At 40.8% G+C, this 144,179-nt stretch overlaps 9 protein-coding genes and 1 long non-coding RNA gene across 12 annotated transcripts in view; 7 read left to right on the top strand and 3 right to left on the bottom strand.

Annotated features, from left to right (window-relative positions):
* Nucleotides 1-3,333: 3,333 nt before the first annotated feature.
* Nucleotides 3,334-8,202, bottom strand: LOC310747371 (vomeronasal type-2 receptor 26-like; the record flags this gene model as incomplete). Its single annotated transcript, XM_083581734.1, has 5 exons — nucleotides 8,140-8,202; nucleotides 6,005-6,865; nucleotides 5,435-5,662; nucleotides 5,158-5,284; nucleotides 3,334-4,244 (listed from the first exon to the last, which is right to left on the bottom strand). Exons 2-5 carry the CDS (start codon nucleotides 6,839-6,841, stop codon nucleotides 3,334-3,336), a joined length of 2,103 nt encoding a protein of 700 aa, XP_083437860.1. The 5' UTR covers nucleotides 6,842-6,865; nucleotides 8,140-8,202.
* Nucleotides 8,203-15,275: 7,073 nt separating this feature from the next.
* Nucleotides 15,276-30,744, top strand: LOC310747372 (vomeronasal type-2 receptor 26-like; the record flags this gene model as incomplete). Its single annotated transcript, XM_083581735.1, has 5 exons — nucleotides 15,276-15,314; nucleotides 24,327-25,127; nucleotides 25,579-25,800; nucleotides 27,453-27,579; nucleotides 29,840-30,744. 5 exons carry the CDS (start codon nucleotides 15,276-15,278, stop codon nucleotides 30,742-30,744), a joined length of 2,094 nt encoding a protein of 697 aa, XP_083437861.1.
* On the bottom strand, nucleotides 16,645-19,467 carry LOC310746606. The gene is made up of 2 exons (XR_014540765.1): nucleotides 19,144-19,467; nucleotides 16,645-17,488 (listed from the first exon to the last, which is right to left on the bottom strand). It is a non-coding gene; the product is annotated as an uncharacterized lncRNA (long non-coding RNA).
* Nucleotides 30,745-32,621: 1,877 nt separating the features above from the next.
* LOC310747373 (vomeronasal type-2 receptor 26-like) lies at nucleotides 32,622-62,111 on the top strand (the record flags this gene model as incomplete). The annotated part of the gene is made up of 7 exons (XM_083581736.1): nucleotides 32,622-32,839; nucleotides 34,975-35,266; nucleotides 35,964-36,549; nucleotides 59,462-59,742; nucleotides 59,962-60,189; nucleotides 60,338-60,464; nucleotides 61,201-62,111. The coding sequence occupies 7 exons, from the start codon at nucleotides 32,622-32,624 to the stop codon at nucleotides 62,109-62,111; spliced, it is 2,643 nt and encodes an 880-aa protein (XP_083437862.1).
* On the top strand, nucleotides 49,049-49,948 carry LOC310748564 (vomeronasal type-2 receptor 26-like; the record flags this gene model as incomplete). The annotated part of the gene is made up of 1 exon (XM_083584416.1): nucleotides 49,049-49,948. The coding sequence occupies one exon, from the start codon at nucleotides 49,049-49,051 to the stop codon at nucleotides 49,946-49,948; it is 900 nt and encodes a 299-aa protein (XP_083440542.1).
* Nucleotides 62,112-64,240: 2,129 nt separating the features above from the next.
* LOC310747374 (vomeronasal type-2 receptor 26-like) lies at nucleotides 64,241-71,367 on the top strand (the record flags this gene model as incomplete). Its single annotated transcript, XM_083581737.1, has 6 exons — nucleotides 64,241-64,386; nucleotides 65,439-65,730; nucleotides 66,009-66,866; nucleotides 67,734-67,961; nucleotides 68,595-68,721; nucleotides 70,457-71,367. 6 exons carry the CDS (start codon nucleotides 64,241-64,243, stop codon nucleotides 71,365-71,367), a joined length of 2,562 nt encoding a protein of 853 aa, XP_083437863.1.
* A 2,497-nt stretch (nucleotides 71,368-73,864) lies between these two features.
* LOC310747375 (vomeronasal type-2 receptor 26-like) lies at nucleotides 73,865-81,990 on the top strand (the record flags this gene model as incomplete). The annotated part of the gene is made up of 5 exons (XM_083581738.1): nucleotides 73,865-74,107; nucleotides 78,107-78,955; nucleotides 79,472-79,693; nucleotides 79,982-80,108; nucleotides 81,089-81,990. The coding sequence occupies 5 exons, from the start codon at nucleotides 73,865-73,867 to the stop codon at nucleotides 81,988-81,990; spliced, it is 2,343 nt and encodes a 780-aa protein (XP_083437864.1).
* An 8,924-nt stretch (nucleotides 81,991-90,914) lies between these two features.
* LOC310747376 (vomeronasal type-2 receptor 26-like) lies at nucleotides 90,915-97,583 on the top strand (the record flags this gene model as incomplete). The annotated part of the gene is made up of 4 exons (XM_083581739.1): nucleotides 90,915-91,751; nucleotides 93,863-94,090; nucleotides 96,138-96,264; nucleotides 96,682-97,583. 4 exons carry the CDS (start codon nucleotides 90,915-90,917, stop codon nucleotides 97,581-97,583), a joined length of 2,094 nt encoding a protein of 697 aa, XP_083437865.1.
* A 6,428-nt stretch (nucleotides 97,584-104,011) lies between these two features.
* Nucleotides 104,012-112,286, top strand: LOC310747377 (vomeronasal type-2 receptor 26-like; the record flags this gene model as incomplete). The annotated part of the gene is made up of 5 exons (XM_083581740.1): nucleotides 104,012-104,223; nucleotides 105,599-105,890; nucleotides 107,964-108,662; nucleotides 109,854-110,075; nucleotides 111,438-112,286. The coding sequence occupies 5 exons, from the start codon at nucleotides 104,012-104,014 to the stop codon at nucleotides 112,284-112,286; spliced, it is 2,274 nt and encodes a 757-aa protein (XP_083437866.1).
* A 24,140-nt stretch (nucleotides 112,287-136,426) lies between these two features.
* Nucleotides 136,427-144,179, bottom strand: part of LOC310746579 (vomeronasal type-2 receptor 26-like) — a 239,622-nt gene continuing 231,869 nt past the window's right edge. For all 3 annotated transcript variants that reach the window (XM_083580474.1, XM_083580475.1, XM_083580473.1), the window contains one exon: nucleotides 136,427-137,816. In XM_083580474.1, coding sequence (XP_083436600.1) covers nucleotides 137,725-137,816 — 92 coding nt within the window. In that variant the 3' untranslated portion in view covers nucleotides 136,427-137,724. The remainder of the gene's footprint in view (nucleotides 137,817-144,179) is intronic.

A 144,179-nucleotide genomic window follows, 5' to 3' on the forward strand; every position in this document is an offset into this window, starting at 1 on the left:
AACCCCATCATAACTGACCACAGACCAGGTAGATGGGATTTTTAGTCCAAAAACCTATTGAGTACAAGACATTGTCTATGCCTGTTTCAGGACACAGTCAGTGGTTTGAAGTTGGTGCCCACAGGAACTGGTATGGTAGAGAGGCCAACTGTAGTGATGTTGGGAAATCTTAGCAAGGTAAAACTTTGGCTCATGCTAAAGAAGAGCATTGTGGGAGAGCCAAATGCTGTAGGATCCTGGTAAAGTGTATCTGTTTCTTTAATTGCAGACTTTCTGTCCTTAAGAGTGTGAATAAATTATCTTCTCCATCTGTAGAAAAGGGAATTTCTAGTTGATTTGTGGTTCTTGACACCTGGCTGTCCCGGACGTGGATTCAGTGTGAATTGGTTATCTTGTTTATTTACAACTCAAAGAATCTGGTTGTCTGTGGGAATGCTTTAAGTTTCATGGTCTTGGGATAAACAGCATTCTGCTGCCAATTCTCCTAACAAGTTTGAGTTATTGTTCCCCTATCTAACCATTGATGAATTGCTAATTAATCTAAAGAACCGATTGGCTTTTGAGTTTTGAATCCATGTTGGGTTCAAAGGGGATAAAACCTTAGGGAACCCACTTGCAATTCACAGCCTGCCTCACCTCTTCTATTCTACTATGTCTTTTGTGCCTTCTGCTAGGGAAGGTAAACCAGCACCTGACCACTTAGTCACCTACCACACCGGTTGGATTTCTGTCTGTGTCACGGTAAAGTGTCACAGGGTGGGGCAGACCGGTAATGCTGAAGAGTAATCTCCTTCCTTAGGTTACTTTTCTGGGTTGTTCTAAGATAAGGAAGTGGTGGCAGCAACTACTGTTTTTGTTTATTTCCTGTTCTGAAAAAGAGCTTCTGCGCACCCTCTCTCTCAGCCGGGTCTTGCCGGACTTAGAAAGCAGGTGGGGGAGTGCACACGAATGCTACACCAACCATAGGTGGAAATAGAACTAATGAAAAGCAGAGCCAAAGTTAGTGGCCACCACAGTCAATTCTATTTGAATACAGAATCGGCGGGGGGGGGGGAGCAACAATAAATGCAAGAGCTGAAGCAGTACCCCTGGAGCAGTACTGAGCTTTCTTCACACCCTGGAGTCTAGAATTATTTCTGCTTTGTACTCTTCCTCTCCTTCTATCATGACAGGAAGTGCAGGTGCATGTCTAGGTGCCTGGTAAGGGTGTGTAGGCACGATGGATGATCTGTGGAAGACTGGTTGAATCTTCATAGTTACAGGCAATTGAAGCCTGAAAGTCATGTGGTTGATCATCATTCCAGCTATGTGTCACTCCTTTAAGGCAATTCACTTTCAATTGAACTCTTATATTGGCATTTTAAGTGGTGTGCACATTACCAACTTGATATATATTAGCAACTCATTATAATTATTTATTTATGACAATTGCATTTATTTTTTCTATATAATCTATGTATAAATGAATGGTTTGTTTTTTTTCTATTTCTGTATCCTTATGATGCCTTATGAGAACCTCTGAACTACTAAATTCCTTGCCTGTCTATCTCTGAAGGATTGTTTGAATAGCTTGAGGGCACAACAAAGCAGGATGTTTAGGCTACATGCTCTACCTTCATTGAGATTCCCCAAATCGTAGGAAACGGTAAGAATAGTTAAGGATGTTTTGGAGGACTGATTGTCAATGAAGATGGACGATAGGTGGGTGAAGCATGACTCCAGAGACTCCAGAGTACTGGGTACGCAAGATAATGAAGGAAAGAAGATAAGGCAGTGAAGCAAGACAGTTTGAACCCCTTGACCTGTGACTTCTCTTGATGCATGCATGAATGCTATGACTTAATGATGTATTGTGTCTGCAAAACCCCATAAGAGCTTTGTTTAAATGTGCCTTAGGGCAGTTCTCTTAACTGGCAATTCTCTGAACACCTGGTTTTGGGCGGCTCCCAAATCCAATAGCTGCTTTAATAAACTGGGTTCCAACCAGATACTCAGCTTCTATATCTCTCTTGGTTCTGTTTTTCTTTAAGCTGTTATAGAATCACCTGGGCACAAACCATTAAGAGCTGGTTTAGGAATAAATTCTTATCACAAACTCATCTCATCATAATTCTGACTGACTATTCTTCATGACATGTGATGCATCAGCTTCAATTATAACAGGATCTGTTTGTTTCATTTAATATACCGTATTTTTCGCCCTATAGGACGCACTTTCCCCCCTCCAAAAATGAAGGGGAAATGTGTGTGCGTCCTATGGGGTGAATGCAGGCTTTCGCTGAAGCCTTGAGAGCGAGAGGGGTCCGTGCGCACCGACGCCTCTCACTCTCCAGGCTTCAGGAAGCTCTGCACAACCCTTGGGAGACCAGCGCAACTTTGCGCCAATCTCCCAAGGGTTGCGCAGAGCTGCCTGCATTCTGAAGCCTGGGGCGCGCTGAAGAGCGCACCTGGGCTTCGCGCAGCTCTCCGCAACCCTAGGGAGACTGGCAGGACTTCCTGCCGGGCTCCCTAGGCTTGCGGATAGCAGCCTGTTCTGGGGGCTGGGGTCAGGGCAAGCTCGAGCTTCCCCTGCCCCAGCCCTGTGCTTGGGGGGAAATAAAAAAAAATCTTCATTTCCCCCGCAAAAAAACTAGGTGCGCCCTATGGGCTGGTGCGCCCTATGGGGCAAAAAATACGGTACATTGTGGACACTGTAGACATTGAAACATGTCTTTAGATGAGGTTGCCTCTGTTGGCTCCGTGACCAAGGATTGGCCAACTAGTAAAGGTAAAGGTAAAGGTAAAGGTACCCCTGCCCGTACGGGCCAGTCGTGACCGACTCTACAGTTGTGCGCTCATCTCACTCTAGAGGCCAGGAGCCGGCGCTGTCCGAAAATACTGCCGGGTCACATGGCCAGCGTGACGAAGCTGCTCTGGTGAGCCTGCACCAGCGCAGCACACGGAAACGCCGTTTACCTTCCCGCTATAAAGCGGTACCTATTTATCTACTTGCACTTAAGGGTGCTTTCGAACTGCTAGGTGGGCAGGAGCTGGGGCCGAGCAACGGGAGCTCACCCCACCGCGGGGATTCGAACCGCCAACCATACGATCGGGAAGTCCTAGGCACTGAGGTTTTACCCACAGCGCCACCCACGTCCCACAGCGCCACCCGCGACCAACTGGTAGTTCTATAAATATTCTAATTCTTGAATGGACCACCATAGGACTGAAGAACTCAAACTGAAAAAGTCTCCCTTGTGGAGGTGGTTCATTCAACAATTCCCCAGAGATTTCCCCTTCTATTTCCACTAAAGGTGCCATAATGTATTATTCTACATATTTCAAAATGGACAATTACATTCTTTGAGGTTTTCTCCTGATGAGCTGTTCCTTGTTGTTCAGCTCAGGTCTCAAGATAATTATGTAACATTTTGGGGAAAAGATGCAACCCAGCAGTCCAGCACTGGAAGTTAAAATAGAGAAGATCTCCACTGCCACCATGTATTTTCCCTTTGTGCTCAGGTAGGAAGGAATAAATGATAACCAAACACTGCAAAAGACAAACATGCTGAAAGTGATGAACTTGGCTTCATTGAAACTGCCAGGTAACTTTCTGGCAAGGAAAGCCACAGTGAAACTGACAAATGCCAGGAATCCCAGGTAGCCAAGCACACAGTAGAACATAACCACAGACCCCTCATTGCATTCTAATACAATTTCTGAAGTGAAGGAGTGCATGTCAACATCTTGGAATGGGGAAGAGGTTGCAAGCCAAACAGTACAAAGAAGTGCTTGGAGGAGGGAGCAGGAAAGAACAATGCAGCTGGCCAGACTCTTTCCCACCCACTTCCTCATTTTGGATCCAGGTTTGGTGGCCATGAAAGCCAGAACTACCGTGATGGTTTTTGCCAGCACACAAGCCACAGCCAATGAGAAGATGATGCCAAAGGCACTTTGTCGGAAGAGACACATCACCATATGGGGTTCTCCAATAAACAGAAATGTACAAAGGAAGCAAAGCAGGAGTGAGATGAGGAGAGTATAGGTGAGATCCCGGTTGTTGGCTTTGACAATGGGAGTATTGTGGTGTTTTATAAATGTTGCAAGCACTAGAGTTGTGATCATAGAAGATGAAAGAGCTAAAGAGGCTAAACAGAGGCCCAAAGGTTCTTCATAAGACAAGAAGCTGACGTCCTTCGGAATACATTGGTCTTGTTTTTTGTTTGGATATTTTTCATCTGTGCATTTATGACAGTCACTTGTATCTGAAAAAAGGATGGAATCTTTGTGTAGCTAGAAATTATAGCACCACACAATAAACATATGGCTGTAATCTTTTAATGCCTATGTAAATCATCTGAGTATTGTAATGAGCTTAGCCTTGAATTTTGTTGCAGGTTTGGTTTGGAGGCCCATTAAAGCAAAAGTACTTGTCCCCAGAGTCCTAAGATGGTGAGACTCACAGCACTGACTGCATCAACAGATCTCATTTCTCCATGGTTCACAGCTTTGGATGTAGCACAAATCCAGCATGTCTTTGTCTCTCAGCTTCTCAGCCTTCTGCCTGTTTCCAGCTCAGCTCTCACACACCACAAGGCTATGATTCTCTTTCTACCTGCCAGGTGGGGTGGGGTGGAGGAAGGCCCATCCATTTGCCCAGAAGGAACCATCACTTAGTTGCAGATCTTGTAACCCAGATCATTATTTTAGGATGGGGGTCATAGTGCCCAGCTACAGCCATTACCTAATTAAAGAGATCCTTATGAAGGTGCTTAAGTGACACACTAAGGACATTATCTTACAACTGCCCAGTTAGCAATGGAATCTTTCAATGCACCATCACCTTCAAACCTACAACAATATTCAAGGCTAAGCTCAAGTATATTACAATGCTTAAATGTCCGATTTAAGAAGACATTAAGACATTACAACCATATGTTTTAGAATGTTGCAGTAGAAATTATCCACTGGTGCACAAATGAAAGCCAGGACAATCTATTTAAGGAAATTAAGCTCAACTCTGTTGACAGAGAGAAATGTCTGGTTTTGAAAGGCATGGAAAAGTGTTTCTTCAGCTGCTATTCTGCTGCTCAAAAAGAAACCCAAGTCTTAATATCTAATTATTAAACGGAAGCTGAGCTACATCTATCTGGTAATGCTGTATATAACATTTTTTACCTTTCTGTTCTGAAATCTTTCCTTCTGGGCATGGAATGCAATCGTAGCAGCAAGATGGCTCACCCTCCCTCACTTTCTTGCAAGAACCAGGGTAACAACTCTCACTGCACACAGACAGAGGCTGGGCCTAAAGTGCAAGTGAAAGGGGTTAATGATAATCTTGATAATAAGGAGCTTGGAACCCTTAAAATCTAGAGCAATTCTCGAAAGTTACACAACATTCACAAAATCCAGCATTTAATAGGGGCAGTAGAGTATTATCCAAAACTGTCTCTACCTGGTTAAATTCCCTGTGCCATCTTATAGCATCCTCATTGATTTTGAACGCTTGGTCTGGAGGAGCTTGGGGATCCAGCCTCCCAACTTTCACTCTACGAAAGGATTGGTTTGTGGGGAAAATCCAGTTCATGATATCAAAACCTGCTGCTAACTCCCCATTCTGGTCAAAGGAAACTTTCCCCCCTGCACTGTTGTTGAATGAGACACCTTTCATAAACCGGTGGAGCTGAATTGAAAGGAAAAGAGCAGGAATTAGAAAATTCTGCAACTTGAGCTTGTATGCAAAATGATAAATGTGACATACATTCCATTTTTGCAAGATTTCCCAAATAGAACATATTATGAATGCTATTTTCATTAAAATTCACATTTTGGGGCTCACATTGCCCCCAATATATGTTCCTTTCTTGTTCACATTATTCGATTGCAGAACACCATTGTAAAATTAGAAGAATTTTCGATTTCAGAGGAAAGCTGCATTTAAATTTATGTATTAATTTGGGGAGGGTGTTTGTATACATTAAAATGTGCATAGAATGACTTTTCCTCTATCTTTAATATTCATTACCTGCCAAAGGCTTTGGCCCTGACATTTCTGCACGCCTCTGTTCTTCATTACACTGTGCTTGAGACTAGATGAGGACATAGCATGTAAAGCATGGGCCATAACATAGACAGCATTGTAGATACTGTAGCTGTGGGAGGTCATGCTCATTTCAAAAAAAGATGCAGGGAGACTCTCCAACTTTTCCTCCCCAGTGCAAATGGCCCCAACCACCTTGACTGCATCTGTATTTGGGAATACACAGCCAAAAGCCTGTTGCCAGAAGTCCTTGATAAAACCATCTCCTGTGGCACTGGATGGGTTTCTACTTCTAACAAATTCTTGAAATCCTGGTAGATCATTGGCGTGAATTGTAAATGAGAGAGATCCATGGATTATTTCTGTATCCCAAGTCCTCTGATACACCATTGAAGTGAGGTCCATCTGGGCTGTTATTATCCACACTATACCTTTTGACTTCTTCTTTATATGATCTTGTTCTGACAGGTATGGAAACCATCTCAACAACGCAACCCCATAGGATTCACCATATGCCACCACTACATGGGCTTCACTGTCTATGATTTTGTCATGTATTTTACCCCCTTTGTTAAACATGTCATTAATATCAGTGACAACGGTAAATGTTTGGCTTCTTTCTATGAAGGCAAAGCAGATACCACTCTGAGAAAAAGGTGGAGATACATTTTGCACAAATCTTTCTCCATTGTCATTATCCATAGTTAGGAGTCCAATCCAAGTCCACCTGAAATGCAGAAGCAAAGAAAGAATTCCTTCAAACTGACTGTCTTCTCTGGGCACCATCTGGTAGAAAGGGATGCCTGGCGTTTTGTCATTCATCACTGGAGCAGGGCCATAGATGAGCTAAAGAAAAGAGTGGAGAGGAAAGGATGGTATTGTATTCTTGTGAATTTGGAGGAGGAAGTAGGTTGTATGCCTACATACATAAGACCCTTAGAAGGTTCTTAACAGCTAGAACCAGCAAATGTTTAAATCTAAGGAAGGATTCAAGTCGTTAAATAACCAGACAGGCTTCTTGATAACAGCCCTCTAAGAATGGGTCATTAAAGTAACAAAGAAAGTGTCTCTGTATCTGATATCAAATGAGTGTGTGCCCTTCTCTCAACTCATTGGCAGTTAGTTAGAAAGGACCAGGACAAAGCTGAGTTCTGTTTGTGTGTACGCTAGAAGCTGGAAGTAGCAGGCTAGGAAGCCAGAGAGAGATAGCCATGCTTGATTACTTTTTGAATCAGAGGTTGTGCCTGTAGGAGAAGCAAGACCCCTTTGGGGTGTTAATGAATCCAAGACTGCAGCTATGGGAGAAGCAAGAGCCTTTTGGTGTGTTAATGCTGTGAACCTCTCCATCATAGGCTCAGGTTGTATATATGCATAAGCAAACCATGTATCATAAAGACTATGCAGTGAAACACAAACCCTGGAACCTCAAATTGCTCAGAGATTGGGATGGTAGGCAACAGTATGTTATGAAGTCCTACTCAGAGTAGAAACATTGAAGTGAATGAATCTCAATAATGCATGTTAAACTTCAATGCATGTTAAACTTCAATGGTTTAATATGAGTAGGACCAGTGTTGAATAGACAGAATGTTCAAAGACAAAATACACCCACATTTTGACAGTAATATTTTTAATAAACTTGCAATGTTAGTGGATTTTCCTTTCAGCAGAGGTTCCTGTGGCTGACCCAGTCAACTCCTCAGTAGGATAACTAACAACTATGGATTTTTCTTTTAGTAATTTAAGAACATGCCCAGAGGTTTGTTTCACAGCTGAGATTTGACATTTATAGGATGGAATGGCCATGTGTTGAGTGCCTGGCGTGCTCTGGTCCATGGGGTCACAAAGAGTCGGACACGATGAAACGACTATACAACAACAACATACCCAAAAAAGAGGAAATGTGACAAACTACTAAAACTACATGTTACACATAGAACTAGTGGATTTTCCTGGGGGTACATAGCTGACCCTTTCTCTCTCTAAATGTTAACATTGTGGCATTTTCTGTAACAACCTCATGGTGATTACTAGTACTTTTTTTCTCAAAAAAGAAAAAAAGCACTGCATAGAAACACACACACACAAACACACACACACACACACGAGACCCATCATACCTGTGGAATCTTGTAAATATCCACCAGTGTTGCCACTTGAAGTGAGGTTGGGGGGTCCAGTCCCCCAATGACTCCAATCAGGTTAGTTTCGACATCACAGTTGTAATTTGGAACAAAACCTCCCAGGGTGTATATGAGTAGCATTGTAGCATGGTAGGTCCACTTGTCAGTGAAATAGCTGTCGTAGATGTGGAAGCCCAAGGTGACATTGTGTAAGAGCTGAGGGTTTTCATTGATCTCTTTTACTGCAAATGCCAAGGCCAGGATATGCTGATAATTCTTAGGTACTGCACTAGAAGGTAAGTTGTATTCGGAATCATAAGGAACCATCACATGTTGTAAAAAGTATTGCAAATGTTATAAAAATAATGTTTTCTATATCTCATCTCATTATTCATATTCATCTAACAACTTTCTTGAGGTAACCTTATCTTTAGGTGGCCCATACAATTTTTAAATCAACAACAACCAAATGTTACCATTGTTCATCAAAACATATGCTTTCCTATTCTTTATCAGTAAAGTAGCAATTCAGAGCAGGGTGTTCCAAAATGGTATAATTTAAGATCTTCAGGATATGATATTTGATACAAATGACTGGGCATAGCTTTCCCTCTTTTTTTAAATAACAGTTGTTTCTTTGGATAGATTATTGCCTTTCAAACAAATACTTAATGGAATGAAAATTAAGACTAATAACTAATATTAGTTTACAAAATATTATAGTTAAGCCCTTACGCAAGCTCTTCAGGCAAAGGTGATGGGGGTTTTTCAGTGAAGCTGATTGCATTGGAGATGATGAAAGTGTGGGAAGCGATAGCTCCAATGATTAGGTCTCCTGACTGGTGGTACTCATGAAGCGGAGGGTGTGGATCATCAACCATGCACTTAATGATGTGCGCTTTGCTTACCATGTGAGGAAGCAGTACCAGAAGCAAGAAGAACAATAACAGCATTGTGGGCAGAAATGTTTTCTCTAGATGCAGATTTCTTCTTTTTATCTCAAAAAGCTCAGGACTAAAATATACAGGGTCAGAAATCAGACTGACACATTATTGTCTAATAGTCTTAATTCCTAAACCAGTCCTAGATTTCTGGAGGGTATATTTATACAATTATTCAGAACTGTGCTATTAGTTTTGCTGGAGTCCACAGTAAACTGCACTGTAGTGCTGAAAAGTAGCTTGTTAATTAGAGTACTTTGGATAATTAAAAAGGAAGAAGTCACCAATTCAACAAGGAGCATTCCATGTGGAATTACTGAGGACATGTTTTTCATGTCTGAAATTAACTTTTTACTTTTTACTTTTTCCAATCCATTAAGGATCTCAAGGGGCAACTGAATTGGCTGTGAGAAACAAGAAATTTGTTCAGAGCCCGGGAAAAAGTGGGTGTTTGAGCATGAGATTGTCTTGCTGCAGAACAGGGATACCCAAAGTGAATCCTCCAAAAGTTGTTAGACCCCCCCCCAACCCCATCGTAACTGACGACAGACCAGGCAGATGGGATTTTGAGTCCAAAAACCTACTGAGCACAAGACTTTGTCTATGCCTGTTTTAGGACACAATCAGTGGTTTGAAGTGGTTCGTGCTGCCGAACATCCCCCCAAAAATTTTTTGGTGCTGCTCCATTGGCCTTGCTTTAGATTGGGTCGCCTGCTTTGGAGCAGGGGCTGGGTAGGAATTTTTCCATTTGGCAGCTTAGCTTCGGCCACTTGGTTTTCGCCTACCCCCTTAGCAATCATCACAACTTTGTAAAGTTTGGTGGTTAGGCATTGGTTTATAGAAATGTGTGGGAGGGGAGGTGTGGCCATTACCTGCCCCTCCAGAATTAGGGTATTCCATTAAAGTAATTTGTGGGTCCTGGATCTCGTCTGAAATCTGCTTGAGGGGCTAGGGCCATTCCAAGACCACAGGAACACCGGGGTGAGCTTCAATCAATCTTCACCGATGTTGTTACCCTGATTTGGTGCTTACCCTTTCAGACTGCCAGCCAGAGAGGCAGGAGGCAATTATAGTCCCTGGCCAATGCCTAGGCCAATACTGCTCAATTTGTTTTGTAATCAATAAAGTTGTGGCCTAAATTTTGCCCAAAAACTTAAACTAAAATTATGTGTCTGTTTGAATTTATTTACTGGGAAAGGGCTTGGGGGCCTCGGGGCACAAATCACAGTTACATCAGACAGGAGAGGAAGTGAGAACACAAACAGAATAAACCAGTAAAACAAATACCAATAATTTTTTATTTTTATTATTTTCATGGTGGATGAAGTTACAGTCGTACCTTGGTTTTCGAACAGCTTTGTTCTTGAATGTTTTGGCACCTGAACGCCGCAAACCCGGAAGTGTGTGTTCTGGTTTGCAAACTATTTTTGGAAGCCAAACATCCAATGGGGCTTCCGTGGCTTTCAACTGGTTGCAGGAGCTTCCTGCATCCAATCAGAAGCCGCGGTTTGGTTTCTAAATGTTTTGGAAGTCAAACAGAATTCTGGAACGGATTCCATTTGACTTCCAAGGTACGTCTTTATATGATATGCAATGAAGTTGTACTCACAGGAGGCATGTTGAAATTAATTATCTTAGTGATGTCAGGTCCATTAATTCCAATAGATCTACTTTGAATAAAACTTCATTGAACGCCACTCATTATTTTTAGGACCTAAGCTGATATCCCTCTAAATATCAGTGGCTGGGAAACATGAGCAGGAAACAGTTATTGTGTTCAAATCCTGTTTGTGAGCTTCATATAGGTATCTGATTGGACATCCAAAGAGAATACGGACCTAAATGTATCTTTGTCTGCTCTGTTTGTGTTCTCTTTTCTTTGCTATTTTAAATTTTTTTTGTTAAGTTATTGTTTTGTTTATAAATGCACCAGTAAAGATTATCCAAACTGGAAATAGAATGTGTGTATTCCCAAAGATTTGACATTCTTATTTTATGAACAACCTTTGGGAATCTGCTTAAGCTTCTCTACTCAACCCACCCTCCCCTGCAATTCCAGATGCTGATAGTAAGTCAGTTGTTGAAGAAATTATATTACAATGTAATGAGGGGTGTGTTTTATGGTGTCTTGTGCTACATGGGCTTCTTGGCCATTGCCTGTTTTTCTGTGACTTTCCTTGCCAGGAAATTACCAGTCAGTAAGTTCAAGATAAGTTGATCACTTTCAGCATGTTGGTCTTCTGCAGTGTGTGGTTCGCCTTTGTTCCAACCTATCTGCGCTCCAAGCGAAGATTGATGGTTGCTGTGGATATTTTTTTTATCTTACCTACCAGGGCTGGCTTGCTGTGTTGCATCTTTTCTCCAAAATGTTACCTTTACCTACATTATTGTCTTGCGGCCAGAACTAAGCAATATGTGACAGTTCATAAGAAGAATGAACTGAAAAAACGAGTCTCTGTCCCTTCAGTGGATCTTTTTGAGACACATTAATTGTTTTTAAGTTCTAAAAATCTTATGGTAGTTATCTTAGAAGGAAACTCTCAGAGGCATTCTCATATACGATAGAATTCACTTTTTGAATCAAAGCAGTAACAAGTATTACAGCAATGGGTCCAATGAATCTCTCCTCTGAATGAACCTCAGTGATAGAAATGGATACATTAAATATTTAGTAGAGGTATTTTGCTAGGATTGCCATATAGCTTGAATACAGCATTTGTCAGCAGTGTCCTGGTGGAAATTGCTCCCATCCCCCCAAAAAAGTTCAGGAAAATTCAGCCAGCCCTTACTAAATTTTCAATTTCAACATTCTCTACATAAAGTATTTTCTGTATGTTTGATTCTTCCGTTCTGTGTATTTATTTGGAATAAGCAATGACAATGCTCATGGGCCCTTTTCATTTACCTTAGTTTATTTATTAATTTATGCATGAACTCTTAAAAGCTATTAAATTGGTGGATTGTTTTCAAAAACTGCTTCCATTATTGTGAACAGCATCAGTTGCAATGGTGCTAAGAAACATAGCTGCACCAACCACACTCTAACAGTGAGTGGAGGACTGAAAACCCTCTGGAACAGAGGCTTAGACATTTTCTCTGCTCATTTTCCATGTCTCCCACTCTAAAGAAGATACTTGTAGAACATCTTCTGAGCCCTTTAATTTAGTGCTGCTGCTACAGGATGCCCATAAATCACAATTGTGAGCAATATGTTTGCATTTGTGAATGAGAGTTTGCCATGACTCCCTCTCATTCAAGGAACTGAAACACTCTTATTTTCAATCTTTCCATTTATAAAATCAATCAAAACCTAGTTTAAAAAACATGAATCTTCTATCTAGTCCCACACCTAAGACTCATTCTTTCCTTGCCATAGGCCAGTCCAAGCCCGCCACGATTATTTCTGTTCAAATAAGTTCAAAACGTCTGCTAACACAGAAGAATTATTTTCTTCTTCAAATCCACAATTCCCTGACTTTGGCTTGGCAATTACTTCACCCATTAATTATCATAAAGAGTGTAATCAATTCTGCTGCTTGTAAAAAAAAAAAAAAAAAAAGCTCTAAGGCAAAGTTAAAATTAAAATCAAGAAATCATATTGTATGTGAAGGATGTCATAAATATACCTTCTTGCATTCAGAGAAAGGTTTAGGCACTAGAAACAGGAACATTAGTATGATTACTGATATTTGTGTTCAGGGATCTTGATTTCAGGTTTCTTAGAAAACTGTCTGAACATTCTGGTCAGGCCATTAAAATCATATTCCTTATGCATAGCATCATAGATAAAAAGAGAAGAACCTACAAATATAGTAGAATAACGAGCATTTCTGCTTAGCATAATGGCAGTGGTTTTGCTGCTGGTACTGCTTCCCCATATAACATCTGAAACTCACATTCATATGTGCAGGGTCCAGCACCCACCTCAGCCTGTTCACAGATACTATCAGAATGGAGACCTCATCATTGGTGTCATTGCTTCTCAGAGCTTCATTGTCTCTAGCTCAGTAGACTTCACTGAACAGCCACCTCCAACACTGAATGAAGACTTAATGTGAGGAAGTGCTGCCTTTTTTTATTTAAAAAAAATCTACTTCCTACCTTTCCTTCCCCCCCTTTCTTTTCTGCTCGGAGGTGAGGTATTGCAGTAAGATCAGTTTTTGGAGCATCAGGCTCCCAGTAGTGAATTATGGTGTTAGATTGTAAAAATGCTAATACAATTAAATCAAGGCAAAAAAAAGAGGGGGAGGAGATGCTGATTTCATTTTATATGGCCACAGAAGAAGTGACCTTATGGCTCATAATGATTGGGTCCATGGCACTGACTTTGGCCTTACATTAATGCTCAGTGGGGAGGATCCCATTAATCATTGGAATGGAGTAACTATCCTAGAACTGTTTTAAGCACTATCTTATCCTACTTTATCAATTCCTGCATGTTACCAAGTTCCTCCAATTCACTTACACATCATCCCATCTTACAACTTCCTCTCTCAATTTATGCATTCATCCTCTGTGAAAATTCCTTTCTATGCTGTAGAAGATAAAAGAGATTGCGTCAAAATTTGTTTCTTTAGTTTGATCGAAATAATAGGAATCTATCAGCCAATGAAAGTGTAATATTCTTTAATTGAATTATATTAGTTCCTCCATCCTCTGTTTTATTTCATCTTCTTGTACAATTCTGTTTCATTAAACTTTTCATTTTGTTATAAATATGTATAAATACCTATCTATGAAAGGTTAAATAAAAAGGGCAAAAATAAGACATTGGGTGATGAATGCTGATAGCGCAGAAAAAGGATGTTATCAGTAGAAAGTGTATTGTATTAGAACACAATTGCAAAGAGTGGATAGGTTTGAGACTGCCTTAAATCACATTTTCAAATTAATTTAAATCACATGGATCATTTTAGTGCATTCTACTGTAAATAGTACTTTACCAGAGATGTATCAGTGTTGCATTTTTAATGATAAACAGTGATATTGGCAGCTGTTTAATATTTTTGTAATTTGTATTTGAATAAGCCTCTATACTGAAACAATCCTGATGATGAATAGGCAGATCAGAGTGGCATGTTCTTGTTCTTGTTATATCCTTCTGATACACAATGGAACTATCATTCTAGTATAGTACCTAATAATTACCAACACATCCTGGCCTTGGCCTTCTCAGTAAAGGAGATCAATGAAAACCCTCAGATCTTACCCAATATCACCCTGGGCTTCCACATTTATGACAGCTATTTCAATGCCAAGGCGACCTATCATGCCACTATACTACTTACATCAACTCTGGAGAGATTTGTCCCCAATTACATATGCAATATCCAGAATAATCTAATAGCAGTCATTGGGGGACTGGACTCCGAAATCTCCCTTCATGTGGCAAATGCCTTGGATATTTACAAGATTCCACAGGTAGGATGTACACGTGTGTTGATATTATTGCCAGTGCTTTTTTTCTGGGGGGACGCAGGGGGACGCATACCCCTAAACATTTTTTGAATCCAAGTTTGGCCTCATTGAAGGGCAGTTTTTCAATATGAATAGGAAAATGAAAGTACCCCTAAACTTTTTTTTTTAAAAAAAGCACTGGTTATTGTTATTTTTATTAAGCTCCATTCATGTGCATGACACCTTAGTAAGAACAGATATGGAAGGTTCCCATCCCAAGGCACTTAACATATAACAAAATAGAGCAGGGAAGCAACAGAGCAAGTAGTGAAATGGTAGCATAGATAATAGGTAGAGGATTATTATGTCAGTATTAGAGTACCACATACTTTGGTTTAGTTGCAGTAAGTAAATGGATTGGGGCAGTGGTTCCAAGTCACTGACAATTGCTATGGATCTTGGGAGACCACTTAATAGTTTGTCTTGTGCCAATTGTAATACGCTGTGTTGTATTATATTTAATTGTATTTTACAGACGCACCACCAAACCCCTGAATGCAGCTTATGGCCACTTGGACTAAGGGATAGGTAGTTGAAAGGTTTATAACCAGACATGTCCAAATCAAGAGATTCAGGTTCAGGCAAAACATCTGAGAACGTCTTGTTGGGTAGCTACCCAACCCCTTCAAAAATGTACACCTAACTTACAGTTATGTTACTGCAGAAATATAAGCATCTTATTTTCCATTTCCACTTTCCATTTATCTTTAGCTAACATACAGCCCTGCTCCAGTGATGAATGATAAAACTCCAGGTCTTCCCTTCTACCAGATGGTCCCTAATGAAGCCATTCAGTATACAGGAATTCTTTCTTTACTTCTGCATTTTGGGTGGACATGGATTGGGCTTGTTGTTATGGATACCTCAGATGGAGAAAGATTTGTGCAAACTGTAGTTCCACTGTTTTCCCAGAATGGGGTCTGTTTTGCTTTCATAAAAAGAATTCCAATATTGACTTTTATTGCTGACGTTAAGAATGTGATAGAAGAGGGTGCAAAAATACATGATGAAGTAATGGGCAGCAAAGCCAATGTATTGGTTGCCTATGGAGAATCGTATTCCTTGGCATTTTTTAGATTTCTTCCATATATATCACAACAAGAACACAAGTCAGGTGAATCAAAAGGTAAAGTCTGGATAGGAACAGCGCAGGTGGAACATACTTCATTTGTTTTTCAAAAGTCATGGGATGATGAACTATTCTACGGTGCTCTCGCCTTCAGAATTCACTCCAATGATGTCCCACAGTTTCATGAGTTTGTTGAGAGCATAAATCCATTCAACAGGACAGGAGATGGTTTTATCAGGGACTTCTGGCAAAATGCCTTTGGCTGTGGATTTCCAATTCATGCTCTGGATGAGGAGAAGGGGGACCTTTGCACTGGGAAGGAGAAACTGAAAAGCCTCCCTCATTCTTTTTTTGAAATGAGCATGACTGGCCATAGCTACAGCATCTACAATGCTGTCTATGTTGTTGCCAATGCTTTCCATAAAATGTCCTTCACTAGACTCAAAAGAAGTGCAGTGGTGGAGGAAGAAGGACTGAAACATCAAAAACAACTTTCACTGCAGGCAAGGAAGTTAAAGTTCTCTTGTAGATGAGCAGAATATTTTGAGTGAAATAATAGGTCATAATGTGGAAACAAAATGTTTGCTAAATTCTTTATGATCTCACATTTTCATCTTAATTCTAGTTACCACAATCCAGAATGAAGGGAAAAAAGTTCAACTTTCATACAGCAATCTTGTTTCTTCTTCTTGGGGCCAATGAGGTTAACATTAGCCCAGATCATACTGCTGCACTTTTGGCTCAAATTGAATCACCTCCTGTGTTGTTTAGTATAGTGATGGATAGGCTCCATCTTCCCACATCTTCACAAAAATGAACTAGTGTTATCTCAATAGCTTAAATTGGTGAATGGGTTGGTGAAATATTTTCATGTGCACAGCTACTCAAACCAGCCGAAACAGTGCTTGTCTTCTGTTCATTCTGCACACACCATTACTATTTTATCTGAAAGATTCCACTCCATCACTTTTGATCAGGAAAAAATGTTCAAGCATTAATGGGTTTAAACAACAACAAAGACTTTTGATTGTGACCTGCATTGTGAGGTTGCTTTATTTTGACAACTGCCACAAATTTTCTTTGTATCCCTTTCAATGTAGCTCCATCATTCCCTGAGAAGTATCTCATTTAACAACAGCGTGGGGGAAATGGTTTCCTTTGATAATAACAGACAGTTTGTAGCTGGATTTGATGTTACCAACTGGGTTAATTCTGGAGAAGAACCTGTAGTGAAAGTTGGGAAGATGGATCCCAAGGCTCACCCAGGCGAAGCATTCACCATCAATGAAGATGCCATAACATGGCACATTTGGTTTAACCAGGTAAGATTCACCAGCCAGCAATCTGGTAGCTATTCTTTAATACTTGTATGAGAAGAAAGTCACTGTCTTTGTGTGTGTGCATGTGTCTCTGTGTACTTTTAAAAATTTGCTAAATAAGGGCAAACTCCAAAAAAGGTAATTAATGTGAATAGAAACACAATAAATGTATGGAAACATATATCAACTGACCATTTGAAAACTATTATTAGTTTTGAATATATGATGGGCCTCAGCTGTTTTATCCCACGAGTAGCACAGTATTATAGGATGAAACCATGGAATAGTGAATCCCATGGATGTCTGCACCCCCCGTAAAAGTCTTCTTTCTTTTTCATGACTAGACACAACCTCTTTCTGTGTGTACAGAGAGTTGCCATCCTGGTTCCAGCAAGAAAGTGAAGGAGGGGGAGCCATTTTGCTGCTATGATTGCATCCCATGTCCAGAAGGGAAGATTTCAGACCAGGAAGGTAAATAATAGACTGTACAAAGATTAGGTCCAACCCGACATAGCATACAAAATTGTTTTTGTTTTCTTCTACTGCCACTGGATGTGAACCTGAAGAAGAATAAAAAATAATTTGTACTGTTTCTGTCTGGAGAATCATGTGCCCCTCCTTATACTACTCATATTCAAACAGTCATCATTCAGTGTTCAGCTGGGATACATGAATGCAAACACGTATATGGAGATAGGCATGTGCAATATCCCCGCCCCCAAATATCACTAGCCACACCTCTTCCACTTCTGCCTTCTGTGTGATCAAAAGAAAAGTCTGAAGGAGCCTTGTCAGTGCATTTGCCTGAACATGTTTATAAGTCGCCTTGTGAAGATAAGGCCACATTCCTGATCAGGCCACATTCCTGATCATGAGGATACTTGTAAGCATACCAGCAAATGCATGTACACATCACTAGAAAGGGATGAATTGAGTTCTCCCCATCTCATGTTGCTTTCTCAGATATGCAGTAATAGGTCTGTTACTACAACTGTGCAAGTGATTCAGCTGAATCAAAGTTTTTATCCACATTTGGCAGATTTGGGCTGTTCGAGGTGACACTCAACTTGGCTTGAGACAGCTTTGGATTGTTGAAGGTTGGTGACCCAGAATAATCTAGGGCTGCCCAAGGGAAAGGCATAAGGCCTTTTAAGAAAGGAAAGGCAGGAGTTAGGTGGGAAGAAGGAGATACTGCATAAATAACGTAGGCCGAAGCTACTTGGCCATTCATGTATTTCCCAGTGAAGGTAGGGATGGGGTGGGGTGGGGTGGGGAAGCTGTTGGAATTTGGGATGCAGGCTTTCTCATTTAGCTTCTCTTTCCTGGCTATTATCTCCCTCTTCATGGTCACCGCACCACCCCTTAATGCAATACCATGCAGGATGAAATCCTTCACTTAGCAGCTGGTAAGCAAGTGATTCCACCCTACAGGATTCAGGTTGCTCCTCCTTCCTACGAGTCATCGCTTCTGGGGAGGTACTTGTGCAAGAGGAATAATATGCTCCATGCAAATCAGATCCTTTACTAAGTATAAGATTCAATCCTACCTGCTGCTCCTTCACTAGGGGCTTCTCTGTAAGCTACCTCAATTCTTTTAAATATAAGTGTTAGGTATAAATAATAAACTCATTATGAACTTGTATCTTGAAAAAGCTACACTTAGAAAACTGGGCCTCTATCATCTATCTTGTATCTACCGATCTATCTAACGATGATCTATCGATCTATCTATCATCTATCTATCTATATCTATCTATCTAATCTATCATCTATCTATATCTATCATCTATCTATCTATCTAATCTATCTATCTATCTATCATCTATCTATCTATCATCTATCTATCTATATCAATCATCTCATCTATCATCTATCATCTATCAATCTATCATTTATCTATCATCTATTTATCATCTATCTATCAATCTTTGATGAGATGTGTACAACTTATCACTAAGGTAGTGATAGGTAAATCACTATTTTATTCTTTTCCAGATCTGAGTGATTGTTATGAATGCACAGATGAAAATTATCCAAACAAAAACAGAGATTTGTGTATTCCCAAGAATGTAAGCTACCTGACATTTGAAGAGCCTTTGGGGCTCGCTTTAGCCTATTTGTCTCTTTCATTTTGTTTGATCACAGCTCTTGTCCTAGTGACCTTTATGAAGCACCATGACACCCCTATTGTCAAAGCCAACAACCGGGACCTCACCTACATTCTCCTCATCGCCCTCCTATTCTGCTTCATTTGTGCATTGCTATTCATTGGCAAACCTTGGAAGGTGACATGTCTCCTCCGGCAAACTGCTTTTGGCATCATCTTCTCTGTGGCTGTTTCTTGTGTGCTGGCAAAAACCATCACAGTTGTCCTGGCTTTCATGGCCACTAAGCCAGGATCTAGGGTGAAGAAATGGATTGGGAGAAGCCTTGCCTACTCCATTGTCATCTCCTGTTCTGTCATTCAAGCAGGCACCTGCCTTGTGTGGCTGGCAACTAATCCTCCATTCCCAGATGTTGACACACACTCTGTGTCTGATGAAATTATACTAGAATGTAATGAGAGCTCTGTAACTATGTTTTACTGTGTTCTTGGCTACATGGGCTTCCTGGCTATTGTTAGTTTTACTGTAGCTTTCTTTGCCAGGAAGTTACCTGACAGTTTCAATGAAGCCAAGTTTATCACTTTCAGTATGCTGGTCTTCTGCAGTGTTTGGTTATCTTTTGTTCCAACTTACTTGAGCACTAAAGGGAAATACACGGTAGCAGTGGAGATCTTTTCTATCTTAACCTCTAGTGCTGGGCTGCTGGGCTGTATTTTTTCTCCAAAATGTTACATTATTTTGTTGAGGCCTGAGCTGAATGACAGGGGCCTGCTAATAAGAAGAAAGTCTTAAAGAAAGTCCTTGTCTGTGTCTTGGTTATTGCCTATGATACAGTGGTGTTTGTTGCATTTATGTAATATATTTTCATGTGTCGCTGTAAGAAACAGCATTATGAATATATACCAACTCACTTTCCTCAAGACTCTTTTTCAAATTCTTCATGCATTCCATAAATTCCATAGATTTCAGACATGTTTAGAAGTTTGGATTCACAGAAGTTTGGATTCAATGGACTGTCATAAAAGTCAGACATATGATAGCATAATGCCCTAATCTAATATATGCATTTATTTATTTCTATACTGTTTGGTCATAAAAACCTCAAAGCTAGGGTTCTCACTCATCTGCCTGCTATGGCAACAGTAGTGCCTCCCAGCGTCTCCTGAACAAAACTGGGAGTAGTGGTTACCTCTGCCAGTGGAAGTTATACCAACCTAATTTATACCAGCTTCATATATATGCCAGCTCTCTTACAGAACTATCATAACTTTAGGAAGCCAGCATGAATTACCTCTAATCCAAGCTGTTTTTGACAGTGTGCCTGAGCCAGCCTAAGCTGGCATAGGGCACAAGAAAGAAAAGTGGGAGGCATCTGAAGAAACTAGTGTGGCTGCATAAGGCTGAGGTTTAAGAAGGGCATGCATAAGAAATGGAAGAAAGGGGAAATCATGAAGGAAGAATATATATGTCTAGCCAACAGTTGAAGAGAGAAGGTCAACCAGGCCAAAACTCAGAATCAGCTCATGCTTGCAAGAGTGGTTAAAAATAATACTAAAAATTCTTCAGCTATATTTGAAGCAAGAGGAAGAACTAGCATGTCATTCAAGATGACCTTAACAGACTGGAGACGTGGACCCAAGCTAACACCAAGAATTTCAATAGGGACAAATGTAAAGTTCTACACGCAGGAAGGACCAGATGCACAAATATAAGATGGGGACATCCTATTGCAGATATTGTGCAGCATGAGGCAACTAGATGCAAAAAAACTGACTCCTTTTGGAATGAAACAATGTCCAGACCCATTAGATTGCTCTAAACTTCACTTGCAGAACTTTCTTCAAAACAAAACAAAAACATCGAAGGTACATCCAAATAATTCCACACAAGAATTGTGTTGTCTAGCACAGGCTCAGCATCTTAGAAATAAAAGAACTTATAATCAGAGTTGCCAAAAATAGCTCTGTCTCACACAAGCTCCATTAGCCTGCATTCCAGCCCTTAAGGCTGTTGAGCTCCTAGAGAGGCTTCTTATTCCCACAAAGGTTGAGAACAAAGACTCAGCCACCAGCATGATGGTGAATTTGCAGTTCAATGTGATCTAAGGTTAATCTCTCATGAATTATCTACTAGAGAACAACAGCATTTAATTATCAACCCATCAAGGAATTCAGAGACCACTTTGTATACTTCAATGGAATTTCTCCACATTAAAGCCATCAGTAATACACATTTAGGCATTCCCCTTTCAATGTCAATTAAGCAATTATCCTTAACACATCTGGCTTGCCAGTAGTGCATGTGAAAAGGATCTAGGGGTCTTAGTAGACCACAAATTTCATATGACTCAACAATGTGTCCAGATCAATGGTAGTAACAGTCCTGTTCTATTCTGCCATAGTCAGTGCTATCAATGAATACATTAATTTCTTTTGTAGCTGTAGACTGAGGGCTTGTATGCCTAGTATTCATTCTTTGTTGTAGGTAATGCCAAGGCCAGAAATCATTTCCTATTAAAATACATGCAAAAGAAAAAATCCTGTTCAGATGTAGCAAACATGTATCCTTTAGGAATCCCATAGGGAATTTACAACTTTGAATTTCTGATTACTATCCTTTTATTATTATTGTTGTTCAGACTATAATTAACCACTGCTTGTGAACAACCCCTTTGTAATTTTAGTTCCATTATTAAAATTAATAACACTATGTGGCAATTGTCATATAAACCACCATATAACACTTAGAGGGATTATTAGGGATTAGAAAGATGCATTTATTCACCAGCCTGCTTATGGGGGTCTTGCATTTGACATCGTTGGCCTGAGAACACTCTAAACATCCAATGCGCACCACTGTAATCAAGCAGACTGCTGTGGCAATGTTATAAACTTAAACAGGGAAATATTTATGTAGAAGGAATATTTGCATCCTTGTGCAGGATGGTTCTAGTGCTACTGCTGATACTGCTTCCTCACATGCCATACAAGGCTCACACTGTGAAATGCAGGATCCAGTATCCACACTATCCTCTTCACAAGTATCATCAGTTAGGAGACCTCATCATTGGAGGGATTGCTTCTTATGGCGGCTTTATTGCCTATTCGATTGAATTCACTGAAGAACCTCCATCACCACCTTTGGAGGATCTTATGTAAGGATTTAACTCTTGCTTGTTCTTAGTTCCATTTGTTTTGACAATAGATTGGTCCGTGCTAGAGTCACAGCCTCTGAACTGTGACATATTAGCTGAGGCTGTTAAAATAAATTAAAGGATACCTGATATTTTGGGTACAAAAGGCTGCTTAATTCTATATTCTCAAACCAGATTTGCATGTAGTTCTGGTATGGATTGGGATCATCAAGATTGGGAAAGTGGTTTAACTTCTTTCAAAACTTCTTTTTTGCATTATGAATAGTCTCCCAGATTTATTTACTGATAAGGGAAAGTATTCACTTATCAACTCTACCATTCCTACACTGTAGCTGCTTTTCAAAAACTTCTTGTATTATATCTCTTTAGTGTTCATGTAACGCTTTAAGAAACTTGGTTTCACCAGAAGCGTGTGACATAATCAGCCCTTGATTAGATTTATGATACTGTGAGATTTCTCCCTCACCCTTAGAGCTCTACTGCCAGTTTCCATTCCTTCTGGTATTTCTGAGACTTACTGTAGTTTCATCTGTCAACAGTCCTGTTGACAGTCCTATTGACAATATATCCATAAGCAACTTGGTAAATAGTTAGAATTGTGTCCAGCTAAGTCCTTTTCAGAAGAGACTCATTGGAATTAACGAGCCTGAGTCCTGTCCATTGGGTTCAATGGGTCTTCTCTGAGTAGCTAACTTAGGATAAAATTCATAAAATGTGGAATACCAATATTATTATTGCTATTGAAGAAATTACTGTATAGGATTTATAAGAAGAGATTATCAGATTTTGAATATGAATTCAAATATATGTAAGGCCTGCACATCTTGAATGAGAGTGAAGCATTGCAACCTGGAAGCATCCATTCTTTGTTGTGGGTCATCTCAAGCCCAGGAGTCATGGTCATTGTTATTGATTTAGCATTTATATATACACTAAAGCTAATTATTTCCTTCATAGCAATTATGCTTGTGGAATATGCTTCTGATATAGAATCTGACTCTCATTGTAGAGTATTGCCTAAGAATTATCAGAACATCCTGGCCTTGGCCTTTGCAGTAATGGAGATTAATGAAAACCCTCATATCTTACCCAACATTACCTTGGGTTTCTGCATTTATGACAACTATTACTATGCTAAGTGGACCTACATTTCCACAATGTTGCTTACTTACACATTGGAAAGATTTTTTCCAAACTACAACTGTGATATACAGAATAAGCTAACTGCAGTAATTGGTGGACTGGACTCCCAAACATCTCTCGATATGGCAACTATTCTGGATGTCTACAAGGTTCCACAGGTATGATATGTGAGTGGTGTATGACAGATTAATTATTCATACATTTCCTTTGTCAGATAGCTCACTCTGTGAATTGATTAATAAGTTAACAGAACATTTTTGGAAGCTTCTTCTGTGGGCCTACATTTTATTCCTAGAAGTGTCTAGGAAGATTTTGTGCCATAAATAATTTGAGGAGTTTAAAAACTGGTTGTTTATTGACCATTCATGATTATACAGTTGCACAAAACTTGTGTGGAGGTTACATTACATTGGCTGTGCAATGAGCATTCATCCCAAAATATTTGCATGCATTTATTTATTTATTTGTAAAAATCAGTGAGGTATACAATTAAAAATTAATTAAAACCCCTATAAATAATAATTAAAGTGACTAGCTGAACAGCGGCAAAGGCCTGTTGACATAAAAACGTTTTTGATGGGCACCTGAATGTCAAAAGTGCGGGTGTCTGCCAAATCTTTGCTGAAAACGTGCTCCACAGCATGGGACTTGTGATACTAACTGTCTGACTCAAGCTGAAGTCAAACCTAACAAAGTTTATTGATTGCAAGTCCATCAAGACATTCTCATACACAAACAATTAAAACAATAATATGCATACATGCAAATACATTTTGCTGTACTAGAATATGATTAAAATTATAGCATATCTGAAACTCATTGACAATGGCAGCTATGAGCTAAATAAACATATCTCAAATGCTTTGATCAACTGGAAGTGATAATTAAATGCTATTTTTATTTTCTAATCCATTTCACCTTCACATGTATCTTCAGCTAACATATAGCCCTGCTCCAGTGATACGTGATAAACACCCAGGCCTTTCCTTCTACCAGATGGTTCCCAAGGAAGAGCTTCAGTATGAGGGGATCCTCTCTTTGCTTCTGCGCTTCCGATGGTTTTGGATTGGGGTTGTTGTTATGGACACTGATGATGGAGAAAGATTTGTGCAAACCGTGCTTCCAATGTTTCCCCAAAAAGGTGTCTGTTTTGCCTTCATAGAAAGAGTTCCCACAACTGCTTTTATCTCTGACATTGCAAGTATGGTGAATCGGGGGAAAGAAATAAATTTTAAAGTGATGAACAGCAAAGCCAATGTAATTCTGGCTTATGGAGAATCCTTTTCTTTGTCCTATTTCAGGTGGTTGCCATATCTGTCAGATATAGAACACCTGACAAAGAAACCAAAAGGCAAAATTTGGATAACTACAGCTCAGATGGAGCTCACATCTTTTTCCTATCAAAGGAATTGGGATACAGACAAATTCCATGACGTTATAGCCTTCTCATATCAGTTCAAAGATCTGACAGGATTTCACCAGTTTGCAGAAGGTAGAAACCCTTACAGCATTTCTGGAGATGGTTTCATCAAGGACTTCTGGAAAAATGCCTTTGATTGTGTATTTCCAAATACAAATCAGGGTGATATGGAGGGGAATATTTGCACAGGGAAAGAGAAGCTAAAGGACCTTCCTTTTTTCTATTTTGAAATGAGAATGACTGGCCATAGCTATAGTGTCTACAATGCTGTCTACGCTGTGGCTCATGCTTTACAGGCCATGTCCTCAACTAGGCTAAAACACCGACCAATGTTGGATGGAGTGGGTCTGAAGCTTCAGAATCAACAGTTTTGGAAGGTATCATATTTTGAATTTAACAGGGGCAATATTGTAAGTTCTGGATCTAACAGCAGTAATCTGAACAGAAAGCTTTCTGCACAGACACTTCCTATCCTTAAAGTTATGTCTTCCTTCTTCTTTCCACCAGTTAGAATTGTAAATCGTTTATTGATCCCTGGCTACTTTCTTTTTTTGTTGTTGTGGTTAACACTAAAGGGCTAACAGCCAGTACAGAAGTAAACATTGTATTCCAACGTCCTTGACATCCCTAGAGAATAAAATAATAGCTGACACAAAGTTCTGAAGTTGCCTCTGCAAACAGATAGACAAACAAATGATGACATACATAACAAATATGAATGCACTTTTAGAAACAAATAAATGCATGGATTGTGAAACAAATGAAGTTTCTTGCTCTGTTCTCACATCTGTAGCATTTTCTAAACCTTTTATTATTATTTCAATATAGCTCCATCACATTTTGAGATGCATCTCATTTAACAACAGTGCTGGAGACAAGATATCCTTGGATGAGAATGGGAAATTAGCAGCTGGATTTGATATTATCAACTACATTCTTTTACCAAATCAATCAAAAGTGAAGATTGGGAAGGTAGATCCACAAGCTCCTTTCGACAAAATGTTAACCATCAATGAGGATGCCATCACTTGGCACTACTGGTTTAACCAGGTAGGCTACAATACATACATAGTTTGGGTCATCTTTGACTCTTGCTTGTATGCTGAATCTCAGTGTTTATAGTGATACTCAAGCAATTCAGTCTTGCTTCATTGTCACATCTTTTTGCTGACTATAGCATTAACTGGGAAGAGCATCAGAATTAGACAAATCCTGAAATCAAAGGCAAAGCAGGGTGCCTCATAGGAATACTGTGCTGGTCAGATGTGAAGCAGATCCTGTATAAGGAGGCACAAATGGTAAGAGGAACTTGTGGAGTGCTCTGTGGTGTTTTGGCAATTCTAAAATTAAAACAGTGCTATACAAGAATGCCATCATGCTAGGATGGAATGAAGGGAGAAAGGAAAGCAAACACCAGAGTGGAAAGGCGGCATACAGAAATTTCTGTGGTTATTGACATGTCAACCTTGTAATCACAAAAAATCATTTTACTCAGAAAGCAAATCCCGTTGAGTTCTCTCACTCAAAATCAATGTTAATGTTTATTAGTACAAAAACCCCTCAACCTCTTTTTCTATGATTTTGCAGTTTTCTTGCCAGGGAATCCTTCTCATGACCGATTTTCAGACAATTGCTCACAAATCATTAATGGAGTTTAAGTTATAGCTTTTTTTATTCATACCAAAATGCTAACAGCTGGCCTTGTGGAAAAATTGTCTTTCTGAAAACTATAGTTCTGAAATTCTGGAGTACTGATGCTGTCAGATCTTGCTGGAAATTCCACCCAATTCCATAAAAAAAGGAAAGTAAAAGAAAGGGGGGAGAAACAGTTTATATAAAAGCCTCTTAAACCATTTACCTATATTTTATCATGATTCATTCCCTCTAGGGGCACTAGTGTGCTTGCAAATTCCATTGTCTTTCTTTTTAAAAAAAATCCCAATATTGAATGGGTGTGAGGAATTGAAGAAGACTTGGATGGGCTTGGGTCAAGCATTATAGTTCCTCAGACAATGATTGTGTAGAATGAGTCTGAACCTAATGCTGTTATTGGTGCACTCACCTATTGTGTATCTGCTTTAAATTTAGAAATATTACTTTTTTTTCTCCTGAGTTTCTCAAAATAATAAACTGCCTGAAGAACAGTTTATTATCTACAAATCAGCATTTTTTAAACAGTGGGTTTCTACAAAGAAGACACTTATCTTTAGGTTACATTTGAGCTTCCTACACAAAACACACAATAGAATTGCTATGAAGGTCCATGATACTTTCAGTACATGTTCACCCTACCATGTTAGAAATCAGGATTAACTATATTAAACACTTTCCTAATAAACCCCTTTGAACACTTGATTTTCTGCTCTGGAAACAGGAAAATAACAAATGAAATGTAGAACTAGTATATTTTAAGCACTTCAGTTAAGAAACGTAAGATATGAGTTCAGAAGTAACGTTAGTTTCTGGATGAGCCAAAGAGAGTGAATAAACATACTAGAATTAAAATTATTGGCAAAATTGCAAAAAATGAAGTTTTTGAGCTATTTTTGAGGAAAATCGGCAAAAATGACACTGCCAACACGGGTTGCCATACGTCTGGATTTTCCCAGACTTTTTTTTGCTGATCTCCGACTACAGTATTCCAGGTATGTCTGGGTGATCATCCTCAAGATTTGCTTTCTCCTCTTTCCTCTATGCATTAGACACGACCTCTTTCGTTATGTAGTGAGACTTGCCATCCAGGTTCTAGGAAGAAAGTGAAAGAGGGGAAACCATTTTGCTGCTATGACTGCTTCCCATGTCCAGAAGGGAAGATCTCAAATGAGAAGGGTAAGAACTATATTGTAGAACAAAACAAAAAATTTTTTTTCTTCCAGTAGCACCTTAAAGACTTAGTTGGTCTTTAAGGTGCTACTGGAAGAAAAAAAAATTTTTGTTTTGACTATGGCAGACCAACACGGCTACCTATCTGTATATTGTAGAAGTTAGTATTAAGATTGGCTATAATCCAGAGGAACTGATATGTAAATATCATTTTATTTACTTGTTTATTAAGGATTTTTCTTTACCATATTGTCACAGGGCCATGTACAATAAATGTTAATGCAGAATAAACTCACCATAAACTAAAGTAACAGCAGATAACATAAAATCATAGAATGGTAGAGTTGGAGGGAACTCCAAGGGTCATCTAGTCCAACCTCAGCAATGCAGGAACCTCAAGTAAAGCTTCCATGACACATGGCCACGCAACCTCTGCATAAAAACCTCCAGTGAAGGAGAGTCTGAGGGAGTTCGTTCCACTATTCAACACTCTTATTGTTGGAAAGTTCTTCCTGATGTTGGGAGGTTCAATTCTGAATGGGATGTATGGCTTTTCCTATAGAGTCAGTAGAGAGAGGGAGGGCAGGTTAAAGAATCTGACAATCACACCCTAATGAGCCAGGGGCAAGCTGTGTTTTCTTCTAAATCTTTTCACTGCACTTATCCATTATTTTTCTGGTCATGAACTGTTGAAACGCTGCATGAGCTAAGTAGAATGCATCCTCCTAGCTCAAATTTCATATAATAAATGCTTAAGTTCAGTTGCTGAAATTAACAGAAGAACCCAGTGTTATCAAATATCATAGCATCAACCAAAGCAGTGATATGAACAAACAATGGGGTGAAATGAAAGGCCGGGTAACAAAGAAAAAATTTACATTTTACATTTTATTCCAACTTAAGATCTGCGGTGTGTGTGGGGGGTGTATGGAAAGCAATATCTTTGGTGGGAGACATGCTGTGCTCCTTCTGGGTAGTTTGTCCATCACTGGTCCCCCCTGCTGTACTTGGCTCTCATTTGTGACTTCTAGAAGCTGTCAGCATCCAACAGTGGCCACACCCCGGGAACAGCTTCAATGGCCAGCTAACCAGGTGAAGGTAGCCAATGGCTACTTCTGTGAGTTAGGGACTTGCCCTTCATGAGAAGACAGGCTTCAGCAGACTGAATGGACAAGACCAATAGTGGGTCCAATGATCAAGAAGGTGGTTTCTGCACATGCTGTGGAGAGAAGTGGGGGGCAGATGGGACCATCAACCTGTGAAGGCTTCCTAATTTCATCTAGGAAAAGGAAAACTCAGATCCTAAACTTCCACTGCTTTGTGGCTGTATTCATTTATGAGGAAATATTCAGGAGTAAACCCCAAGAACAATCGATACCCCCTGCCTTGAAAGGACATCTCTTGGAAAAGAATAAGCTAAGAAGTAATTCAGGCATAGGCAAACTTGGCCCTCCAGATGTTTTGGGACTACAACTCCCATCATCCCTAGCTAACAGGACCAGTGGTCAGGAATGATGGGAGTTGTAGTCCCAAAACATCTGGAGGGCCAAGTTTGCCTATGCCTGAAGTAAATCATACTCAAATCTAGAGCTGAGGCCCTAATGCACTTGAATGGTGTCTTCTTTGCCTCCTACCGGCAATTCCCACAGCCAAGCTGGTGCCAAATGTATTGCTTTCCTTTCTTATTGATCACATCAGTGAGGCCAAAAGAGGGTATTGTCATCTGGGCAGCCCAGGACCTCCATATACATGAACCAGGATTGCACCACAAAGTTAGGGAGATCCTTGGGAGTGCCAGGTCAGGTTGATAAGCTATGAAATGTGGACCAAATTTATCCTCCATTACTGCCCTTGAGTCTAGAAATATCACAGGTTCTTTTGCTCTTTTCATTGAACAGCATGTTGTTCTCTCAGTCTTATAGGAATAATTGGACAAATGATAACAGTGCGCCTTAGAAATCTTAGAACAGCTTTTACTCTTACTTCAAGATTTATAAATAGCTGCCTACTCAAAGGAAAATCAGGATTTTATAATCACTGTGATTTTAATGTATTTGTCCTGTTGCATCACTGTCCTTAATCATGGGATATAACTGTTGTTTAGATGTACATATGGTGACTGTCACAAAACTGCCACGGACAAATCACTACTTCCAGTGTGTTAGGGTGGTAGGGCTACATATGCTTTAACTGTGCATGAGGAACATTTACATCTAGTTAGTAAGATTTGTGGAGTGAAGATTAACATCAGACTTTTCATTTTCAGATATGAATGACTGTTTTAAATGTCCAGATGAACACTATGCAACCCCCCCAAAAGATGCATGTGTTCCCAAGAAAGTAAGTTTCCTGTCTTATGAAGAACCTTTGGGGATCAGTTTAGCCTGTTTTTCTCTTTCTTCTTCTATGATGACAGCTCTGGTGCTAGGGACGTTTATAAAGCACCACAACACTCCCATTGTCAAAGCCAACAACCGGGACCTCACCTACACACTCCTCATCTCCCTTCTACTCTGCTTCCTGTGTGCTTTTTTATTCATTGGCAAACCTTGGAAGGTGACATGTCTCCTCCGACAAACTGCTTTTGGCATCATCTTCTCAGTGGCTGTTTCTTGTGTGCTGGCAAAAACTATCACAGTGGTTCTGGCTTTCATGGCTACCAAACCAGGATCAAGGGGGAGGAAATGGTTGGGGAAAAGACTGGCCAATTTTATTGTTCTTTCCTGTTCTCTTATTCAAGCAGGCATCTGTACTCTATGGCTTGCAACCTCCTCCCCATTCCCAGATGTTGATATGCATTCTTTGACTTCAGAAATTGTATTAGAATGTAATGAGGGGTCTGTAACAATGTTCTACTCTGTTCTTGGCTACATGGGATTCCTAGCAATTGTTAGTTTCACTGTGGCTTTCCTTGCCAGAAAGTTACCTGACAGTTTCAATGAAGCCAAGTTTATCACTTTCAGTATGTTGGTCTTCTGCAGTGTTTGGATATCCTTTGTTCCTTCCTACCTGAGCACCAAAGGAAAATATATGGTTTCAGTGGAGATCTTCTGCATCTTATCCTCCAGTGCTGGGCTGCTGGGTTGCATCTTCCTTCCCAAATGTTATCTGATTGTGCTGAGGCCTGAGCTGAATAATAGGGAACATCTAATAAAGAGGAAGGCCGAATGACTGTTTGGTACATTTTGCTATAAATTGCACACCTGAGGGGTTTTTGTCTGCACTCAGTATAAGCCTGAATGTTCCTCTTGCAGCACCTATCATGTTTACACTGCTACCTTTGTAATTTTCTGAATGGTTCCCTTATTGTGGTTAGATTTTCCTTAAAGCTCTCCAAACACGCACTCTCAATCTATTACGAGATCGGCTCATGTTTATGCATCTGCATGTACAAAAGAAGCCATATCACTTGCCATTCAGGCAAAAGCTATTTTATTTTACTTATAATTATAAAAATATTCTGCTGCATAATAAAATATATCAAAGCAAAAAGAAATTAAAAACATTGCTTAGTGACCCCTATCTATCTATCTATCTATCTATCTATCTATCATCTATCTATCATCTATCTATCCTCACTTGCAGAATGTTGCTATGGCGTATTGACATTTATTTATTTATTTATTTATTTATTTATTTATTTATTTATTCATTCACTTGCGGAATGTTGCTATGGCGTATTGACATTTATTTATTTATTTATTTATTTATTTATTTATTTATTTATTTATTTCCTCCCTCACTTGCGGAAGGTTACTATGGTGTATGTAAAGTGAGTGCAAATTGTGGGCCCATTGAATTGCACTTACTACAGAGATTAAGTGCATGTAGGATGTTTATGCCTGCTTTTGCAACATTCTGTTTTGCCTGCTCTTTTTTCTGCCTCTTATTACCAGCTTCACTAGGTCCTAGATAGCTTACAATACAGCTGGAACCTGTGTACCTTTAACTGTTCACAGTGTCATAGAATGCATTGTATCTTTCTCCCCAGAGCTTTGAGTGGTTCAGTTGTCTAGTGATACTGAGTTTAAAATACTTTGTCTCAGTGTTTACATATCATCAAGCCTCTATGCACTCTGGGAGCAGTGTATGGACCTTGTTAGTTGCTCATTTAAGGAAAATTACAGAAGAATATCCAACTAGAATCAAAGCCAGAGAGGTGTTTGGGTCTTGCAACATTGAGGTGAACATTGGCCAATGGGCCATGGTGCACATGTGGTGTGTGTACACACACGCATATAGAGCACATGGCAAGGTGAAAGGAGTTTCCTTGGACCTTGCTGTGAAAACACAGCATGTGACAGGCAACTGACTCGGGAGCTAGGAAAGTTGAAATCCTCCCATTAATCCACCTCACTGCCCGGACCTCATTAGTTTTAATAAATATATCCTGTTACCCATCTTTCTTGGGTGTATTGGCAAAGGCTCCCCGCCTCCTTTTAAGTACAGAAGAAGTGTGTGAGCAAAATCAATTGACCAGTTCACAAAGTTAACAAAAGTAATGCCTAACTTTCACCCAACTAAGTGAAAATTAAAACTTCTGTTAAGATAGACAAATAAATTCAGTTTCACAATTCCTCAGAGAATTGATAGATTTCAGTTGGTGAACGTGTTTCCTTTAATTATCATAAGTATAGTAATTCTCCAATTTCTCTATCCCCCCATGAACGTGGACACCATCAAAGCTAATGAGACAGTCTGTAAAAGATAATACACACAAATCTTCCCCCAAATGATGTCCTCCAACTGTTTTGGACTACAACTTCAATAGAACCAGCCAGTGGTGGATGCTGGAAATTGAAATTCAAAACATATGGAAGGTGATCAAGAAGACTGGCAATCTTTAGCGATCACAGCTAGAATTAGGGAATGTGAATAGACAAGGATCTTTCAGCATGATCAGGATTTTTTTAAAAAAAGACAAAACGTTATCTTGCATTCTGTATTTTATACATATAAGGAGACTAAATTGCCAATGTTTTTTCTCAATGATACTGTCATAGTAAGAAATATGTTTTTCCAGTTTTAAGGCAATGTTTATAGCAAGGATGGTGGCATTGTTGGTCTTGATATTGATGCTACTTCCTCATGTAATAGCCAAGACTCGCATTGTTAAATGCAATGTCCCTGTTCCACAGCCTCCACTCCATCAGTATCATCAGAATGGAGACTTCATCGTTGGTGGAATCGCCTCTCACAGCATCATCATCTCCAACTCAATAGCCTTCAACCAAGAACCCCCACCAGCATTACCTGAAGAGCTTAAGTAAGGAATTAATAATTTCAGGTTTCCTGTAATGTGGTGTGATATGTATTGTTTCTTGATGTAAAATTAATAAAAAATATTTTTTTAAAAAAAAATTAGATACCTACGAGATCAAAGGTTCATCGAGGACTGGGGAAAGTTAGTTGAGTACTGGGAATGTATAAGTGACAAAGAAATAATGTTAGTGGCATTTAAAGAAGCTCTGTAAAAACTTAAGAAATATTGTAAAAAAGAAAAACAGATGTGGAAGGGTATGCCAAAAGCTAATAGCAAATTTAGGAAATGTGTAATTAAAAAAGCTTAATTCGGATGATTGTCAGAGAGGCTGAAGGAAGTCCAAAAAATGAGAAAATCTGTGGAAGTTGTAATGTGGTGTGATATGTATTGTTTATTGATGGAAAATTAATAAAAAATATTTTAAAAAATAATAATTTCAGGTTTCCACTTTGATTCATGCTTTAATCCCTTATATACCATGGCAGGCAACTGGGTTCATTACACGTGGCAACATTTGCATGGGAGTTCAATCCCTGGCAAAGTATTAATGCATATCATTTTCTAGACCCCTCAAATTAGAATGGAAAAAGAACAGTTGTCTCCTTGGGTTTTTTTTAAGTGGAGTGGAGGGGGACTCTGGTTATTTTTTAACCAAGGCAAGGGAATCTTTGATGGGCTGGTCCATCTCAAAAAACCTTAATGAATACCAAGGTGGATTAAAGCTTTTAATTCCTCTGTCAAGTTATCTGCCAAAAATGTTTCTGCATGGTTACTCTGTCCCATTGTGTGCCTTGTACTCCATCTCTCCTCCTGCGCCTCATGTTATATATACCCTGTGTGTGTGTGTGTGTGTGTGTGTGTGTATCTCACAATCATTTTTCATAATATATGTTGTCGTAAAATAACACATGTATATTTGCCCACATATTTAGAAATAGTTAAATCCTCTTTTTGCCTTCTGCAAACATGATATTTAGTATTCTAGAAAATGATATATAAAACAGACCCTCTTCTGAAAAAACAAAACAGATTTCCACACTTATCCCCTTTTATTCTCACAACCATTTCAAAGTTCTTTGAATTTTATTCAGACATCTACTTTTCTACTGATGTGGATGATCTTACAGTTCAATGAAAATGTGTTAAAGTTGTGTTATAATGTGATTGGTCCAATTAGCTGAATTTGAACTCTTACTGGCAGCAGTTTCCCAAGGTCTGCGACAGAAACCTTTCTCAACCCCATCTTCACATCCTGTATCTAAGATAAGTTGTTGGAGATTTAAGCTGCGTACAGGTTACTGTTTTAAAACACATCGAGATTATGCATTTTCTTGATTTGGATTAAAGCTGGTTTGGGGGGAAATGCATCAAAACACTGGATTTTATAAGAGGACATGAAGGAGCACATACAGGATAGATATGGATTGCTGCTCATGTCATGTGTACACCATGTCCCAAAACAACAGTAGCGGGCGGGGAGTACTGGTTGTAGAGTAATTGGGAGTGTGGATACAGCCTTAATCTATATCTATATGTATATAAAATGTTGGCCACTTTCCAAGCTTTGGCATTGTGTCATACTTATCTCCTTTGGTCAAGGCTTCATGGCAATTTGGGGGCTGTAGTTTGCCCACCCCCCACATTTAAATATGTGTTTTTTTTAAAAAAAGCACAGGCTACTTTGGTTGAAGCCATAAAAATTTATTATTTGCAATGTAATTCTGAACGGATGCTCTGTTACCTCTGAGATTTCTCAGACACGAAGTAGAGTTCATTCATTTCATTTAGTAAACATTGCAGGCATTGCTATTTTTCTAGGAAAAGAGGTGCCAGAACTCAGCATGAATGCCACCAGTGTTCTCTTATAATGGCAATGGCACCCACCTAAGTGGTGCTAGCACTGAGTTCCGGCAAACTTTAGCTGAAAAAAGCCCTGGTTGCAGGAAATCTATCACTTGGTTTCTAAATGGGCAGTATTCCTCTCATGTGAAGACAGAATCACTCCTTTGAGGTCTGCCCCATGGGCAGCTGCCTAGTTGACCTAATGACAAGCACTGGAACTCAATGTAGAACATAGCTGTGAAGCATTTACAAAGTGTGGCATACTTTTCTGATAAGGAATGCAACTCTCTTTCTAGTGTGGTGCCTAAGCATTACCAGAACATCCTGGCCTTGCAATTTGCAGTGAAGGAGATCAATGAAAATCCTCAGATTCTACCCAATGTCACTCTAGGCTTCCACATCTATGACAGCTATTTCAATGCCAAATGGACCTATCATGCCACAATGTTACTCACATCCACACTGGAAACATTTGTCCCCAACTACATCTGTGACATCAAGCAAAACCTTTTAGCCATTATTGGGGGACTGGACTCCCAGACTTCCCTTCAAGTGGCAACAATATTGGATATCTATAAGGTTCCACAGGTGGGATATTTCTCTCTTGGTGTCCAGAATAGGGATTTACTCCATCTATGTTGTATGATGTAGTTTGGAAAAACAAATCTGTGCATTCCAAATAACCAGAGGGACATATTTTTTGCGTGAATGTTGGATGGGAGATTTTTTAAAACTGCAGCCTAATCCTGAGGCAGAAGTTTTTATTTTTCATTTCAACCACTGCAATGACAATTTGGGGAGCATTCAGGGAACTTCTTATCTCTTGAAAACTTTTGGCTCTGCTTCAGGATATATATACGTCATCTTTTTTACAATTATGTCTCTAAAGAGTGAGACTTTTGAGCCAAGAAGTCCTCAGTATTGTTGCAATTATCTCTTACACCTTGAATCTATTGGAAATCCTTACACATGACACTGTTCTCTCTGCTTCCGCCAGCGACACATATATGGGTGGGTGTGAGCGGTTTCCTCACACCAAGCTGAGGAAACAACAATAAATAATTAAGGAATTATTGTGAAAATAAGAAATATGTAGGGGGACAACAAATTTTGTCCTTGCTAAGGGCACCATATTACAAAAGTCTGCCCCTGCTTCCACTCTCTATACATACCAGTTTCGTAGCACCGTTGGAAGAATTGTTGATATATTTGATATAACAACATGTTTCAGGTTAAAGTGGTTATCACTTCTGTCACTTTCTTCCTTCCCCACATTTCTCTTTAGCTCATATATGGATCTGCACCATTGATGAATGATAAAACCCCAGGACTTTATTTCTACCAGATGAGCCCCAAGGAAGACCTCCAGTATCAGGGGATTCTCTATTTCCTTCTGCATTTCAGGTGGACATGGATTGGGATCCTTACCAGCAATGATGAATATGGAGATAGATTTGTACAAACTGTAGTTCCACTTTTCTCCCAGAGTGGTATTTGTTTTGCCTTCACTGAAAGAACTCAGAAATTCACTTTTATCACAGAAGTTAATGCTTTGTTTAACAAGGGGGCAAAAATCCATGATAATATAATTAACAACAAAGCCAATGCAGTTGTGGTCTATGGGGAATCGTATGCTGTGCCTTTTTTCAGATGGTTCCCGTATCTGTCAGAACAAGAACAAATGCCAAGTAAGCCAAAAGGTAAAGTGTGGATTATGACAGGCCAGATGGAGCTTACATCATTTGTTTATCAAAGGACTTGGGATACAGAAATACTGCACGGGGCCCTCTCCTTCACAGCTCATTCTGGTGATGTACCAGGATTTCACAAATTTGTTGAGAACAAAAACCCTTCTAGCTCAAAAGGGGATGGTTTTATCATGGACTTCTGGCAACAGGCATTTGGTTGTGTATTCACAAATCAAGTTACTGGCAATGTGAAGGGAGATATCTGCACCGGGGAAGAGAGATTGGAGAATCTTCCTGGTCCTTTTTTTGAAATGAGCATGACCAGCCACAGCTACAACATCTACAATGCTGTTTATGTTGTGGCCCAAGCTTTGCATGCCATGTCTATATCTCAAGTCAAACACAGATCAATGGCAGGCCGTGGAGAACTGAAGCTTCAGAATCAACAGCTGTGGCAGGTAAGGGGCTGAGCATCCTCATCTGCATTATATGCCCTGCCTCTTCACTGTGTACCACCGAAGAGGGAATGTTTGAAAATTGAAGTAGAAATCTACAGCAAAAATGAAAATATGAGTTTTATTCCAGCTGAGTTCTAGTCTGTGTTTTTCATTCCACCTTCATCAAGATGTTTTTTTACAGTTTTTAAAATAAATTTTCTTCTCCATATTCCTCAGATAATGTGGCTATATTTGTGAAATCCTTATGTTTGGTTTTTTTGCAAATAGGTTTGACTAGTATATACATTTTCCCAAGCAATTTCATCTAAATATAATATATATTCTTTTCACAAATGAACTGCACCACAAAATTCAGAGAAGTGTGAATTGGGCAGGAAATTGGTGTTTCAGTTCACATTTGTTCACAGTTCACAAATTGGTTATCAAGATGCAGACAAAATTGTATTTCTCCTCCACGCTTTCTTGTTGGAATTGTAAAAAGAATTTGAAATGTGTAATTCCTTACAGATACTGGACACTATTGTCCTATTTGTGTATGCAAGTTCTATGTACTCAAACCCTTTCTTGTACATTCTGTTTTATTTTTGAAGTAAATTCAAGTATTTCTATATAGAATGTTCCATGAACTTGAGTTATATTCAATTTACTACCTGAAAGGACCCACACAAAAAAATGGTCTACATTCTTTATGGGTAATGGTGTGTTCAAGGACCTCAGGATTTGCTTAGATACTGGGGTGTGTGAACATATGAATTATATTTATTTGCGTATTTATTTTTTATTATTAAATACCATGGCATTTCCATTTTCCTACCTAGTTTTTCAATTTTCCTCCCTTACAAACAGTAAGCATTCTTTGGCTGCTAAATGTTCTCAGTCCTCATTGGGATGTTTGGGGGGTTGTACCCTCCTCAGGGTTTCCTTCCCTAAAGTCTTCTTTTGTACCTCTGCAAATCTTCCTGTTGTTGTTTAGTCGTTTAGTCATGTCTGCCTCTTCGTGACCCCATGGACCACAGCACACCATGCACTCTTGTCTTCCACTGCCTCCCGCAGTTTGGTCAAACTCATGTTGGTAACTTCGAAAACACTGTCCAACCATCTCGTCCTCGGCCCTCCCCTTCTCCTTTTGCCCTCAATCTTTCCCAACATCAGGGTCTTTCCCAGGGAGTCTTCTCTTCTCCTGAGGTGGCCAAAGTATTGGAACCTCAGCTTCAGAATCTGTCCTTCCAGTGAGCACTAAGGGCTGATTTCCTTCAGAATAGATAGGTTTGATCTTCTTGCAGTCTATGGGACTCTTGAGGCTCCCCCAAACCTGCTCATACCATCCTTTTGCATGTGGATGATGGATAAGGATCCATATTTACCTCCGAACCTGCAGTATAGAAAGAATGATATGTAAACCCACAGTGTATATACCATGAAACCCATGGAGCCATCACTTTCAATAACCTATCAGTGCTTTTATGGTTGTTTGTGCATTTTCGAAACAGGATGCCATAATTATTGACCATCTGTATTTGAAAATGAACTTCAAAAAGTGATACATTTGTGGCTTCAAACTTATATTTAAAGCCTGTTATTTTCTAGGGGGGAAAGAAAAGAAAAAAGATGGCTTCTATCCAGAATGGATATTTAGAATCTCCAGCCTTAAATATGCAATGCAACATTATTCCTTCCTGAACTGCCATTTCCTTTTCAATCTAGCTCCACCATTTTCTGAGGCATATCTCATTTAACAACAGTGCTGGGGATAAGATTTCCTTTGACCAGAATGGGGCGATAGTAGCTGGATTTGATGTCACCAACTGGATTGTTTTCTCAAATCAATCCTTTCAAAGAGTGAAAGTTGGGAAGATTGATCCCCAGGTTCCTCCAGACCAAGCACTTGCTATCAGTGAGGATATCATAACATGGCATAACTGGTTTAACCAGGTAGGAGGTAATCGTCAGCCATTTGGGAAGATTCCGATTTTGAATGAACACTCCTGAATAATATACAAATGTTATTTTGCTTAGCATTTTTCAGCCCTTATTAAAACTGTTAGCTGTTGTTGGGATTGAAAATAGCACAACTGTCAGAAGCAGTTGTCAAGGGCAGGGCAGCAATAACTCACACGGTGCCCATGAAGTTAATTCTTTATTCAAAGAAACAAGATAGCTCAAGAGACAAGGCCTAGTGTGCACAGCAAATAGTCCTGTCTGATCTAGCCCCTATGAGGAAGTTGCAGGGACTGAAGATCCCTATCTTCCCACAGTTCCTCCCCCCCCCCCCCCGGTCTTTCCAAGCAATCTGATACTTCATCACCTTGTCTGTCTCTGCTCTGCTCTCTTCATCCCTCTTTTGTTCCGAGACCAGGGAGGAGGGGAGATGGTTGCAGCAGGACAGGAAGACCCCGGATTCTTCAACAGCCTGCCTCGTCTCTCCCTTACTACTGACTTAATAACAACAACAACAACAACAACAACAACAACTGCTGAATGAAGCAAGCTGCCACAATAAATGATCTTTCAAACAACCATGTTAAAAGAAGAGGCTACCTTCTTTTAAATGCTTTTCAGCAATTCCATCTATTTTACACGGCTACAGGCATCTTCACTTAGTTAACAAGTCAGGTTGATCAATAAACATAGCAAAACAAATAATTTATTCAACAAGAACATTTTCCAGAATGTGCAATGCAATTATAATGGCAATGTTGATACCCTTGTGGCATTTCAAGCGCACTTAAGAAGTTCCAGAGAAATTGTGATGATATAAGACAGGGGTCATGATAGCACAGTTGGTTGAAGTATAGTGCTGAAAATGCCAAGGTTGCAGGTTCAATCCTTGTATGGGACAGCTGCATATTCCTGCATTGCAGGGGGTTGCACTAGATCAGGCATGTCCAAAGTCCATTTTGGGGGCCTAATCTGGCTCGCCAGTCAGTTTAATCTGGCCCCGTTGGTAGTTTATTTCCTTGGGTAAATTCCTAAAAAGAAGCTGAACTTCAATCTTTGAAAAAGGTCAACAACTTTGGTTGGCCCTTTGGTCGGCCCCCATGGCACTTCACTTCATCAAATCTGGCCCTCTTTGAAAAAAGTTTGGACACCACTGCACTAGATGATCCCCTGGGTCCCTTCCAACTATCCATTTCTATGATATGCTAATTCGTTCATCAGCTAATGAGCAGGATCTTCTCCTGTAACAATGCGGATTTCTTTCTCCCCCACTGTCTTCTTAAAAAGAAATGTGGAGATCCTGAACTACTAAGAAAGAAGTATGTCTATTATCTTAAAGTGCTTGGCAAAAGCTCTCTTTGGAGAACCGTCTCCCGCTCCCACAACAAATATCACTCAAGATGGGAGGCTCAATCAGGAGTGCAGGGACTGTCCTTTGCTACTTCAAAAATGTCTCAGAAACTTGAGGATTATGGCTATATTATTCTGAGAATTGAATTTTCTCTCTCTTTCATTTCTGAATTTAGACACTGCCTAAATCTGTATGCTCTGACAGTTGTCATCCTGGTTCTAGCAAGAAAGTGAAAGAGGGGGAGCCATTTTGCTGCTATGACTGCACCCCATGTCCAGAAGGGAAGATTACAACCCAGGAGGGTAAGAAATATATGCACAAATTTATATACGGTTCCCTAAAACAAAGAAAAATATCCACAGGAAACAATATATTCACCAAGGTTCTTGTTTCCAGTTTTTGAAACTTGGTAGAAAGATTTGGGTGGCAATGTACCTAATCGTTTAGTAAACATATTTTTACACACAGCTTCATTAATTTGATTATTATTTTTTTAAAAAAATCCTCTTAAAAATGTATGTAAATCTGCATTTTCTCTCAATATGTGTTTAGCAGTATCCATCCAAGTTCTTTTCCATTGTGCATTTACATTCATAAAACTTATTTAGATGTATATTTTAAAACTTTATGCTTCAGGTAATCAAGTCATAATATTTTGAGAAATCCAGCAAAGAGCTAACTTCCAATCTGCACATACAGAGGTTTGCTAAGATTGAATTCTTTTTAATTTACTGATTAAGCATACACATAAGTATGCAGTGACACATTCCCTCTATTATGCTTTAGAGAGGGGCTACAGAATATTGACTGGAAACCCTTGGTTAGTTCTTGACAAAGCCATTTCCGACCTGGGAGGAGAGGGGGTTGCGGGCAGAATTCCCTCCCACATCTCGCGCGGGGGCTGGCCCTTGCCCCCGCGTGGTTAGGGAATCCCCGGGCGTGTCAGCCACCCGGCCCGCCAATCGGCGGGCTGGGGAGGCGTGGCCTAGCCTATTTATGGCTGGGCACGACCGGGGACCGCCCTCTTTGCCCCTTCGTTTCCAGCTGAGCGGTTTTTGTTGAGCTTCTGACATCCCGGAGCCAATTCCTTCACATTGAAGCCGGCAAAAGCTACATCCTGCAAAATCGGTTGCGCTGCCCCCCGCATTACCCTGGTTCGGGCTGCGGGCTTTTGATCAGCTGACTGGCGGCAGCCCCCTGGGATCCGGCGGCTGCGAACGAAACCAGCCGTTCGCTCAGCTGACTGGCGGCAACGCAGTTCAAGCGGGGATTTCTTCGGCGCATTTACGGCGGTACTGGAAGATCAGGTTGTTCGGTTCTTTCCTTTATTATTGGCCAGGGATTGTTTTATTTACATTCTAATTGGGCGTGGACGGAATTGTGCAGGTCGGCTGAGGCTTGCCGACATTCTCAAGATCGGAGCGTTTTTTGTCTTTTGATTGTCACAGCACGGCTTTGCCATTTTAGTGCGGGGTTCAGGCCGTCTACACGTGCGGGAGGGGAGACGTGTCGGCCCCCTTAGTTGTGCGATCCGATCGGCCCCCCCCCTGCGCTGAGGGGATTAGCGTTATTTACTTGCCGCTGTTACAATAGCTTCCTTCTGGTTATACCACGTGCTCTCCTTAGCGGCCGCCATCTTACTAGAGGCAAAGAACGTGGGAATTTCCATACCGCTGCAGCCTGGGAGCCTACCTTTTGTTGCAGCGTTCACACCGACTGAGAGGCTACCCTTCTGTGCTCGATCCCACCACCGCCTAGGGGGATTTCGGGCCCCTAAAGGCATTCGTGCCGGCGGAGTGCAGCAAGCTGGGGGCAGCATCCCGTTGAAGGAGGTGGTTCCGTTGCTAGGCGACCGCCTTCCCCGGCGCCATTTTGGTTACCACGTGGATTGCATAGCGGCCGCCATTTTACCTGGGGATAGCACTGTGGGAATTTTCCTTTCATTGCCGACCGTGTTCCTGCTTTTGGCCGGCGCATTACGCAGGCAGGGGTCATCAGGCAGGAATAAACCTTCACTTTATTTTAACAGCTGCTTTCAGGACAATTATCGTGTTTCCTTTATTTCATTGCGTTAAGCAGGTTTTTTTTTTTTTTAATTTTCTGGATTTGCTCAGCGGATTGAATTAGTGCTTGCTTTGTTAACAAGGTGGTTTGGGGTCTCTTATTGTCTGGGAAGTTAGTGGATCTGCAGATTCAGCTACAGGAATTTATTATCGGATAAGGAACAGTTTGAAGTAAGCTGCTTCATTTAGCAGCTATTTGAAAAGTCATCTTTCTACACTATTCCTTAAGTAGTAATTTAGTTTAGTAGGATCTTAAGTTTCCGCGTAGTTAATTTAGGCTTTCGAAGGTGATCTAAATTTTAGGAGTTTAAGCTCTTGTTCGATTTAATTGGTAGGAGGCACAGCACAGGGCATCCCAAAAGCAGTATATATTTACAATAAAATAACAACAATAATAAATATAGGTAGATAAAATAATAATACATAAATAAAATACAAAAAAAAAAAAAAAAAAAAATTTTACATAAAATAAAATAAAATAAAATAAAATAAAATAAAACAAAATAAAACAAAACAAATAGCCCTTCTCCTGCTGCCGCTGCCAACCCTGTATCCACACTGCATTTAGCTTGGGCAAGTAGCATATAAGCAGGGGTCAGTAACTTTGAAGGAAAGCAGCGGGCCGTAACCAGTGTTTGACAATACTGAGCTAGGCAGACCCCGGTTTCAGTGCTTCAAGTTGAGTAGGCGCGTTCAGGTAGTGTAGACAACACTGAACTAGCTGAAGCAGCGTATCAAGTTGGTGTAAGCGCATTACTGTGGTGTGGTAATTTGTGTTTAGTTGGCTTTGATTTAGCTGGCAATGGCTTCTGGCGGGGACCAGCAGCCATCCACTTCTGGCAACCAGCGGGCACCATCCGCAGGTGGCGATAGTCCCCAAGTTATGGCCATGCCCTGCGATCCCCAAGCTTTTGCGCAATTTTTTAGGGCGTTTGAAACCTTTTACAGGCAATGCAGGCCCGGGGCTCCTGCTCAGCCTGCTCCTGAACCATCTCAGGACGTAATACCTGATACCCCCCCCAATAATCAGGGCCAGTCGGGCACCATGGTGCCGGTGGTTGGTGGCGCACAATTGGAAAACGCAAACACATGTCGACCCAATACCCGTGCACAGGCTGCACTGAATAAGAAAGCCAGCCAGAGCGCCGGAAAGGGCAAGGCACCAGTAAAAGGTCACACCAGGGGGAGGGCTATAGCTAAAGGGACCAGTAGCAATACGGTTTCTCAGGTTGTAGACATTCCTAGTGTTTTCCAGGAGCAGCAGCATCAGCAGAGCTCTACCGATGACAGCGCGGGCTCCGCCTGGGAGGAGGAGCGAGAGCAACCTCAAAGGGCTCAGGCAGCCATCAGTGGGAACTCAGCCAACGTCGAGGCTCAAGGAGGGAAGAGAAAGGCCAAGAAGAAGCACACCTCTTCTAGGAAGAAAAGAAGTAGGCGATCTGAGACGGAGGACGATTCAGGTACGTCATCCTCGGATTCTGATAGCGAGGGCCCCATGGATAACTACTGGGGCCTGGGTGAATCTAATCACGGGATCCCTCTTTGGGCGCATGAAAGGAGGGCAAATTCCCATCGTAAAACCTTTAACGGTGTGCTGGACTGGAAGGATGGGGCCTTAGTGGAGGATGTAAAAGTCGCCACCAATCAGTCCACCGACTTTATACTGGGGAACCATTTGTCCCAGAAAAAGAGGAATAAAATCCTCAATGGAGACTACGTGGACATATTCACCCTACTTCCACCGACTAAGCTGACAGGAAAAGGTGAGAAGAGGCGGACTTTCGGTAAGCGAAGGTATAGGACTCCTAGGGCGGAGAGAACCTTCGAGAATTGGCTAGATGGGTTTCAGGTTTTCATGGGAGTCGTTTGCGCGGCTTATCCGCGGCGCTCCATGGATTTGGTTGCTTACCTGGCTCATGTGAGGAGGGCGCATGCGTTAGCCGGGGAAAGCGCTGCTTTAACGTATGACGAGAATTTCCGTAGAAATGCATCTCTCCTGCCTTCTACCCGATGGGATCTAACGGATCCTAATTACTGGGGCGAAGACGTCAATCCGTACATCGAAAAGAAAACCCAGGATTCGGCCAAGCCAGGTAAGACGGAGGCGAGACGGCGCCGCCACTGCTGGGAGTACAACAGGGGTGTTTGCTCACGTCCCTCCTGTAAGTATCTGCACGAATGTGAGCGATGCTGGGGCAACCACCCCGCCTCCGCTTGCTTTAAGAACAAGCAGCAGCCCTTTCGTGGGGGCCGGGGGTTCTTCCACAACAACAACAGGGGTGCCCCCGGATCCTCCCATCAAGGGACCAGTGGCCGCCAGTAATTTGCATCTTGGCCTGGCATTCTCCCCTATCCATCTTCAGCCCCTCAAAACCCTGCTGGATCAATACCCCGATCGGAAATCTGCTCATTACTTGTGGGAGGGCTTCTCAACGGGTTTCAGAATCCCTGTGTCCTTCCCCCCTAACACCGGGGACCCTCAAAATCAAAAATCAGTTAGAGAGAGGCCAGAGATAGTAAGAAAAAAGATAGAGAAGGAAATCAGAGCAGGGAGGGTAGCAGGTCCCTTTGCCGAGCCGCCAGTAGAAGGACTTCACCTATCCCCATTGGGCATTGTTCCTAAAAAGACCCCAGGGGAATTCCGCATGATCCACAACCTCTCTTATCCAAGGGGTGGCTCGGTCAATGACGCGATTCCCCAGGAGTTGTGTACAGTGAAATATGCCTCTTTCGATCAAGCAGTAAAGATGATCCGAAAATTTGGGCGTGGGGCACTCCTTGCCAAGTGCGACATTGAGTCAGCGTTTCGCCTTCTTCCCGTCCATCCAGCGGATTTCCGTTGGCTGGGCTTTAGATTCGAGGGGGCATATTTCATTGACAAAGCAATGCCTATGGGCTGCTCCGTGGCTTGCTCTGCTTTTGAGTCCTTCAGTACTTTTCTGGATTGGGCCCTACGTTTTAGGACAGGATCTTTGGGCGTGTCTCATTACCTCGATGATTTTATTTTGGTGGCAGATAACAGACAACGTTGCTCCTCCCTTCTGGAGGCTTTCATGGCCTTGGCAGGTGAGCTAGGGGTTCCTCTGGCCGCCGAAAAAACGGAGGGGCCAGCTACATCCTTGGTCTACCTAGGGATTGAGTTAGATACTGTAGCTCAAACATCCAGATTGCCTCAGGAAAAACTTGCAGCCCTTAGGGAATTGATACATCAGCTGCTGCCCTTAAAGAAGGTGACTCTGAGGCAAATTCAATCCCTGCTGGGCCACTTAAATTTCGCCTGCAGGGTGGTGGCACCGGGCCGACCTTTCTGTGGCCGCTTGGCCAGGCTGTCGGCCGGTCTCCGAGCCCCACAGCATAGGGTCCGCCTTTCTAAGGAGGTCAAGGCAGATTTGGACGTCTGGCTTCAATTCCTGGATAAATACAATGGCGTATCCTTGTGGCAGGACTCCTTGTCACTCAACGCTGACTTCCAAGTCCAGTCAGACGCAGCAGGATCCCTAGGCTTTGGCGTGTATTTCAGGGGGCAATGGTGTGCAAAAAAGTGGCCGAAGGAGTGGCAGGGTCAGCCCATCTCTCGGGATCTTACATTCCTGGAATTTTTCCCTATCTTAGTGGCAGTGCATCTCTGGGTGGAGAAGTTTCGCAATCATAGGGTTTGTTTCAACACAGATAATCAGGCCGTGGTAGCGGTTCTTTCTAGGCAGTCCGCGCGCACTCCTAGGGTGGGAAACTTGCTGCGGTCCTTCGTCCTCCACTGTCTGGAGAACAATATATATTTCTCAGCCAAATTTGTACCTGGTATCAATAACGACATTGCGGATGCTCTGTCTCGCTTTCAGATGGAGCGCTTCCGCTCATTAGCGCCGGACGCGGAACAATCATCGATGCCTTTCCCGGAGCATCTTTGGAGTCTTGGGAGGAAGAAGTGATGAAGGGAGTATTCGGTGCAGTCGCCCCTTCCACAATGAGATCGTACAAAAAAGCATGGGCGGATTTCCTTAAATTCCGCAATAGATTTCCTAGCGCAAAACAGATATCTGTTCCCTCAACGAGGGAGGTCCTCCACTATTTAGCTCACCTCAAAGAGTTGGGCAGGGCACCTAAGACTCTCAATATTCACTCCGCAGGGATTTCATACTTCTGTAAAACCTTTTTCGCCACGGACCCGTGTGCAAAATTTATAGTGCGTAAGACCTTGGAAGGGTGGCGCCGTCTTCAGCCCCCCACCCCGGACAGGAGGAGGCCCATAACTTTCGATATTCTGACACAGATACACAAAAAATTACGTGAAATATGCTGGTCAAAATACGAAGCCCGCCTATTCTCGGCAGCTTATTCCATAGCCTTCTTTGGGGCCCTGCGCATAGGGGAAATGGTTTGTGAAGGAGGGGCTTCCCACGCCCGGAGGGGTATTCTCCTAAGCGATTTGACCCTTTCTGATAATGAGCTAATAGTCCAAGTGCGGAGCTCTAAGACCGACCAACAGGGCAGGGGGGCCCTCTTACGCTTACCAGCTGCGCAAGGTATTGGTCCCTGCCCAGTTAGGGATACAAGGCGTTTCCTCTACCTAAGACCCAGTAGCCCAGGCCCCCTATTGATTCATGCTGACGGAGCGCTTTTGGCCAGGCACCAGTTTACACGGGTGATGCGTAGGGCCCTGGCGGCGTGTGGGCTGCCTGCAGCCGAATTTGCGGCTCACTCCTTCCGGATCGGTGCAGCAACCACGGCCGTGCACCTCGGGCTCTCCACGGAAAGGGTGAAGGAGCTGGGGCGATGGAAATCTAATGCTTACAGGGCTTACGTAAGGAAGAATGTATGACTACTGTGCGCGTCACTGACCTCGGTTTCCTTGTCTATTTGTTTTTCAGAAATCAGAAAGCTGCGCATTTGGTTGTTGGGCCACAGCATTGTGCACTGGGCCAGGAAGCGTGCCATTAGTAACGGGCTGGGGCAAAATTTGAACTTACCTGCTGATGTTGAGCTTACGTGGATAGCGCGAAGAGGAATGCGCTGGAGCGAGTTTATGCCAACCGTGATGGCGAGAGCCGCCACTGAGGGCCCTCCTGATGCCTTGATCATCCAGTTGGGGGAAAATGACTTAGCATACCGCAAAGCTATTGATTTGAGATGGAATATCTTTGACGATTTTGATGGCCTGATGGCGGTTTACCCAAACATAACGATCCTGTGGTCCTCGTTGCTTGAGAGGAGGACATGGAGGGATTGTGTGAGCCCGGTTGGAATTAATAAAGCAAGAAAGGTCTTGCAGCGTGCTGTGGAGCGTAGAGTGGCAGCTCTGGGCGGGGGCGTCATCCGCCACCCGAGCATCCAGTACAGCAACGAGGCCCTCTACAGATGGGATGGCGTGCATTTGTCTGACGATGGAAATGATATTTGGTTGGGGGATATCATCGCAGGGATTAGGAATTGGTTACAGGTTTGAAGGTATTGGCGGCGAGCTTTGCTCGAGTGGCGGTTAGGCATTGGCAGGGGTCTATTGTTATGCAAATGAACGGGGGAAGGAAGCGCCATCACCTTCCCCAAAGTATGGGTAGTCCGGTAGAGGACTCCGAGGGGCGTGGCCTTGTCCGAAACCTAGGGAGGTAAGGGCCTCCGGCACGCCCCAGAGCGGTGACACCCGTGGGATCCTAGTTGGCGTACTTCAACAGGACTCCCACGGTTTGTGGACAACCCACCCCGGTCACCATACCGGGTAGTCAGTAGGAGCCAATGCCTAAGGCCAATACCTTCCAAATTCTGTAATCAATAAAGTTGTGGCCTTTTTTATGCCCATTTAACCTAAAATTCTGTGTCTGGCGTCTTCATTTCACATGGGGGAGGGGTCTTGCCACGCAAAGCCATTTCCGACCTGGGAGGAGAGGGGGTTGCGGGCAGAATTCCCTCCCACATCTCGCGCGGGGGCTGGCCCTTGCCCCCGCGTGGTTAGGGAATCCCCGGGCGTGTCAGCCACCCGGCCCGCCAATCGGCGGGCTGGGGAGGCGTGGCCTAGCCTATTTATGGCTGGGCACGACCGGGGACCGCCCTCTTTGCCCCTTCGTTTCCAGCTGAGCGGTTTTCCCATCCCACCCTCCCTTTAGGTTTAGCGTGTCTTGACCTTGCTATGGACTTCGGTTGGTCGCCGCATGGGGCCTGGTAGGAATTTTTCCAAGTTGGCGCATTTCTAGCCTTTTGGTTTTTTCGCCTACCTCGTAGCAAACGTCACAACTTATTTTGGTATTGGCGGTTAGGCATTGGCAGGGGTCTATTGTTATGCAAATGAACGGGGGAAGGAAGCGCCATCACCTTCCCCAAAGTATGGGTAGTCCGGTAGAGGACTCCGAGGGGCGTGGCCTTGTCCGAAACCTAGGGAGGTAAGGGCCTCCGGCACGCCCCAGAGCGGTGACACCCGTGGGATCCTAGTTGGCGTACTTCAACAGGACTCCCACGGTTTGTGGACAACCCACCCCGGTCACCATACCGGGTAGTCAGTAGGAGCCAATGCCTAAGGCCAATACCTTCCAAATTCTGTAATCAATAAAGTTGTGGCCTTTTTTATGCCCATTTAACCTAAAATTCTGTGTCTGGCGTCTTCATTTCACATGGGGGAGGGGTCTTGCCACGCAATGTGAAGTCAATCAGGAAGCATTTCCAACCCTTCTGCATTTTCACTCAGTTAACTATGTACTTCTGATTGGCTGCCTAAGCAGATGGACTCCATCATTCACAATTGTAAATTTTAATTGTATATTCATGAAACCATTTTTGTTTTTGTTTTTTAAATGGAATAAAAAAAAGAAAAGAAGGAAAAGTCACAGTATGTTGAGGAAACGTCGTATTTTTGAGATTAATACAAAATATTTTCTTTTTCAGATATGACTGACTGTTATAAGTGTGAAGACAAAAAATATCCAAACAGAAATAGGAATTTATGTATTCCCAAGAGTACAAGTTTTTTGTCCTATGAAGACCCTTTGGGTATCAGTTTAACCTCTTTTGCTCTTTCCTTTGCTTTCATTACAGCATTTGTGCTGGGGACATTTATGAAGCACCATCACACTCCCATTGTCAAAGCCAGCAACTGGATCCTGACCTACACTCTCCTCATTTCCCTCCTTCTCTGTTTCATTTGTGCATTGCTATTTATTGGCCAGCCTCAGGTGGTGACATGTCTGCTTCGACAGACTGTTTTTGGCACCATCTTCTCAGTGGCTGTTTCCTGTGTGTTAGCAAAAACCATCACAGTGGTTCTGGCTTTCATGGCTACCAAGCCTGGATCCAGGATGAGGAAGTGGGTGGGGAAAGGAATGGCAAACTCTGTTGTTCTTTCCTGCTCCATTATTCAAGCAGCCATCTGCACTATGTGGCTGGTGATCTCTCCTCCTTTCCCTGATGTTGACTTCAACTCAGTGGCTGGAGAAATTGTATTAGAGTGTAATGAGGGGTCTGTGGCTATGTTCTACTGTGTTTTGGGCTACATGGGCTTTCTGGCTCTTGTGAGCTTCACTGTGGCTTTCTTTGCCAGAAAATTGCCTGATAGTTTCAACGAGGCCAAGTTTATCACTTTCAGCATGTTGCTATTTTGCAGTGTTTGGCTTTCTTTTGTCCCAACCTACTTGAGCATGAAGGGAAAATATGTGGTGGCTGTGGAGATCTTCTCTATCTTGGCCTCCAGTGCTGGATTGCTGAGTTGCATCTTTGCCCCAAAATATTACATTATTGTGTTGAGGCCTGAGCTGAACAGCAGGGATCTGCTAATAAGAAGGAAAACATGAAAATTGAACAGATCTCTGTCATTTTTTAATGATCTGCTGTATAAAGGTTTGTCTGCATCGGCCCTCCATCTTTGGAAGCCCCAGGCTAAAATGGGTTGCAGTATCTTCAGAGGTGTCCAAATTTTCAATGTTTCTGTCTACTGTCTTCATTAATGCACATTTCACTTTAGGAAAAAAATGTTTTAATGCAGTTTTCATTTTGGTGCTATATACAGCATTCAGGTGTGGGTATCACTGTTCTGATGGTTTAAAACATAGAGTAAAACCTCCATTTTGGTAACCGCTATACTAAGTTTGGCAACAATATTTTCAAATTTTCAAATCCATGCACTTTTGAAAAATCTGGTCCATCATCTTTATTCAAAATGGCTTCCAAAAGTATCCAAACATAGAATCAACCCAACCCCTAAATTTCAATACCCATCATGTCAAATTGGACAATGATAACTCCAGAAGTATCCCAAACAGTACAGTTTGGAATGGTTTGGTCTAACACCTTTATTCAAAATGGCATATGATGCTTTCCAATGATTCATGAAAACTAGCTCAATGTGGGGCTCAAACCCATGACCCTGAGATTAATAGTCTCATGCTCTACCGACTGAGATATCTCCACACTGTCCCTTGTTGTCTAATTAAATGAATGAGAAATGCTATTTTAATATAACAAGTATGTTTTCTTAGCAATTCCACAGGGAAAGCCCAACTTTTAATTGGTAACTCTCTTCCCAAAAGGAGTTTGCTGCTATCCAGCACATACCCTTATATTTGCAGTGACCACTAGAAAAACCAATAGGATGCTATAGATATAAACCATGCAGCATTCAAAGTTTGGTACTCAGAATGATATCATCGCTGGCTATACTTCTTATACTACTTCCACCCATGGTGTGCAAGTCTCACATCATTAAATGCATGGTTGATGATCTACACTATCCACTTCATGAGTATCATCAGAAGGGAGACCTAATCATTGAAGCCATTGCTTCTCAGACCTTCATCATCTCTGAATCAATAACATTCAATGAAGAACCCCCACCAACATTGTTTGAAGAGCTTGCGTGAGGAGCTATCTTTTTAAAAACAAACGCAAATTGATGTATAATTTAATTCCTATTGTAGTTGTTCTTAGCGGTGTAGGGTGCTAGGAGAACTGTGATTTTTGGCTGGCGTTGTATGTATACAAAATGTAAAGACAAATTACATAGCACTTGTGTATCCCTAAGAGTACATGTTTCTTGTCTTATGAAGAATCTTTGGGTCTTAGTTTAGCCTCTTTAGTTCTTTCTTTTCTGTGATCACAGCTCTAGTGCTAGGAATATTCATGAATCACCACAACACCCCCATTGTCAAAGCCAACAACCGGGATCTTACCTACATTCTCTCCTGCTCTGCTTCCTTTGTGCATTTCTGTTTATTGGACAACCCCATAAGGTGACATGTCTCCTCCGACAAACTGCTTTTGGCATCACCTTCTCAGTTGCTGTTTCTTCTGTGCTGGCAAAAACCATCACGGTGGTTCTGGCTTTCATGGCCACCAAACCAGGATCCAAAATGAAGAAGTGGGTTGGGAAGAGTCTGGCCAACTCCATTGTTCTTTCCTGCTCCCTCCTCCAAGCAATTATTTGCACTGTATGGCTTGCAACCTCTCCTCCATTCCCAGAGGCTGATATACACACAATGTCTGAAGAAATTATACTAGAGTGTAACGAGGGTTCTGTGATTCTGTTTTATTGTGTCTTGGGCTACCTAGGCTACCTGTCCTTAGTCAGCTTCACTGTAGCTTTCCTTGCCCGGAAGTTACCAGACAGTTTCAATGAAGTCAGGTTTATCACTTTCAGCACGGTGGTCTTTTGCAGTGTTTGGCCGTCCTTTATTCCATCCTACCTGAGTTCCAAGGGAAAGTACATGGTTGCAGTGGAGATCTTCTCTATCCTGGCTTCTAGTGCTGGCTTGCTGGGTTGCATCTTTGCACCCAAATGTTACACTATTATGCTAAGGCCTGAATTGAACAGCAAGGAACAGCTAGTAAGAAGAAAGGGTTGAAAAATATGTCCAGATCATTTATTGCAATGTGTAATCTAGCAAAGTATGTGTAGTGTGGATGCACCAGAATGTTTGCTTTCCTTTAGCTGTTCTAGAAGAAAACTACATTTGAAAAAAAATATGAACAATTTCCTATGCCCCACAAATAACCCAGAGATGCATTTTAAATAAAAGGACAAATTCTACCCATGTAAAAACACACTGATTCCGGGCTGTCCACGGGCCAGATTTAGAAGGCGATTGGGCTGGATCCGGCCCCTGGGCCTTAGTTTGCCTACCCATGGTATATTCCTTGCATTGATTATAAAGGTTACCAGATTAATATCAATGAATCCTTAGGATGAATTTTTGCAATCCCTGCTCACCTAGAGCTCTGGGGGAGCAGCGTTTGCTGTGTAGAAAGGCCACAGCCCTGTCTGCACTGCCATAGGGGGGCACATTTAATTCTTCCCCTTCCAACTGTGCAGTGTGAAGGCTTGTCAGAAGGGCCAATCCAGTTGCAGAGGAAAGGGTAGATCAGGCCCACCACTTGACAGTACTTAAGAGGGCAACCTCAAGGAGTTTAGCATAAAATTATCAAATGAGTTTCTGTTCAGACTGGATGGGGTGCACCTATCAGCTGCAGGGAATGAGTTCTGGTAACAGAGTCTGGATAGGGGACTCAGGTTGCAGCCCGGCAATGTGGGGGTCCAGCTCAGATGGCAGATAAGGCATTGGGTTAGATATTTAGCTAATTGGTACCCTGTTAAAGGGGTCAGGGAAGGAGTCTCTGTCCAGGAGCCTACATGGGGGCTAATGGACCATAGAACCATTCTCAATGGTGACCCAAGCAGGGTTGATGCACCTGGTCCATGTCAGGGGTGACTCCCCAGTTATGGTTTATGGATTGTGGGGGGAGGGGGAGGAAAAAATGGGGAGGGAATAAGGATATGTTTTTGGAAAATATGTTTTGTTATAACTTTGAATAAAAAAACCTAAAAAAAACCCCACTGTATTTATCAACTAGCAGGTGGGATGCTTGATACTGAATTCATACCCAATGCCTTGGCCTAAAACTACCTGCATTTGTAGTCAATAAAAGTTGTAGTTCATAGAATCATAGAGTTGGAATAGACCACAAGGGCCATCGAGTCCAACCCCCTGCCAAGCAGGAAACACCATCACAGCACTACTGACATATGGTTGTCAAGCCTCTGCTTAAAGACCTCCAAAGAAGGAGACTCCACCACACTCCTTGGCAGCAAATTCCACTGTCGAACCGCACTTACTGTCAGGAAGATCTTCCTAATGTTTAGGTGGAATCCTCTTTCTTGTAGTTTGGATCCATTGCTCCGTGTCCGCTTCTCTGGAGCAGCAGAAAACAACCTTTCTCCCTCCTCTATGTGACATCCTTTTATATATTTGAACATGGCTATCATATCACCCCTTAACCTCCTCTTCTCCAGGCTAAACATGCCCAGCTCCCTTAGCCGTTCCTCATAAGGCATCGTTTCCAGGCCTTTTACCATTTTGGTTGCCCTCCTCTGGACACGTTCCAGTTTGTCAGTGTCCTTCTTGAACTGTGGTGCCCAGAACTGGACACAGTACTCCAGGTGAGGTCTGACCAGAGCAGAATACAGTGGCACTATTACTTCCCTTGATCTAGATGCTATACTCCTATTGATGCAGCCCAGAATTGCATTGGCTTTTTTAGCTGCCGCGTCACACTGTTGGCTCATGTCAAGTTTGTGGTCAACCAAGACTCCTAGATCCTTTTCACATGTACTGCTCTCAAGCCAGGTGTCACCCATCTTGTATTTGTGCCTCTCATTTTTTTTGCCCAAGTGCAATACTTTACATTTCTCCCTGTTAAAGTTCATCTTGTTTGTTTTGGCCCAGTTCTCTAATCTGTCAAGGTCGTTTTGAAGTGTGATCCTGTCCTCTGGGGTGTTAGCCACCCCTCCCAGTTTAGTGTCATCTGCAAATTTGATCAGGATGCCCTTGAGTCCATCATCCAAGTCGTTGATAAAGATGTTGAATAAGTTGTGGCCCGTTTGAACCCAATGCCAATCTCCTATGTTTATTCCTATGTTTTCTGGTCCCTACCAAGCTTCAGGCAGCCTGTGATTATAACAAAAGGGAAAGGACTCAAGATCTTACCAAATGGATAAGAAAATATCTGGCAATGCCAAAACCATACTTTGCCTTGCAAAACCAAAGCCATAACTTACATTGACCCCCGCCCCCCGCCCCGTTGCCTCTGAGTGAATATCCTGGCAGTCTCCACTAAAACAGCTCTGTAATCCTCTATATTGTATTACCATCCCAGCCAACTCAATGTATTGGGTAGTGTATAAAAGGAATTCAGCAAGGGAAGGGAGAATCAAGGCATCAGACTATGTTTAAATTAAAGACTTTCCATTTTAATATTTTTTTTTTGAAATTCAGAAATGTATTTATGGTATCTGTTCAAAAGGCATTCTTACTGACACTTCAGCTAAAAAAAGAATTGGAATGGATTACAGATTAATACAGAAGCAATACCATAAAATGAAACAAAACAAAATAATGATTGCTAGTATAGTACACTGGAATAGCCCAGTTGGCAGCGCATGAGACTCTTAATAGATGTCTGTGTCCTGATATTGTCATGTTAGTGTTAGCTAGCATGATGATACTGTTAGTGGATCTTTCTGTACATATGTATCTTTACTTCAAATACTCTAATGCCTTCATATAGTAGATAACAATATTTAGCTTTGTCTTGTATCTGGAGACAATAAATACTTTATTACTCTGAACTGTTTGGGAGAAGAGTTTTCCCCTTATCGTGGGACTCTGGAAGAAGCTGTCTGCTAGGAGCTGCAAATCTCTGAAGACTCGGCTGGTGCTCTGCATACACTGCTTAACCTTGGTTAAGGTGTGGTGAACCACCCACTACTTTTCACAAGTCACCAACAGGTGACAGTCAGTACTACCTACTTACAAAGGATGCAAGTAAGAAAGCAGGTAGGCAGGACATAACTGATGGAAGATTGAGGTTGGTGGGGCAATGTTTCATGGACCTGTTAGCTATCCCTGTTCTGAAACAGGGCATGCCTTTGATCAAAACATTTTATTTCCTCTCTGGATTTCTTATTCTTTTGTAATGTCCCCAGTGAGTCACAACCAATTCAGGTACCCCAGGATATCTAACTGAGTGAAAGAAACCAGTTGATATTTGATTTGACACAAATATAATATATATTTCTCAGCAATTCCATAGAGTATGCACAATTTTATACTCACTGCTTTCCTCTTTCAGAATGACTGTGATTAAATATTCCAGTTGCAGTGGCCACAAACAAAGCTAATAACAGCCTTTGAAGGAAATTACATAAAGATTGTGATCAGACAAGGATATATCAGCCTCATCTCTGACACTCTGTATTTTAGTCCTGAGCTTTAAGAGATGAAAATAGTGTCGTTGCCTGGTGTTAACAATGGTGTTATTGCTTGCCTTGATTTTGTTATTGTTTCCTCACATGGTAAGCAAAGCTCACGTCATTAAGTGCATGGTTGATGATCCACATGCTCCACTCCATCAGTATCATCAGCCAGGAGACCTCATCATCGGAGCCATTGCTTCCCAGGCTTTCATAATCTCCAATCGAATCAGCTTCACTGAAGAACCCCCACCACCTTTGTTTGAAGAGCTTGCGTAAGATTTTGACTCATTCCTTTTTTTAAAAAAAGGATCTTACTATGAATTTGCTTTTTCTTCTTCTTTTCTGAAGTGAACGGTACTAAGAGAGCACTGAAGGGGGGAAAGAACATTAAATTATAGAAAATAAAATAATTATTTTCATATGGATTTAACTCCTTCTTTTCTCTGCCAAATTCTTTGATTTGCAAATGTAAAAGTACTGGAAGAAGAATCTTTTGTTGCTGTTTATGCTAACAAGACCCTAATGTCCACCCCACCCCCATTAAAGTAAGTGGTTAAGTTTCATTTGCAATATTTGTTCTTACTGGGAGCTAGAGAACACCTCTGACTTTCTCACTTCCTTCTCTAGCATGTTATAGAAAGTTTATTCATGGTTGCTCCCTTTCATCTTCTGCCTTCCACTTTGTCTTCTCTGCTGTACATCTCTTTCAGTATATATGCAATATGTCACCATTCTCATTCTTAACAATAATTCAGACTATCCTTTTATTTTCTGAGAGAAAATAATGAGCACTCTAAGGCATTATGAATACATATATGCATTCTAACCCCACCCCCTTGCTTGTTAGATGTTTTGAGGCATATCCCAATTCAGTCCTCCTAATCTTATCCTCCTAATCTTATATATATAAAAAATGCTCCTCTTAAATATCCTAGAGGAAAAGTTTATCTAGGCAATTACATGGCATCATCTTTTACTGCATCAGATAGCAGGTCCAATTATGCCAGTTTTTCTACTTTTGGTAGCTGCTCTCCCTGAACTGTGACAGATATCTTTCCTGGTCCTGTTATTCACAAGGGGTCTGCAACTGAAGATGCTGTGAATTGAATCAATGACCATCTGTAGACAGTATATAAACCATGTGTTAAATTATAGTTCTTCTGCAGTCCTTCTCCTGCAATTTTATACCCCAGCTTTGGGACATGACTGGTGGCAGTCTTGGGGATAATGAATAAAACTTCAGTTTCAGCAATTCCTGGAGTTACTGCTGTGTCTTGGAACTTTTTATTAATCTTTCTGAAGAAGATGAAAAACAGTACCCCATATTCTGAAATGGTATTCCAAGTGAAAAAAGGATTTAACATTTTCAAAGTATTAATCGTTTAATAATATTTTTAAACCGATACAATACTTTTCTAACAATTGCAATATCAGTGTGAAGTTTCCTTCTGATTCAGAATACAACTTACCTTCTAGTGCAATACCTAAGAATTATCAGCACATCCTGGCCTTGGCATTTGCAGTAAAAGAGATTAATGAAAACTTTCACCTCTTGCCCAATATCACCTTGGGTTTCCACATCTATGATAACTATTATACTGATAAGTGGACCTACCATGCTACAATACTACTTATATACACCCTGGGAAGATTTGTCCCAAATTACCAATGTGATGTCCAAACAAACCTGATTGGAGTCATTGGGGGACTGGACCCCCCAACCTCACTTCAAGCGGCAAGACTTGTGGATATTTTCAAAATTCCACAGGTATGCCATATGTTTCTGTCAATGTGTGTATGTTTTTGTGTGTTGTTCTATGTATAATTATAGTGCTTTACTACTTTTAAACATTTCCTTTTAGACTCAGGAACATTCTACCATATGTGGTGGATATGTAGGAAAATACAGGTATTCTGGGAGAGTATACATGCAGAACTGCAAAAAATGCTAAAGATCTCTTTCAATAAAAAACCAGAGGCCTACCTCCTGGGAATAACAGATTTGGATATTCCACAAAAGAGGAAGGGTATCTTTTTATATGCGACGGCGGCAGCAAGAGTTTTGATCGCAGCAAAATGGAAGAGTAATGAAATTCCCTCTATTCAAGATTGGATCCAAAAGCTGACAGAATATGCTGAATTAGACGGTTTATTAGAAAATATAAAGAATAAATCAAAACAGGAATTTGTTTCTAAATGGGAGGTTTTTTAAAGAATATCTGAAAAATAAATATAGTAGTTTAAATTCTGTTGCAGCATTCGAGGAACTTCAGTAATAGTTGCAAGGTAGATATAAGAAATTAGATTTAATGGGAATAAGTTTAATTATGAAAAACAACGTGTATTGGCAATAAGTAATATGAATTCGAAGTATGGAATAGACGGGAGGTTGGGTCTTTAGTGTTAAGACCAATAGATGTTTTATTGTTTGCTAAGAATATTATGTGTCTATGGTTATTTTTGTAATTTGTGTGTAATTTGGTATTTGTGTTTTTTGTTTGTTTGTTTTTCTTGTTGTATAAATAAAAAACTTAAAAAATAAACAAATAAACTTTTCCTTTTAAAATGTTATGCTTTTGGCATAGTCAGTGAATAACATACACACATGGCCATCACTTTGTGTAACTGTCAAGCCTTGATTGTTAAATAAAGCCTCTGTGGGTCATTCTTAAATTAGAATCAAGAAGCATAACAACCTAAGCACTTTACCTCTTCCTCCTACTTTGAAATAAGCCAATTCTGTTAAGAAAAAAAAATGTTTTGTGACACTACTTTAGGAATATAAACATTAAGGGTTAGCTAAGCAGAACTCTGCCATATCACATATCAGGTAGTAGCAGCAGCAGCAGCAGCAGCAGCAATAATAATAATAATAATAATAATAATAATAATAATAATAATAATAATAATAATAATTTATTATTTATACTCCGCCCATCTGGCTGGGTTGGGGGGGGGGGCATGAGCTGCATGCAGGACAACTTTGCCTGGTGACACGCAGTCCAGAGAGCAGAGTTGTGTTCCCCATTGTGCTCTAGAGAGATCCCAGGAAATCTCATGAGAAGAGGAAAGGGCCATGGCCTTTAAAGGTTTGGGGCATTTTACCCTGTGAGCTTCCCACTGATCTGTTCCAGTGTCTGAGCCTTGCTGGGCTTTTGCGACCACTCATTGCAACTGGTGGAAAGGGCTTTCCCCCTCACAACCTAACTTAAGGTTGCCATTCATCTGGACACATCTGGGAATTGGATAGCATTTTGGCATCCGGGGGGATTTTCACAAAATTGGCAAAGATGCCCTGGAAAACCCAGATGTATGGCAGGGGGTGGGGTGGTAAAAGCTCTACAACTTTGTCCGGATTTTCAATTTGGGGAATATGGCAATCCCAGGTTGTGGAGGTTCTTTTGCTGTTCTTTCAGTGGAAATGGTGTTAAGGCCTATTTGGGTATAATTATATTCTCCCCTTTCCACACTTTCCTTTAGCTCATCTATGGCCCTGCTCCAGTGATGAATGACAAAACGCCAGGCATCCCATTCTACCAGATGGTGCCCAGAGAAGACAGTCAGTTTGCAGGGATTCTTTCTTTGCTGCTGCATTTCAGGTGGACATGGATTGGGCTCCTAACTATGGATAATGACAATGGAGAAAGATTTGTGCAAAATGTGTTTCCACCTTTTTCTCAGAGTGGTATCTGCTTTGCCTTCATAGAAAGAACCCATACGTTTACTGTTGTCACTGAAATTAATGAGATGTTTAACAAGGGGGGTAAAATACATGACAAAATCATAGACAGTAAAGCCAGTGTAGTGGTGGCATATGGAGAATCTTATGGGATTGTGTTGCTGAGATGGTTTCCATATCTGTCAGAACAAGAACATATAAGGAAGAAGTCGAAAGGTATAGTGTGGATAATAACAGCCCAGGGGGAGTTCAATTCAATGGTCTATCAGAGGACTTGGGATACAGAAATGTTCCATGGATCTCTCTCATTTACAATTCACTCCAATGATCTACCAGGATTTCAAGAATTTGTTAGAAGCAGAAACCCATCCAGCACCACAGGAGATGGTTTTATCAAGGACTTCTGGCAACAGGCTTTTGGTTGTGTATTCCCAAATACAGATGTCAGCAAGATAGATGGAGACATTTGCACTGGGGAGGAAAAGCTGGGGAGTCTTTCTGAGTCTTTTTTTGAAATGAGCATGACCTCTCACAGCTACAGTATCTATAATGCTGTCTATGTTATGGCCCATGCTTTACATGCTATGTCCTCATCTAGACTCAAGCACACTGCCATGCAGGACAGAGGCATGCAGAAATTTCAGGATCACCAGCATTGGAAGGTAATGAATGTGAGAGAAGGGGAGAAGATTCATCCAGTGTGTATTTTAAAGCAAACCAATTCACACCTCCCAAAATGATACTTTCTCTTTCATCTTCCTTCATCCCTTAAAAAGAGATAAAACTGACAGAATATTTTTGCCACTTTACCTCCTTATTTCCTGACCCTAACATATACACTACAGCATTTTCTAACTATTGTTTTTTCCACTTCAATTCAGCTCCACGAGTTTTTGAAAAGGGTGTCATTTAACAATAGTGCTGGGGAGAGAGTCTCCTTTGACCAGAATGGGGAGTTTGCAGCTGGCTTTGATATTGATAACTGGATATTCCTAAAAAATGAATCCTTTCATAGAATAAAAGTTGGGAGGACCAACCCCCTGGCTTCTTCAGACCAAGTGTTCACCATCAATGAGAATGTCATAACATGGCACAAGGGATTTAACCAGGTAGAGATAGTTTAGAAAAATACTCTGCTCCTATAAAATCATGATTTTTTGTGATCATTACATAACATATGCAAAGTCTCCTGGATTTTACTGGTTCCTCAATAATTATCTTCAAGATCATCATTAATCTCTTTCATTTCTGCATTAGGCACAGCCTCTTTCTGTCTGTACTGGGACCTGCCATCCTGGTTTTAGCAAAAAAGTGAAGGAGGGGGAGGCATCTTGCTGCTATGATTGTATCCCATGCCCAGGAGGGAAGATTTCAGATCAAATTGGTAAGGTATATAATGTAATTGGACTTTTTCAACATCAGAACAGTAGCTGAAGAAACACCATTAACAACTTTTAAATAGTTATCTCAATGGGGCTGAGTTTATTTTCCTTAAATGGGTTGTCAGTTTTGGCTCCTTTTTTAAACGTCAGTGGATTAGGAGATTTTTTTTTATATAAAAAAATGGCTGTAATCTCTTAATGCCTTTCTAAATCAAACATTTATTTATAGTAATATACTTCAGATTAGCCTTGAATATTATTCAACCAGTAAACAAACACACACACATACACAAATGCTCAATTATGAAACCATTTTGTGCTTTCAAAATACCTCCCAGCTTAATACCAGAGTTAAGGTTATATTATATTACCTCAAGCTCCACAATGTTGGGAAATTGGAAGCTGTGTCTCGAGCTGTAAATGATGTGCACTACCATGAATTCTGCTTGTTTACTAGTTATCCTCACTGTATGGCATGCTGTTCCTTTGCCTTTCAGGTTCAAGGGAAGGTTGGGAGGTGGGGGGGAGGACTTGTTGGACCAGCAAAGGTGCATAGGACATGGGCATAGGTCAACACACACAAAGATTAACCTAACAAGGCTCAGATGCTTTATTCCTGGACTGTGAGGACAAAGCATCTTTGCTCATACAAATCTAATCACAAGGAGAATAACATTTATTGCATGATGGGGAACTTTCTGGCCATATTTTCTACATAAAAATTGTTGTTTTTTTCAGATATGAATGATTGTCATAAATGCACAGATGAAAAATATGCAAACAAAAAGCAGGATTTTTGTATTCCCAAGAATTTCAGCTTTCTGTCTTATGAAGAACCTTTGAGTCTCTGCTTAACTACTTTAGCTCTTTCATTTTCTATGATGACAGCTTTAGTGCTAGGAATATTTATGAAGCACCACAACACTCCCATTGTCAAAGCTAACAACCGGGACCTCACCTATACTCTGCTCATCTCCCTGTTCCTCTGCTTCCTTTGTGCATTTTTATTTATTGGACAACCCCAGAAGGTAATGTGTTTCCTTCGACAAACTACTTTCAGCATCATTTTCTCAGTCGCTGTTTCTTGTGTGCTGGCAAAAACCACCACAGTGGTTCTGGCTTTCATGGCCACCAAACCTGGATCCAAAATGAGGAAGTGGGTGGGGAAGAGTTTGGCCAACTCTATTGTTCTTTCCTGCTCCCTCATCCAAGCACTTATTTGTACTGTTTGGCTTGCAACCTCTCCCCCATTCCCAGATGTTGACATGCACTCCTTGACTTCAGAAATTGTATTAGAATGCAATGAGGGGTGTGTGACTATGTTCTACTGTGTTCTTGGCTACATGGGCTTCCTGGCAACTGTCAGTTTCACTGTGGCTTTCCTTTCCAGAAAGTTACCCGACAGTTTCAATGAAGCCAAGTTCATCACTTTCAGCATGTTGGTCTTTTGCAGTGTTTGGTTATCATTTATTCCCTCCTATCTGAGCACAAAGGGAAAATACATGGTGGCAGTGGAGATCTTCTCTATTTTAGCCTCCAGTGCTGGACTGCTGGGTTGCATCTTTGCACCCAAATGTTACATTATTATATTAAGGCCTGAACTGAACAGCAAGGAACAGCTAATTAGGAGAAAACCTCAAATAATGTAATTGTCCATTTTGTTTTTCTGTAAATTTCTCTAAATTATTAAGCTGAAAATGGAATCAAATATTCTGTAAGAAATCTACAAAATATATTTAGTTTCATAATAGTACAATATCGGTTTCTTCTGCCGTAGTTGCTACTGAATAGAGGAAACAGTTTTTGTCTTCCTGTAAATGTATCCACATCAGCCTCTGAATCATAAAAAAATGTATTGATTACTCTTCTTGGTTTGAGGAGATTTTTCATTCTTTGGAAAGTCCTTGCTTTGACTGAGACAAATATCCTCTGTCAAATCAAGAACCTTTCTCTGACTAAGGAAATACCCCTGGAGACAACTCATTCTCTTAGATGTTTCATGGCAATGGGGCAATGTGTTCTAATGGTACCTTGCTCATCAAATATAGTGTCAGTTAAATGGTTAGGTATATGGTTCTGTGTTTCTGCTAGCCAATGGTCACATGGTGCTATAATTTGAGGATGACTAATCCCCTCATAACTTTTATTGATGGATAATCTCTTAGGGAAAAAATGAGAGACTCAAGGAAGGCAATACACATTGACTTCTTCCTTTATACTATACTATAAGACACAAAACTGAATGCTATTACATATAAATGAACTGAAAAAAAATATAAACTACTTTCAGCACCATTTTCCCCATCCAGGTCTTTTCTGGGAATCCTTGTATCACCCCTTTCTCAATTCAAGTCAATAGAGGAAAGTAGCTCATTTTTAGAGTCCCCATTTCAGTGAAGGGGTGAGTGGGTAACAAAGCTGCATTTGTAATCATTCTAATTTTGTCCTGAATAATAACTTGAACTGGAAAGGTGCAGATCAGAACCACAGTCTCTGTTAACAAATTACCAAATCTTGGAGATTCAAGATTTGGTAGCATGTGGAAGAGCCTTTTCAGTAGTGACTCCCAAGCTCTGAAACTCCGTCCTTCTGGATGCGCACCTGGCACCTATGTTGTACACATTTTGGAGACATGTAAAGGTGCAACTTTTCATCCGGTGTTTTGGGAATGGCTGAATGTGAGCTTTCCCTTCAGAATCTGATGCTGTATTATTTTACCTTGGCTTGGAGTTTTATATCTGTATTTTTAGATATGACTGTATTTTTATTCTTATTGTACCTGGTTCTGATAGGGAAAGCAGTAAAAATATTTATATCAAATAAAAAAACCAAAATAAACATATGAAAGATATACATTGCCTACTGCTGTTTTGAAGAAAGGCAGCCCTAACATTAAACACTTTTCTTTCCTGAAGCGGAATGCTGGAAAATACAGGGCTCACCCAAAAAAAGCATTCCTTCAGACAGCACGTGTATTATTAAATTAGCTGCAAAAAGAAGTGGCGATGTCATCAACTTGAAAGGCTTTAAAAGAGGATTAGACAAATTTATGGAGGCTAATTCTTTCAATGGCTACTAGCCACAATTGCTATATTATACCACTGTCAGAGGCAGTATACCTCTGATACTAAGGGGAATCACACATGGGGAGAGGACATGTTATCCTCAGGTCCTGCTTACAAACTTCCCATGAGCATCTGGTTGACAAGTGTGAAAACAGGATACTGGACTAATTGGGCCATTGGCCTGATCCAGGACAATATTCTTATGTTTCTCTCTGGCTCAGGAGAAAATTCTAGTTACTCTTGTGTGCTTTCCCTACTATGTGTCACTCCCAACCCAGGTGTCCCTTGGTATCTAAAGCGGCAATTTGAATGGGTCAAATCGGTTTACTTCTGCAACTCCAGAGGGAATGTTCAACTTTAAATTGGTGGTTATTTTTCCTTTGATTGTGAAAAGGATAGTAATTAACTCTGCTGTTTTCCAATACCCCAGGAAAATAGCAGTGGCCTTTAGCAAAGCTGAATAATACAGCCTATGAAGAATGGTATAAAAAACCCCCTCCAGAAATCAGAACTGGGTCTAAGGGGGTAAAATTAGACAAAGCTGTATCAGTCTGATCTCAGATACTTTATATTTTAGTCCTGGGCCTTTAGAGATGGATAAAAGAGGAGTATCTGGTGCTAGAGACAACAGATCTACCAGGATGGTGTTATTAATTGCCTTGCTTTTGTTATTGCTTCCACACATGGTATGTAAGTCTCATATCAATAACTGCATGCTTGCTGATCCACACCCTCCACTTCATGAGTATCATCAGAGAGGAGACTTCATCATTGGAGCCATTGCTTCCCAGGCTTTCATCATCTCTGGTGCAATAACTTTTACCCAAGAACCCCCACCACCTTTGTTTGAAGAGCTTGCGTAAGAATTTTACTTTTTCTTAATAAAACAACTTCCTGTGAACCTGTATTGCTTTTCTTCTTTTTGCTTTGTGTACTGAAGGGTGCTAAGAGAATAGTGAAGTGTAACAAGAAGTTGGGATTTACAAAAGAAATAAAATAATTAAATTCAAAGAAGACAATAGTATGTGTTTTAACCTCTTCCCTGACAGCGTTGTGCTAAAGTGCATGCAGGAGTATTAGGAGAGCCAAGAGTTAACAATAGAAATAGAAATTGAGATTGTACAGGGGAAATGGTAAGAAAAGTTGATGTATCATACCTTTGGATGGTGCAAAATATATTTAAAGATAGTGTTGTCTTCTAAACTAACTCTGAATGGAGAGAGGGTCTCCACCTCTTTGTCGACTGGCACAGAACCTGTGCTGTCTTGATGACTTTCTTAATGGACATCACCTTCTTTTTTTCTTCCTAATCATCCTTCTCCCAGGATATTCTCTTGTCAGGAAACTGACCTGGCTTGTATGTTAAAAATGACTTGATCCAGGAATAAGTGGGGTCCAGGAATTAGAAGGAGGGGTGTTCAGGAATTCAGCCAACCCCCATAGCTCATAACCAGGGTTGTAGCTAGGGGGTGGTGAGGTGGGCCCCCACCTGGGGCGCAGGTGATAGAGGGGTGCAAAATCGGCTAAAATATGTCCATAAATATAAATGTTGAATATTGCCCCATAAAAATGGTTTTAAATAGAGGGTGAATTGAAATTGTGGAGGGGGGGAGTTCGGAGAAGTGGAAAGAAGAGCTAATTTGTACGTGGCTATGGGGCTCAATCTGGATGGTTCTGCCAAGGGCGCAAGATTACCTAGCTACGGTTCTGAAACATTATGTTCTGAAAAACACAGATATCATTTGGGCTTTTCCTTTATTACATATACTACCTTAGGATATGGATTTGCTATAAAGAAGTATTGCATCTAAATACCATAATAAAGAACAATGAAGTAGATGTAGAAGACCACTGCAAGATTTTACAAGGCCTGACATTTCCTTATTATTAAAAATGCATCTTTAATTCTAGTGTCATTCCTAAGAATTATCAACATATCCTGGCATTGGCCTTTGCAGTAAAGGAAATTAATGAAAACCCTCAGATCTTACCCAATTTCACTGTGGGTTTTTATATCTATGATAGCTATTTCACTGCTAAATGGACATATCATGCCACAATTCTCCTAATATACACCCTGAGAAGATTTGTTCCCAGCTACAAGTGTGATGTTCAGAATAACTTGTTTGGAATCATTGGAGGGCTAGACCCCTTAACCTCACTTCATGTTGCAAACATTGTGGACATTTACAAGATTCCACAGGTAGGATGTATTTGTATGTTGTCTGTATGTCATATTTTTCTGATTTGTTGATTTGGGGAGAGAATGATATGGGTGAATTTGGAATATATACATGGGTGTTAATTTATGCGTTTTCGACCATAGCAACCGGTCTATTGCATTGGAAATCTTGCACTTCCACTTATAGGGTTATTGTAAAGATTGTTGACAAAATATGTGTAAATGAACAGTGAAAAGTAATACATGTAAATGGCATTGTTATTGCATCTATCCCCCCATTTGCACCCATTTATCTTTAGCTCATATATGGTTCTGCTCCAGTGATGAATGACAAAACTCCTGGCCTTCCCTTCTATCAGATGGCTCCCAAGGAAATGCTTCAGTATGAGGGAATTCTGTCTATGCTCCTGCAGTTTAGGTGGATGTGGATTGGACTCCTTACTTTCAATGATGAGAATGGAGATAGATTTTTGCAAACTGTATTGCCACTTTTTGCCAAGAGTGGCATCTGTTTTGCCTTCATAGAAAGGAGTCAAACATTTTCTTTTGTCACAAAAATTCATGATATGATGAAAAGGGGGGCAAAAATACATGATGCCATCATTGATAGTAATGCCAACGTAGTAGTGCTTTATGGCGAATCTTACACCATTGCACTTTTGAGGTGGTTTCCATATTTGTCAGAACAAGAAAATATAAGAAATAAACCCAAAGGCATAGTGTGGATTATAACAGCCCAGGCGGACCTCACTTCAATGGTCTATCAGAGAACATGGGATACAGAAATAATCCACGGATCTCTCTCATTTACAATTCACTCCAATGATTTGCCAATATTTCAACAATTTGTTGCCAGCAGAAACCCATCCAGCACAACAGGAGATGGTTTTATCAAGGACTTCTGGCAACAGACTTTTGGGTGTGTTTTCCTAACTGCAGATGCAGGAGAGGTGAATGGAGATATTTGTACAGGGGAGGAGAAGCTGGAGAGTCTTCCTGGGACCTTTTTTGAAACGATTATGACTGGCCACAGCTATAGCATCTACAATGCTGTCTATGCATTGTCTCACGCTTTGCATGCTATGTCCTCATCTAGAGTCAAACATGGTGCAATGGTGGACAAAGGACAGAAACATCAGAATCAACACTTGTGGCAGGTAAAGTGTCATATCTGTGGTTGTAAGAGCAGGATTTAAAATGCCTAGCCATCTTCCCAAATTCAGTATGGGTTCAAACCCCATGTTAGACAAAAAGATCTCTGCATTGAAAGGGATTGGACTACTTGACCGTCATGGTCTCTTTCAGCTCTATGAATCTGTGATTCCTAAAAGCTCCTAATATGGCAAATAGTTCATGGAACCAAAATATACTGGGTGTTGTGTGTGTTTTGTCTATGAAGTTTTAAGACCCCTTGTGTACAATGTTATTTTTTTTATTCATGTGTTATCCCATGTGTGCATAAAACAGTTCCCCCCCATAACAATGAATTTAGTTTTATTTTAATTTATTGTATTTCTATATCAATTCACTTTACGAAGTAAAAATGCAGAAAAATAAATGAAATCATGCAGATCTTACATACTAAAAGTATTCATCTAGAGGACAAGTAATCTAAAACTGTAGAAAATATATAGTAAAAACCATTGCTGGCTCCACCAAATATGAGTTGAATTCTCTCTCTCTCTCTCTCTCTCTCTCTGTGTGTGTGTGTGTGTGTGTGTGTATACTGTAAACACACACACACACACACACACAATCACTCCACACACCCAAAGTCATCCTGTAGTAATTTACAAAAAAAGGGGGGGATGCATTGAAATTCATACAGTACTACAAATATTAATTATTGAAAGTGTTCATTCAAAGCACAAGTCAACTAAAAAAAGAAGCAGCATAAAATACACATGAAAATATATGCAATGCAGGGAAGGGAATGGCAAAAGAAAGGAATTTTCAGTAATCTAAGGCAAATATACCTCATTCTGCACTTATTTTCTAACTTCACCTTTTTCTCTTCACCTCAGCTCCATCATTTTCTGAAAGGTGTATTTTTTAACAACAGTGCTGGGGATAGTGTCTCCTTTGACCAGGATGGGGAATTAGCAGCTGGATTTGATATTATTAATTGGGTTTTTTCCTCCAACCATTCCTTTAGTAAGTTGAAAGTTGGGAGGGTGGATCCGCAGGCTCCTCCAGATCAAGTGTTCACCGTCAACAAGGATATCATAACATGGCACAGGGGCTTTAATCAGGTACGGTTGATTGTCAATGACCTGAGAAGCACACTGCATACTCAGTTTTGAAGGAAGATTTCCCTAACAATAGATGTTCGGAATACCACTGGTTTAAAATAATTGAAATGAGCTTAGATTAGCCCAGCAGCAATATACTAACTCCCGACTACCAAGGATTCTCATTATAGTACTGCAACGTCCCCATCTTTTATCAGCTTCAGTTTCTTCACTGACGTTATTTACAGCCAGTGCATAATTTATCTGGAGACTTGATATCAACAGCATAGTTTGCAGTGTAGCAGGGAACTCTTAGCAACTATACAACCACACTTTTCACACCTTTTGTGATACTGATCCATATTTCTATAACCAAGGGCATTCAGAGCAAATACAGGCCAAAGTGCCTGTTGCACCTCACAGTGGAAAGAGTTGAAAATGAAACTAGTTGGATGTATCTTTTACTCCCATTATCCCACCTGTCGAGATGAGGAGCAATCAGGATTTCAACATTTCACTGCTGGGTGGGTTGAAGCCAGATAATAGCAGCCTTCATGACAGCTATATGACATGTGGCAGGTCCCCCACATCTTGAGAATTCATAGTTCATTTTCCTTCTGATTATTTTATCCCTTTTTATATTTGGAACATTAGGCCCAGCCTCTTTCTCTATGCACTGAGAGCTGCCATCCTGGTACTAGCAAGAAAGTGAAAGAAGGGGAGCCATTTTGCTGCTATGATTGCATCCCATGTCCAGAGGGAAAGATTTCAGACCAACTGGGTAAGAAATAGCATGCAGAACCTTATCACAGAGATGTGCTTGGCTGCCTTCTCGCCAATTAGATTCTTAGAAGCTTGGGTAGTTTCTAGAGCAACAGTGAGCAATAATGGATGAAATATTCATAAATCCTGCAATTTTAATATACAGTTCTCAACCAGGTATATGACCATTGTATTACATTTTATTTGGATTTGCATTTGAAGAACTGTTAAATAGTATGATTCCCTGAGCCTTAAAAAGCTTATGTCTCTACACACATGAATGCACTCCTCTGATGGACAAGGTATGGTGCTTGAGGGTGCTCTTGGACTCATCAATGCCTGGAGAAGTACAGGTAGTGATGGTGGCCAAGAGTGATTTGTTGCAAGCTCTGACTGAAATGCAAGTAGCAGGTCAAATTATTTCCATGCCAATACACTTAACATGGAACTGGAGAGGATGCAAAATGTGACTAGAAAATCAAACACAAATCTAATTCAACACCACTAAGTTTCCAGGTCCACACAATGCAATATTCACATGGCTATTTTGCTTAGCGAATAAACCACTACCGGGTTGCTGCCACCAGAGCTAGACATGGAACCCCATCACATGACTATTTTGAAGACATTTTAGAAAGTTCAAGTAGTTTAGAAGGGTAATTATAGAGAAAGATACATTGGCCACATCTCCCTTTGATTCAACAAGCTGGTTTGGGCCATTAAAAAGCCTACATTGGATTTGGCTAGTGGGTTGGATTGTTTTCTCAGCTACTTATGTGACAACAAGGACATGGGTGGTGCTGTGGTCTAAACCACTTAGTCTCTTGGGCTTGCTGATTGTAATGTCATCAGTATGAATCCACACGACGGGGTGTGCTCCTGTTGCTCTATCCCAGCTCCTGCCAACGTACCAGTTCAAAAGCATACCAGTGTGAGTAGATAAATAGGTACCGCTGTGGTGGGAAGGTAAACAGCATTTCTGTGTGCTCTGGCTTCCATCACAGTGTTCTGTTGCACCAGAAGTGGTTTAGTGATGCTGGCCACATGACCCAGATAGCTGTTGGCAGACAAACGCCGGCTCCCTCGGCCTGAAAGTGGAGATGAGTGGCACACCCCATAGTCAAGTTCAACTGGACTTAAGCGTCCAGTGGTCCTTACCTTTACCCTTTACCTTTTACCTTCCCTTCCCTTATGTGACAAGTTTGACAAGTGGGGGAGGGGGGAATTCATCACTCAGTCAGTGCTATCACAATGTTTTCAGATGACCCAATTTTCCAGGATGGATTATTAGCTAATCCTCATTACAAAGCAGAGCACATGAAAGTCCAAACTATCAGCTCTGCACGGGACTGGTTAGCACTGCTTACAAATTCTCATTGACCCAGCCTCATCTTTACCTGATTTATCTCAGATGTAGGGCAGGTAGATCATAGAATCATGGAGTTGGAAGGGACCATGAGCATCATCTAGTCCAACTTCCTGCAATGCAAGAATCTTTCACACAATGTGGGGCTTGAACCCATGGCCATGAAGTTAACAGTGAAAGTCCTGTGAACTAAACACAGAGGTCTGGTGAGCCAAGATGACCATGGGCCAGAGGTTCCCCACCCATGCTACCGATGAACTTGATCTCAATTCTATCAGAAAGAATTTAGCTCATATACAGTTAAGTACAGTGGGAAGAACATTGTATGTCATTGTGCTTTCTGATATTTTTACTTTTTGAGATGAAGACTATATCTTTTCTTTCTCAGATATGAATGACTGCCATAAATGCACAGAGGGAAATTATCCAAACAGAAACAAGAATTCATGCATTGTCAAGCATATAAGCTTTCTGTCTTACAAGGAACCTTTGGGGCTTACTTTAGCCTCTCTTGCTTTTTGCTTTTCTTTGATTGCAGCTTCAGTGCTTGTAATATTTTTGAAACTCCATAATACTCCAATTGTCAAAGCAAACAACCGGGAGCTCACTTATACTCTCCTCATCTCCCTCCTGCTCTGCTTCCTTTGTGTTTTGTTGTTCATTGGACAACCTAATAAGGTGACCTGTCTCATCCGACAAGCTGCTTTTGGCATCATCTTCTCAGTGGCTGTATCTTGTGTTCTGGCGAAAACCACCACAGTAGTTCTGGCTTTTATGGCCACCAAACCAGGATCCAAAATGAGAAAGTGGGTGGGGAAGAGTTTGGCCAATTCTATTGTTTTCTCCTGCTCCCTTATTCAAGCAAGTATTTGTACTTTATGGCTAGCAACATCTCCACCATTCCCAGATGCTGACAGACATTCAATAATGGATGAAATTGTACTAGAGTGTAATGAAGGATCTGTGATTATGTTCTACTGTGTCTTGAGCTACATGGGCTTCCTGGCAATTGTCAGTTTAATTATAGCATTCTTTGCTAGGAAGCTGCCTGACAGTTTTAACGAGGCCAAGTTTATCACTTTCAGCATGTTGGTCTTTTGCAGTGTTTGGTTGTCCTTTGTTCCAACTTACCTGAGTTCTAATGGAAAATACATGGTAGCCGTGGAGATCTTTTCAATCTTAGCCTCCAGCCTTGGCTTGCTGGTTTGCATCTTTTCCCCCAAATGTTATATAATTGTGCTGAGACCTGAGCTGAACAACAAGGATCAGTTAATCAGAAGAAAATCTGAAGGGGTTTAGTCATGTGTGCATTTTGTTAAATCTGTGTATTATGTGTGCATTTGCAACATTTTGCAAACATTTTGCATCTTTACCTTGAGGCCTAAACTGAATAATAAAAACTTGCATCTAAGAGGAAGGAGGTATTGAAGAATGCAAATGTTTTTTCATTGAGCTTTACTTTGCAATCCAGAGAGGAGAGGCTAAAAGCCCTGAGTTTCCTCTTAACCATTGCTTGATACAACTTTCTCAAAGCTGACCTTTGTTTTAATATTCCATTGGAAAACTGAATCAAAATTAAAGGAAAACTGTGATGTAAAAATATTGGTGCACATGTGTGTGCGTGCACGCCTGGGCATACACGCACGCACATGCGCACACTACAGAAATTACCCTCAGTTGGTTTCTAGTGACCAGATGAGGGAAACATGCATTGCCTACTATTAGGCAAAGCGAGGTGGAAGTTTGCCATGTCTCCCTCTCATGCAAGAAGTAAAACCAGTCTTTCAATCTTTCCAGAAAAATCATTTCCAAATCAGTCAAATCCCATGTTCAAGGATTTAATTTTCCCCTCTGGCTCTATGGCAAGAACATTTAATTCTAATGTATTTTCCTTGCTTTGGGTCAATCCAAGCCTACATCACAATTTCCTATTCCAACTAAGTACAAAGTCAAAAATTCTGTTAACATACAACAAAAAATTATTTTAATAAGAAATGCTACATAGATTCCCTACATTTGACTTGGTGGGTTCCTTAGCCTTTATTATCATAAAGGTTGTAATTAACTTGGATGTTTGTCTCAAAAAGCAGACACAAAAATACCAAATCACTAGGGGCATTCAGTTAACAGTAAAAACAATTGTCAAAAAAACCCTCCCTCATGTGAAGGATAATTCCATAAATATATGCTCTATATTTCAGATATAGGTCTAGGGACTATGGACAGGAGCACATATACCAATAATGTCACTAATATTTGAGTTTAGGGATCTAGATGTCATTCTTGATAGAAGACTATCTGAACATTCAGATCAGAGCATTGCAATCATAGAGATGTTCCTGAAAGTGTTATAGATGGAACTGGGAAATCTGCATATATAAAGGAATGATCAGCATATGTAATCAGTATGGTGGTACTAGTGACTTTGCTTCTGGTAATGCTTCCTCAAATGGCATGCAAGGCTCACATTCTTAAGTGCAGGTTCCAATATCCACACCATCCTTTCCACAAATATAATCAGGATGGAGACCTTATAATTGGCGCTATTGCTTCTCAGAGCTTCATTGTCTCCAGTTCAATAGACTTCACAGAAGAACCCCTCCCAACACTACATGAAGAGTTTGTGTAAGGAATTATAAGTTTATTTTCATTTTCATTTACTTCCTTTTCACCCTTTTTTTCAGGGGGAGTATCAAAGTGAGGTCAGATCCAGGACCTTACCTTAATTGTGTACAGCCCCATAAGATGTGCGAGTATCCCTGTTAAAGAATGGGTCTTTGGCACCAGGGAAAGGGCATTTATCCCTTCCTCACATGCCATTTTCTAAATCTGAGCTAACTACCCTTGTAGCATGTGAAGATGCACTATTTGAAGGGGGGCAGTGTTCTGAATCTGATTTTTCCATTTTAACTCCTATTAACATTTTAAAAATTAAATTACAGTCTGCTCAAGGATTTTGCCCCATACCCTGTAAGAGAAAACCCATAAACAGTTGCATTTGCTGTAAATATCACAACTTTGTCAATGAGTGTAGAAGATCTGGAGAAAGGCAACAAGAGTGGGGAATGAACTCATGTGGGAGACAAAGAGCATACTCATGCCTTTACTCATTACTGTTCAACAGCCCAGCTCACTTTCAGTAGATGAAAGCAGCTGCTACCATCTAATTCTTCATGTCAAAGACCTGCATATTAAAGTGTATTAGTTCCTCCATCCAGTTTTATTACATTTTCTTCAGAGGCATATTTAGGGGAGTACAACTGGACTGTGAATGGGGTGCAGGAGGCAGTGTGCATAGCCCTTCACCAAAACTTATGGGTGTCCGGCCCCTTCATGGGGAATTTTGTGGGTGCTCGGGCACCCAGGGAGTGCAGTCAGGGAGTTGGCACCTGTACCTATCTGTTTTAGGGAAATTCAATAAAAAGGATTAAATAATAATACATTGGGTGATGAATGCTGCTAGTAGAATAGATCACAACTGCAAAGACTAGATATGTGTGAAATAGGTTAATTTCTTGCAGTCTACTCTAAATGGTAATTTGCTAAGTATCTATACCACACCACATCTTTTGATGAAATCATTGATACTATCATCTGCTCAATATTCTGATATATCACTTTAGAATAAGATTAATTCAATAAAGGATGTCTATAAATGCTGTAATTGTAAAGGAAGGCAGATTTTAAAGAGTGGCATTTTGTCATTGTTATATTTTTGTGATACAAAATTCAGCTCTCTTTTCCTAGCGTAGTACCAAAGAATTACCAGCACATCCTGGCCTTGGCCTTCGCAGTAATGGAGATAAATGAAAACATTATGATCTTGCCCAATGTCACCTTGGGCTTCCACATTTATGACAGCTATTTCAGTGCAAAGTCAACCTACCATGCTACAATGCTACTTACATCCACGCTGGAGAGATTTGTCCCTAATTACGTATGTGATGTCAGGAATAATCTAATAGCAGTCATTGGGGGACTGGACTCCCATATCTCCCTTCATGTGGCAAATGTTTTGGATATTTACAAGATTCCACAGGTAAAATGTATGTCTTGTGGTTGTAGTTGTTTTGTTCTAACAGCACAGAGTGCATGACAAAGAACAGATAAGGCAAGTCCACACCCCAAGGAACTTCCTGTGCAAAATGGATACAGAGCAATGGGTTAAATTGTGACATAGTTAGAAAGGGGAATAATATGTGATGAACTCTGTTACTCATGCTTTTTCATAGTTGCAGTAAGGACAAGGGAATGTTCGAAAAGCTTCCTGGAAAAGGTGAAATTTGAGGATGAAATTACAAGAGATAAAGAAGGTTGTTGCATGCAGGAAAGCACGAATGAATCATGGGGGGGGGAGAGAGTTTCAGTAAATAATATTTTTGAATGACTGCAGGTGATGATGCTCGGAAAGTGATGGTCAAAGGAAGAAGCTGCTAAGAGGTCTTTTTTTTGTACTTCAAACAAAACAAAACAAAAATCCCTGCAACTCCAACTACCTCTGTTCGTAGTCTTTTTGTTTGCTTGCTTGTTTCACTTCTTTCTTTCCCCCCCAAGAGAAAATATATTTTTATTTTATTTTTGATTTTGACAAAATAATAATCATAAATAAATAAGAATAAAAGTGTGCACCCCACCACCAAGACCATTCCATTGTAAGTATTCAGCCTCCCCAAATTTCAACACCTCTTGTGATGGTTTGACCCCTTTCCATTTTAACAAATTCTACAAACACCTTCCACAGGTCCTCAAAATAATCTCTCCTGCGTATTTCCCGTTTCACCTTAATGGCACATGTTAACTTATCCTTAATAGCTATATCCCACACCTCTTTATGCCATTCTTCCATTTTATATTCTGCTTGCCCCTTCCACTTCCTAGCCATCATAATTCTTGCAGCTGTCAATAACTTTGTGAGCAAGTCCTTTATAGCCTGCAAACCTTCCACCCCATTGCAAATTGATAATAATGCTACCTCCGAACTTTCACGCAGCTTTAACCCAGTGATTTCTGTTATCTCCTTAAACACACTTTGCCAGAAAAATTGTACATATTTACACCCCCACCATATGTGAAGATAATTTCCAATTTCCTGGCATCCCCTCCAACATAACACCAAATATTCCTTGTTTATTTGATTTAATCTGACTGGTGTTAAATACCATCTCCATACTAATTTATAGTAATTTTCTTTTATTCTTATAGACAACATTTTCAATGCACAATTCTCCCATATTTCCCCCAGCTTTGATAATCTATCTGCCCTGTTGTCTCCTTTCCCCTCACCTCTATTAATTGATCTTCTTGATCCTCCATTTCTACTAATATTTTATAAATTTCACTGGTTTCCCCTTTTATAACTGTATTTTCTTCTTTATCTCTCTCTTTTATAATCCCCCCCCCAAATTTTGTGTATTCTTTGCAGTTCTTGTTTTCCCTTAACCACTTCTTTGACAATTGCTCCAGTTGTACAGTATACAGTTAAACCAAATTATTTTACTTTCTGTTAGAGCTTCTCTTATTTGTTTTCTCCACCCAATACTTTATTTTAAATATTTTCTTCTCTTTCGCTTCTTTTTCAATTTCCTTTTTTAAATTTACTGGGAAGTCTTCTATCATCACCACCAGAGCTGGTGGGGAATTTGCTGATATCAATTTTCCTTTATCTTTTGCCCATATCTCAATGGTATTTTTTAATAAGGGATTTTTAATCTTCTGCCACTATTGCCTATTTGGGTTGATAAAAAAATATATTCACTAACTCCTCCCTCATTTCCTGTGTAAAACTATCTAACCATTCTAACACTCCTTGTTCTGTTATCCCATCTATGATATATCTTAACTGATTTGCTATATAATATAACTTTATGTTGGGGAGACCCAGTTCACCTGTTTTCTTTTTTTTTTTAAATAATTTTTATTAACTGGCCAATCACATCAAATTAAATCACATCACATAAATTCCAAATTACAAAGCCAAATTTTTAAATTTTGTTGGGGGAACCCATACTTCAAGATCCAAAGGGGGATTCAAATCATCTTCTTATTACTGCGTTAGTGTCCAAATCAGTCCCAATCAGTCCAGACAAAGTTCATAATTCTATCCAGTCTTATCTTGGTGTTTCCACATCATATCTTGTTCATTAATTTCTCTTTTTCTTTTACGATCTCTTCTGTTAGTCTCCTTAAGCCGATAAGCAAATATAATAATCCTGTGTGAATTTCCCGTTCTTCCAATCTAAGTCCAGATGGTTTCCATATATCTCCTTCGTAGATAACATCACTCTTTCCATCATAAATCAGGCATTTTTCGCTCTTAAATCCCACGGAGGAGTTTATCCACGATATATAAACAGCACTATTTCTCTCTTTCGCCTCCCAGACCCAAGAGCTCCAACAATGCCTCCCAAGATGGCGACGGCATTTTTAACTGCGTCATTCCAAAACTCTTAACTTTCCAGCTTCGTCTTGAAGCATTGCTTTGGTTCGAAAGTTTATCTCCACACAGCCTTAAATCACAGCTTAAGTCCTTAAAGTTCTGACTTATTAGGGGAGGGAATTCTTGTTAAATCACGTGAAAAGGAATGGAAGGTTTTTCCCCCCTCCCCCCTCAGTCATTTGCAATACCGTATCTTGTCGTATCTTCTCATATTTTATTCTTGCCTTGTTATCAGAGATCTCTTCTGTCAGCAGTCTTTACTCCCCCTTTTTCCTTGAAGTATGTGCAATTTATCTCGTCCAAATTGTTTCTTTTGAAGATTCTTGCAAACTAGAGGCGCGGATCAGAGACGGCATCAAGGAGTGCCGGAATCCCACAGGAGGGCTTTGTGCCTAGTGCCCCCACCCCCACAAATTCGGGGGTGGTATAGGGCACAGCAGGCAAGGGCCGTCCCCCCCATAATCCTGGGGGGGTTAAGGAGGCTAATTACCCCCATCATAGCCTCCAAATTACCTCGTGTGGGTCGGAGAGATGTTATTGTCAGCCATCTTCCGATGCGCCACCTAGTGGCCCCCCCCAGTTCACCTGTTTTCTCGGGTTTATACCATCTTCTTTTATTAATTCTAGGTTTCTTATCCCCAATAAAAAAATATTGATCATACTTTGCCAACCCTTTATTTATGTCTCCAATATCTTAATGGATAACATTCTAAATAATATATATATATATTCTAGACAAAATTTTCATTTTAATTGTCAGTATTCTTCCAAACCATGAAAGCTCAATTTTCTTATATTCCTCCAGCTTTTCCTTAATTTCCCTCTTTAATTTATTAAAATTCTCTTGTTCTAAATTTTCTAAAATCCTTCTTATATTTATTCCCAAGTACTTTATTGCATATCTTGATTTTATATCTATTTTTATTTTCTTCAATAAATTTTGTTTTTCATCTTCATTATAGTTGAATATCATCATCTCTAATTTGGACTAATTAATCTGCAACCCTGTTATTTTTCCAAAAAAAATTCAAGTGTGCCTCTATTACCTGCATATTTTCCAATGGATTTTTGATTGTTTACATGGTGGCATCTGCAAATAAGCTTATTCTCTCTTTTCCTTTATTGCTCATTTCTTTTATATTTCCACCTTCTCTAATTATATTGGCCAGAGTTTCAATGACCAATACAAATAAAATTGGGGAAAGGGGGGCATCCTTGTCTTGTGCCCCAGGCTAGTGTTTTTTGTTCTATTACACCATCATTCACTATGATGTTTGTAGTCTTATTGGGCTCTTCATGCACTGTCTCTGTCTCTCTGATGACTGCATTGATTTAACAATGAATAAATGGGACTAATGGGAGTGGTGAAATGCCCAATCCAAGTCTCCCTTCAATGTGGAACCAATAGATTGCCAAAGGGAAGCCACAGCTCTCTCCATCTCAGTACCAAATATTTAGAAGAAATGTTTAAAGTGTACACCTACTTTGCAGGGTAACTGTAAAGACTATTCATATAAAGCTATGGAATTTCTTTGGATACCTGAGAGTTTTACAGAAATGTTATTATCTTCTTTTCAATCTCTACTCTTCATTTATCTTTAGCTAATATATAGCCCTGCTCCAGTGATGAATGATAAAACTCCAGGCCTTCCATTCTACCAGATGATCCCCAAGGAAGTCATTCAGTATAAGGGGATTCTCTATTTACTTTTGTATTTTGGGTGGAAGTGGATTGGACTCATTGTTATGGATACCTCAGATGGAGAAAGGTTTGTGCAAACTGTGGTTCCAATGTTTTCCCAGAATGAGATCTGTTTTGCTTTTATAGAAAGAATTCCAACATTGACTTTTGTCACAGACATTAAATACGTGATGGAAGATGGTGCAAAAATACACGATAAAGTGATGGGCAGCAAAGCCAATGTCATAGTGGCCTATGGAGAATCTTACTCCATGGCTTTTTTCAGGTATCTTCCATATCTATCACAGCAAGAAAGCATGGCAAATAAACCAAAAGTGTGGATAGCAACAGCCCAGGTGGAACATACTGCATTTGTTATTCAAAGGACTTGGGATGATGAACTATTCTATGGTGCTCTTGCCTTCAAAATTCACTCCAGTGAACTCCCACTGTTTCACCAGTTTGTTCAGAGCACAAACCCATCCAGCACCACAGGAGATGGTTTCATAAGGGACTTTTGGCAAAATGCCTTTGGCTGTGTATTTCCAAATCAAGCTCTGGATGAACAGGAGGAGGATATCTGCACTGGGAAGGAGAAACTGGAAAGTCTTCCTGATTCTTTTTTTGGGATCAGCATGACTGGTCACAGCTACAGCATCTACAATGCTGTCTATGTTGTGGCCCATGCTTTACATAAAATGTCATCATCTGTACACAGATCAGTGATGAAGGAAGGTGGACAGACCCTTCACAGCCAACTGCCATGGCAGGTAATGAACTTAACATTGTCAGATAAAACACAATATTATGGAGATGTAGTAGTTCACGAACTGTGACTAAATGTTTGCTGGTTTCCCCCCGTGGTCTCCATTTCATCTTCATTCCAGAAATGAATTTGTATTATTTTCCTCCCTTGAAATGACAAACAAATTAATTAATTAATTTTTATGGTGGTTGGCTGCTCAAATATGTCTTAGAAAAATTAAACTTCATTGGAAATACTTTTTCCTATGAGGTTTCCCTGCTGAGGTAGAGGTAAAGTAATTGTGCACATTTGTGTGCCTGTGGAGCGGATATCTGTGGTATTTGGCATTAACTTTAAGATTAAGAATTGGCCTTTTCTCCTTCCATTTAACACACTCCCACCCCCCAAAATAGCAACAGACTCATAAACATGCAAGCATCATAAGGCATTTATACAAATCTAGAATGTGGCCAAACTTGGAATACTCTATACTCGAATTTGCTTCCAGAAGAAGTAGTGATTGATGTTCTTCTAACTGTAGGTCCATTATTCCCTGAGAAGTGTCTCATTTAACAACAGTGCTGGGGAAAAGGTTTCCTTTGACCAGAATGGACAGCTAGTAGCTGGATTTGATGTTATCAACTGGGTTAGTTCCTCAAACCAGTCTATAGTGAAAGTTGGGAGGATAGATCCCGAGGCTCCTCCAGACCAAGTGTTTACCATCAACAAAGATGCCATAACATGGCACAGCTGGTTTAACCAGGTAAAAGGCATCCATCAGCAATTTGTTAGCTGTTCTTTGATACCTTTGTAAGTGCTAAGTCACCATCATGTTGTCTAAAATTTATTTTAAACATGAGCAAAAGAAATATATATGTATAGAAACATACAGCAACTGACCATCTGAAATAGAATTTTATTGATTTTGTATATGTAATGAGCCTGTTATAGTGTTCCAGGACTGGTACAATATTGTGGGATGAAGCCATAACATAATCAACCACATGTAGTTTTCATATCAAAAGGCTTTCTCTCTCTTATTTATGATTAGGCCCAGCCTCTTTCTGTCTGTACTGAGAGTTGCCATCCTGGTTCTAGCAAGAAAGTGAAGGAGGGGGAGCCATTTTGCTGCTACGATTGCATCCCATGTCCAGAAGGGAAGATTTCGGACCGTGAGGGTAAGATTGGGTACAAAATTTGAATGCAATCCAGGAAAGCTTAAAGACCTAATTTATTTTCTACTATTTGGAATGGATGTGAACTAGACAAAAAATAAATACGATCTGTACATTTTTGTGGAATCATACATCCCGCCAAATAGTCAAATAGGTGTTCTGCCTGGATACTTGAATGCAAACAAATTTATAAAGGTGGGTGCATGTTTGTTGTCCCCTCGGAAACTTCACCAGTAAACCTCCTCCACTCTTGACCTTTGTGTGATCAACAGTAAGCTCTAAAAGTGGTTTCTGAATACATGCTTCAAAACCATGCTTAAAAACTGGAACCCTCATAAAGTAGCATTCATTTTCATGAGGATACTTGAAACACAGGAGCCAACTCCAGGGCACTCTGGGAGCTTGGGCACCCACAATAATAAAATTGTGGGGGCCAGACATCCACAAAGACAATGAGAAAAGCGGGAAGCAGCAGCAGTGCTTTCTTTGGGAGAGAAGCATTTCAGTTCCACCCTCCACAGGCAGCGTCTTACCCTGCCTCTGAGTCCAAGCTCCTTCCTTTGGAAAAGAGTGCCTCGCTGTCTGCAGAGAGGAGGAGGAAGAAGAGTTGGAGCCCCTGACCACCAAAATGCAGATCCCAGATAGTTATTATGTGGTCATTTTTCTTATCCACACCCTGGGCTCAGAAGCAACAGGCTCCCTGTGCTTGGATACAATAGTGGTTTGAGTGTGGCCTTTTCTTTTGACACATTTGACACATGCTCAGAGGTGCCTGTAACTTATGCTATTGACATTTTGGTGAGATTGATAGTATTAACTGAGAGTGTGGGTATAAATAATAACAACATTATGAACTCCATTATGAACTTTGAAAGAGCTCTGTGTGTGTGTGTGTGTGTGTGTGTGTGTGTGTGTGTCACATATGATAGTTGGGAGATTTGTGACATTTATCCAAGACTGCTAGCAAATATTTTCTTTTTCAGATATGAATTATTGTTACCAATGCACCGATGAAAATTACCCAAATGAAAACAGAGATTTATGCATTCCCAAGGAAGTAAGCTATTTGACTTTTCAGGAACCATTGGGGCTCACTTTAGCCTGTTTGTCTCTTTCATTTTGTTTGATCACAATTCTCATGCTAGGGACCTTTATGAAGCACCATGACACCCCTATTGTCAAAGCTAACAACCGGGACCTCACCTACACCCTCCTTTCCTCCCTGTCGATCTGCTTCCTTTGTGCTTTGCTATTCATTGGCCAACCTCAGAAGGTGACATGTCTCCTCCGGCAAACTGCTTTTGGCATTATCTTCTCAGTGGCTGTTTCTTCTGTACTGGCAAAGACCATCATGGTGTTTCTGGCTTTCATGGCCACAAAACCAGGATCCAGGATGAGGAGATGGGTGGGGAAAAAACAAGCATATTTCATTGTTGTTTCCTGCTCACTTGTTCAAATAGGCATTTGTACTGTGTGGCTGGTGATATCTCCTCCATTCCCAGATGTTGATACGCAGTCAGTGACTAAAGAAATTATACTAGAATGTAATGAGGGTTCTGCTATGATGTTTTATTATGTTCTGAGTTACATGGGCCTGCTAGCTATTGTCAGTTTCACTGTGGCTTTCCTTGCCAGGAAGTTACCTGACAGTTTCAATGAAGCCAAGTTTATCACTTTTAGCATGTTGGTCTTTTGTAGTGTTTGGCTCTCTTTTGTTCCAACCTACTTGAGCACCAAAGGGAAATACATGGTAGCCGTGGAGATCTTTTCTATCCTATCTTCCAGCTTTGGGTTGCTGGGCTGCATCTTTTTTCCAAAATGGTACATTATTTTATTGAGGCCTGAGCTGAATAACAAAGAAATGCTAATTAGAAGAAAGTGTTGAAAAAATTATCAGTCTGTGGGAGTTAAACAGTATAAGTTAAAAGCATTTGCTGATTATTTGGTATTGACTTTACAGGAGCCAGAATCAAGCACTAAAAGAGTATTAGAACTGATCCAAGAATTTGGTCATGTGGCAGGTTTCAAGTTGAACAAAATGAAAACTAAAGTTTTAGAGAAAAACCTAAATGAGGTTGAGAGAGAGAGGTTTCAGAAGGAGACAGGTTTAACATTGGTTAAAAAAGTGAAATATCTGGGGGTTAATATGACAGCTGAGAATGTGAATTTATTTAAAGAGAACTATGAAAAATGTTGGATGGAAGTGAAAAAGGACCTAGAAATATGGTCAAATTTGAAGCTTTCGTTGTTAGGCCGAATTGCTGTTATTAAAATGAATGTATTGCCAAGAATATTATTTTTGTTCCAAACATTGCAAATTTTGGATAAAATGGATTGTTTCAAGAAGTGGCAGAGAGATATCTCTAGATTTGTCTGGCAGGGCAAGAAGCCTCGTATAAAATTTAAAATATTAACAGATGCTAAAGAAAGAGGTAGATTTGCCCTGCCAGACCTTAAACTCTATTATGAATCAGCCGCATTTTGTTGGCTGAGAGAATGGATACTTCTTGAAAATACGGACGTGTTGGATTTGGAAGGTTTTAATAATGTGTTTGGTTGGCATGCATATTTGTGGTACGACAAGGTTAAAGCACACAAAGCGTTCAAAAATCATATTGTTAGGAAAGCACTGTTTAATGTTTGGGTGAGATATAAGGATTTGTTAGAAAGCAAAACCCCAAGATGGCTGTCACCAATGGAAGCAAAGGCACAGAAAAAACTCAATATGGAGGCCAAATGGCCAAAGTATTGTGAAATTTTGGAACAAGAAGGTGACAGATTAAAATTGCAGAGTTTTGAAAAATTAAAGAATAAAGTGCGAGACTGGCTCCACTATTATCAAATAATGGAGGTATATAACGTGGATAAAAAAATAGGCTTCCAAGTGGAAAAATCAAAATTGGAAATAGAACTGTTAGATTCTAAAGCTAAGAATTTGTCAAGAATGTATAACTTGCTGTTGAAATGGAATACTCAGGATGAAACGGTGAAATCAGTTATGATTAAATGGGCATAAGATGTTGGGCATAACATCATGATGGCTGACTGGGAACAGTTATGGACCACAGGTATGAAGTTTACGGCATGTAATGCCTTAAGAGATGATGGGATGCTGGATGCTATGAGATGATGGGATGCTGGGTGCTATGATCCTAATACCTGACTGTGGCCTGATGGGAAGTCTTGCTCTCACGCTTCGCTCCTGCATATAATGCTGCACAAACCATCCCAATACTAAGACATTCACTCACCACCTTAGAATGTCCAGTTCACATTGAGTTCAGGAAAACATTGTACTTTGACCCGTTCTTAATGCATAGTTGATCGCATCTACGGAACGTGATTATTACGCTCTTTTAAGTTTCCTATATCAATCATTAGTAATTGTTTTAAGTCTTATTATATTAATCATTGGTTATAATTTAATTAGGAGGTCTTCATGCCTGTCTAGTCCTGTGCTCCCTTTCCCAGCCTTTAGTCTATTGGTGATTAATGCAACCTTTGCTTTGTACTTGTGTTGACCAATCAGCAATAAGCACATATGTGGCAATGCTGTAATATTCAATAAAAGGGACTCCCCGAGACTTGCTCGAGAGATGCCTCCCAGATGACACTCGCTACCTGTCTGTCGTTATTTCAACCCAACAAAGAGAGAATATTATGAAAATGATATACAGGTGGTACATGACACCAGTCAAGCTTGCAAAAATCTATCATTTGCCCGATAATAAGTGTTGGAAATGTAAAGAAACTGAAGGTACATTCTTTCACCTTTGGTGGACGTGCCCAAGGATCAAGGCTTTCTGGGAGATGATTTATAATGAAATGAAAAAGGTATTTAAATATACCTTTCTGAAGAAACCAGAGGCCTTCCTCCTTGGCATTGTCGGCCAACTGGTGCCAAAGAAGGATAGAACTTTCTTTATGTATGCTACGACAGCAGCAAGAATACTTATTGCAAAGTACTGGAAGACACAAGACCTACCTACTCGGCAAGAATGGCAGTTGAAGCTGATGGACTACATGGAGTTGGCGGAAATGACCGGCAGAATTCGAGACCAGGGAGAAGAGTTGGTGGAAGAAGATTGGAAAAAATTTAAAGCATATTTAGAGAAGCATTGTAAAATTAATGAATGTTAGAAGGTTGTTGGAAAGAAATTAATTGGCTCTAGTAGAAATGTTATTAAGAATTAAGTAAGAATAGATTGACTATGGGTAAAGGTGCAAAATTTAAAGTTAAATTGCGTTAAGATGAATTATGGAACTAAATTAGAGAAAGAGGGAAAGAACTTGCTGACAACTAATTGAACTAGAATACAAAGAGGGAGGTGTGAGGAAGTCAAGGAAATAAGTAAATGAAAGTTTAGAATATGAAAATAGGGGTTTTTTCTTTTTCTTTTTAAATGTTTTTGTCTTTAAAATGTTTTTCTTTTTTATTATTTTTCTTTTTTTCCTTTTTATTGTAATTTTTTATTATTGTTTGTTTTTCTTTTTTCTGTATTTGTTAAACTTGAATAAATATTTTATAAAAAAATAAAAATTTATCAGTCTGTATCTTTGATTCAGTGGTGTTTGTGCATTCATGAAACATTTGCTTTATGAACAAAGAACATGTGCGTGTATCAAACTCTTTAGTTTCAAATTGGTTTAGCATTTTTTCTGGAGTTCCATAAACAACAAGCCCACCTAAAAGCAACATTGTTTAGTCCACATTTTACCAGCTTCCCTGCAAGGATATCACGGGAGACGTTTGTCAAAAGCCTTACTGAAATCAAGATGCTCTACATCCAGATCATTTCCCAGATCAATCAAGATTGTAACTCTTTCACAAAGTCGGAAGGAAGGAAGGAAGGAAGGAAGGAAGGAAGGAAGGAAGGAAGGAGAAAAAGAAAGAATTGCCTGGCCTGACTTGTTCTTGTAAAATCTATGCTGGTTCTTAGTAATTATAGCATCCTTTCCTAATTGCTCAGAGACCAACTGTTTAATTATCTGTCCTAGGACCAGATCTGTTCTAGAATAAATCTGTCAGTGTTGATTTCTCTCAGTTTCTTGGTTCTCCATTCTTAAATTCAGTTTTCTTTCTTCCCTTTTTTTAATAGAGTAGATTTTATATAAAAAGGGGGGCTGGATTTTATATTATCAACTGGATCCCCCTCCCCCCACAAAAACCCCCAATCCTTTCAGAGAGTGGAATTTTGCAGGACTGATCCCAAGGCTTCTCCAGGTCAAGCTTTTATGTTCAATAAGATTGCCATAGCACAGCACAGCTGATTTGGTCAAACTGTCAGCAGTTTGAGTCCTAAGGTCTGATCCTTGAGTTCAGATTGAGTCACTGTCCTGATGTCCAAAATTAAATTCTTTATATTCCTTTAATTTTTTTTTGCTATATATAAAAACCTACAGTAAAATCACACATACATCCTGAAAATTTAAAATCGGTATTGAACCATGTGTAGTCACAATATGTGACATTAAGTATGCTGTCACAATGAACCACATAATTCTGATAATAATGAGCAAGAATTTAAATGAGCTGGTTTTTTCACCAGTAGAAATGGATCTATCAGTTTGTAGAGCTATTTTTTTATTATGGGCTGCTATAAAATTTATTCTCTTCTTCATGGACTATTGACAATTGACTATTTGGAAGAATGTATTTAAATCTGATGATTCAATACTTTGAAACTATTTTGCTGGGCATCAGCTATATCGTCCTACCATTTATAACACTGACTTGCTTGTATATGATGGTATAGAGTGACATCATCAATTAGTGGCTTGCATGTAGCTTCAAAAAAAGTGCAAAGGTCCAAATCTGAAAGAATCCATGTCCATTTCCCCCAAGGTTGCTATTGTTTCATATGTTGCTCAGGCCCAACCATCCTAGTTCTAGCAAGCAAATGAAGGTGGGGGATATAACCATGGCAGCATTTTGCTACTATGATTGTATCCCATGTCCAGAAGGGAAGATTTCAGACCAAAATGATGAGAAATTTAGCATAAAGGGTAATCATGTTTGATCATTGGATGTAATCCAGTGATGGATATTGTGGCGTTTGCCTCCTAGGTGGGTCATAAGGAAAGGGTTAAATGAGTGAGATGTGATTGGTCAGTGGGAATGCAAGGGAGGAGTAAAAGTTAGAGTGGGAGGTTTTGAAAGTCAGTTGAGGTTTGGGAGTTGAAGAAGGAAGAGGGAGGATTAGGTGTGGGTTGGTGGAGTTGTATTGTGAGAGAGTGAGAGGAATTGTCAGGTGGAGTCAGATAGATAGTTGGGAATAATCAGTTTGAAGTTGTTAGGAACTAAGAGTTAAGAAACTGACAAGAAAAATTAACTGAAACCATTAGCTTGTTCCTGCATTTAAAAATAAACTTGAGTATTTCTTAATGTTAACAATTGTCTGGACTCCATGTGTCCCCATGAGAAGCGGGGTGGTGGCAGCGAAGAAAGCAATCACAATGGTGGCACAGGGTCAATAGACCATCAAACGTCCAGGGGCCCTGTGTGATCGCCACAGATATCTATACCATAGTTCCTTTACTTTCTTCTTTCAGATGTGGTGAATGAATGAATGAACTTTATTACGGTCACTGACCAGGATAAAACAACAACATATAAATAAAATAGCAGTTAGGATTTTTTTTTTTAACTGATGAATGTTGGAGCAAATAAGGACAAAGAAACCAGCATAGGATAAAATATCTGAATAAAATACAAGATTAAACGCAGATAATGGATGGATAAAATCTGATAATTAAAACAGATAAGAACTAACAAATGTGGTGGAAAATAAATGACTGGACTGATGTGGGGAGGAAAATCTGCCACATACCCCTTTGGTAAGACATACTGTGAATTGGGCAAATAATTTCAGAGTTGTGGCATCAATTCTCTGGAATGTTATTCTCTTAGAAATGAAGGAACCATGGCAATATGTTTTTGACGTTTGTTTAAAACCTTCATTTTTCTTCTAAGATTTCCCAAATTAGAACATTTCATCCCTGCAGTTTTTAATACTTCTTTGGTTTTATGTTTCAATACTGTTTTAGGATTAACTTTATACTTTAATTTCTGTACACCATTCTGGTATTTATTGAATGCACTGCAGTTTATAAATTTGTTTGCTTATTCCTTCCTTCCTTTATATGATAGATCTGTCCAGACACTGCAACCTAATGGTCAAAGAAAGAGACAGACAGAGAGGCTGGCCTAAACTAGGTCCACTTTATTTCAGAATAAAACTCATTAAAAACTCCTGCAGAGAAAAAAACAGTACTGGGGCAGGAGAGCACCTGAACAGATGGGCGAGGTATAAATAATAAATTATTATTATTATAAATGATTATTGCAGCCTCTAAGGTGGCCCAAACCCCTGCCTGCAGGAATTGTAGGCATTGCTCTCCAGCCTGCCTCCCATTCCCAGGCCACACCATGAAGGTGTGTAGGAAAGCCTATGCTGCTACACTTCCCAAGGCTTCATAACTTCATGTCAATGAAGCAATTTAGCCTCAAGGGCTATCAAGCTGTATCCTACCCCAGAGTCCCAGACTAGGGAGCTATGCCCTAATTCCTTAGGCAAGGTTGGGTCGCCCATTGGCTATAGCTATCCAGTTAAGTTCGTTCCCACCCCAAAGTCATCCCCCTTGGCTGATTTTAATTTAAGGTCTAAATACCAGTGACCCAGTTCAATTCCAGCTCATGTGTCTGCCTATTGGGACACAATGTATGCACACAATTTCCCCTTCAAATTGTGTTTCAGAAACTTTTCTTAAATTGTATGAATGGCATTACAATGGATCTCCATGATAGACTGGGGTGGAGAGAGAAAAAAATCTACCCATTTGAGCAAGTGCCATTTTCCTCCAAGGATCATTGAGGGTGGCACGCTTCTGCTTTCAACTATGCATTTGGGGGGTATTTTTTTTCCTAGGAAAAAGAGATGTCTATGTATACAGGGCAAGTTTTGAGGCAAAAATGTCCATGTTACTGTTTGGATGTGACACCTTTTTTTTTTTTTAAAGCTGTCCAACTATCTTTGTTTAGGAATTCCACATGGAATCTTCAGTTTTACTTGGTTATTACCTTCCCCTTTGATTATGTTGAGGACTGTAATTAATTTTGCTGCTTGTCAAAAAATTCATAGGGATGTAATTGCAGCTTCCACTATTATAATTAATAACACAATACCTGAGAGCTACTATAAATATACCTCTTAGTTTTCAGAGACAGGGCTAGGCGTAGGAGCTGGTGTGTATATGACCACTGATTCTTTGTAATTAGGTTTGTAGATTTCAGACCTGGAACAGGGCTATCATGGAGACATTCACGAAAGACTTGTAAATTTGTACTTGTAGTCAGGATGCTGGCATTATTGGTCTGGCTGCTGGTTCTGCTTCCTCACATGACTTGCAAAGCTCACATGGCTAAATGCAGGCTTCAGCACCCACATCAACCACTTCACAAGTATCATCAGAAAGGAGACCTCATCATTGGTGGCATTGCTTCTCAGAGCTTCATTGTCTCCAATTCAATAGCATTCACTGAAGAGCCCCCTCAAGCACTGCCTGAGGAGTTTGCGTAAGGAGTTCAGTACTTTAATTTTTGTTTGCATGGATGCAGTGGCAGACTTTGGACTGTCAAATTTCAGCGACACCCTGTTCATAAATGAATGAATGAACGAATGAATGAATGAATAAATAAATAAATAAATAAAATCATTAAGTGCTGCCCATCTTTCCAAAGGTGTTACATAGGAATATTTCAAAGTAGCCAAATTTGGACAATTGTTTTAAGTTATGGGTCTCCAGAATCTAGTTTCTAAATCTGAATTGCCTCCCTGAAATGTTATTGTCCTTTCATGTAAACGTACAGACACCACATACACATCAGGGACACAAAATTTCCTGAAGCTGCCTAGCACAGTGTTGTTCTGCAGTGATTTGTAGATTCCATGGTTACTTATCATCTGACCTGAATCTTTAACGGAAGAATCTCTGTTTTATCATGGCCAATGTTGAAATGTCTTATATTTTATTTGTAACACAACTGTATACATGTCTACTCAAAGGTTAGTTTTCTTGAATTGAATAGAGTTATTCCCAGTCAACTGGAGGTAGGATTGTAGCCCTAAGATTTTCCGCTGTCCCCTTTACCAGTGCCCAAATCATGCCAAGTAGTTACACACCCTTCTCGGTTATCTTATAACTTTATTTTCACCTGGCTTTCCTTCTCATACTGTTTGAAGCACAGGAAAATAATTGCTTGCTTATTTTTAATGGCCCTGTATCTGTTTGCTTTCTTTGATGTCATAATTTTGTTGAATACTATCACATTGAAAATGCCTTCTTAAGAAACTGAGGGGTAAGTTATAAGTACAAGTAACATATGATTAGAATGTACTTGGAAATATAGATTAATTGCTGAGGGTGCATAGAACGACATTTTCTAATGACTTTGAAGCACATAGATCAGCTTTGGTAAGTACATTACCAAAGAAGTAGTCACAATTTCATGTTTTCATGATGTACACTAACTTTGTTAGTTGTTGAATCTTTTAGCAGACATTTCTTTTAGAATAAGTTCCCCTAATAAAAAAATATGTATATGGCAATACTTTTATTCAGGATAGAATCACCTTCTGATACTGAGTGTAACTCTAATTTCAGTGTAGTACCAAAAAATTACCAGCAAATCCTGGCTTTGACTTTTGCTGTAAAGGAGATAAATGAAAACTCACATATCCTACCAAATCTCACTTTGGGCTTCCAAATCTATGACAGTTATTTTAATGCAAAGAGGACCTGTCATGCCACAATGCTTCTGATGTCCACCCTGGAAAAATTTGTCCCTAACTACACATATGACACCCAGAAGAATTTAATAGCTGTCATTGGGGGACTGGATTCACAAACCTCCATTCATGTGGCAAATGTTTTGGATATCTACAAGATTCCACAGGTGGGGTATACGTATGTGTGTATTAAGTTCTGTGAATATGTGGTTTAGGAAGGGAACATATCCTTTGTCCTTCTAGATTGGTCCTGGTGTTTTGGGACAATCATCTGGCATGAATTGTATTATTTTTTTCTGCTCATTGTAAGTATAAAGTTTATCCACCCTTAAGAGCCACCATGCATGGTCAGTATGGGGACCATTGTTAGGATTTACACAGTCGGAGCTGTAATTAATATGTTAACAATTGCAAAATGATATTTTAAAAAAACCTCTAATGGCTACCAGTACAAACTGTGCTTCTGTCCTTTTTGTGAACATGTATTTAATCTTAACATAAGATAATGAGAAGTCCATGAGAATCAACACAGTTTCATTTCTCCTTTTTATCTCCTAGTGAAGGGTAACAGTTGGCATGCCAAAATTTGATTTAGTTCTAAAACTGAAATCAAAATGGCATAGATAAGCTGTCACATCCAGGAAGGAATGGAATGCCATGCAACCCTACCTTGCAATTTGTGCCTAAAAGGTGTATGCAAGAAAACTCTATATTGGATTAAAATTAACACTTTATTTTGTGCATACACAGCCATGTATCCTTGTCAAATCTATAGGTCTGACATCTTAAGCAATGTAAGAGTTAATGAATAGGAATTATCAGCCAAACAATCTCAATTTCAGGTATCTCACACAGCAGATGCATGCAGGCAAACCATTATCCAATCAATCAAAGATCTAAGGCTGTAGATTTATTTATTTTTTAAAAATAAATAAAATAAATAAACCTTAAAACTATAGAAATATTAATTCTTGTTTTGTTCCAAATCTCTCTTTAGCTTATTTATAGCCCTGCTCCAGTGATGAATGATAAAACCCCAGGTCTTCCCTTCCACCAGATGGTCCCTAAGGAAAATCTTCAGTATAAGGGAATTCTCTCTTTGCTTCTGCATTTCGGGTGGACATGGATCGGGGTTATTGTAATGGACAATAGCAATGGAGAAAGATTTGTGGAAACCGTTTTTCCAGTGTTTTCCCAGAATGGTGTTTGCTTTGCCTTCATAGAAAGAATTCCCACATTAACCTTTGTCACAGATGTTAAAAATGTGTTGGAAGAGGGGGCAAAAATACATGATAAATTGCTAGGAAGTACAGCCAATGCATTGGTGGTTAATGGGGAATCATATTCCTTCACATTTTTTAGATGGTTGCCATATCTAACGGAACAAGAACTCATAACGACGACACTAAAAGGCAAAGTGTGGATAGCAACAGCCCAGCTGATGGTTACTTCATTTGTTTTTCAAAGGACTTGGGATATGAAAATATTCCAAGGTGCATTAACCATAACAATTCATTCAAATAATCTAGAGAATTTTCACAGATTTCTTGAGAGCAGAAACCCTTCCAGTGCAGCCGGGGATGGTTTTATCACAGAATTTTGGCAGAATGCCTTTGCCTGTGTTTTTCCAATGCAATTTCAGGAACAGGCCCAGGGCAATATTTGTACTGGTGAAGAAAAGCTGGAAAGCCTTCCAGGAACTTTCTTTGAAATGAGTATGACTGGCCACAGCTATAGCATCTACAATGCTGTTTATACCGTGGCCCATGCTTTGTGTAAAATATCTAAATCTAGAATGAGACACAGAGCAATGGTGGAGGGAGGTGGACTGAAGCTTCAGAAAGAACCATCATGGCAGGTAATGGACTTTATTTTGTTCTGTGACGCAGCAGAATATTTTGAGTGAAATAGCACACCATGGAGCCATGGCCTCGATGCTTGACATCCCAATGCAGGGTAGGGTCACAAATCATAGTGCAACCTCACACTACCTGTAAAATCCCTGAATGTAATGTGGATTTTGTTCTGTTATTTAATCATGGAAAGACCATGGGGTGAATATTCATAGGTAAATGTTGAATGCTCTCAACCAATTGGGACAAGTGCTTGAAAACCATCAATATACCCATCCTCCAAATATTTTCTTTCATTGCCCATATTAAGAGGTCCCCCAGGGGCAGAGAAGAATCCCTGGTGGAAGGGGCAATGCCCAGGCTGGTGCTGTCATGTCTACCTGTGGCCTCTGCCAAAGGGTGACCACCACTGATGGCCATGGGAGCTGATTCTTCATGAGCACCAGAAGCCACCCATGCAGTTATATTGTGGAGGAAGAGGAGGGAGCACCTGTGTCATCCTGGCAGTCATACTAGGCACTGGCAGTGCTGTAACAGAAGACAAAGAGGCAGGAGTAACTAGTGACATAGCCAAACTGAAAGCAAGTTAGTTGTGAGTGCAGTAGAACACTCACTTGCAATAGTTACAAGTGAAGTCTCCACTGGACGGGGAAGGGGGTGTATGGACAGCTAAGTTCACTGCAGGCAGGCGCTGGAACTACTGCAAACCCATCTAAGGGTGCTGAACCACTGTGGGGTATTGCAGAAACTGGTGCAGGTGTGGAAAGTAAAGAAACAGTTACTGGTGTCTCCATAGCCATAGCTGAGGGGATGGATACAGATGTCACAGCTAACCCTCAAGAACAGACACCCTAGCAAACAGTTCACAGTATAAATTAGATTTTGATGCTTTACGTGTGGACCTCTGCGCACTGGGTTATCCATTGGGCTTGGCCCCATCATCAGAATGAGTGGAACGGGCTTTTTCCAGAGCCCCTACTTTGGCCAGTAACACAAAGATGGTGGTGGGATCTGGCTGCAACCACTTGGGGGCTTTCTTGACCACAGAAACCCCTTTTTGGCAGCTTATGGGTGATAGCCTGTAAAGAAACATAAATCAAATACAGAAGCCAAAGCGACAGTAAAATTGGCACACAGGACAAAGAACTGTCTAACTGAGTATTGTTCATGCAGCAGGCCCAATTGAGAAGCCAGAGGAGAATACCAAGGAGAATGCATGTGCATATGCAAATGAACTCCTATGAGAGATAATCCTTGCAAAGAAATCAACACAAACAAGGGGAAAGGGGTGAGGTGGGAAGTGAAAACAAGAACTGCAGTGAAAACTAAGGGAGTGTGTTAAAGGTGGAGGTTGGGAAGGCTGACATACTCTCAAAGGAAAGTCTGCAGGAGAACTTGTGGCACCAGAGATCAATAGGTTATGGGGTAGGAAGGCAATTACTACAGGACAGTATTGCAGACAAGTAGGTAAAGAGTGTGGATTGCAGGTGGTGGGTACTCAGGTAGTTATCAACTGAAGCTCCTCCTCTTCTTGGAATCCCCATATGTGACTCACTATGAAAAAGGTGGCCTGAAGGAGGCTGCTGCTGATGGAGATGGACATAAATGCTTTGGCTTTGGCCTTGTTTGGGTCAATATGATACTGCACTCTCCCTATCTGTCACGAAGAAGATGGGGGAGTTGCTTAAGTAGCCTGATCTCCACTTCCCCCACCATAGGGCCAAATCGACACAACCATGTATCACACTCCTCCCTGCTGGGGAAGATATCTCTCCTCTTCTAGAGTGAGCAGCATGGGGCAAATGTGTCCCTCTCCCACACACACACAAGGATGATATAGAATTGCCAGTCCTATGCTCAGTGCTTGGGAAGCAAGATTCAGAAAGTTCCGAAAGAATGCTTACAGAGAACAGAGTTCATGGAGTGCCATAGATTTCAATCAAATTTGTTTCTTAAGATATGTGTGCATAGAGCAACACAGCCTAAGTAAGGAATATGTGTGGGGTTTTAAAATCCTCTTTCCCATTCCATATTAAAATAGCAAAATAATTGTCCTTAGTCTGAAAAACACAACTAGAGCATTTTATAAACTTTTTCCTTTCCCTCCCTAATCTAGCTCCATCATTTTCTCAGAAGTGTCTCATTTAACAACAGTGCTGGAGATGAGGTTTCTTTTGATCAGAAAGGAGAGTTAATAGCTGGATTTGATATTATCAATTGGATTTTTTTCCCAAACCAATCTTTTCAGAGAGTAAAAGTTGGGAGGATTGATCCTCAAGCTTCTCCAGGCCATGCCTTCACAATCAATGAGGATGCCATAACATGGCACAGCTGGTTTAACAAGGTAGAATTGAGCTATCTTTAAGCAATAACAGGCAACACATGGCTAATAATGTTCTAACAATATATATATATATATATATATATATATATATATATATATATCCTGTATTGTTTCACAATTCTTAAACAGAGAATATATGATGGAGATACAAATAATAAAATAAATGAATATTGTATGAACAAAATTAGAGAAAGTAATCAATCAATATAACAGAGGCAAACAAGCCTTTCAATAGCCCCAATCCTGTAATCATGTGATAATAGAAGCTCCAAGCGTAGCAATTCTTAAACAGAGAATACATAATAGAATAACAGAAAATAAAAGTCTATCACTGTAACACGAACAAAATTAGACAATATAGTCCAACAGTATTGAAAGAGGCAAATAAGCCTTTCAACAGTCACAATCCTGTACCTGTGCGATAATGGATGATCCAAAAATGTAGTACAGTTTTTCCAGGCGGCAAACTGTTTTGATAGTAATTCTTCATCAGCTGGTGATGATGTAAAATAAAATCCAGTATATTTGCATACAATATAAATATAAGTATGACAATCCTGTAAACATAACCAATCACGAATAATGAATACATACCATATGAATGGTCCTAACAGGTACCTCAAGTAGCATAAGATCAGCACTCACTAAGAAGTGTAGAAAGCTGATACTGAGGGCCGAGGCATTATATAGGCCATCCTGAGAGTACAATTAAGAAAATTTAAAGATACAGAATCCAACATTTAATGCAGTGAATGATTTGTTGCTTAGTCGTTTAGTCGTGTCCAACTCTTCGTGACCCCATGGACCAGAGCACGCCAGGGTTGATCTTCTTGCAGTCCATGGGACTCTCAAGAGTCTCCTCCAGCACCATAATTCAAAAGCATCAATTCTTCAGCGATCAGCCTTCTTTATGGTCCAGCTCTCACTTCCATATATCACTACTGAGAAAACCATAGCTTTTACTATACGGACCTTTGTTGGCAAGGTGAATGATAGCAGTAGCCATATAATCAGAACAATTAAATAAAACAATTGAAGTGTAATTTCATATTCAAACCCCCAGGATACAGGGATTTGAATAAGAAAAGTAATTTATTTTCTTGTTGATGTAGCAATCTAACGTAATCTCTCCTCATTCCGAGTTGTCTCTGAATTACCCAGAGAACCATGTAAAGAAGGTCTTGTGTCTCTCTGCTGGTGTTTCACAAAAAGCTCTACCTGTGGTGCATCCATAACCTGATTTCTAATGCGGGAATGATGCTCTCCTATTTGAACACTGCTCAGTCATGATTCAATATAGAGTAGGTTGCACAGGCATCTTATTAGATATACAACATCTTTAGTCTGGCAGGTGCTGAAATGACGGGTGGTAAATCTAAAATTAGAATGAGCATCATAAATCTCTTTTGTCTGTAAAACCAAAGGACAGGAGACACATCCACAAGGATTGAGCTATCAGCAGTTTGAGATCCTTGATGTAAAGAGTAATTTGCTTTCTTTTCCTTTTTTAAAAAAGATATTTGCTATATAAAAATAAACTAATTGGTCAATGCACATATAAACATAAAGTATGGATCAGGTGTAAGCATTCTCTTTAAAACACACAAATACAACCCCAGGTATAGGATGAAGTCATGAATTAGTGGGTCTTGTGTAGTCTCATTAACATCTGCTCCACAAAGGTCAGAATCTGAAGGAACCCATGCCCTTTATTTATTTATTTATTTAATTTAATTTCTATACCGCTTTATATTTCTAAGAAAAATCTCAACGCGGTTTACAGCATATTAAATCAATAAAACAAAAATAAAACAATCTGAAGAAAATCAAATATAGAGTATGCAGTCAAAGCAACATTACGGAAAACTAAAATATTATATTAAAGATTTCAAAATAAAACATTACAAAGGCGGTTAACTACAGAATACATAGTAGGGCTGGTGAGTCTGGGCCCTGCCCCCTAGGCCAGGTGGAAAGGCCCTTGCAGGGAGTGGCCTTCACCCCTCACCTTATTCTCAAGGTTGCTATTCCTTCATATGTTGATTAGGTTCAACCCCTATCTTTGTGTACTGAGAGCTGCCATCCTGGTTCTAGCAAGCAAGTGAAGGAAGGGGAGCCATTTTGCTGCTACGATTGCATCCCATGTCCAGAAGGGAAGATTGCAGACCAAAATGGTGAGAAATTTAGCATGCAGTTATCAAACAGTTTGCATGTGGTCCAGTTATGGATATCTACACCACAGTTTCTTATCTTTCATGTTTCAAATATGGTGGAATATTTATAAAAGAATGGGCTAGATGGAAATAATATGACCAATATATGTTTGGGTTACCATTTCTCCCCGGTTTTACACCACATTTCAACCAATACTATCCTTTCCAGTTGTTTATCTCCCCCTTAAATATTTCATCTGCTTCCAGCTTTGAGGTTTTTAAAAATTGTTATTTAAAACACATTTGTTATAAGGTGCCCTGATATTTTGTAAATGTAATGAAAATAATAAACATATAATAAACTTGCAACTGTCCAAGCTGTGGACTTGGGGTAAGACTTATTGCATATATTACAATATCACATCTTCTCTCTTTCAGACATGGGTGACTGCTATGAATGCACAGATGAAAATTATCCAAACAAGAGAAAGAATTTATGTATTCCTAAGGATGTAAGCTTCTTGTCTTTTGAAGAACCTATGGGGATTTTTTCAGCTGGTTTTGCTCTTTCCTTTTCTTCAATTTCAGCTCTGGTGCTTGTATTGTTTGTGAAGTACCACAACACTCCTATCATCAAAGCCAACAACCAGGATCTCAGCTACACTCTCCTCATCTCCCTCCTACTCTGCTTCCTTTGTGCATTGCTATTCATTGGTCATCCACAAAAGGTAACATGTCTCCTCCGACAAAGTGCTTTTGGTATAATCTTCACAGTGGCTGTTTCTTGTGTGCTAGCAAAAACCATCACTGTGGTACTGGCTTTCATTGCTACAAAACCAGGATCCAGAATAAGAAAATGGGTGGGAAGAAGACTAGCCAACTCCATTGTTATTTGCTGCTCCTTTATTCAAGCAACCATTTGTATTATGTGGTTGGCATTTTCTCCCCCATTCCCGGATGTTGATAAACACTCAACTTATGGAGAAATTGTTCTAGAATGCAACGAGGGTTCTGCAACTATGTTTTACTGTGTCTTGGGATACATGGGTTTTCTGGCTATGGCCAGTTTCACTGTGGCTTTCCTTGCCAGGAAGTTGCCTGACAGTTTCAATGAAGCCAAGTTCATCGCTTTCAGCATGATGGTATTCTGCAGTGTTTGGTTCTCCTTTGTTCCAACCTACTTGAGTACAAAGGGAAAATATATGGTAACTGTGGAGATCTTCTGTATCTTAGCTTCCAGTGCCGGCTTGCTTGGATGCATTTTTTCTCCCAAATGTTACATCATTTTGTTGAGACCAGAGTTGAATAACAGAGAGCAGGTAATGCTAAGAAAATGTTGAAGTGTATGTGCACAGTATATCTGTATCCTTGCTATTTTCTGCTATCCAGAGCTGTATGTGTGTTCGCCAGTTTTTATGATTTCCTCTCCCATTAGCTGTCTTATATAAATCTTCACCAACAATGTAGACCATAGATCATAGACAATTAATTTGAAACACTGTTAAATAAAAAACATCATGTTTGCATACTCAAGCTCTTCCCTTCAAATTGTGTTTCAGCAACTCTTCTTAAAATTCCAAAACATTTTAAAAAGAATCAGATGGGTTTATAGTCTTTGCTGATGCTGAGACATATGCAACTAGTAAATTCCTTATAGACCATAGCCATAGAACTTATTATCTTAGGGTACTCTCAGCTATAGAATAGCAAACTCTACCATTAGTGGAATCTATTCTAAGAGAAACAATTATTTTTTGCCTTTTCAACCATTGGTCTTGAATGTTCTGAGCTATACCTTAACTAATGCTGCTTTCACATCCCAGGAGTGAGGCATTTCAGGAGTCTTTATATTAAATAAGAAATCTTGATAGCTTTAGCAATGCCACTCCTGCTCTTTTGAAGAGGGGATTTGCCACCCAAATTCTCTATCTTGGAAGAAGACATTAGTTGGTGTGTCCCATGGGGAGGAGATATTTGTGAGCACATGGGAAGCAGTGCCCAATAGGCGGGGAGAGATCAGACTGCTGTTTAAGCTAGCTTTCCCCCTCCTCCTCCCTCTTTTGCTGCACCCATCCTCACTTGCTCTACAGCAGGGATGTCCAACAGGTCGATCGTGATCTACTGGTAGATCCCCACGAGCTTTTGGTAGATCATGGTCGATCTCTGACTCCCTTTCCTTAGCGCCATCAAAACTGACTCCTGCCCCGCCCTCTTGCCCTGCCCTATATTGTTTGATCTCTGGAAGGGAAGATGGAGGTTTCTTTGTGCTGCTGTTTTGAAATATACTCAGAGTCGCAAAGTGATTTCAGGCTCTTTATTCAGCTCATAGTGGTGAGGAGGAATGAATGAATGTCCCCTCAAAGTATCTGCTTTATATACATTATTTACACAATGGGCTGCACATGATTGGCTAATTCCGGAATTCTACTGTAAGCCAACCAGGTTGTGGATTCACTTCTATCTGGAGCATGATTGGGTGGTTCCTGCCAACCAATCATACTGCTGCATTGTTCTAGGACCAATCAGACTGCTGCATTCTGAATCCTATTGTTCTAGGACCAATCAGACTGCTGCAGTTTGGATCCTATTCAACTCAGTACATAACACCCCTCCCCTCTAAGTTCCAGTCCTGCCCGGGAGGTCGCATTCATAGTCCTCGAGGTACGCCGGCGGCCTACGTGTGCGTTGCGGCCTGGGGTGTTCCCTGGTCCGGGGTTCAGGTTCTGGCTCGTGTAGGGCTGTGAGGACCCTTTTGCGGAGGGGCTGGGGAACAACGACCCTGCTTCCCCATAACAGGCACCCCTTGTGGGCCGACAGTTCATGTCTGCGGGTTGTGTAACCGGCGAATTCTGGCCCGGGGCTGCTGCTGGGCCATCCCCTCCACACCCAGTCCAGGACCCGGGAGATGACCCTATCTTTCTTGGAATGGTGTGCAACTTCTTGTGCCTGAATGGGGCGGTCAGGAAGCAGCTCCAGGCTCATAACCTCTTGTGCAGGTGCTGGGTCAGGGCCTGTTTCCGGTAGTGGTAGCCTGCTGAGGGCATCTGCATGGCCCATCGCCTTCCCAGGGCGGTGAATCAGTGCATACTGGTAGCTGGCAAGGAAAATTGACCACCTGAGGACGCGAGGAGACAGCACTTGGGGGGTCTGCTTTTCGGGGGCAAACAAGCCAAGCAACGGCTTGTGGTCAGTCACCACGGTGAAGGGCCGCCCGTACAAGAAATCATGGAATTTTTTTACTCCCTTCACGACTGCCAGACCCTCCTTGTCGATTTGCGAGTAGTTCCGCTCGGTTGCGTTGAGTGTCTGGGAAAAGTATGCCACCGGTACCTCTCTTCCATCCGGGAGTTGGTGTCCCAGGACAGCGCCAATGCCATAGGGCGAGGCGTCGCATGCTAGCACCACTGGCAGCCTCTCGTCGAAGTGTGCCAAGACCGAGTTTGAGACCAGCAAGTCCTTGACTGCCTGGAATGCGGCCTCCTGGCGCTGGCCCCACACCCAAGGGGCCCGCTTGTCCAGGAGTCTGTGTAGGGGCTCCGCTACCGCCGCCTTGTGGGGAAGGAAGGAATGGTAAAAGTTCAATAGTCCCAAGAAGGCCTGAAGTTCAGTCTTGTTCTTGGGCGCTGGGGCATCACAAATGGCCCGTACCTTGTCCCCAGTCGGGTGAACCCCTTCTGCATCCACCATAAATCCCAGAAAGTCCACCTGAGGCACTCCTAGTAGACATTTTTCACGCTTCACCTTGAGACCCGCCGTCTGGAAACGGTGCAGAACGGTGCGGAGGCGGTCCTCAAACTCCTCTGGTGTGGGCCCGGCAATCAACACATCATCGAAGAAGGGGGTGACACCAGGAATCCCTTTAAGGAGAGAGTCCATTAGATTCTGGAATATGCCTGGTGCCACGCTGACACCGAATTGCAGCCGCTTTACCCTGAACGCTCCTCTGTGCGTCACAATCGTCTGTGCCTCTGCTGTGGCCTCATCTACTGGCAGCTGTTGATATGCTTGGGCCAAGTCCAGCTTGCCAAAAATTTTCGACCCAGCCAGGGTGGCAAGGACATGGCTGACCACTGGCACTGGGTATGCATGGGCCGTGAGGGCCTTGTTTATGGTACATTTGTAGTCTGCGCAGATGCGGACCGAACCATTAGGCTTGACGGGTGTGACGATTGGGGTTTCCCAGGGGGCATTAGGCACCGGCTCCAGCACTCCTTGCTCCACGAGTCGGTCCAATTCCTCGTCTATACGGGGTTTCAGAGCGAATGGGACCCGGCGGGCCTTGAGCCTGACTGGTCGTACTGTGGGGTCAAGCTGTAGAGCAATGGGGGGGCCCGTATACTGTCCCAATTTCCCATTGAAAACCCCTGGAAATTCCTTGCATATGGCGTCCACGTCCACTTGTAAGCTTGTGTGGTTCACCCCGGTGACGGCTAGCCCCAGTGGTCCAAACCATGCCAATCCCAGTAAGCTAATGTAGGGGCCCTTGACCACAAGCAAGTCCAGTTGCCGCGTCCGCCCTCGGTATTGCACCCTGAAGGTCCCCACCCCCATTGTGGGGACCTTACGTTTCTGGAAGTCCCGGAGGGTGAATGGGGCCGGCCTGAGTTTGGGACCCCCAGTAGGACACAGTTTCCTTAAGGTCCTTGCCGAGATTATGGATAGAGTTGAACCCGTGTCAAGCTCCATGCGGCATGGGGCCCCCTCTATCTGTACCTCTACATAAATTTTCTCTACGTTGGGGTGGGGCAACTGGTATACCTGGAAGTCCGTGAGCTCCGTCGAGTTGCCTTGGTGTGTTGGGCCCCGGGACCTGGGGCTCTTGGATTGGTCACCTGATGCCTGGCGTCGGGTGGGCCGAGCTCGACACACCCGGGCGATGTGTCCCAATTTTCTGCACTGTCTGCACTCTGCGTTGCGGAAACGGCAGGTCCTCCTCTCGTGACTTTCCCCGCAGCTTGCGCAGTTCCCTCCTTCTCGTCGAGGCAGCTGTGGTATGTGGGCTGCTTGAGTGCGCTGCTGTACTCGGTGCACCTCCTCCTTGTCAGATCCTGAGTCGTCGGTGAGGTCTTTGTGGTGGACCCTCGGTTGGGACGGCTGGCTCGGCCGTGCCTCTTGCGTCGACCTCTCGGCAGCTTCCATTGCCAGGGCCTCCTCCAGAGCGACCTGGAACGTTAGGTCCTTCTTAGTGTAGAGGCGTCGTTGCAGCTTCTCATCCTTCAGGCCACCGACGAGGCGGTCACGAAGCATGTTCTCCAGCTCTGAGAAGTTGCAGAACCGGGCAGCTTGGCGGAGAGAGGTCACAAACCCAGTTATGGTTTCCCCAGGGGCTTGCCGCTTTGCGTAGAAGGCATTTCGACAAGCCACCACTGAGGGCTGTGGCGAAAAGTGCCCCTTCAGCTGTTCCATTATTGTTTTGTATGGAATAGTAGCGACGTCTTCAGGCGCAAGGAGAGCCCGGGCGATTTCAAACGTCTCCTCTCCGCAGACGCTGAAGAATATTGCCCTCTTCTTGGCATCTTCTTCATCGGTGACCCCTTTGGCTTCTAGGAGGAAGGTGAAACGGGAGGCGTATGCTTCCCAGTCTCCAGATGCTGGGTTGAATGGCGAGAAGCTGCTGTCGGTTGCCATTCTGAGTTCCTTGTGTCCCGGAGCTGAAGCCTGGATACACGGTGCGAGGCAGCGGTGCGGCAGGTGGCGGTGCTGCGGTGCTGTGTGTGGCAGTCAGCTCAGCGGGATCCCACCCTCGTCGCCAGTGAAATATACTCAGAGTCGCAAAGTGATTTCAGGCTCTTTATTCAGCTCATAGTGGTGAGGAGGAATGAATGAATGTCCCCTCAAAGTATCTGCTTTATATACATTATTTACACAATGGGCTGCACATGATTGGCTAATTCCGGAATTCTACTGTAAGCCAACCAGGTTGTGGATTCACTTCTATCTGGAGCATGATTGGGTGGTTCCTGCCAACCAATCATACTGCTGCATTGTTCTAGGACCAATCAGACTGCTGCATTCTGAATCCTATTGTTCTAGGACCAATCAGACTGCTGCAGTTTGGATCCTATTCAACTCAGTACATAACATGTTTTCATCCATAGTGATTTTTGTGAGTAACTTTATCCCCCCCCCAAAAAAAAGCTGAACCTGAGAAAGGATTCCCCCCCTTCCCTAAAAAAAGCTCAACAACAACTTTGAGCTGCCCCCCCAAAAAACAGGGGTAGATCACTGACAGCTTTTGATTCTGAAAGTAGATTGCAGTCTCTTGAGAGTTGGCCACCCCTGCTCTACAGTATGGAATTATTTTTCTTTCTTTTCTTTTTTTTGCATGGCAGAGTTTGATGACAGGTGAGGAATTCTGAGCAGGGGCTTAGTAGGAACATTTGGTGAGCTCCTGATTGGTCATTGAGACTCCTCATTTTTGGCTACTCCACATCATATGGTGCTTTGATTTTCTGATCATATGTATACTTATTTGATCTTGTCATTCAGTGTGGGTAGGTAAGGGAATTTAATAATTGGCAGAAACCCTAAAGCATGATTGGGTTAAGAGCACTCTTGAGTTATCTTCCACAGCCTGTAGTATCCTTGGGCTGCTCTTTGGTGAACACTGGGCAATAGGACGTGAGAGCACATGTTGTGTTCACAAGCCCAAGGCTCGCTTAGCTTTGAGGGAGATTTTTCTCTCAATCCCTCTATAATGTGGCTGTTCACATGCCCAGTGAAGTAGAAGGATGCTTTGAGAGTACACACTTAACACTGTAGATTATTGTTGCTTTGTACAGCCAGTGTGGTGCAGTGGTTAAGAGCGGTAGTCTCGTAATCTGGGGAACCGGGTTCGCGTCTCCGCTCCTCCACATGCAGCTGCTGGGTGACCTTGGGCCAGTCACACTTCTCTGAAGTCTCTCAGCCCCACTCACCTCACAGAGTGTTTGTTGTGGGGGAGGAAGGGAAAGGAGAATGTTAGCCGCTTTGAGACTCCTTAAAGGGAGTGAAAGGCGGGATATCAAATCCAAACCCCCTACATGAATATACAATGCATCCAGTTCATGCACATACAGAGCAACTAGATTTGGACATCTGCTTTACTGATCAATAAGACAGCATGCTCACCATCTCATGCTAACACTCTGAGCATGAGGGCCATCATTATTAAATGATGGATAAATTTGTGTATTGAACCAAATTGGGGAGGATGTCAGTGATATTACTATTTACTACTGAGGAGGGGGGTGTTGCAATGCTTAACTGTCAAGCAAGGGTTCAAAGCATTCATATAGTCAGACTCAAATTCAAAAGCAGGCCTATCTTATTATCAGATGTTAATTCAAGTAATTTTGGTATCCTTTACTCTTGAGCGGGTCATTCAAACCCCAAGCGTCTTTCAACACCCTGTCAAGTATAAAAATGAAAGCTTTTGTTCTGATGTCGGAAACATCCCCCCTCCTCCCTGAAAATCACCAGAATGGCTCTAACTTTAATTTGATGATTATCATACCCTGCAGTTAATGACCTATAATTATTTTTGTTGTCTTTCAAAAACCCTTGGGGAGCTGTAGTTTCCACTAGTAACACAGCCTAATAAATGTAAAATAAAATTACCTAGCATTCAGAGACAGGTCTAGTGATTAAGAATGGATGTACATTGTACTCTGAGATTTAGATTTCTGGGGTTTATCAGGCCATTGTAATAATGGTAACATGTGGCATTGCTGTAGATGGAAACAAGACAATGCATATAGAATGAGTATTTGCACATGTGCTGAGAATGATGGTCCTTGTGGTGTTGCTGCTCATTTGGCTTCCTCATATGGCATGCAAGGCTCCCGTTAAATGCAGGGTCCAGTATCCACACAGTCCACTGCACAAATACCATCAGAAAGGAGACCTCATCATTGGTGTCATTGCCTCTCAAAGTTTCATCATGTCCAGCTCCATATCATTCACTGAAATACCACCTCCAGTATCAGCTGAAGAGTTGATGTAAGATTTTTTATTTTTATTTTTTCTTCATTTGTGCAGAATAAGAAGTGTCATGGTATGATGAGATCAGTCCTATGAACGTTACTTACTTACTTACTTCTCCAAGGAGCTCAATGTGATTCTTTACCTCCCCCTTTTATTATCACAGCAACCCTGTGTGTTTGGCTGAGAGATTGTGAGTGGCCCAAAATCACCCAGAGAGTTTCATGTCTGAGTGCATATTGAAAACCTTGGATCATAACACAGTGCAGACCTTCAGTGATCTGAATCTGTCCTTTTCACTTTGTCTCCTATTAACTACTTAAATACCAAAGGAAATCCTGACCATGAATGTCTTCTCTCTCAATTGACCTTAACATTTATGCTTGAAGAAAATATCTGCTTCTTATCATGGATGGGGGAGGCAGTACTAGAATCAATTTAAGCTCCCACCCGACCAAAAACTATGATCAGTTACTACTTCACAGCAAACGTCTCTAAAATTACTGTATTCAAGCTCACATTTTTCTCTCTCAGCTTCATTCTAAGTCCACATCCCTTCTGATATTGCTTCACACACAAGTAGTTTGTTTCTTTAGTCTGATTTATATCATAAGAATCTTTAAGCATCTGTAATTGACCATTGCCACACATAGAAATGGATGGTAATTGTTAATAGTATATAATAAGAAGGTTATTCATATGAATGTACATACTGTAGGATTAGAACATAATTAGAAATATAGTTAGAAACATTGTTTATGTGTGAGGGAATCCAAGCTATTTTGAATCATATACCGGTAGATTACAGTAAAGCGTTCTCTACATTGGTAAATTATCAAGACATTATCCAGAATTCCAAATTTCCATCACTGATGATATTAAGCAACTGATACTATCAGTGTTCATCAAAATGTGAAATTCTACATACTGTCATGGTATTGTATCTATTATCTTCAAGTATTATTTTTTGTACATCACATTATAATAAATTAGGCCCACAACAGTTGTCTTCATGTCAGGGACTGGGCAGAGGAGGAATGGTGGAGAAATAATTTGTTTTGCCATGTTTATAGAGCAACCTGACTTGTTAACTAAGTGAAGATGCCTATAGATGTGTAATTGCTGGAATAGATGTGGAATTGCTGAAAAGCATATAAAAGGAAGGCAACCTCCTCTTTAACAGAGTTGTTCAATAAATCATTTATTGTAGCAGCTTGCTTCATTCAGCATGTGTTGTTATTTTTATTCTTAAGTCAGTAGTAAGGGAATGTAATCAGGTAGAACTGTATATGCATAGCACACACTACCAAATTAAAGGGCACTGATACACTGATATAGAATAAGTGATGAATGTGAGATATCCTTCTTATACAGAATATAACTCTTGTTCTAGAGTAGTACCTAAAAATTACCAGCATATCTTGGCCTTGGAATTTGCAATAAAGGAGATCAATGAAAACCTTCAGCTCTTACCCAATGTCACTTTGGGATTCGACATCTATGACAGTCATTTTACTGCAATGAGGACCTATCATGCCACAATGTTACTCATGTCCACATTGGAGAGATTTTTCCCTAACTATGTATGTGACACCCAGAATAACCTAATAGCTGTCATTGGGGGATTGGACTCTGAAAACTCCCTTCATGTGGCAAATATCTTGGATATCTACAAGATGCCCCAGGTAAGATGTTTATGGGTATATTTTTGTGTACATGTCAATATATGTAAAAGGCTATCATAGAACTGTAACACTTCTGCACACATGCACAATCCTTGCAGATTACACGTCATGTTTGACAATAGAAATAGGTGCATTTTATGTACTCAATATATATTTGAATGCCATATGTTAAGTCAATGACACTTGTACTTTCACAATGGAGAGGAAGAAAAATTGTTGTGAATTTAGACTATGATTATGTTGGTGACTTTTTTGAAAAAATGATCAGAATACTTACCACCTCACCTTGTTCACATTGTAAAATGATAGATTAGAGCTGACCTTTCCCTTATATGTTTAAGTAGCTAATGCGTCAGAACAAAAGATCCAGCCAGAATCTATCTCTGATTCTTAAGAGTAATGTAGCTGTTAATGAATGAACATGATCCTCAGCAACTAGTATCCAGAGGCATACTGCTTCCAGTGCTGGAGGCAATATATACACATAATGATGGAAGAAATAAATGTTTAATGTATTGGCATTATGAGCTGGGTAATCCCCATTCCAATACTTCCCTTAGAGATAAATATATGGAGCAGAGGTATTTTGTTATACTTCTAGGCTAGGAAGGACAGCATTAGACAGTGGTCTGATGTTGAATGGTTCTCACCAAAGGCTGCCTGGGCTTCAGATAGTATATTATGTTCATTTAGAAAAGTTGTCAGTTTGCTACTGAGGAATCGGGCATACAGCTTCCCAATTATTGAGAGCAGGCTAATTGGCCTATAATTGAAGGGGGTATTTCAAAGGTTTGCTGGCAATATGGCGGTTGTCTTGCAAAATTGGACCTAGTGGTCTTCACTCTCTTATGTGTTCCCCACCTGATAGAAGTGTGGAGCCCTATGAGAATGTGATTTTTCAGTGGTGAAATCATATGTAGGGAATACTGTCTTTAGTGTGACCTGCCTAGCACCATGCCTTCAGTCTTCAAGACCACTTTCCTTACCTTGGGATTTGGTTAATTAATGTTGCCTCCAATGGTAGTAGTGGTTACCTTTTATTTTTTTTCGTAATTCTTTTTATATTATTTTTTCCCATTTTAACAATATAGGATATTTATATACTCCCAATCTGAAAAAGACAAGAACAAATACATACAGTGGTACCTCTGGTTGCGAAAGGGATCTGTTCTGGAGGCCCGTTCGCAACTTGAGCAGAATGTGTGGGTCGCAATTCACCGCTTCTGCACATGCATGTGACGTCATTTTGTGCGTCTGCACATGCACGAGCGGTGAAACCCGGAAGTAACCCTTTCTGGTACTTCCGGATCGCCGCGGGACGCAACCTGAAAATGCTCAACCTGAAGCAAACGTGAGGTATGACTGTATACAAATACTTTATTCTTGGTTTTGTTCAAGTGCTTACATTTAAGTAGGGTGGGTAGGACTTGTACTTGTTAATATGTTACTAGATGAACATTTTAAGCATTGTATTGTATTGTTTATTAACTTAAATTGTTATGTATTAAATTTCTTTTATGTGACATATTTTTTCTGTGCAAATCACTTTGAGATTTATTATTGTATAACGTGACTGATAAATGCAAACAACAACAATTATAATGATTGCTGTTATAAAGAAAGCAAATGCCTCAGAATACTGGAAAGGCCCATGGAAATTGTATAGTAGGGTGGTTCACAGAGGGATGCGTGTGGCGCTGTGGTCTAAACCACTGACCCTAGGGCTTGCTGATTGGAAGGTCGGCGGTTCGAATCCCCACGACGGGGTGAGCTCCTGTTGCTCGGTCCCAGGTCCTGCTAACCTAGCAGTTCGAAAGCACGCCCCAAAGTTCAAGTAGATGAATAAGTACCGCTCCGGTGAGAAGGTAAACGGCGTTTCCATGCGCAGCTCTGGTTTCGCCAGAAGCGGCTTAGTCATGCTGGCCACATGACTTGAAAAAAATGTCTGTGCATAAATGCCGGCTCGCTCTGCCTGTAAAGTGAGATGAACTCTGCAACCCCAGAGTTGTTTACCTTTACCTTTACGTATAGTTATTTTATCTTCATTTCCTTCTCTCTTAAATCTTCTTTTAGCTAGTATATAGCCCTGCCCCGGTGATGAATGATAAAACACCAGGCCTTCCATTCTATCAGATGATTCCGAAGGAAACCATTCAGTATGAGGGGATTCTGTCTTTGCTTTTGCATTTCAAATGGACATGGGTTGGGGTTGTTGTCATGGATACTACTGAAGGAGAAAGATTTGTGCAAACTGTGGTTCCAATGTTTTCCCAGAATGGCATCTGTTTTGATTTCATAGTAAGAATCCCCACACTAACTTTTGTCCCCAACATTAAAGAGATGTTTGACGAAGGGGAAAAAACTTATGCCAAGGTGATGGCCAGCAAAGCCAGTGCTATGCTGGCATATGGACCGTCTTATTCCATGGCATTTTTTAGATTTTTCCCATTTTTATCAGAAGAAAAGCAGGTGTCAGATTATCCAAAAGGCAAAGTGTGGATTAGAACAGCCCAAGTGGAGCTCACTTCATTTGTTTTTCAGAAGGATTGGGATATGCAAATTTTCCCTGGAGCCATATCCTTACAAATTCACTCCAGTGATCTCCCACGTTTTCACCAATTTGTTGAGAGCAGAAAACCCTCTAACACGGCAGGAGATGGTTTCATCAGGGACTTCTGGCAAAATGCCTTCGGCTGTGTGTTTCTGCATCAAGATATGGATGTGGTGGAAGGGGACATTTGCACTGAGGAAGAGAAGCTAGGGAGCCTTACGGCACCATTTTTTGAAATGAGTATGATTGGCCACAGCTACAGCATCTACAATGCTATCTATGCTGTGGCCCATGCTTTGCATGCCATGGCCTTGTCTAGACTCAAATACATGGGGTTGTTGAATGGAGGGAGACTGAAGCTTCAGAATCTACATCCATGGCAGGTAACAGTGGCGTAGCGTGGGGGGTGCAGGGGGGGCCGGCCGCACCGGGCGCAACATCTGGGGGTTAGGGTTAGGGGGCGCAAATCCACAGGTTAGGGGGCGCAAATCCACGGGTTAGGGGTGCAAATTACTTGCCTTGCCCCGGGTGCTGACAACCCACGCTACGCCACTGGCAGGTAATGTAGGAAGTCTTTGCCAACTTGGGCTCCTTTGGGAGGAAGGGTGGAGTATAAATGTAATAATAAAAACAAAATGCTTAACATCCTCATATGGCAGTGCACACTTTTTGGGAGTGAAACTACACCTTCATCCATGTACTAAATGTCTCCCCAAACTGTATCAGTGTTCACATTTTCACCTTCCTTCCACTCTCTACAATTAAATTATTTGTCTGTACAGTATATATGTCTGCACAGGGCTTTTTTTCAGCAGGAACTCAATGGAACTTAGTTTCTGCACCTCTCTAGTGAGTGTGATTGCCATTCCTTATGCTACCTCAGAGTCAATAAGCATTGAGATACCTGAGCTCTTCCATCACACATTGGTCCATGTTGCCTTTCAGCCTAAAGTGATAAATAAATAAACCATCCATAGGATCGAACCCCTAGTTTTGTTGGGTTCACTACTTCAGAGCTGCTTCTAATAGAAGACTATGAGAAAACCTTAACTAGGAGCAGAAGCTCAATTCCAAACAGAGCACAGTGATCACTTAGGTATGAGACGATCAAAACTATACATAGAGAGGCCAATTTTACTTAGTTCAAAAGGACATAGTAGCACTGGAATTAGGGCAGTGCAGGCGGTTCCCACACACAGCAGCAAGCCGATGGGGGCACAAAAAAATAATGAAGAAAAATCAATTGTTGTTAAAACAAGAAATATTTTGGGGGCACCAAATTTTGTCCTTGCCCAGGGTGCCATATTACTACAGTCTGCCCCTGGACATAGTCTTAGATAATCGTGTATGAATTTGCAATTAAGATACGTAACAGCATTTCTCCCAATCTACCCTTTCCCTTTTCAATTTAGGTCCATCATTCCCTGAGAACTGTCTCATTTAACAACAGTGCTGGGGACACAATTTCCTTTGACAAAAATGGGGAGCTAATGGCTGGATTTGATGTCATCAACTGGATTTTTTCGTCAAACCAAACTAAACAGAAAATTGGCCAGTTAGATCCTGAGGCTCTTTCAGACCAAGTGTTCACTATCAATGAGGATGTCATAATTTGGCACAGCTGGTTTAACCAGGTAAATTGCTGCTGTTGAGGAACTGAGCTGTTAAGGAACTGAGTTGAGGAACTGAGCTTTGATCCCTATATGGCTGCTGCCCTCCTGTGAAATGTGAATTTCTTGGGAGTTTTCTGGGTTTCGTTTATCTCTGAAGTAACAATTTATAATTCCCCAGCCTCCAGCAACTTGTGATAACCATGATGGTTTCAATGATGATATTAATAATTATTCTACATGATTTATTCTGCATTGGTGGTGTTCTATTAAGTTCTATCATGTTGTTATTATTTATTGATTGTAAGGCACTTTGAGATTCATTTCACTGAAAAGCTGCATTGCAATATAATCAAAGAAATAGTGCATTAGTACCTTTTCAGAACTTATCAATCTTTTCTGGACTTCCAAAAGTGCATTGTTTTCAAAACTGCTATTCTCTTTCATTTGCCTTCTTAGACTCGTCCACTCTCAGTTTGTACTGACAGCTGCCATCCTGGTTTTAGCAAGAAAGTGAGGGAGGGGAAACCATTTTGCTGCTATGATTGCATTCCATGTCCAGAAGGGAAGATTTCAGACCGTGAAGGTAAGAAATACACTCTACCTAGAATGATTGTAATTTGGCAAAACATGAATTGTGGCGTTGCTTTTCTTTGGTATTTACATTGGGTTGCCATACATAGGGAAAACCCAGACGTATGGCTGCCCTAATTTACAAGTTCCATACAAATCTTTGTTTAATAGAATGATTTGGTAGGTCTGGATGGAAATTTAAAGAAAAATATAATTCTGGTGTTATTTGAGGACAGAGTACAATATGAAATTAAGATCCTGTCCAGCTGTACGAAAAGTTCAAAACCATTTCAATTTAGATTCAGGTCAAAGAATTAATCCCTTGTTTTTTTCTAAGCCATTTTGAATGGTTGCTGAGACTCATTGGTAAGTTGACATCAAAAAGAGGGATGTTGGGTAATGTGGGAGGCACCTCTGTTCAGTGTTGCATGTTCAGTTTTACTTTTGAGTTTTGCTTTGAACACCATCAGTAAAATGATGAGTCATTGCCATTTGCAAAAGCTATCATTTTTTAAAAGTCTTCAAATACTTTAATTGAAATATCAAACTCAAAGTGCAAAATGGTAATGTTCATTTCGATAAGCAGCTAATTAATTGTTTCCCATGTTTTGCTTGTATCTGTCTTAACATTTTTTAAATTGAAAGGTGGAATACAAATGACAAAATATATCCCTTGTATCTACGCAAGAGGAGATGCTATGACGTGTTGAATAAATTTAGTACACATATCTGAGAGTGAGAGCACACCTTTATTTTTCAGACCTGAGCGACTGTTATGAATGCACAGATGAAACTTTTCCAAATAAAAATCAGGATCTATGCATTCCCAAGTGCATCAGCTACTTGACTTTTGGAGAACCTTTGGGGATCATCTTAGGCTCTTTTGCTCTTTGCCTTTTTTTGATCACAGCTTTGGTGCTGGGAATATTTGTGAAGTGGAAGGATACTCCCATTGTCAAAGCCAACAACCGGAACCTCACCTACACCCTTCTCGTTTCACTTCTGCTCTGTTTCCTGAGTGCTCTGCTATTTATTGGCAAGCCTCACATTGTGACATGTTTCTTCCGGCAAACTGCTTTTGGCATCATCTTCTCAGTGGCTGTTTCTTGTGTGTTGGCAAAAACCATCACAGTAGTTCTGGCTTTCCTGGCCACCAAACCAGGATCCAGGATGAGGAAATGGGTGGGGAAAGGACTGGCAAACACCATTGTGTTTTCCTGCTGCTTTGTTCAAGTAGGACTCTGCATCATGTGGCTGGTAGCCAATCCTCCATTCCCAGATGTTGACATGCACTCATTGACTGAACAAATTGTACTAGAATGTAATGAGGGATCGGTGACTATGTTTTACTGTGTTCTGGGCTACATGGGGCTCCTGGCCTTTGTGAGCTTTACTGTGGCTTTCCTTGCCAGAAGGTTGCCTGACAGTTTCAACGAAGCCAAGTTTATCACTTTCAGTATGTTACTTTTTTGCAGTGTTTGGTTATCCTTTATTCCATCCTACCTGAGCACTAAGGGGAAGTACATGGTAGCAGTGGAGATCTTTTCTATCTTAGCCTCCAGTGCTGGGTTGCTGGGTTGCATCTTTTCCCCCAAATGTTACATTATTTTGCTGAGACCTGAGCTGAACAACCGGGAACAGCTAATAAGAAGGAAACCTTGAAGAATGCATATTTCTGAGTCTTTTTGTTGTTTGCTGTTAAGTGGTGTTTCCACAGCAAAAAATAAAATAAAAAATTAGCTAAGATATATAATGAATCAAATTACATCTGAGAGTTTGAAAGTCGCCCACGATCCTGTCACTGTCGAAAACATTGTATGAAAAGTATGCATGTACGTATATGGGGAGTTGGCACAGCTTAAATGTAAACATATATACATACAATGAAAGGAAAAAAGAAGGCTGTTGTGAAATTTATTAAGACTTTTTTTTTTAAAAAAATTCCAAATTATTATAAATCAAACCAAATTACTTTAATTTAATACAATTTCTCAAAATCAGGTTTCCTGCTCCTGTTGCAAGCATATGTCAAACATTTCCTCCCTTAGCCGCATCATCTCTTATTTAATGTCCAATTGATCCTTCACTTGTTCTTAGTCCATTCTTCCAGCTGGCCACATTATTTTTTCACCTTACAAACAGTGCCTTTTTTACATCTTTTAAATAAAAAAATCCATTTCATGTGTGTAGTCCTTCATATACATTGGTGTTTCAGACCTGTTGTGCTGGTAGAAACAATCCTCCATTGTTCAGTTCTTTGCAGTGCTTATCTAGATGGGACAAGGTCACATTCCATTCCTTCCATGTCCATGTCCACTCTCCGCCATTAAAATTCCACTCTGGAGTTCTTTTTTGGCACACAGTTAAAAGCAAAATCTTTTCTCAAATTCGGCCTCTTGACAGATTTATTCAGCAGCCATTCAATCTTCTTGCTCTGCATTGTTCCTTCTCACTCCTGCTCTAATCCAAATATAATTTTCAATAAAGTCCATTCAACCTTGGTCAAGAGGGGAGGGCATAATAAAACCTTGCTAAATTCCTTGTTGAGCATAAATCAAAAGCCTCTCCCCTCCTTTTCATGGTAATAGCCAGAATAACATAGCTACAGCTTCACACATTTCTTTCATTTTACAGGGGAGGACAAGAAAAAAGACCATTTGAAAACCATATGAAAGCAAAAAACACCCTGTCCTCCCCCTTCCTTCCCTGGCTGTTGTGAGGCTTCTCAAGCTTCGGAAAAAAACATTCAAATGCCTTCAAAGAGCCAAGCCCAGTCCTTTTGGCAGCTGATTGATTGCAGCCCATTATCATGTCGGTCCAGGAGCACCTCTTGATTAAACGACAATATTCCAGATTAAGGAGGAACCAACCACAAATCATGCTGGAGACAGAGGCTCGTACATGGCAGGGACAGACTCCCAGGTCACACCCACTCTGCCTTTCAAGTTGGCAGACACAGGCTTGAGCAGCACAGCGGGAAGCAGCAAACTCCCCAGACCCCATTGGGGAACATTGCCAGGATTTTTGCCTCATAAATCCTGGCTTTCCCCTGCCTGAACCTTCCCGCTGCCTGTGGAGTGCAGTGGGGAGCTATCGCCATTGACTTGTGGCATAACCGGAAACCGAAATCTATTAAAACTTTAGCTGCTCCAGAGACACTGGCCTGAGCATGAATGTTGAAATCACTCAAACCAGGTTTTATCCGCTGGTTCTTCGTTCCAGCTCTGCTATACACATAGCAGGAGAACAACCATGAAAATAGAATTTCTAAGCCACATAGAGCCAGTGAAAATACATTCAGTAATTTAAAAAGATTGTAGACTCGAGAATAAAAAATAGTAATGTACAGTCGTACCTTGGAAGTTTAATAAAATCCGTTCTGGAAGTCCGTTTGACTTCCAAAATGTTCGACTTCCAAAGCGTGGCTTCTGATTGGCTGCAGGAAACTCCTGCAGCCAATCAGAAGCTGCGGAAGCCCCATCAGACATTTGGATTCCAAAAGAATGTTCGAAAACCGTAACACTCACTTCCAGTTTTTGATCGTTGGGGAGCCGGAACGTTCGACTCCCAAGGTGTTCAGGAGCTGAGATGCAATTGTATCTTCATGTGTGGCAGTTCTGTCACAAAATAATACATTTATTATCTCTTGTCCCAGAACCAAGTGTTTAGCTGCATTCCTTGCTATGATTCAAGACTATCCAATTACTGAAGATGTGGCAAACATTATTCAGCAGGATTACAGGGAATACACAACTTTGTGTTAAGTAATGTGTGATTATTAGAACAACTACAATGAATTGGGCAACCTGCTAATTTACCTGTGGAGTACTCAGACACTGAAAAATAAGGCATATATAACCCATTACTATTTGAATCAGAAACCTAGAAACAGAGATAGGCAAGGCTCTATCAAATTGGATCCTTAATCACTTGATTCAAGTCAGGTTGTTTTAATCACAGTGACTAATGAAAGCATGCAGTAGAGGTGAATAGAAGACTCTTCAGTCAGATGTAAGATTTCTGTTCAGGATAGGGATAATAGTGATATGTGCTGTTGCTGATTCCATATATGGTGTGCAAGCCTGTGTGCAGAATGTGGGCTCCCCGCCCCATTCATCACTAGTTCTTTCAACCAGGAGAGCTCATCTTCAGTGGCCTTTTTTATCATACTTTCTTTATGAGCACTTCAAAGGCTTTGAATGAACGCCCTCCAGAGGAAGCACATGTTGCGTTCACATGCCCAAGGCTTGCTTAGCACTGAGGGGGATTTTTCTCTCAATGACTGTAGAATGTGGCTGTTTATATGCTCAGTGATGGAGAAGGATTCTTTCAGAGTACACACTTAACACTTTACATTATTGTCCTTTTGTACATCTGCTCTACTGATCAACAACACTGCATGCTCACAGTCTCATATTGAACCATATTGGGGAGGATGTCAGTGACATCACTAATTACTACTGAGGAGGGGGGTGTTGCAATGCCTAACTGTCAAGCAAGGGTTCAAAGCACTCACATTGTCAGCCTCAAATTCAAAAGCATCCTATCTTATTATCAGATGTTAATTCATCTATTTGTGGTAGCCTTTACTCTTGACGGGTCATTCAATCCCCAAGTGCCTTTCAACACCCTGTCAAGTATAAAAATGAAAGCTTTTGTTCTGATGTCGGAAACATCCCCCCTCCTCCCCAAAAATCACCAGAGTGCCTCTAACTTTAATTTGATGATTATCATACCCTGCAGTTAAAGACCTATAATTATTTTTGTTGTCTTTCAAAAACCCTTGGGGAGCTGTAGTTTTCACTCATAACACAGTCTGCTAAATGTCAAAAAAATAATTTCTAGCATTCAGAGACAGGTCTAGTGATTAAGAATGGATGCATAGATATATATACAGTGTATTTTGAGATTTAGATTTCAAGTTCATCAGGCTATTGTAATGATGGTGGCACACGTGGCGTTTCTGTAGATGGAAATAAGCGAATCTGCATATAGAATGAGTGTTTGCATTTGGGCTGAGAATGATGGTACTTGTGGTGTTGCTGCTCATTCGGCTTCCTCATATGGCATGCAAGGCTCCCGTTAAATGCAGGGTCCAGTATCCACACAGTCCACTGCACAAATACCATCAGAAAGGAGACCTCATCATTGGTGTCGTTGCCTCTCAAAGTTTCATCGTGTCCAGCCCAATATCGTTCACTGAAATACCACCTCCAGTATCAGCTGAAGAGTCGATGTAAGATTTTTTATTTTTGTTTTTTCCATTTTCTTCATTTGTGCAGAGTAAGAAATGTCATGGTGTGATGAGATCAGTCCTATGAACATTACTTACTTACTTCTCCAAGGAGCTCAATGTGATTCTTTCCCTCCCCCTTTTATTATCACAGCAACCCTGTGTGTTCGGCTGAGAGATTGTGAGTGGCCCAAAATCACCCAGAGAGTTTCATGTCTGAGTGCATATTGAAACCCTTGGATCATAACACAGTGCAGACTTTCAGTGATCTGAATCTGTCCTTTTCACTTTGTCTCCTATTAACTACTTAAATACCAAAGGAAACCCTGATCATGGATTTCTTCTCTCTCAATTGACCTTAACGTTTATGCTTGAAGAAAATATCTGCTTCTTATCATGGATGGGGGAGGCAGTACTAGAATCAATTTGAGCTCCCACCCGACCAAAAACTATGACCAGTTAGTACCTCACACCAAGCTTCTCTAAAATTATTATTCGAGCTCACAATTTTCTCTTTCACCTTAATTCTAAGTCCACATTCCTTCTGATATTTTTTCACATAAAAGTAGTTTGATTCTTTAGTCTGATTTACATCATAAGAATCTTTAAGCATCTGTAATTTGACTACTGCCGCACATAGAAATGGATGGTAAATGTTAATAGTATATAATAGGGTTATTTGTATGAATGTACATACTGTAGGATTAGAACATAATTAGAAATATAATTAGAAACTGTGTTTATGTGTGAGGGAGTGCAAAATAGTGTTTCCAAGCTATTTTGAATCATATACAGTAGAATCATTACAGTAGAGCCTTCTCTACATAAATAAATTATCACAACATTATCTGGAATTCCAAGTTTTAACACTGATGGTGTTAAACAACTGATAGCGTTCATCAAAATGTGAAATTCTGCATACAGTCATTGTAATGTATCTATTCTAATACAGAATGTAACTCTTGTTTTAGAGTAGTACCTAAAAATTATCAGCATATCTTGGCCTTGGAATTTGCAGTAAAGGAGATCAATGAAAACCCTCAGCTCTTACCCAATGTCACTTTGGGTTTCGACATCTATGACAGTCATTTTACTGCAATGAGGACCTATCATGCCACCATGTTACTCTTGTCCACATTGGAGAGATTTTTCCCTAACTATGTATGTTACACCCCGAATAACCTAATAGCTGTCATTGGAGGACTGGACTCTGAAACCTCCCTTCATGTGGCAAATATCTTGGATATATACAAGATGCCCCAGGTAAGATGTGTATGGGTATATTTTTGTGTACATGTCTATATATATACCTATATGTCTACGATATGTCTACCATAGAACTGTAACACTTCTGCACACATCCACAATCCTTGCAGATTACACCTCATGTTTGACAACAGAAATAGGTGCATTTTATGTACTCAAATATATTTGAATGCCATATGTTAAGTCAAGGACGCTTGTACTTTCACAATGGAGAGGAAGAAAATTGTTGTGAATTTAGACTATGATTATATTGGTGCCTTTTTTTTAATGATCAGAATACTTACCACCCCCACTGTGTTCACATTGTAAAATGATAGATTAGTTGCCAGGGTTGACCTTTCCCTTACATGTTGAAGTAGCTAATCTGACAGAACAAAAGATCTAGCCAGAATCTCTTTCCCTGATTCTTAAGAGCAGGGGTCCTCAAACTATGGACCGTGGGCCAGATCCGGACTGCCGGGGTCCTAGATCCGGACCACCCAGCAACTGCCCTAAGCCCTCTCCCTCCCTCCTTCATTCCCCACCCCATGAAGGCACATTAAACCTTCGACGCCTGTGCAGTGCGGCTTCCTCCCATTTTCTCCCACTAACATGGGGAGGGCAGGAGAAAGAAACCACCGACGGAGGCGACGCTGAGGAGCCGTCGGTTAAATGCCCTTGCGCAGCAGGGTGGCAGAGGTGTTGTTGTTCGTGAAGCAAGCTTTCTGGAGGCCGGGCAGTGGCGCGATAGCCTCCAGCCTGTCAGGCTCTGCAGTGAGCAAGACCAGCCTGCAAGCCGCATGTGCGGAAACGGAGGCAGGGAGGAGGGTGGCCAGAGTCCAGCAGGGACAGAGCTCCTGCTGGACCCTGGAAGTGCAGGGATCGGGAAGGGGGATGTTTGCTGGTGTTGCTGAAGCCTGACCGAAGGTGAAGGAGAAGCCCCTTCCTCTTTTGCTTTGGCCCCTCCACATCCTCCCTTTCTCCGGGGTCTCCTCTTCTCTGGTCTCCCGAGGCCAGAAGAGAACCATCTGCTGGTGGGGACGGCGTTGGTTTGGCCGCGCTGTGCACCCGGCAGCTGGGGAAGGGGCCTCCTGCATCTTGCACTCCCAGCGAATGGGACAGATTCTGCCCCCTTACACGCACGACTCCAGCATTACACTGGAGCTTTCCTTATGAGTCACCCCTGCTCCTATTCCGACACAAGAAAAGCTCTCTGCCCCCCCTCGCCCAGTTATCAGAACAGTAACAAAATAATTTCTCCCGCTTTGCAGTGGGAAAAATAGGTGACAGTGTAGAAGTGGGTGCACTCTGAGACATATCTTAATCTCAGGAACCATGCACTCAAAATTGCAACCATCTTTGGCAGCACCTATGTCTGTGAACAGACTTTTCCCTGAATGAAACATCTGAAATCTCCAGCAAGATCCAGACTAACTGATGAACACTTGCATCACTTGCTACGACTAGCAGTGACAAATATGGAACCGGATATTGACCATCTCATTAGCCAAAACCAGGCCCATACTTCCCATTGAAATACTTACAAGTTTATGTTGATTAAAGTCGTTCTTCATTTTAAATATTGTATTGATTTTCCTGTTTTTTGTGTACTACAAATAAAATATGTGCAGTGTGCATAGGAATTCGTTCATATTTTTTTCAAACTATGGTCTGTCCCCCAACAGTGTCTGAGGTACAGTGAACTAGGCACCTGTGTAAAAAGTTTGAGGACTCCTGCTTAAGAGTAATATAGCTGTTAATGAATGAACATGATCCTCAGCAACTGGTATCCAGAGGCTTACTGCCTCCAATGCTGGAGGCAATATATACACATAATGACAGAAGAAATGTAATGTTTAATGAATTGGCATTATGAGCTGGTTAATCCCCATTCCAATACTTCCGTCAGCCATACATATAAGGAGCAGAGGTAATTCGAAAGTGTGCTGCCAATACGGCAGTTGTGTTGCAAGACTGGACCTAGTGGTCTTCATCAGAGTTGCTTCTATGTGATCCCCACTTGATGGAAGTGTGGAGCCCTATGAGAATGTGATTTTTCAGTCGTGAAATCATATGTGGGGAATACTGTCCCTAGTGTGAGCTGCCTAGCACCATCCTTGTCTGTCTTTAGTCCTCAAGACCACTTTGCTGACTTTGGGCTTTGGTTTATTAATGTTGTCTCCAACAGTAGTAGCGGTTACCTTTTATTTTTATTTTGTCATAATTTTTTTTATTCCCCCCCATTTTAAAAATATAGAACATTTATATACTCTCAATCTGAAAAATATAACAACAAATAAATATAGAAATACATATACAAATACATTATTCTTGGTTTTGTTCAAGTGCTTACATTTAAGTGGGGTGGGTAGGACTTCTACTTGTTAATATGTTACTAAATGAACATATTAAGTATTGTATAGTTTATTAACTTAAATTATTATGTATTAAATTTCTTTTATGTGATATATATTTTTCTGTGCAAGTCACTTTGTGACTTTTTATTGTATAAAGTGACTGATAAATGCAAGCAACAACAATGATGATGATTGCTGTTATAAAGAAAGCAAATGGTTCAGAACACTGGAAAGGCCCATAACAATTGTATACTTATTTTATCTTCATTTCCTTCTCTCTTAAATCTTCTTTTAGCTAGTATATAGCCCAGCCCCGGTGATGAATGATAAAACACCAGGCCTCCCTTTCTATCAGATGATTCCAAAGGAAACCATTCAGTATGAGGGGATTCTGTCTTTGCTTCTGCATTTCAAATGGACATGGGTTGGGGTTGTTGTTATGGATACTACTGAAGGAGAAAGATTTGTGCAAACTGTGGTTCCAATGTTTTCCCAGAATGGCGTCTGTTTTGATTTCATAGTAAGAATCCCCACACTAACTTTTGTCCCCAATGTTAAAGAGATTCTTGCCCATGGGGCAAAAATATATGTCAAGGTGATGGCCAGCAAAGCCAGTGCTATGCTGGCATATGGACCGTCTTATTCCATGGCATTTTTTAGATTTTTCCCATTTTTATCAGAAGAAAAGCAGGTGTCAGATTATCCAAAAGGCAAAGTGTGGATTAGAACAGCCCAGGTGGAGCTCACTTCATTTGTTTTTCAGAAGGATTGGGATATGCAAATTTTCCCTGGAGCCATATCCTTACAAATTCACTCCAGTGATCTCCCACGTTTTCACCAATTTGTTGAGAGCAGAAAACCCTCTAATACGGCAGGAGATGGTTTCATCAGGGACTTCTGGCAAAATGCCTTCGGCTGTGTGTTTCTGCATCAAGATATGGATGTGGTGGAAGGGGACATCTGCACTGAGGAAGAGAAGCTGGAGAGCCTTACGGCACCATTTTTTGAAATGAGTATGATTGGCCACAGCTACAGCATCTACAATGCTATCTATGCTGTGGCCCATGCTTTGCATGCCATGGCCTTGTCTAGACTCAAATACATGGGGTTGTTGAATGGAGGGAGACTGAAGCTTCAGAATCTACATCCATGGCAGGTAATGTAGGAAGTCTTTGCCAGCTTGAGCTCCTTTGGGAGGAAGGGTGGAGTATACATGTAATAATAAAAGCAAAATGCTTAACATCCTCATATGGCAGTGCACACTTTTTGGGGGTGAAACTACACCTTCATCCATGTACTAAATGTCTCCCCAAACTGTATCAGTGTTCACATTTTCACCCTCCTTCCACTCTCTACAATTAAATTATTTGTCTCCATTATCTCTCTGTGTAACATAAGCACAGTACAGTATATTTATCTGCACAGGGCTTTTTCCCCAGCAGGAACTCAATGGAAATTAGTTCCTGCACCTCTCCAGTGAGCGTGATTGCCATTCTAAGAGAATGAGGGAGGTGTTCATGGTGAATTCCAGCACCTCTTCTTCTAGAAAAATAGCACTGTGTCTGCATTGTCTGAATGACATACTCCTTCTGCTATCTCAGAGTCAATAAGCATTGAGATGAGTGAGCTCTTCCATCACACATTGGATTGGTTCAGCAAAGAACCAAGTTACTCCTGATTAAATTGGAACATAGTTTCATTTGCTGCTGAAGGAACCCAACTGGAGAAATGTTTCTGTTGTTTGCCATGGAGTTGATATGGGCAACTGCCTATAGCAAAGTTGAGTTGGGTTCCAATATTTATCATCAAAAGGGGTCCATTTTACATTTTGACCAAAAGGGATATATAAATAAACCATCCATAGAATCGAACCCCTAGTTTTCTTGGGCTCACCTCTTCAAAGTTGCTTCTAATAGAAGACTATGAGAAAACCTTAGCTAGGAGCAGAAGCCCAATCCCAAACAAAGCACAGTGATCAGCTAGGTATGAGATGATCAAAACTATACATAGAGAGGCCAATTTTACTTAGTTCAAAAGGACATAGCAGCGCTGGATTTAGGGCAGTGCAGGCAGTTCCAACACACAGCACCAAGCCAATGGGGGCACAAAATAAAAATGAATAAAAATGAATTATTGTAAAAACAAGAAATATTTTGGGAGCACCACATTTTGTCCTTGGCCAAGTTGCCCTGGACAGAGTCTTAGATAAGTGTGAATGAAATAGCAATGAATATAAGTAACAGCATTTCTCCCAATCTACCCTTTCCCTTTTCAATTTAGGTCCATCATTCCCTGAGAACTGTCTCATTTAACAACAGTGCTGGGGACACTGTTTCCTTTGACAAGAATGGGGAGCTAGTGGCTAGATTTGATGTGATCAACTGGATTTTTTCGTCAAACCAAACTAAACAGAAAATTGGCCAGTTAGATCCTGAGGCTCTTTCAAACCAAGTGTTCACTATCAATGAGGATGTCATAATTTGGCACAGCTGGTTTAACCAGGTAAATTGCTGCTGTTAGCAGTTGAGGAACTGAGCTTTGATCCCTATATGGCTGCTGTCCTTCTGTGCAATGTGAATTTCTTGGGAGTTTTCTGGATTTCATTTATCTCTGAAGTAACAATTTATAATTCCCCAGCCTCCAGCAACTTGTGATAACCATTCTAGCATCTTGTGAAATAAGCTGTAGTCCACAAAAGTTTGTGCTCAAATACATTTGTTCATCTTTAAGGTGTGAAAGGCACTTTGGTGTTTTTGTTGCAAGAGAACAAATTTACACCTCTGGTAATTATATCAAATACCATTTTGAAGTCTCCAGCCCTAGGAGCCTTCATAAGGGAGCTATTCCCAGAGGAAGAACCTTAAATGGAGAGAGATTCTGTGTTGGCCATTACCTGTGGTTCTTCTCCAGCAGAAGAAGCCTTCAGAAGAGAGTTGCTGCCATGGGTGTTATGTGTATCTTAATGAGATGAATAGGGTGAAAGATTATGAGTCCTGATGGTATGGAGAGTGTGTGTATGAACTTAGCAGTGCTTAGTTTATTATTTGGTTGCTATTTGGTAATATTGTTAGTATGGTTTTCAGATGCTGTATTGATTAGTTAATCATACAATACGACTTTTACTTTAATTATGATGTTCAGCTTATTTTTTTAGTTGTTGCTTTGTTAAGTCTTTTCTGGATGGTTTCACTAATGATATGTTAATTATTCTATATGATTTATGCTGCATCGGTGTTCTATCATGTTGTTGTTGTTGTTTGTTTGTAAGCCACTTTCGGATTCATTTGAATGAAAAGCTGCATAGAAATATAATCAAAGAAATAGTGCATTAGTGTTTTTATCAGCTCAGAACTTAACAATCTTTTCTGTGCTTACCAAAGCACATTGTTTTCAAAACTGCTATTGCGTGTCGAGACCCCGCAGCCACCCCCTTGTTGGGAAATAACTCACACAAGGACATGGATATTAGGTTTATGTTACTGGGCAAATTTGGCAAGAACTTTATTGAATTACAGAATATAAGTGATATTGGTTTAGGCATTGATTGGAGCTGACTATATCTGATTCCTGTCCACTGCACAGGAAGTATGGTAAAGGTAAACCACCGGAAGGGGGAGCCCTGTCGATGCGTACCAACTCGAGCTCCCCTTAGTGTTCCCATCTGGGTCGTGTCATGGCCCTAGCCCCCGACTGGGCTTCGGACAAGATCAACACCCCTGGATTCCTTTAACGGAATAGCTTTAAGCATGGAGGGGCAGGTGATGGCCACACCTCCCCTCCCCCACACAAGGTCAAACAATGCCTAACCACCACAATTCTCTTTCATTTGCCTTCTTAGACTCGTCCACTCTCAGTTTGTACTGACAGCTGCCATCCTGGTTTTAGCAAGAAAGTGAAGGAGGGGAAACCATTTTGCTGCTATGATTGCATTCCATGTCCAGAAGGGAAGATTTCAGACCGTGAGGGTAAGAAATACACTCTACCGAGAATGGATGTAATTTGGCAAAACATGAATTCTGGGGTTGCTTTTCTTTGGTATTTACATTGGGTTGCCATACATAGGGAAAACCCAGACGTATGGCTGCCCTAATTTACAAGTTCCATACAAATCTTTGTTTAATAGAATGATTTGGTAGGTCTGGATGGAAATTTAAAGAAAAAGATAATTCTGATGATATTTGAGGACTGTTCAGTGTTGCATATTCAGTTTTACTTTTGACTTTTGTTTTGAACACCATCAGTAAAATGATGAGTCATTGCCATTTGCAAAAGCTATCATTTTGTTTAAAGTCTTCAAATACTTTAATTGAAAAGAAATGTCAAACTCAAAGTGCAAAATGGTAACATTCATTTCGATAAGAAGCTAATTAATTGTTTCCCATGTTTTGCTTGTATCTGTCTTAACATTTTTTAAATTGAAAGGTGGAATACAAATGACAAAATATATCCCTTGTATCTACGCAAGAGGAGATGTTATGACATGTTGAATAAAATTAGTACACATATCTGAGAGTGAGAGCACACCTTTATTTTTCAGACCTGAGCGACTGTTACGAATGCACAGATGAAACTTTTCCAAATAAAAACCAGGATCTATGCATTCCCAAGCGCATCAGCTACTTGACTTTTGGAGAACCTTTGGGGATCATCTTAGGCTCTTTTGCTCTTTGCCTTTTTTTGATCACAGCTTTGGTGCTGGGAATATTTGTGAAGTGGAAGGATACTCCCATTGTCAAAGCCAACAATCGCAACCTCACCTACACCCTTCTGGTTTCACTTCTGCTCTGTTTCCTGAGTGCTCTGCTATTTATTGGCAAGCCTCACATTGTGACATGTTTCTTCCGGCAAACTGCTTTTGGCATCATCTTCTCAGTGGCTGTTTCTTGTGTGCTGGCAAAAACCATCACAGTAGTTCTGGCTTTCCTGGCCACCAAACCAGGATCCAGGATGAGGAAATGGGTGGGGAAAGGACTGGCAAACACCATTGTGTTTTCCTGCTCCTTTGTTCAAGTAGCTCTCTGCATCACGTGGCTGGTAGCCAATCCTCCATTCCCAGATGTTGACATGCACTCATTGACTGAACAAATTGTACTAGAATGTAATGAGGGATCGGTGACTATGTTTTACTGTGTTCTGGGCTACATGGGGCTCCTGGCCTTTGTGAGCTTTACTGTGGCTTTCCTTGCCAGAAGGTTGCCTGACAGTTTCAACGAAGCCAAGTTTATCACTTTCAGTATGTTACTTTTTTGCAGTGTTTGGTTATCCTTTATTCCATCCTACCTGAGCACTAAGGGGAAGTACATGGTAGCAGTGGAGATCTTTTCTATCTTAGCCTCCAGTGCTGGGTTGCTGGGTTGCATCTTTTCCCCCAAATGTTACATTATTTTGCTGAGACCTGAGCTGAACAACCGGGAACAGCTAATAAGAAGGAAGCCTTGAAGAATGCATATTTCTGAGTCTTTGCTGTTTGCTGTTAAGTGGTGTTTCAACAACAATAACAACAACAACAACTAGCTATGATAAATAAATAATGAATCAAATTACATGTGAAAGTTTGCAAGTCACCCATGATCTTGTCACTATCCAAAAGTATACATATATTTATATGGGGAGTTGGCACAGCTTAAATGCAAACATATACACATACAATGAAAAAAGAAGAAGGCTGTTGTGAAATATTTTAAGACTTTAGCTGCTTCAGAGACACTGGCCTCAGCATGAATATTGAAATTACTCAAACCAGGTTTTATTCATTTGTTCTTCATTCCTGCTCTGCTATACACATAGCAAGAAAACAACCATGAAAATAGAATTTGTAATCCATATAGAACCAGTGCAGATACATTCAGTAACTGAGAATAAATCTTGGTTATCTGTATGTTTCCTGAATCATGATTTTACTTTAGGAAGGTTTCATTGTCTGTGCAAAACTCCATTCTTTCCTACGGGAAACTTTACTGATAACAGAGGATTAGTGTGCTGATCTGTACTGCAGGTATTAAGAGGTCCAGATACTTAGTTATAACTTCCTGGTCATGATTAGGATAAAGACAAGTACCAGGTTCAAGATCGTTCATTGAGTGTCTTCTGTATAAACTACAAAAGAAGTTCAGATTGGCATGCACCATTACAATTATATTTGTTAACACTACAGTGGTACCTCTAGTTGTGCTTCGAGCCCCCAAACCCATCCTGAATGGAAATAAAGACACAGTGGAGACAGAATTTAGTTTAAATGTTAATGGACAAATTTTGGCCACAACTTTATTAAAATACACAAATGTGACTGGTATTGGCTTAGGCATTGGTATCAAACTATATCTGGCTCCTGCCACACCCTACAGGAAGTCTGGAAGGGTAAACAACCAGCAGGGGGATCTCTGTCAGTGTATATTGACTGGTTCTCACCCCTGGGGTTCCCAGGGGTCCTGGCATGGCCCTAGCCCCTCTCCAGGCTTCAGATGAGATCCAGACCCCCAGATTCCTTTAATGGAATACACTATTCATTGGAGGGACAGGTGATGGCCGCACCTCTCCTCCCCACATTTCCCTAAACCAATGCCTAACCACAAAACCTTACAAAGTTGTGACGATTGCTAAGAGGTAGGCGAAAACCAAGTGGCCACAGCCAATCTGCCACATTGGAAAAAATTCCTACCTGGCCCCCATTCCAAAAACAGGTGACCAACCGAAGTCCAAAGCAAGGCCAAACACGACCTAATTAACGGGTGGGTGGGCGGGTGTTCAGCAGCGAGAAGCAAAAGGAGGTCCCTACATTGTGCTGCCAAATAGATACCCCCAACCCCCAATCTTGCCATTCCGCTGATTGGCTAAAGGCCATTGGCATAACTGTGGCACCACCGGCTTGGAGTGGGGCAAGCCCTGCCCACAAGCTGGTTAGGGAAGAGTTTCAGGGCCGAGCACAACATGGACCCTCTGTTAGGAGGATCCAATTTATGAACTTAATTCGTTCCGGAGGTCAGTTCTTAACCTGAAACTGTTCTTAACTGTTCTGCTAATGGGGCCTCTTGCTGCTGCCACTATGCTGCCGGTACACAATTTCCGTTCTCATCCTGGGGCAAAGTTCTCAACTTGAGGTAACTCTTCCAGGTTAGTGGAGTCTGTAACCTGAACCGTTTGTAACCTGAGTCATTTGTAAATTGAGGTACCACTGTAGTTGAATTATGGTTGCTCCTGCTGCTGTTTTTAAAATAGGATGTAGTTTTTTCTTAAGCATTTTTACCACTTGAACTTCATTAACGCTACTTAATATTTGCAAGAGCCTTCTTCTGTATGTTTAAGCTCAGTCTCTCCATATACTTAATGTCTGGATTCCTAGAGCCACTGGGTAATGTGGGAAAGACATTGGCCTAATGTCCACCTGTGGGGTAATGGGAGTAATGTCACTACTTGAGTAGCATGATAATATGGTAGAGTTAGGAGAGTATTCATTGCAATGCTGCTCCTATCGTTGAGTGGGGGTAAATCTGCCACATCCCAATTTTCATATGGAGATGACATAAGTTTATTTATAATATATTGCCTTTCATCAGGGGATCAGAGAGTGGTTTACAGTAAAAGGTGATGTGTTCCAGCGGAGGAACATGGATAGGCATGCAGATCCCAACTGGCCAATCAAGAAGGGGGAGGAACCAGATTGGCTCCACATCCAAACTCTTCCACTTTTCTTCCTTTTCATGCCGTCCCTCCCTTTGCAATGTTGATTTTTGCTGGTAGAGTGTTTGGAGGCTGAGTAGGAATTTTTGTGGGAAACTCCTGGTTGGCCTTGGGGTTCATATTTTTCACCACTTCACATTGTTGGGAATTCTTGCCTGTTTGGAGTGGTGGTTCCCCCCCTCCTTATTTAGGTTAATTGGCTTGTAGTTTGAGTAGGACAGAAAATCTAAAGAACTGGTTGAGTAAATACCTGAGATGTGATGACAAGGCATTGCTGCTGCAGGAGAGGAAGCTCAGGGTGTTTGTTACAAGAGAGGAAATTCAGGGATAGTTAAATGCAGCTCCTGAAGTTATATTGTCCTGTACAATCATAAGATACATTGCAAATTTCTATTACACCAAGGTTAATAAAGATGTGGAGTTAGTTAACCAAATAATAAGTGCCTCATATTCTTATTTTGGAAGTAGTTGTGGTGGTAGGCCACAAGTATGCTACCTTAGTCAACAGCATAACAGACCAAACAGGAACATCTTCCTCCCCATCCTACCCCATGAATAATATAAAATCAAGCTGTTCATAAGACTGGCAATCTTTGGACTCATCTTCCCCATCCAAGTTATTTCAGCAGGTTATTTACTCCCCATTGCCATGGACAGAAAGTTAGGACAATGACCTCCAGTAGTCCATAATTGAGAAAATCCATTTGGGGGTGCCAAATTTTGGGCCCATCCTGGGAACCATATTATGAATGATTACCAAAGTCTTCCTCTAACAACTTGTTGGTTAGCTTCTGAGATAACCAATTATAACATATTGTTAGTAGGCTGTTGCTTCATCATGTCCTTGTTAGGAGGTCTTGGAGAAAGAAGGGACATAGGTGACACCACCCGAGTTCCAGTGATCATGGGTAGCAGAAAACATGGACATGTGGCGAGTGTGTGTGTGTGTGACAAGGGTGAGGTTGTTTCAACCTTGTTCTTTACTCCCATACCTCCCATAGGAGGTATGATTGCTCATCTAATGTTGTCACCAGTTTCTGTGTGATGTTGATTATTGCCAGATTGGTACAAAATAAAGTCTTCATAAATTTATGGTTTGGTTGTGGACGAGGGTTCCAGTTTTGCTTGCATAACTGAGACCTGAGTATGTGAGTTGATATGACCCAACTGTACCCACTCAGATACTCAGTGCAGCATCTGCACTGACTTTAGGGATCAGATGGAGCAGGGCTATGATCCACAGAAATCTCATCTCCAACACCAGGAAACTCCAGGTGTCAGGCTGAGAAGAAAGTAGCATTCCAACTCCATAACCTGTTTTCAATCAAGTGTAAGAGAAAAGTTTTATTTAGATGTAACAGATTTTCTTCAGCAAGTCCTCAGAGAAATCCTCTTTTTTTTTTTTTTGAATTGACAATTATCTTACCCTTTGATTGTCATAAGGACTATAATTGTTTTTCATTGCTGTGCAAACCCCCTGTGGAGATGTTAGTTATGACAGCAGAAACTCCATCGCAATCTTCAAATAATAATGTCATAAATGTACCCTCTAGCATTCAAGCATAGGGCTAGAGACTAGGAGTGAGCACATGTGCACCAATAATTGCATTTAGGGATCTAGACATCAGGTCTATCAGGAGACAGGCCTATCAAGCCATTTTTATCCTGCAGGCTGTTGTGACAGTGTTGTATGAGGAAACAGGAGAATCTGCATGTAAAAGAAAGATTTGCACTTGTGTTCAAGATGAACGTACTAGTGGTGCTACTGCTGGTACTGGTTTCTCACATGGCATGCAAGGCTCACAGAGTTAAATGCAGGGGCCAGTATCCACATCGTCCACTGCACAAATATCTTCAGTCAGGAGACCTCATCATTGGTGGCATTGTTTCTCATGGTGGTTTCATCTCCAGTTCAATAGAATTCACTGAAGAACCTTCACCACCATCGCCAGAAGAACTTACGTAAGAATTTAACTTTTCTTTGTTATCTTCCTTTACTTTGCCAGCAGAGTGGTCAGTGTTAGAGCCCCATCCTCAGAACAGTAACTTTGGCTATGCATAAAGCAAATAAATTATAAAATTACTCCCAAATTTTAAAATTACTCCCCTAACCCACTCCTACAAGTCTGTTTAACTCTTTATGGCCAAAGCTGTGAAGCCTGCATATATATGTTCCTGATATAGATTGAGGCCAAGGAGATTATGGCGGAAATTTAAGTATGTCCAATCCTATTTTCACAATATGAATTGTCTACTATGATTTCCAACACACCAACTTCTCTACTGTAGCTGCTTTGTGGAAGAAGAAGACGGTGAACCCTTCCTTTGTTGTTTAGATGTTTTTGAATAATAATCAAATGAATATTCTTGGTTTTTTCAAGGGACTAGATGGGGAACCACAGTATATCTGTTATACTTTTTTGTTCTCTGTTAACCCTTATATCACGCCAAATTCCTCTGCAGTTCCTCATTTTATGCCTTCTTTCTCTCTTCCATTATTTTAAATTCCTTCTCATATTTCCGTCATACATTGCAGAGACAATTTGTTTCATCTGATTTCATTTCTTGTGACCTGCAACCACTATCTAGCTTCATTTTTCAATTAGTAAATGGATTGATTAGTAATGGATTGATTCCCGATTGCCTTGATGTCATTTCCTTTTTAGAGCCCTGTTTTACAGAAAGTAACTTCATAAGAAATGATGAGCGTGTGGAATAAAAGAAAATTGTATGTGCTTTAACTGCAGCATATGTTATGGTACCTCTTGCTCTAAATAGCATCTTAATCAGAACATGTGGTAATATTTGTTGTTAATATTATTGTTAATATTTTTGTTTTTGCTGCTGTTATTTCTTTATAGGAGGCTAAATATTGCCTCAGAAATATGGTATATAAATATTGCAGTAATTATTAATTTAGATGATGATACAGTGATGATCAAGTGTGTATTCCTCTGATGCAGAATGCACCTCTAATTCTAGTGTCTTGTCTAAGAATTACCAGCACATTCTGGCCTTGACCTTTGCAGTGAAAGAGATAAATGAAAACCTTAGAATCTTACCCAATGTAACTTTGGGCTTTCACATTTATGACAATTATTACAATGCTAAGTGGAGCTTCCATTCTACAATGTTGCTTATTTATACACTGGAGAGATTTTTCCCAAACTATAACTGTGATCTTCAGAATAAACTAACTGCAGTAATTGGGGGACTGGATTCCGTAACTTCTCTTAATATGGCAATTGTCTTGGATATCTACAAGATTCCACAGGTAAGATATTTAAACAGGACACCATTTTCTTTACCTTGCAGATACAATTCTGTTGCTTGAAAACCGCAATGAGTGCATTTGAAGCAATCAGTTGGACCTTATCTTTTGTGTGTCATATTTAGGATAGTGCAGTATTTATGGTCTTTTCATGATCTAGGAAAATACGTAGCTTCAAATTGGGACTAGATTACTATGTGTTATGATAAGAGCTGAAGCATGAAATAGTCTCTGTAATATAACAGAGGTCATGTTAATATTCAGTTCCAAAATCAAATATCAGTTCCAATATCAAAAATACAATGTCCTTAATTACTTCCCCCAATATTGTTCATCCTTTGAATTCACATAAGTCATTATTATCGCATCCTGCTCTCATCGTAGTAAAACAACAACTAAAAAGTATTATTAAAAACATCTACTCTAGACAAGAGGGACTGACCATGTCTAAGGCTGCTTGTGATGGAAGGAAGGCCTTAGAATCTTCCCTGTGCTCAGCTGCTTCCTGCAGTGTAGAAAGATAGCATACCTGGCTGGAATCCATTTCCAACTTAAAGTGATCCCAGGGTTTGTGTGTGATTGTATTTCTTGCTTTTAAAAATGAGTGGGATTTATATAGGCAGCAAATTGTTCAAATGGCAGGGGGAAAAGATGCCATCTCCTAGTGTCAACAAAGAACAAACTAAACAAACAAAAAAGCATCCCTGTGGAGAAGCAAGCCCTCACTTTATTGCCACAATCCAATTTTTAACAGGAGGACCCAATATGAGGATTGTTTCTGTACATGATAGACTAATATTGGAAGAGATATTTGTTTAGGTACCAGGGATATAAGCCATGAAGGGGTTTATATGCTGAAGCTACAATCTTGAACTGGGCCAGCAAATGCAAGAATACATAAGCTTTCAGTTTTGCTGCCTCATTTCTTCTTCTTCTTCTTCTTCTTCTTCTTCTTCGTCTTCGTCTTCGTCTTCGTCTTCGTCTTCATCTTCTTCTTTAATTTACATGCCACCCTTTATCCAAAGATCCCAGAGCAGTGTACAACATGAAGAACATAATTTATACAGCATAATAATAATTTCCAGGGCTCTTTAGCATTTCTCCATACTTTCACTGGGTTCGTAGTTCAGCTTCCTTTGCTGTTGTGTAATGACTGAGGGTGCTGTGCAGTTTTCCCCCCATTGGTCTTTTCTCCAGTGCTAATGGGTAACAGAGTAGTCAATGAAAGGGAATTGTGACCTAAGCTGATATTATGCATATTCAGTGATTTGAATAACTGAAAGTGGTAATTAAATACTATGGTTATTTTCTCTCCCATCTCACCCTCAATGTATATTTAGCTAACATATAGCCCTGCTCCAGTGATGAATGATAAAATCCCAGGCCTTTACTTTTACCAGATGGTCCCTAAGGAAGACCTTCAATATGAGGGGATTCTCTCTTTGCTTCTGCGCTTCAGGTGGTCATGGATTGGCGTTGTTGTTATGGATACTGACAATGGAGAGAGATTTGTGCAAACTGTGCTTCTAGTGTTTCCCCAAAAAGGTATTTGTATAGACTTTATTGAAAGAATCCCCACTCCAACTTTTATCCCTGATCTAAAAGGCATGCTGGATCGGGGAAAAGAAATACACGATACTCTAATGAACAGCAAAGCCAATGTAATACTGGCATTTGGAGAATCTTATTCCTTATCATTTTTTAGATGGTTGTCATTTCTATCAGAAATGCACAGCCTGTCAAAGAAGCCAAAAGGAAAAGTTTGGATAACTACAGCACAGGTGGAGGTTACGTCATTTTCCTATCAAAGGACTTGGGATGCAGAGATATTCCATGGTGCCATAGCCTTCACATTCCACTCCAGTGATCTGCCAGAATTTTGCCAGTTTGCTAAGGGTAAAAACCCATCCAGCACTTCAGGAGATGATTTCATCAAGGACTTTTGGCAAACTGCTTTTGGATGTGTATTTCTAAACACAGCTGTGGATGAGGTAGAGGGGGATATTTGCACAGGGGTGGAGAAGCTGGAGGACCTTCCTATCCCCTTCTTTGAAATGAGCATGACTGGACATAGCTACAATGTCTACAATGCAGTCTATGTTGTGGCTCATGCTTTACATGCCATGTCCTTAGCCAGATTCAAACAGAGATCCCTGTTGGCTGGACCGGAATTGAAGCTGCAGAATCAACCATTTTGGCAGGTATTTAGCTAAACATCTTAATGGTTTTGGGTGTGATGAGGGCTCTGATATGTATAGCAAACTACCTTCACAAACATCCAAGGGCATAGCATGGGGAGGACCAGGGGGGCTGTGGCCCTTGGCACACATCTATGAAAGGGTGTAAGGGGCACAATCAGGTACCCCACAGCAGGCTTCCTTACTTGCCAAGCTTTGCCCAGGCCAGACCTTCAGGGCTGGAGCAATGATGGTGCCTCCTTACACTTGTGGCCAGTGAAGGGGGCGTCTGGCTGAGAGGGAGGGGGTGCTGCCATTGCTGCCCACCCAGGAGAAGTGAGAGGGTCTGGCAGCTGCCTCCTCCTCTGTGAACAGGGTGCCTCTTCAAGCCTTTCTCCCTCACCTCACTCTCCACTGGCTCAGACCACTGGCTTAGTCAGCAGTGAGGGCTTGCGTTGGTGTGGCCATGCTACCTATGTCCTGGGTTCCAAGAACCCACACTATGCTGCTGCAAACTTCAGCTGATTTTATCAGTCAACTATTCTTTAGTGGCCACCAATTTCTTTCCCTAGAGTGCACTGTATGTTGTATATTTGAACATTCCAGGAAATAAATGGCCCAGGCAAGAAGGGGCTGCTACTTTTTTTTTTTTTTTTTTGTAAGCTTGTCCCAACCCAAATCAGATGCACCATTGTGATCCAGGAAAATCATAAAATGGCGGCCAACAGGAGAGACTAAAATTTGTTCAGGGGATAGGGTGGGAATCCCTTAAATAAGAAAAAGTCTATTTTGTAAATAAGAAAAAAATGAATAAATTATGAAAGGTGTGACCTAAATTAATGAAAAAATAGAAGAAAGATATTTCTTGCTCACCTCTTCCATTTGTAGCCTTTTACGTGTCGAGGTCCCCAAGCCACCCCTTAAATAACCCACAACTCACACATAATTTTTGTTTAAGGTTTTTAGCATAATTTTGGCCACAACTTTATTAAAATACATATCTGTGAGTGGTTGCTTAGGCATTGGTTAAGACTATCTGTCCCCCCACCTGGGACAGAACTGACTTCCGAATTCCCTCGGAAGCCAGTGAAGGGAAACAATATTGGGGAGCAATGGAGCTGAGTCACAGGCCCTCACCGCTCACCCACATGCTCCCCAGGGCTTGCCGGCCTTAGTCCCATTTCAGGGATTCTGACGAAATCGTGGCAAGCCCCTGGATTCCTTTAATGGAATTCCCTTGCGCACCAGCATTGGAGGGGCAAGACCAGCCTGTCCTTACCCCTCCTCCAACCAATTTATAACCAATTCCTAACCGCAACCTTACAAGTTGTGACAATTTGCTACGTAATAGGCAAAAACCAAATGGCTCAGCCAATCAGCCATATGGACAAAATTCCTACTAGGCTCCTGCCCCAACGGCAGACGACCCCATGACAGGCATAGCAAGGTCAAACAAAACACCCTGAACTCAGGGCGGGCGGGGGGTGATCCGATGCACTCAGCGAAAGAGAAAGCAATAAGCTGAGTGCCCCAATATTTAGAGCCTTCGGACCCACCCACCACATTGCAACATGCAATTTGCCCCAGCAAACCAGCCATCCAATCATTGCCCCAGGCAGCCTTTTTTTACCCCTGCCTGGCAACAGAGGGATGGCTCGGCAGACCCCACCGCAACACGTGCTCTCATTTCAGGGAGAACACGCTTTCTAAAACCATTATTTTTCAATCTAGCTGCATCACTTTCTGCGAGGTGCCTCATTTAACAACAATGCTGGGGACAAGATTTCATTTGACAAGAATGGGAAATTAGTAGCTGGATATGATATTATCAACTGTTTACTGTTATCAAATCAGTCAAAAGTGAAGATTGGGAAGGTGGATCCACAGGCTCCTGCTGACCAAGTGTTAGCCATTAATGCAGATGCCATCACATGGCATAGCTGGTTTAACCAGGTAGGATACAATATATAGCAATTTGGGGAGCCTTTGGTTCTTTTCTGAGTACGGGATCTCAGTCATAACAGACAGAATTACTTTCACTAGATACTGCTAATTTAACGGTACTTTAGGGATTTGATCTTTGTGAATTGCAATATGATTTAGTCTCATCATACCTCCTGGAATAATTTGCACCTGAATGTGTGCATCGGAATGTTATCTTATTCCAAAAGAAAAGGTAAAGGACCTCTGACAGTTAAGTCCAGTCACAGACGACTCTGGGGTTGCAGCGCTCATCTTGCTTTACAGGCCGAGGGAGCCGGCGTTTGTCCGCAGACAGTTTTTCCTGGTCATGTGGTCAGCATGACTAAGCCGCTTCTGGAGCAATGGAACACCGAAACCAGAGCAGTGCACAGAAACACCATTTATCTTCCTGCTGAAGAAGTACCTATTTATCTACTTGCACATTTTTTTGGCATGCTTTCAAATTGCTAGGTTGGCGGGAGCTGGGACTGAGCAACGGGAGCTCACCCTGTCGTGGAGATTCAAACCGCCAACCTTCTGATCGGCAAGCCCAAAAGGCTCAGTGGTTTAGACCACAGGGCCACCGTCTTTCCCAAATGTTGCTCAGAAACATCAACAGGTTCAAAGAGCTGCAGTCAGATTTTTTGAGTGAGGCTGGTTATAGGGAATATATGCCTCTGTTGTTACAGCACCTCCACTGGCTACCACCATTCTGTCTCCAGGCACAATTCAAAGTGCTGGTTATGACCTATAAAGCCCTACAAAGCTTAGACCATATTTCCTCATACAAAGCTGCCCAGGTTTTGAGCTCCTCAAGGGCCCTTCTCTCAGTCCAACCCCTCTCACAGGAAGTTTTGTGGGGATGCAGGAAAGGACCTTCTCAGTGGTTGCTCCCAGACTCTGAAACGAACTTCCTGAAGAAACTAGACTGGCTCCCTCCTTTTTGTCCTTCTGCTGAGAGGAAGAACATCTTGTTCTAACAGACTTTGGGGAATTGATTGTTTTTAATGAAAGGGTTGGCGCTGTGCTGTTTTTATTGTAGTCATTTGTATGTTCTAAGCAGATTTTATATGTGTATATGGTTTTAATTCTATTGAATTGGTTTTTTTTCTATTTTTTTTTTACAAAAACTTGTTTTTATATGGAAGCTGCCTTGATGCCTGTCAGGAGAAAATGCAGTGGTAAATAGATATATAATAATCTAACAACACATAATCTATAAAAGCCATAGACAGATCAACATAATTATATCTATCTATCTTTCATCTATATAGATATAGATATATGTATACATGTATACATATATACATATATACACAGTAGGACAATGACTATAGCTTTTCTAGATCTATAGGGTAGGAGGGAAAAACATTTTGAATAATTAAACATGGCGGATGGCCATCTCAGTTACGAAGATGCAAGCAAGAGAACAAGGGAAAAGGCGCACCTCAAAAAAGCAGAATAATACTTGAAATTTATTTAAATATGAGGTGACTGAAGTAGTACTTTCTGAATGTCTTGAATCATCATCAGATGTCTATGAGTTCCAGTGTTATGAGAGAGGGAGAAACACTTTTCTCTATCCACCTCCCCTATGCCAAGCTTAACTTTGTAAATTTCTACTAAATCACCTCTCATTCATTTTTCATTTAAATTAAAGAAGTCCCAAACCTGTAACCTTTCTTTGTAAGGGAGTCACCCCATCCACTTGATTGTATTAGTTCCCCTTTTCCGAACTTTCCCCAACTCTACAATGTCCATTTTGAGGTGATCTGAACTGTACACAGTATTCCAAATGTGGTTGCACCATAGATTTGTGTAATGGCAATACGATTTTGGAAATTCGATATTTTATATTTTATTAGGCTTGGTGTCACAGGTCTATTTTTTCAGGTGGGTAGGGCTGCCCACCTCTTAATCATATGACATCATTAGGATATAACATGAAAGTTGGACAGCTCCACTGCCCACCTCTCAAAATTTCTTGTGCAGGGATGGGAAACCAAATGTGGCCTAGAAACCCTCCCCAATTTGCACCTGAGGCAAATTGTTTTGAACTGTGTTTTGTTCAGAGCATGCCCATTTGTCCCAGACCTCATATCATATTTATCATATGTGGGACATGTAGAGATGTACCTGGATCCAACCCACCTATTAAATTTGGCTTCTTTTTTGGTAAACAAAGATCTGGGCCCCCTCTGCCCTACAACCTCAGAACTTCCAAGGTAATAATATTAAAATATAATTGTTGTCCTCTTTCATTTGTGGATTAGACACGACCTCTTTCCCTATGCACTGAGACTTGCAAGCCAGGTTTTAGCAAGAAAGTGAAGGAAGGGGAGCCATTTTGCTGTTATGATTGCATCTCATGCCCAGCAGGGAAGATTTCATATGAGGGTAAGACCCAGAGTTTTCTTAATATGATTGGCTATATGTAAAGAAATAGGCCTCTAAAATAAGGAACACAAAGTGATTATGGTAAGTCTGAGTCAGAGGGCCTTGTTGGAAATGCAAAAATCCAATATGGTTTTCTTGGTGGAATCATTTGACCTTGTTTCGAATGTGAGCTTGGTCGCCCATGGCCTCCTAGCCTAAACTTCATCCCAAGACCTCAGAACAGGTAAAGAGAGGGGTTGGTCTCATCTGACATCCTTGTATGAGTTTCTGTGTTTATGAGCAATCTCCTCCTTGAAGTCTCATTCAGGTCCACAAATGCAGTGGGGGTAGTTATTTATCGACTCAACAATAGGGAAGTTGGGATAGGTTTGGAAGATTATGGCCTCTGTGGTTCATATTTATCTTCCAAACTCCTGTTGTCTCATTATTGGCAAACAAGAGGGTTGGCTTCTGGAAATTTTGTTTATATAAAATACAGTTGCATATAAAAATATGCAATATACATATTAATTTCCCTTCTGACACACTCTGCCTCCCATCCTCTGGGTCCTCGTGTAGGGTCCAAACAAACTCTCAGCTCACCCACAAAAGTCTTGCAATGAGAAGAGTTCCTGGAAACAGTGGACATCACCCTAGTCTCTTGTTTCTTATGAGCAGGCACAAGCGGGATGGTACTTCCTCAGGCTGCCCACAACTATGTCCCATTCACAACCAGTACCAGGAGCAGCAGGTTTGTTGAGTTTCTCAGGTGGTCCAAAGAATGGGGAAGGGATCCCCTCACTCAGAGCCCCCCTTTTGTATTATTATTGAATTTATATACCGCCCTATACCAGAGGTCTCTCTCTTCACCTCTGTCCTTTTCTCCTCCAGCTGCTAGAGAGAGAGAGAGAGAGAGGTGTGACATGAGAAGCGAGCACAATGTACTAGTTGAGAAGGAAGTATACATTTTAATTCATTTTAGATTAAAAAAATGAAAATAGCATAAAGAGTAAAACAAAACAAAAAACAGCATAATGGTTTACTAAATTGTCTTCAACATTGATTATAAACGGCCTTGGAAAAGGAAAATCAGGACGTGGTGTAAAATTGTCCTTGGTAATGCACCACATTTGAGGTTTTGTTGTATATATTCAAAAATGCCCAATTCTCATAGATAAGTCATTGCTTGGAGTCTCTTGGGATGACAGGATTACATAAACTTTAATCTATGCAACATTAGCATGGATTGTATGGTTTGGGACACCAAAATAAACCTCATAACTCATTGCTTCTTTTTCAGATATGAATGACTGTTTTAAATGTCCTGATGAATATTATCCCAACAAAAAACAGGATTTATGTATTCTGAAGGAAATAAGCTTATTGTCTTATGAAGAACCTTTGGGGATCTGTTTAGCCTGTTTTTCGCTTTCCTCTTCAATCATCACAGCTCTGGTGCTAGGGACGTTTCTGAAGCACCACAACACTCCCATTGTCAAAGCCAACAACCGGGACCTCACCTACATGCTCCTCCTCTCCCTCCTGCTCTGCTTCCTTTGTGCATTGCTATTCATTGGACAGCCTCAGAAGGTGACATGTCTTCTGCGACAACCTGTTTTTGGCATCATCTTCTCCGTGGCTGTTTCTTGTGTGCTGGCAAAAACGATCACAGTGATTCTGGCTTTCATGGCCACCAAACCAGGATCCAGGATGAGGAAATGGGTGGGGAAGAGGCTGGCCAACTCCATTGTGATTTCCTGCTCCTTTATTCAAGCAACCATTTGTATTATGTGGTTGGCATTTTCTCCCCCATTCCCAGATGTCGATAAGCACTCAACTTACAGAGAAATTGTTCTAGAATGCAATGAGGGTTCTGTAGCTATGTTTTACTGTGTCCTGGGTTACATGGGCTTTCTGGCTATGGCCAGTTACAGTGTGGCTTTCCTTGCCAGGAAGTTGCCTGACAGTTTCAATGAAGCCAAGTTCATCACTTTCAGCATGTTGGTCTTTTGCAGTGTTTGGTTATCCTTTATTCCCTCCTACCTAAGTACTAAAGGAAAATACATGGTAGCTGTGGAGATCTTTTCTATCTTAGCCTCCAGCGCTGGGGTGCTGGGGTGCATCTTTTTCCCTAAATGCTATATCATTGTTTTCAGGCCTGAATTGAACGATAAGGAACAGCTTATAAGACGAAAGGCTGGATGAATGTGCGGGTGGGTTTTGCTCTAGTCTGCACAACCAATGGATATTTGGTTGTTTGGGTGTTTATGAATTATTCTCTTGGTATATTTGTTCTATCTCAATTTTCTGTGGACCTCTCTATCTTTTAAACATGTATACACACACTCTCTTTCCTAAAAATGTATACACTCTGTAGCAAGATCTCCTTATGTATATACATGTGGCCATAAACCTGAATTATTTAGAGCAAGTCATCTTGCAACCCATGAACCTATAACAGATCTTGAGCAGAATTTTTCAACTTATATTCTAACAGTAAGGGTTTGAATTTAGCCAAATAATAATTGTGCATAACGTATTACACAGTAAAAATGTTATAAAGACCAAAGGCCTGGTTATTTAGGAAAGATTTTGCCTGGTGCCTAAAGTTATATAATGACGGTACCAGGTGAGCCACCCTGGGGTGAAAACTCCACTGTAGAAATAGGAAGAAGGGCCTCATATGATGAGCACATGGTCTGGGTCAGTTCCTTTGGGGAGAGGCAGTCCTTGTGGCATTGTGGTTCTGAACAACTGAAGGATTCATGGTCAAAACCAGCACTTTTATTTGGCCAGGAAACTAGTTGGCAGCCAGGACAGTTGTGCCAGCATTGGTGTTAGATGCTCAAACTTTCTTGCACAAGTGAGCAACCTGACCACTGAATTCTACACCTGCTGTAGTTTCCAAAGCATCTTAAGAGGCAGCCCTAAATATAACACATTGCCGTGATCTCACCTACAAGTTACCATCCAAGTCCTCATCCAAGCCAAAGCATCCTTTGATACTCAAGTAGGTGGAAGGAAAGAGGGAATCTTCAGATCTAACAAACAAGTTTCCTTCTGCAATCACACAGAGGAACCTCAACATTGACTTTGTAATTATTTTCCTCTGCCATTACAGCAATTACTATTATTAATTATCTTGCATGCTGCACCCCTGTGGAATCTGAACTGGAAATAAATTGAAAGTTGTTTTTTAGTCAATATGCCCATTAGAATTTATAACTACTGCTAGGGATTAGTGGTATTTATACTTCAGGGTTCTGGACTATTTGAAAACTGAATAAACATTTAAATCAGTCATTGCAACTGGTGACATTGAAATAAGGGAGTTTTCTGTGGAAAGAATGTCATGTTTCTCAAGTGAAGACTTGCCCTCACACTCAGAATGGTGACTTTTGCTATGTTGCTGCTGGAACTGCTTCCTGAAATGTCATGCAAGACTCACATGGTGAAGTGTCATGTCCATGATCCACACCCTCCACTTCACAAGTATCACCGGTCAGGAGACCTCATCCTTGGTGGCCTAGCTTCTCACAGCTTCATCATTTCCAATGCATTAGCCTTCACTAAAGAACCCCCACAGGCATTGCCCGAAGAGCTTGCGTAAGGAGTTGCTCTTTTTTTATCTCTTTCTGTTTTTCTTAGCTTCTTTCTCTGAATATTGAAAGCTATGGCATACGGATTTTTAAACATAGAAAGTATAAAGAATGCAATTAAGGATATGTCCCTTGTTCCCCATAACAAGATAATAGAATATGATAAAGATAAATTTCTTTCACTGACTAATATAGGCTTGCATAGACTAGTTCCATATCTATTTTGAAATCTGTTGTGTTCCATCTTAACAGGGAAAGGAATCTCAGTGATATGTGATAGATTTTGTATTCTTCCTTTATATGTTCTAGAGTTTAAAAAAATGTTTTTAACACATAAAAGGGGGTTAACAGACTTACCAAGAAACAAAAACCAAGCAATTTTGTACACTACCCTGGACTGCATCCACAAATGTGGTTTAAAATACTGTACTATTTCATAAAGCAAACAATGATGAGAATGCAATAATTGTGATTTATAGAATGAGAGATATATTTTTGATACAGAATGCAATTCTTATTTCAGAGTAGTGACTAAGAATTACCAGCACATCCTGGCCTTGGAATTTGCAGTGAAGGAGATTAATGTATCAATCTCTGTGCTGAGCATCATGGATTTAAAGTTGTTGTTTTCCTCCCATGGTTGCGTTGCCTGCCATATTTCACCTTGTGGTGCAGAGGCCAAAATATGTGAACTGGTGTGGTGAATAAAGCATAAGCTTAAATACCGCAGCAAGACTCTTATACAGGGGATGTGATTTTCAATTTATTGATACAATTTGGAAAAACACACATGAAATAAATACTTTTAATTTGAAGAGAGGCTAATGATGCAGGTTGATTTCCATTCAGTCACCAATCTTTTGGGGGGAAATGTACAAAAGTCTCAGGGTTTAAACAACATTGCCTCACAAATTTAATACAAGGAGATTGAAATGATGGTGACTGAGTGGGAGTTGAAAATGGCAGCTTTTGGTTTGTGCTTCTCAGAAGTGGAGTGAAAAGTTATGGAGCATAAATCCCATCAAAGGAAAATTTAGATGAGAGTTCATGGGACTATGCTAAAATTAACCCACATGTGGTATTGAATATCTACTAGACTGTACTACATGAAGTTGATGTTATGCCCACATTGTGCTCGCAGGAATGTAGGCAGAAGGGTGTATGTATGTCTTTATGAAGGAAATTTGCATTTACTAAGGATTTGTGGTGCCGTACCATAGGATCAACAGGGAATGCAAAATGTTGGCAGAAGGGTGTCTGTGTGCCTTTATGCCAGGAGTACAAGCCCATGTTATAACAGAAGCTGGTAAATGTGTTTTGACTGAAAAAGAAAGCTACAGCAATGTAGAGTGTCCAGGGTTTGAATACAGCAGGACACTTCCTTTCTTGGAAACATGGTACCTTTCTTGTTCTTCTTTATAGTGACAGTCTTCAACCTCCAATTTTCACTTTTATTTGGTGTGTACGCTTAATTGGCAACAGTAACACAAAAGACTCAAGAAGTATTTCAGAATTATTATTTTGAGCATCTTGTATTGAGTGATGGAGCAACATGGTCCTTACTCAAAAGGTAACTTAAATGTTGAATAAAAATGACTGAATATATTCATAAAACTATTCCTATTCTCTCCCCCCCCCCACACACTGCAATCCCTTTTAGCTTATATATAGCCCTGCTCCAATAATGGAGGATAAAACTCCAGGCCTTTCCTTCTACCAAATGGTCCCACAGGAAGCCCTGCAGTATGAGGGGATTCTCTCCTTACTTCTGCATTTCAGGTGGACCTGGGTTGGACTCCTTACCATGAATATTGAGAATGGAGAAAGATTTGTGCAAGTCGTGGTTCCAATGTTTACTTCTAGTGGCATTTGTTTTGCCTTTATAGAGAGAGTATCCAAATTATCTCTTGTCACTGATCTTAAAGACTTATTACAGCAGGGTGGAAAAATATGTGATAAAGTAATGAGTAGCAAAGCCAATGTCATGATCTTCTACAGAGAGTCTTATTCTATGATATTTCTGAGATGGCTTCCATATTTATCTGAGCAAGAAGATGGGAATATTAACCCAAAGGGTACAGTGTGGATATTGACAGCCCAGGTGGAGCTGACTTCTCTCGTTTATCAAAGGACTTGGGATAAAGAAATAATCCACGGGGCTCTGTCCTTCGCAATTCACTCCAATGACATATCAGGATTTCAACAATTTACTGCCGCCAGAAAACCTGCCACCTCAAAAGAAGATTATTTCATCAAGGACGTCTGGCAGCAGGCCTTTGCCTGTTCATTTCCAGGTACAGGTGCAGAAGATGTGGATGGGGATATCTGCACTGGAGATGAGAACGTGGGGACTCTTCCTGGGCCTTTCTTTGAAATGAACATGATTGGCCACAGCTACAGTATCTACATGGCTGTTTATGCCATGGCACATGCTGTACGTGACATGTTCTCATGGAGACTGAAATCAAGAATGTTAAAAGACCAAGGGCAATTGTCATTACAAAATCAACAGCCATGGAAGGTAATGAAGCCAATTTTCTCTTCCAGTACAGCACCGTATCATTGGTGCTGAAATAGTCCATGGTTTTTTCAATAAATTATCTCCCTGAGTTTTGTTTGTTTGTTTGTTCTTTTTTGAGACTGTTGCCACTGAATATATTTCTAAGACTGATACACATCCTCTTCTTCTGATTTCCTTTTTCAAATATAGTTCCATCATTTCCTCAGAGCTGATAAGACGAAAGGCTGGATGAATGTGGGTGTGTTTTGCTCTAGTCTGCACAACCAATGAATATTTGGTTGTTTGGGTGTTTATGAATTATTTTCTTGGTAAATTTGTTCTATTTCAATTTTCTTTGGACCTCTCTATCTTTTAAACATATGCACACTCTCTTTCCTAAAAAACAAAACCTTTGCACTCTGTAGCAAGATCTCCTTATGTATATACATGTGGCCGTAAACCTGAATTATTTAGAGCAAGTCATCTTGCAACCCATGAACCTAAAACAAATCTTGATTAGAGTTGTGCAATTTAAACCCTTAAGAATAAGGGCTTAGAGAATTTAGCCAAATATTGCATGGCCTGGTTATATAGGATTTTGCCTGGTGCCTAAAGATATAATGACGGTACATTGCTGACACCAGGTGAGCCACCCTGGGGAGAGCACTCCACAAATAGAGAATCACAGCAGAAAAGGCCTGTTCTTGTGTTGCCACCCTCTGGACCTCTTGTGGAGCAGGCACAGGAAGAAGGGCCTCAGATGATGAGCACACAGTCTGGGTCAGTTCATTTGGGGAGTGGCAGTCCTCGTGACATTGTGGTTCTGAGTAACTGATGGCTTAATAGGTCAAAACCATTACTTTTATTTGGCCTGGGCAACCAGTGCAATTGTGCCAGGATTAGTATTTTATGCTCAAATTTTCTTGCACTGGTGCGCAACCTGGTTACTGAATTCTACACCAGCTGCAGTTTCCAAACCATCTTCAGAGGCAGCCCCACATATAACACTTTGCAATAATCTTACCTACAAGTTACCAGAGCATAGACGAATGATATTAGGCCTTACTTGTCCAGATAAGAGCACAACTGGGCCACCAAGACCACCTGAGCTTCAAGTGAAAGCAGTGAGTCGATAATTATTCCCGGGTTATGTACAAT

The sequence above is a fragment of the Podarcis filfolensis genome, assembly GCF_964270895.1.
Source record: "Podarcis filfolensis genome assembly, chromosome: 13".
Lineage (NCBI taxonomy): Eukaryota > Metazoa > Chordata > Lepidosauria > Squamata > Lacertidae > Podarcis > Podarcis filfolensis.